The sequence below is a fragment of the Erythrolamprus reginae genome, chromosome 2 (assembly GCF_031021105.1).
Source record: "Erythrolamprus reginae isolate rEryReg1 chromosome 2, rEryReg1.hap1, whole genome shotgun sequence".
Taxonomy (NCBI): domain Eukaryota; kingdom Metazoa; phylum Chordata; class Lepidosauria; order Squamata; family Dipsadidae; genus Erythrolamprus; species Erythrolamprus reginae.
The window spans coordinates 169969847-170114025 of NC_091951.1; the positions used below are offsets into that span (position 1 = coordinate 169969847).

At 40.8% G+C, this 144179-nt stretch overlaps 4 protein-coding genes across 15 annotated transcripts in view; 1 reads left to right on the forward strand and 3 right to left on the reverse strand.

Moving 5' to 3' along the window:
- Window positions 1–804, reverse strand: part of RPS26 (ribosomal protein S26) — a 4211-nt gene extending 3407 nt beyond the window's left edge. Inside the window, exon 1 of the mRNA XM_070740370.1 lies at window positions 707–804. Coding sequence (XP_070596471.1) covers window positions 707–709 — 3 coding nt within the window. The 5' untranslated portion in view covers window positions 710–804. The remainder of the gene's footprint in view (window positions 1–706) is intronic.
- A 6531-nt stretch (window positions 805–7335) lies between these two features.
- Window positions 7336–20136, forward strand: LOC139161355 (zinc finger protein 397-like). Its single transcript, XM_070740372.1, has 4 exons — window positions 7336–7509; window positions 12287–13305; window positions 16983–17106; window positions 18669–20136. Exons 2-4 carry the CDS (start codon window positions 12625–12627, stop codon window positions 19667–19669), a joined length of 1806 nt encoding a protein of 601 aa, XP_070596473.1. The 5' UTR covers window positions 7336–7509; window positions 12287–12624; the 3' UTR covers window positions 19670–20136.
- A 10178-nt stretch (window positions 20137–30314) lies between these two features.
- IKZF4 (IKAROS family zinc finger 4) lies at window positions 30315–111649 on the reverse strand. 12 transcript variants are annotated; one of them, XM_070740382.1, is made up of 12 exons: window positions 111185–111351; window positions 74044–74222; window positions 73180–73234; window positions 72976–73083; window positions 63316–63461; window positions 57706–57899; window positions 54822–54926; window positions 49165–49425; window positions 46420–46587; window positions 38302–38451; window positions 36789–36920; window positions 30315–36569 (listed from the first exon to the last, which is right to left on the reverse strand). In XM_070740382.1, exons 8-12 carry the CDS (start codon window positions 49403–49405, stop codon window positions 35821–35823), a joined length of 1440 nt encoding a protein of 479 aa, XP_070596483.1. In that variant the 5' UTR covers window positions 49406–49425; window positions 54822–54926; window positions 57706–57899; window positions 63316–63461; window positions 72976–73083; window positions 73180–73234; window positions 74044–74222; window positions 111185–111351; the 3' UTR covers window positions 30315–35820. The 12 variants fall into 12 exon arrangements, with proteins under 12 accessions (XP_070596483.1, XP_070596487.1, XP_070596480.1 ...); XM_070740386.1 differs by lacking the exon at window positions 57706–57899 and having other exon boundaries at window positions 38302–38436; window positions 111185–111373; XM_070740379.1 differs by lacking the exon at window positions 74044–74222 and having other exon boundaries at window positions 111185–111361.
- Window positions 111650–119694: 8045 nt separating this feature from the next.
- Window positions 119695–136467, reverse strand: SUOX (sulfite oxidase). The gene is given in 5 exon segments (XM_070740373.1): window positions 119695–125710; window positions 126728–126899; window positions 131198–131264; window positions 133255–133292; window positions 133294–136467. Coding segments are annotated over 5 exon segments (2196 nt in total). The 5' UTR covers window positions 133782–136467; the 3' UTR covers window positions 119695–124279.
- Window positions 136468–144179: the final 7712 nt, after the last annotated feature.

A 144179-nucleotide genomic window follows, 5' to 3' on the forward strand; every position in this document is an offset into this window, starting at 1 on the left:
CCATGAGGTCTTTTTCTGCGGTCAATCTTCTATGTTTCTATGCTTGTGGGTTATTCAGTTGAACTCTCTGGCTGTCAATTTCACACTAAATCCTGTTTGTATAAAGCACTTTAAGTATTCCTTCACTGGGATTTCTCTCTCCTCCGCCCCCCACCTCCACCCCAAGAAGGACATGTACTATTCAAATCCTAACCCAGCTTAGTCTCAGGCGCCATTTGAGTCAGTCCCGCCCTACTGCAACGGTCTCCCTTAAATGGGGGCCCCTCCAGATGTTTCCGAGTGCGAACCCCATTCTCATTCCCAACTGGCATCGCAGACCAGCACGCGGGAGGCCAACGAACCCTGATGGGCCGCCACTCCCTTCCACCTCGGAGCAATACCGCGAGGTAAGAACGTTAGCCGCGGCCCGCCAACTCCTCGAGGCAAGGACTTTACCACAGAGGTGACGGGCGCAGGGGGATTGAGTATGATTGTGCCAGGAATCCCAAAACACCAGAGAAGGGCGACTTTTTGACCGCAAACCCAGCTTTCCGCCAAGCTTGCTTAAACGGGACTTATATACCGCGGTCCAGGGTTTAACGGAACAGCCACCTCCCCTCCCTCAGGTAATTCCATACAGGCCTCAAAACCCGCCCTCTGGTTCTCCAGGACTGGGATTTTTTTTGTCTCACGAGCTTCTCCTTTGCGGCACGCGCGCGGTACCCACCATTTTGACGGTGAGGAGGCGAAAGAAGGTCCGGTTCTTTCCGTGGGGTTTTTATATCGCTTTCCTCCGCCAAGCGGAAGCACTTCACCCGACTTCCTCCTACCCTCAAAAGTCTTTGGTTCTCTCAGGTGGCTTAAGGAGTGAGAATAATACGGCGTAGGAAAGGTGTTCTAAACGGCCAAAATAATTAAGAGAAAAGGATTCGTTCTGATTTCTTGGTGTGACCCTATTTTCATATGAATGGGACTATGTTTTCAGCGGAAGGATATTGTACATCGTGGAACTTGTAACTGTCCTGCATATCCCAGAATGCATCACGGGTGCGTAACTTGAATTTATTGCGTCTGCTTAAAGAAGTGCATATTGGGACTTGTGGTTTTTATTTCTCCTTCAAGAGTTACCCCACGGCGCATGTGCGAAGAGTTATTACTTTTGTTCTTTTGCGGAGCCTTTGCTGGCGTGGTAGGAGAGGAAGAAAAGCCTGGAAGAATTTGCAGGAGAGCCACAATAAATTTTTGCTCTCGAATCGATGTTCGATTTTTTTTTCTTTAAAAAAGTTACATTTTAATTATTTGTCGTTTTTTACAGTGTTTGTTGCAATAAAGCCAACGGGCAATCATAGTTTAACTCGCATTAGTAGCATTTTTAACTGTTACATTTTTATACCTTTGAAGTTTTAGATGCATCTCCAGCATATCCCACAGGAAGAAAGTACATAGTCAGAATTCCATTTTGAAGTAGGCTGAATAAAAAATGGCTCAAGCTAAGCATCTATTCAAGCAGCTTTGTTTACCAGAACAGCTTTGTTTACTTGGTTTTACCTGGAAATAAAACCGTTTTCGTTTTTGAAGAACGGTTGCAGGAATTGGATATGGCTGGTCTAGAGAAAAGAAAGACCAAAGGTCCAAAGATGGGCTACAAAAATGATGGAAGGTCTTAAGCATAAAACTTATCAGGAAAGACTTAATGAACTCACTCTGTATAGCCTGGACTCTGGAGGACAGAAGGGAAAGGGGGACAGGATCGAAACATTTAAATATGTTAAAGGGTTAAACAAGGTTCAGGAGGGGAGTGCTTTTAATAGGAAAGTGAACACAAGAACAAGGGGCCCAATCTGAGGTTAGTTGGGGGTCAGAAGCAACGTGAGAAAATATCATTTTACTGAAAGAGTAGTAGATGCTTGGAACAAACTTCCAGCAGACGTGGTTGGTAAATCCACAGTAATTGAATTCAAACATGCCTGGGATAAACATATATCCATCCTAAGATAAATTGCAGGAAATAGTATAAGGGCAGACTAGATGGACCATGAGGTCTTTTTCTGCAGTCAATCTTCTATGTTTCTAAGGACTGGGGTGACAAAATGTAGCAGTATTCCATTATTTGAGGACCTGCCACAAAGAGGGGGTCAACTTATTTTCTAAATCTAAAGCATCAGAAGGCAAGGCAAGAAACAATGGATGGAAACTAATCGAGGAGAGAAGCAACCTGGAATTAAGAAGAAACTTCCTAAGTGTTGTGATTCAGCCTGAGGCTCCTCAGGGAACGGCTGGAACTCTGCCGGATCCATGCTCAGAGGGGGAGGACGATGAACAGGAGGGGGAGGACCAGGCAGAAGAGGAAGAGGAGGAGGGAGAGCAGCCTGAGACCCCCGGGGGGGCCTCTCCCCAACGAGTAGCCTGGATTCATTAGATGAAGACGCCCAGGCTATCATAGATATGAGGCAGAGACGGGCAGCCCAAAGAAGGGGCCAATTAGCAAGGTATTTCCATCCCTGAATTGGTAACAGCTGGGTTTGGGTGTGGTTCTCCTCAGCAGGGTTGAAAAGGCAGGCCCGCCCTTACTGTATTGTGGAGAGTTATCTATTGGGAGTTCTGTGACCATGCTTCAATTCTTGGCATCTCTGATCCTGGCTTGTGGCTTCGAAGGCTGAAGACTTGGGGGAGGCGTGGGTTTTATTACCTCCAGTGTTGTTTCTGCCAGCAAGAATCCTGTTTTATTGCCTGGCCGTCGTGAAATCTCTGTGAAGCTTCATAACGTTCCTGTCTGTAAGAACAGTTTTTGTTACCTGTGTTTGCTTTCAAATATATAAACTGCCTTTGCTTTTTACCAGTGTGTCTGGATACTCTTTTTAGTTGGTGTTGGCGTCTGGGGGGACCCAGACAGAACACTAAGTGAGAACAATTAATTAATGTAACAGCTTGCCTTCAGAGGTTGTAGGTGATTCGTCATTGGAGGTTTTTAAAAAGAGACTGGACACAGTCACTTGTCCAAAATGATATAGGTCTTCTGCTTGAGCAGGGGGTTGGACTACAATCCACTAAGGTCTTTTCCAATATTCTGATTGTATTACTAAGACAGGTTTGTAGATGATTTGGAATGTGTACTTTTTTACAAATTCAGATTATCCTCGATCCCCAGGTGGGGATTCCTTCTTATCACCACTACAGGTGTGATGTTTGCACAGCTGCATGTCTTCTCAATAATATTTCACTTCCTGCACATGACACAAGCCAAATCTACCACTTGATGGGTTGCTAGCCGGTACGTGCTAATAATGATTGACAGTAATGGGTTGCTAGCCGGTATGTGCCACACCGCTTATAGGTAGCGAAAATGGAGCTGCATGCATACATCTGAGTGATTGGCATGTGCGCATGCACATCCGAGTGGGATTTGGCTTCTGCGCATGTGCAGGAAGCAAAACATCGCAAGAAGACATGCAGCAGTGCAAGATTCTGGTGATTTTTTTTGCTTCCGCGCATGTGCAGAAGCAAAAAATCGCCAAAATTTTGCACACATCCATATTCTCTCATGAGATTTCACTTCCTGTCCATTCGCAGAAGCCAAATCTCGCTCGGACGTGTGTGCCTACCTGCCGGTCACCCAGAGCTGCGTACGCAGCTCCGTTTTCGCTACTGATACGCAGTGTGGTGCATACCAGCTAGCAACCCATTACTGTCGATCCCTATGTTAATATGATTTCAAATCAAAGGTATATTGTGAGCCGCCCCGAGTCTTCGGAGAGGGGCGGCATACAAATCGAATAAATAATAATAATAATAATAATAATAATATATGGACTTTTTGTATATTTCCAAATGAAGCGGGGTGGAGACTTGCCCATTTCCAGAGCTGTGATGAGGCCTGTTGGTTAAAGGTGTTTCTAATAATATAGGTGACATTCTCCTACAATCTGAAGTGACAGTCTGTCTTTTGGGCAGAATCAGAATAAGTACACGTGTGTCTGAGAAAGCTGTTTTATAATGTGTTGTAAATAGTGGACAGTGTTCAAACGTAAAGAGTTTGAAAAAAGCAGAACAGGATGGTGCTTTTGAACTTTGGTTTTGGAGAAGACTCCTGAGAATATTGTGGACAGCAAACAAACAAACAAAATAAATAATTTTGAATAAATCAACCTAGAAGCTCAAATGACCAGGGTCAAATGATTCTAATTGTGACACATTATACCAAGACCTAACTCTCTGGAGATGGCTCTAATGTTAAGAAAGGTAAGGGAAAGAGATAGACAACCAGCAGCAAGGTGGATGGATTCCATTACAACGGTGAGTGAGGCACTATTGGAGGAACTGAAAAAGAGTCAACTAGAATTTGAGATACACAATGACATAATCAGTCACTGTGTATCAGACATACGTACTGCAGTGGGCATATGGGTTTCTGTGTATTTAGGTAGAATAACCAGCCATTGTAGTACTAGCACTGGTAACACTTTGTCTGTCTTTGTTAAGCATAGTTAACTGGATCAGAGGATGACATGTAGAAACTAAAATGACCCAGCCTACTAACCCTAAGGGAATTAGAGTTGGTCTCAAGCCTAGGCTTGTTTGGGGTAAAATACACTTGGGCTGTTGTCCACAGGGTTGACCCACTTGGCCTATAGGTGAATAATGTTGCAATAAAATGGCTCTTGCTCCTTTTTGCCTGCCGCTAGTGTTAAAGTTTCACATCTGAAATTTTTGCACACTGGATATAATTATTGGTATGATATCCTTGTTATGATTAGTACATAAATTGGCAGAGGTAACTGTTTAACCATTGATCAATAATTATAACCTATTTCAGAGGGAAAGTGTGAAACAGTTGAAATACTGTACATAGTTCTGATATCATTGATACAAAAGTCATTGATGAGCAACAAAAGGAACACAATTGTTATAATACCATATTCTTACTTGTCTGGGAACAGATTATAGCATGGGCAGGATACTTAGAAACTTAATTTTTGGGTGTGTTACCCTATAGTCAAATATTTTATTTTGCTAGTATACAATTTCATATATAATTGAATATGTGTATGTATATACTGTACTCATTTTTCCCTGTATTATATTTTGAAAATTAAAATCTATTTTGAAATTGTAAAAATGCCATCCTCTGTACTGTAATAGATTCTCAAAATATTAACATCACAAACATGGAAAATCGAAGTAATGAAAACCTGATCCTTAAGGTGGCCCTCTATCATCAGGTAAGGGAAGTTCATAAAGCAAAATGCAGATTCAAATTCAATACATTTTCTACCTGAAGTACAATAATCAAATATTCAGCCTGATCCTTTGGCAGTATGAAAATAAACTTGGGAAAGCCAGGGTGAGCTTGATGCACGAAAGGGTACATATTTATCTTTGTGGATTTGCCTGGATGCACCACGGAATACTTAGTGTTGGATCTTTATTTTGATGAATATATTTGTTTTGCTGCAATCTCAAGTTTCAAAATGAATACCCAAAGTGGGGGCAGATTCAACATGTTGAATCTTCATTATGAATCATCAATTAATTGATGATTATTATAGCAGTTGTCCACTCACTTAAATGAACCCTGCACTTTAACCCCATACAACTAGAAAAGCTCACATTGGCCCAAACTCTGCACAAGAGTTCAGTTTACATCTTTATTCAGCTCCGTATCATCAAGTACATAATCAAAAATTATACATGTTGCATATGTAGTGTTAAATGTCCAATAGAATATGACCCGGCAGCCACAACAAAATGCCATCAATCTTTGGCATTAAAAAGGCAACCTGTTTTTAAGCCGGAATGCTTCTTCCACTTACGCACTTGTGCAAATAGTGATCAATAGGGAAAATGGTAGAGAAGCCAAAAAGGGGAGAAAGGACTGAGATCTACTTCTGAACTTGACAACTGCTAGGCACATCGAACAGGATCAAGATGACGGAAGGTTAACCTATAACTTACTAAATGTAACCTATCATTTTAAGGCTATACATGTAGTTTAATTTCAAAAGCTGGCTTCATATTCGATCAGTGGCAAAAATGAATTTCCCTCATCCAGCAGCCTGGACGAGCCATCAGAAAAAAAAGAATGGTTAATTAACTGGGTTAACACAGCCACAAAAAACACTAATCTACCTCTCCAATTAACATGTTGTGTGAACCAGGCCAATAAGTTAACCCCTATCATCTGATGGGAGTCTTTTGCATAATGCTGGCATGTGGAACCTAACAGATTACCCCACTGAGCCTAAAGTTCATACTGAGATACCTTAGAGCAGTGGTTCTCATCCTGGGGGTCGGGACCCCTTTGGGGGTTGAATGACCGTTTCACAGAGGTCGCCTAAGACCATGGGGAAAGACAAATTTCCCATAGTGTTAGGAACTAAAGCTTCTATTCTGGCGCTTTGGAACATATTTTTAAATCCGACCAATCAGGCGTTTACATTGCGGGGGTCCCTCTGACACTGATGGGCTACCAAAATTTTTACTGCCACACTGTGGGCGTGGCTTATGCATTTTGTTTCAACATCTTTCAGTGCAAATTGGGTGCTCTGGGGTGGAGCTCCACTTTCGCTACCCCACTGCGTCACTCCCCCACCGTCCTGGCAGTAGCCCACCCCTGCCCTCTGATCTTCCTGCCAGGTGCTAGATTTATGGTTGGGGGTCACCACAACATGAGGAACTGTATTAAGGGGTCGCGGCATTAGAAAGGTTGAGAACCACTGTAGTAAACTATCTTGAGCTATGTGTGGAATCTGAGCCATTATGCATCTTCTGAATCTAATTTGAAGAAAATATTCAAGGTGCCCCTGTAGCTCCATCCCAAACATCCCAATTCAAGACTGATACATACTGCTCAGAAAAAATAAAGGGAACCCTCAAAGAACACCTCCTAGATCTGAATGAATGAAATATTCTCATGGAATACTTTGTTCTGTGCAAAGTTGAATGTGCACAGCAGCATGTGAAATTGATTGTCAGTCAGTGTTGCTTCCTAAGTGGACAGTTTGATTTTACAGAAGTTTGATTTACTTGGAGTTCTATTGTGTTGTTTAAGTGTTCCCTTTATTTTTTTCAGCACTGTATTTATTTGCCACCCCGTTGGCTCTTTTGGTTCAGGTGGCTCCACCAATAACTTCGTGCAATGGAAATCAAAGAGCTCCCATTTAAGTCCCGCCAGGAATACTTGGCGCTGCCAAGCGTCAAAGTCACCCTCAACTATTTCCACCCTTTCCATCCCCTCCCCCCCTCAGTGCTCAGACGCGTCAAGAGTTCCCATGACTGGCAGCCCGATCCTCAAACCAGTTAAACAGGAGCCTTTGGAGTTAAGCCGGCTTAGTCCTATTGAGCGAGAGCTAAAACCCCGGAGAGGCCCAGGAAGCCGGGGGTGGGGGGGGGATGCGGTAGCCAAGACGCCATCCTGCTCCGCCTTGGATTAGAAAAGCCTCGGCAGCTGAATTTGAGGAAGGGGCGGTGGGACTCTGCCTGCGGGGCCGGAGAGCTCGGGGGTCCGCGTGGAGGCAGGAGTTGCCGGGAGCGGTGAGTTGAAGGAGCGGCCGACGCATCTGCAAGGGCGGGAACGGGGCAGGGTGGGAGGGGGCGAATCAGGCGGGAGAATAAAATCTGAGGGGGCAGAGAGGAGGGAGGGGCGAGGGGCTTTCCCGCTGACTTCTGTGGAGTTTTTTGGGGGGAGGGGACGCCCTCCGCCTCTTGGGGAAGTTAGGCGGCGGGGCCGCGGAGTCCTGAGAGCGATGGGCAGGGTGACGCTTGGGCGGCCCTTCGACGGAACCCCTTCGTTTCCTTTGTCCAGCACGGCTAGTTCGTCACTAGCCCTCCAGCCCCACCCGGCTACACATCCTCCCCAGGCTATCTAGATACGGGGAGAGAGGGAGGGAGGAAGATAACTGAAAAAGGAAAGGAAGGAAGGAGATAAATTTATTTATGTATTTATTTATTGGATTTATATGCCAATTAATAAATGAGAAAGACAGGAAGGAAGGAAGGAAGGAAGGAAGGAAGGAAGGAAGGAAGGAAGGAGATAAATGAAAAAGAGGAAAGGAAGGAGATAAATTTATTTGTTTGTTTGTTTGTTTATTTATTTATTTATTTATTTATTGGACTTATATGCCAATTAATAAATGAGAAAGACAGAGGAAGGAAGGAGATAAATGAAAAAGAGGAAAGGAAGGAAGGAGATAAATTTATTTATTTATTTATTTATTGGATTTATATGCCAATTAATAAATGAGAAAGACAGGAAGGAAGGAAGGAAGGAGATAAATGAAAAAGAGGAAAGGAAGGAGATAAATTTATTTGTTTGTTTGTTTGTTTATTTATTTATTGGATTTATATGCCAATTAATAAATGAGAAAGACAGGAAGGAAGGAAGGAAGGAAGGAAGGAGATAAATGAAAAAGAGGAAAGGAAGGAGATAAATTTATTTATTTGTTTGTTTGCTTGTTTGTTTATTTATTGGACTTATATGCCAATTAATAAATGAGAAAGACAGAGGAAGGAAGGAGATAAATGAAAAAGAGGAAAGGAAGGAAGGAGATAAATTTATTTATTTATTTATTTATTGGATTTATATGCCAATTAATAAATGAGAAAGACAGGAAGGAAGGAAGGAGATAAATGAAAAAGAGGAAAGGAAGGAGATAAATTTATTTGTTTGTTTGTTTGTTTATTTATTTATTGGATTTATATGCCAATTAATAAATGAGAAAGACAGGAAGGAAGGAAGGAAGGAAGGAAGGAAGGAAGGAAGGAAGGAAGGAAGGAAGGAAGGAGATAAATGAAAAAGAGGAAAGGAAGGAGATAAATTTATTTATTTGTTTGTTTGTTTGTTTGTTTGTTTGTTTATTTATTGGACTTATATGCCAATTAATAAATGAGAAAGACAGAGGAAGGAAGGAGATAAATGAAAAAGAGGAAAGGAAGGAAGGAGATAAATGAGAAAGGCAGGAGTAGAAAGAAAGAGATGAATGAAGAAGAGGAATGGAAGGAAGTAGATAAATGAGAAAAACAGAAGAGGTCTTGTTAACCAGGCCACATGATTTTTGGGGGTGTATGGATTTGTCCTATTAGGTCATTTTTTCCCATTCAAAAATTCACTCGCCTCCCAGAGAAGAAAGAACCCATCAGACTTTGTAATTGGGGGAGGGAGGGAGGGAGAAAGAAAATGGAGATGTAGAATCACAGGGTCGGATAAAAATGCTGCATTTCTTCTCATGACTTTTCTAGTTTTCTAATGCCTATGTAGATTGAGGGGTGTCAGAGGGGAGTGAAGTATGATGGCGTTGCCCTCTAACTGCAGAAAGATTTTAAGGGCTCTATGAACTTAGCCTGCACTTGGTGTCTGTCTTCATTTAATATACCTCTGATATATATTTTTAGTCTGTTATAGCTTACCCCAGTGTTTTTCAACCAGTGTGCCGTGGCACACTAGTGTGCCGTGAGACATGGTCAGGTGTGCCGCGAAGCTCAGAGAGAGAAAGGAAACGAGAGAGAGAGAGAAAGAAAGAGAGAGAGAGAAAGCAAGAAAGAAAACAAGAGAGAAAGAAAAAGAGAGAGAGATAGAGAAAGAAAGAGGGAGAGAGAGAGAAAGCAAGGGAGAGAAAGAAAAAGAAAGAGACAGAGAGAAAAAGAAAACAAGAGAAAGAAAGAAAGAAAGAGAGAGAGAGAGAAAGCAAGAGAGAGAAAGAACAAGAGAGAGAAAGAAAGCAAGAGAGAGAGAAAGAAAAAGAGAGAGAGAGGGAGGGATGGTGGGAGAGAGAAAGACATAGAGGGAGGTAGGGAGGGAGAAAGAGAGCAAAAAAGAGGAAGGAAGGAAGAGATAAAGAAAGAGGGATGGAGAGAGAGAAAAAAGAAGGGAGAGAAAGAGGGAGGGAGAGAGAAATAGAGCGAAAGGAAGGAAGAGAGAAAAAAAAAATTTGTCCAAACTTTTTTTAGCCGCCCCCCCCCCAATGTGCCCCAGGGTTTTGTAAATTTAAAAAATGTCCCATGGCTCAAAAAAAGGTTGAAAATCACTGGCTTACCCAATAAATAAGGAAACCACAATCACTAGGGAAATATTTAGGCAACATTACATGTCATTACATGTCATTACATCTGATGGCTCTAAGTGAGAAATTTTCCAAGTAAAGTATTGGGAATATTGAGAATATTTGATATTTCTTTCTCCCTCCTCCCCCACAAAAAAACATGGTTGGGCAGGGTGGTTGGACTGGATGACCAGAAAGGTCCCTTCAACCAGTAATGGGCTGCTGCCCCCACGAGGGGAGGGACACGCAGTGGGGGTAGTAACTTTATGCACTATTTATTGAATACTTAATAATTTTCTTATTGTCCTTCCTTCTCTCGTACCTTAGTATGATCCTTAATTACTTTTAAAATAGGAAATAATTTAATAGTATGTTTTTACCCATAAACGCCTTAATCATTTTAATCATTATCTAGAACTGAACTTTTGCAGCAATTAAATTGAGCTACTTGACTAATCTGTTATCATACTGAACCAAGCTGTGGGTTCAGTACAAAGCCTTAAAATGTTACTGTGCTCCTCAACAAACAATGCTGTCTATCATTTGTCCTTTTTGTGGCTATTCAAATAATGTGACTTCAGCAACTGAAAAAGAGTCCAAGCACCTATTTGAAAACTTATCTTGGTTGGTAAGCCACTCCCACCCAGTCACATGACCTTTAAGGCCACCCTGGTCACATGATTGTCAATCCATTCCCACCCAGTCACATGACCATCAAGCCCCACCCACAAGATAAGCCACACTCACAGTGTGGCAGTAAAATCTTTGGCAGCCCATCACTGCTTCCAATTCTGTTAATCTGTTAAAATGTTCATGTTGTCATAAGTGGAAGGGGAGAGTGAATATCTGTCGCATTTAGTTGGCCCGTCACTTCTGTGTTGCTCTCAGAGAATAGTAACAATAACAAAATACAAATGGCCTAACATGGGGCTTGTCTCTTGGCGATACTTAGCACAATAAAGGCTTCTTAAAAAGCGATTGCCCATTGAAGGAGGGTTATTTTTCAAAGACAAAATATGTATTCCCCAATTAATGTACATAACTGGGCTTGGGAGTTACGTCTCTAACCACTAATATAGTCATAAACTAGAAAAATCATGTGATTGCAGTGATTTATGCTGGCAGTTCTCTTTATGGCCCTGAAGTGAATGAATAGTAATTCTTGATCACAGCTTGTGACTTCCTGCTGGTTTCCCCATTGACTGCGCTTGACAGAAACCATCAGGAAAGGTCACAAAATGGTGATCATGGGATTCTGCAACCCTTATAATTGTGCACATACAGTATATATTATATGTAATATCTATTATGTAATATTATATTGTGTTATTATATGTCATGCATTTTAAATTTAGTTCTGGGGTTGTAAATATATATATGGGTGTGTGTGCTGTATCTGGCATATTTATTTATTTTATTAATACAAATCTAATAAATAATAATAATAATAATAATAATAATAATAATAATAGTCCTCGCAGACTCAGGGCGGCTTACAAGGTAAAAATAGGCACAGTAACAATAAATACAATTAAAACATTAGAAAATAAATAAAACCCAATATAAAAAATAATAATTCATCCCTCTTTCAAACTAATGGCCGGAACTGTCGCTCATATTTTATGAGTATAAGATGCAACTTTGTTTTTGGGAAGGGCAATTGGGGGGGGGGGGAATCTGCCTACCAGGTATTAATCTGACTAGCTTCCTTAGTCTGGTCAACTTCAGCACATTAGGGTTAGGGCTTTAAAAAACCTTATTCGGAAAGAGTAACCATGAAAAAGCTTGCAAGCCACTAAGAGCTGGGAACATAGTTAGCACCTAGTTAGGGAGCAAATAGAGCAATGAAAAAGCCTGCAAAGACTTAGGGCTGGAGAAACATTCTTTGCAGAGAGTAACAATGAAAGAGTGTGTGAGATAAGAGCTGGGAAAATCGTTAGCACCTCGTTAGGACTGAAAAAAGCATAGAAAAATGCTACATTCAGAGTATAACGCACACCCAAATTTTCAGCCTCTTTTAGAGAGGAAAAAGGTGCGTCTCATACTCTGAAAAATATGGTATATGACCTAGAGGTCTGCCACATTTAAATACCGCCTGTCACTCTGTTCCAGAGAAGGTCCTGAATTGAACAATCAACCACCCTCAACTTCACCTGTCCCAATTTTTCAAAGGTTTCTCCCCGAGAAGGGCAGCATATAAATATCATAGAATAAATAAATGTACACAGAGGAGACAAATTTATAAAAGGTGTTTTATGTCTATTTCTTTCCAGGAAGAAGCTCCAGATGATTGGACAAGAACTCTGAGCTGGTCACCGATGGGCCTTGGCTCCTGGCATCAAGCCCACAGTTGTGTCGAGTTGTTGTTTTTTTTATAGTGGCCGCTGGGTGGATTCAATAGCACAAGAGGGCAAGGGCGTGAAAATAGGGGAGGCTCCCAAAATATAAAGACAATAATGGGAGGCAAGGTCTGGGGAAGGGGATAAGTCTTAATTTGGAAATATTCCCAGCAAGATAAAATACCCAATTTGGGTACATAGGTGTGGCTGACTAAGTGTGCGAGGGAGAGGTTCAGGCAACATTTGACAAGGAGGTGTGCCGGGTACAGAAAATGGAGAAGGTGCCAGCAGGTCCAACAGAGGCATCGGAACGAGCAGGAAGGGACCATTTTGCCACTCAGCCTAGGATCAGGTGGGAACTACCCCACGGAGCAATGTTACAGCCGGAGAGCATGCCTACCCAGTGGTGGGAATACCTGAAGACTCTGCCCTCTCCGGCCACAGCGTGGGGCAGCCCAGGCCTCCCAGATCTGGCTTCTTGGGAGGACCTGATCGCTTTCGAGAGCGTCTTTGGAGTCTGTCAGTGGCCTAGAGGGGACAGGGGGACCAGGCTGAAGCCGGCTTTCAGAGCGGGAGGCCAGCAAGCGCTGAGCGGCAAGAACGCCAGAGGCCAAAAAGCCTGCAGGAAAGTTAAGGCCGTCTCCTTGCGCGAAAACTCCCCCAGCACGGAGCTGCACCGTCAGCGCTTCCGGCAATTCTGTTACCAGGAAGCCGAGGGGCCGAGGGAGGTCTGCGGCCGCTTGCGGGAGCTCTGCCAGTGCTGGCTGGAGCCCGAGTGCCGCACCAAAGAGCAGATTGTGGAGCTGCTGATTTTGGAGCAGTTCTTGACCGTCTTGCCTCAGGACATCCAAAATCGGGTCAGGGAACATAGCCCAGAGACCTGTGCCCAAGCAGTGGCCTTGGCTGAAGGCTTCCTTTTGCGGCAGCAAGAAGACAAGCAGCAGGAGGAACAGGTGAGGCCTGTTTGTTCCAGGACAAACAGTAGGCAAGGTGTGGCTTCAAACCTGGCTGCTGTCTCCCTATGATTTTTTTATTTATTTTATTTTATTTATTTAATTAATTATTTAATTACATTTTATTTTATTTTATTTTATTTATTTTATTTATTTTATTTATTTTATTTTATTTATTTTATTTTATTTATTTTATTTATTTTATTTATTTTATTTATTTTATTTATTTTATTTATTTTATTTATTTTATTTTATTTTTTTTATTTTTTTTATTTTTTTAATTTTTTTATATTACTTATTAATATGTCACCCAACCTGCAATCAACTCTGTTTATTTATTTGTCAAACACCTATACAGTATAAGATAACAGATATGGGAATAAACATGATTATGAATACAATAATAAGGATCAGTGATGGCCTGCTACCGGAACGGTATATGCATATGCACCAAGACAAATTCCTTGTGTGTCCAATCACACTTGGCCAATAAAAATTCTATTCTATTCTAAAGTGCTATGTTCCAGTAGCGATTTTCGGGATGCGCTTGCAGCTACATGTCCCCTACGCGCTCCTGCATGCGCCCGCATGAGATTTGCCTTCTGCGCATCAGCAGCAAGCAAGATCTTGTGTGAAGGCGCTCGCTTGAGTGAGATTTCAGCAATTTTTGCTGATTTTTTTGCTTCTGTGCAGGCGCGGAAGCAAAAATATCGGCGAAAATTGCCCAAATCTTGCATGTGCGTCCTCTCACAAGATTTTGCTTGCTGTGCATGCGCAGAAGCCAAATCTCATGCCGATGGGCACGCATCCATGACACCACAGAGGGCGCATCGGTAGTCCTTTGCTGATAAGGATACCAATAAATGGGGATAGTAGGACAGGGACAGTAGGCACATTGGTGTGCTTATGCACGCCCCTTACAGACCTCTTAGGAATGGGGTGAGGTCCACAGTAGACAGTCTAAGGTTAAAGTTTTGGGGGGTTTGGGGAAGTAACTACAGAGTCAGGTAGAGCATTCCGGGCATTCATCACTCTGTTGCTGAAGTCATATTTTCTGCAATCGAGTTTGGAGCACTTTATCTTAAGTTTGTGTATCTATTGTGTATTATTGTGGTTGAAGCTGAAGTAGGACAGGTAGGACGCTGTAGCAGATGAATTTGTGTACTATGCTTAAGTCAGACCAAAGGTGGCATAGTTCTAATCATCAGATGCTACCTTTAGAACATTCCCATGTCAGGCTAGGAAATTTATGCCACTTCTCTTAGGGTAGAACTCCTGTCAATTTTATTTATTTTATTTTTATTTACAGTATTTATTTATTTTGTCCAATACACAATGAAGGTTTTAGTGGGTATATATCTATACACACATAGTAAAATACATGATGAAGGTTATAGAGGAGATACTCATAGTAAAATGTATCTAAGAAATAATAGAAAAGAAGGTATAGTAATAGAACATATCAATGAAAGAATAGAAGAAGAGATATAGGAATAGAAGAAAGGAATAGGAGATATAGGAGAGCAATAGGACAAGGGACGGAAGGCACTCTAGTGCACTTGTACTCGCCCCTTAGCAGTAGCAATAGCATTTAGACTTATTTACAGCTTCACAGTGCTTTACAGCCTCCTCTAAGGGATTTACAGAATCAGCCTATTGCCCCCAACAATCTGTGTCCTCATTTTACCCACCTCGGAAGGATGGAAGGCTGAGTCAACCTTGAGCCGATGGTGAGATTTGAACTGGTGAAGTACAGCCAGCAGTCAGCAGAAGCAGCTTGCAATGCTACACCCTAACCACTGCGCACTGCGCCAGCATGGCTGTCAATACCAGATCAAGAGCCCAATGCTGAAGGGTGGCTGACTTCTGCTCAGCCCGTTCACCTTTTTGTTTAAAAACGTGCAGTAAAGATTACTATTGGCTGCATAAACTAGTAGCAAGCAAACTTGTTCATCTCTTTAGTCCCCTGCTGGAAAGAAAGGGAAAGGAAGTGGTCCCTCGTTAATGGAAAAGGCACCCCCCCTTTCTATCCTATTTGACTGGTTTTCATCTTTTGAAGCCTCGGATAACTGGATCACTGAGAAAAATGGGAAATATAATTTGTATAATACTGGTAATCCTCGACTTACAAGAGTTCATTTAGTGACTATTCAAAATTACAACAGCACTGAAAAAAATGATAGGACCATTTTTAAAAGGACTATTGTAGCATCCCTATCGTCACATGATCAAAACTCAGATGCTTGGCCACTGGTTCCTATTTATTTATGGCGATTGAAGGGTCCTGGAGTCATGTGATCGATTTTTTGCAAGATTCCAACAAGCAAAGTCAGTGGGGAATCCAGATTCACTTCACAAGCACGTTACTAACTTAGCAAATGCAATGATTCACTTAACAACTGTGGCGCAAGAAAAGTTGTAAAATGGGGCAAAAGGTATTTAAGAACTGTTTCGGTTAACAACATAAATTTGGGGCTCAATTGTGCTCATAACTCGAGGATTACCTGTATTAGCTTGTGATGGCACAGAAGTAGCAATAAAGAAAGAATTTTTCTCTGTTTTCTCTGATGGCCTGAAAATGCTCCTCATGGCCTGATGGGCAGACAGCCCAGTGCTCCTAGAAACCCATCACTATTGGGAATCCACATGCTCACAGGGCTAAAGGGGAGGAAGCAATGTTGGCCCTCCATCTTTGGTGGAATTTAGCTCCCATCTTTCCCCAATAGTGACAAATATTTTACCAGGCTGGAAGGAAAACTGAAATTTAACCAATCTGGAAAGCTTACTCATTTCCCACTCCAAACTACTGACAAAGTCCCACAACTCTGCTTCCAAATGCTCTCTGCAGCTGTAATATTACGCATATGTGTCATTCTAAAAATATATAAATGGTTTAAAATATAAGTGGAAGTTCCATTCTTCAACATGGAGAGAGAACATTTCTACCAAATAAATAGAGCATAATAATATTATTGTTAGTTAAATTCAGGTCAGGATGAAAGATACTTTACTTGAAGTCTGGAGATGCTTAGATGATTAAAGGGGTTGAAATATAAAGTTTCACTATTTCCACTAAATGTTGTTGAAATATATAAAATCAGTTTTTATTTGTTCTTTCACCCAGTTATGTTTATCAGGTTTCTTTTTTATCATTAACTGCTTATCACTCTCTTATGTCTTTTGTTTCTATTTCCCCCTTCCAGAAAACCTACCAAGGAAGGGGGGAAATAGTTGTGCACAATAGTTTGCTGATATTGAAAGTTATTTACCTTGGGATCATACAATATTATGATTCCTAATACGCAGTTTGCAACGTAGAATGGATGATTTAATGTACACAATACAATAACCCAAACAAAACACGTCACATTATGACACACAGAGATTATGTGAATGTAGCCAGCTATTCAGTAAAACGTGGGTAATGGGAAAATGCTATAATCTCTGAGACTCCTCTCGCCTTGATTAAAATAGTGTATAATACATATAATACAATGCAGTTGTATTCCACTTGATTGGCAGGGATTGTTTTTTAGAAGCTCGCATAGTATTCTTTTAAATCTTAATAGCTTAATAGTTCAGCAGCACAACTCCTTGAATCAATGTACACTGTCTACAGTCCAGCGTACCTTCAGCCACCATGGTTCTATCAACTTGACCTTCATTATTGTTTTCAGGGGACTCGATCATCTCAAGACGTGGCTGTGGATTTTTCAAAAACACGGACAGTGTCAGTGGAGGTCAGGCAGCAGCAACTGGGCACCCGGAGAAGGAGGGTGGATATTGTTAACCTCTCAATGGGTAAGGACATCTTTAGCCTCAGGTTGCAATTTGCTGCTTTTGACTAGCGATGAATTGATGTCTTCATGGAGTAGATGGAATTTTTAGAACAATATGGTGTAGGAAGGATGGGTTGGGATTTGTATTAACAGAGAAAGAGCTGGAAGGGACTTTGGAGGTCTTTTAGTCCAGGGGTTCTGTTAATGTATGAGCAGAGTAATCCTTGTTTACCAAGGTTGTGCACACACAAAAACTTTTAGATTGAGATTAATTGCGAATAACTACTCAGCCACACAGAGATATACTAACTTGAATTAAGGCTTTTTACTTTGAGAAATAACATATTCAGATAAACAGTCTAAAGTCATACACATAATAAATCAGAATAACAATCCAAATATTACCAAGTACAGAGTCTTTCTTACCTGTTGTCTTTGTCATAATCAGTAAACAAAGATATCAAGCCTAAACACATTTTAGCTATAATACATGACTACAATACAGAGATTGCAGAGAAAATGCAGAGCAAACCTAGTGAACAGCTTAGACAAAGAGAAACAGAGAAACAGAGAGGATGACTCAGAGAAATTAACTATAAACTCCAGCTCCCTCTGGTGGCAGTCTGCAACACCTGCAGCCAATATATTGCCAACCCAACAGTTATGGACAGAGTCCTAACAGGTCCCCAATCCATGGGCCTTGGTCCACTACTGGATCTTGAATCTTTTGGAATTGGGCAAGGAATGTTAAACATTAATTAAAAGGCAGATTGAGGGCTTTCAGGGTGCTAACTAGCCCCACAACTGCAGGGCCCTCTGTGCCCCATAAGCAAGGCCGCAAAGCCATGTTTTCATAATCTTGTTTTCTCTTGGCCAGTCTGGCAAAGAGAAAGACCGGGGATGACATGATAAAAGTGTTCCAATACTTGAGGAAATGCCACAGAGAGTGGGGGGGGGGGGGGTCAGGCTGTTCTCTATGGTACCAGAAAGCCAAACAAGGAATAATAGATGGAAGCTGACCAAGGAGAGATTCAACCTCGAAGCGAGAAGGAACTTACTGACGGTGAGAGCAATCAGCCAGTGGAATATCTTGCAACTGGAGGTTGTGAGAGCCCCAACACTTGCGACCTTCAAAGGGAGACTGGACTGCCATCTGGCTCAAATGGTTTGGGAACTCTTGCCAGAGCGGGGGGTTAGACTAGATGACCTACAAGGTCCCTTCCAACTCTAATAATAAATCTAAAATCTAAATCTTTATGGAAGCTTAGGAGAATGGGGGCTGCCTCACCTCTGAAGGGAGAGCGTTCCACACTGTGGGGGCAATGGCAGAAAAGATTCTCTTCCTGGATCCCGCCGGTAGAATTCTTTTAACAAATGGGGTCTGCAGTGTACCTCCCCTGCCTGATCTGGTGGGACAGGCTGATGTAAAAGGATGAAGGTGGTTCTGTAGCTAATCTGGACTTTAATCAACACATTGAAACTAGAGAACAAGAAGAATATTTAGAAAAGCACCTATGAGGTGCCTGTCTCCTTCTTCACCACGATCTGTGGAGCTTCATTATTATCTTGCTTGTTCCCTTACAGGTGTCAATCTCGCTAGCAGAACTGAGGAGCTGGAGCAGCAGCATCTGGAGTCCAAGGAAGAGGGGAATGTGGCAGTCCACCCGGTCTCAGGGGGAACCCAAAGGAGAGAGAAAAGCCACGTTTGTATCGAATGTGGCAAAAGCTTCACTCGCCCCTCGGACCTGGCAAAACACCTTAACGTTCACACGGGCGAGAGGCCCTACCTTTGTATTGAGTGCGGGAAAAGCTTTAGCCAGCTTTCCCACCTTACGAGACATCAGAAAATCCACTCGGGGGAGAAGCCTCACATCTGTTCCGAATGTGGCGATACCTTCAGCCAGCGGGCGTATCTCGTCAGCCATCAAAGGAGCCACTCGGGAGAGCAGCCCTACCGCTGTTCCTACTGCCAGAAATGCTTCAGCCACCAGTCTGCTCTGAAGATCCACGAGCGGAACCACATGGGCCAGAAGCCCTACGCCTGCCCTGACTGCGGGAAGCGGTTTGTGTCCTCCTCTTCTCTCACGACCCACAGGAGGATCCACACGGGGGAGAAACCTCACGCCTGCGGGGTGTGCGGGAAAAGGTTCATCCAACACTCCAACCTGGTCTCTCACCAGCGGACGCACTCGGGGGAGAAACCCTTCTCCTGTAAGGTGTGCAGCAGGAAATTCGCCTACCCGTCGGATCTGACCCGGCACCAAAAAATCCACACGGGGGAGAAACCCTACGCCTGCGACGAGTGTGAGAGAAGGTTCACCAGGCTGTCTGATCTCATTACGCACCAACGCATCCACACGGGAGAAAAACCGTACCGTTGCCTTGAGTGCGGGAGAAGATTCAGGCAGAGGGGTGTCCTGGTGAAACATCAGAGGTGCCATTCGAAAGAAAACCCCAGAGGAAGTGAGATCCCCCCGTCCACTGAGTCTCAAACAAGTCCATCCAAAACTCATGAGGTCAAGCGGGGGAAAGAACTGGAAGATCAGGAGGAGGAACCTAGCTTGATTCTCTCTCTCAGTCCCTGATGCTTCCCACTCTTGTACTGCTGCTTACAAGGGGGGTCAATCGTTCTGAATCAACTCTTTTTTTTCTATTCCTCTACTACTGCCTAGAAAGAGGACAGGAAGCTTGAGGATGTCGTCATCGTAACGAAGCTCATCAGGCTGTCTGTTTGTGTTTTTTTATAAATGACACTCCAAAAAGAGAAAAAAGCAGAGTTTATAGATAGAACTGTAACTGCAGGAGAAAAAAAAGTAGGAAGAGTAATTTTGCCCTTTCTTCTATTAGTGGTTCTCAACCTTTCTAATGCCGCGACCCCTTAATACAGTTCCTCATGTTGTGGTGACCCCCAACCTTAAGTCTAGCACCAATTCTCCCAACAGAGCTTTAAGCTGATTGGCTGGAAAGTCAGAGGGACACCCCCACTGTAAACACCTGATTGGTTGGATTGTAAAAATATGTTCGAAGACACCAGAATAGAAGCTTTAGTTCCTAACACCATGGGAAACTTGTCTTTTCCCTTGGTTTTAGGCAACCCCTGTGGAACAGTCATTTGACCCCCCAAAGGGATCCTGATCCCCAGGTTGAGAACCACCACATTATATGGTTGGTTTTCCTTTATCTGCAAACAGTAATTTTTTGAAACATCTGCAGATGACTCTGCATACAGTGGTTAGAGTAAACTTTTTCCAAGTAGTTAATTTTGTTAGCCAGGTAAAAGAGGAATAATTCTCTCTTCATAAAGATTAGTTTCTGAACAACTCCAATGAGACAAGAAACTGAACACACCTGGTATGTTTCCAAGGCCTGGTTAGCACAACAATTGCTTGTACTCTATATCAGTGTTTTTCAACCAGTGTGCCGCGGCACACTAGTGTGCCGTAAGACATGGTCAGGTGTGCCATGGGGAAATTAAAGATGGGCCCCCAAACTATGGCCTGCATGCCAGATACGGCCCGTGGAGGCCATTTATCCGGCCTGCTGCCAGCCGCCTCCATCCGAACATAAACATTCCCCTCACAATCCCTCCAGCTTTCAGCAACAGGAAGAGTGGAGGCACAAGGAACGCTCACTGACCAATCACCTTCTAGGATTCATCCCGACCACTAGCAATGAACCAATAGCAGGCCACCTCTCATCCCCTCCCAGGAAGGCCCCCACTTGGGCTACCGTGCACTTGTCATTGTGTGGCTGTGGCAAGTAGTTGAAGCTGCTACTCCTCCCCATGGTCCTGATTTCTAATCCTGGTCAGGACTGGAGGTAAATGTTATTTTGGTTGATGGTGTGCCCCAGGATTTTGTAAATATAAAAAATGTGCCACGGCTCAAAAAAGGTTGAAAATCACTGCTCTATATGGTGATTTAAATGCAGTTTTTCTCTGCCTGAAATATCAGGCAGAGACTGGGAAAGCAGATCACCATAAGGTCAGCAGGCCTCAGGCAATATACAGGAGCACTGCTGGGATAATGGTATGAGCTGGTAATCTTTCTAGATTGGCAAGGATGATAGCTCTGTCAGGTTCTTCCGCTTTATATTAAAACCCAAGAAGCTGTCAATCCTTCTGGGTTACTCGATGTCATCCTCTCATTTCTGTCCTAGCTCATTTCCAGTAGAGTTTAAAGGAAGTGATAAGCATAAACTTTTTATCAGGCTGGGCCTTTGGCACCATCTAGCCTAAATGTCCACATATCTCTTAAGTGGTCAGAAAAGGAATATTTCCCAGTTTGCGACTAGAAATTCTTTTGTAATTGTTTTGTCCCAATGATGAGCCCCCAAAAGAAATAGGCCCACACACAAATTGACAAGTTACGAGCAAAAAGTTTAACTGTATAAAATATATCAGCAAAAGCAAAATTTCAGTCCATTGCCGTAGCGGGTGTTAATTAAAGTCTCTGGCAGACAGCCAAAACTCCCCAAATAGTTTTCTTTGATCTAGTCTCTAATTAACATGACCCACGTTGAATTGGCAGGAAGCCTGAAGACACAGTTTTTACTTTCTTAATTTGTAAATCACAGAAATAATCCACAAGCACGATCCAATCGTCCGGCTCTCATATTCGAGCGTTGACTTCCTCAATCACTTAACACGCAACTCAACCTTGGCCAAGTATTCTAAAGTTCTATTCACGCAGAGCCCTCTTACTCCTCAGCCACTCATGCCATCTGACACTCCTGCGCACCCTTGCATTGAGAAGAGGCTTTTCCTCTTCTCAGTCACTCGTGGGCACCTCTGGAGGTACTACAGTCTCTGGTTGGCTTGCAGCCTCTGACTCCCCATCCTCACTATCCGACTCAGATACCAAGTACAGTGTTCCCTCGATTTTCGCGGGGGATACGTTCCGAGACCGCCTGCGAAAGTTGAATTTCCGCGAAGTAGAGATGCGGAAGTAAATACACCATTTTTGGCTATGGACAGTATCACAAGCCATCCCTTAACACTTTAAACCCCTCAATTGCAATTTCCCATTCCCTTAACAACCATTTACTCACCATTATTACTGGTACTCACCGTTGAATAAGACACTTAGTGATCCTGATATTTATAAACATAATTATTTATTAACAATAATTAATTTTTTTGTTAATTTATTTGCAAAAAATATTAGTTTGGCGATAACGTATGACGTCATCGGGCGGGGAAAACCGTGGTATAGAAAAAAACCCGTGATGTATTTTTTAATTAATATTTTTTGAAAAACCGTGGTATAGGCTATCCGCGAAGTTCGAACCCGCGAAAATCGAGGGAATACTATACTGGTCTAGGATACCAGCCCACACCCATCTCTCGATCCTCGGAATCCGTGATCAGATGAACGGGATGCAGCTGGGGCACAACACTAATCATGACAGTTGTGGATTGCCCCACTAACTCTAGTATAACTTCTGAGTTACGCCTCCTAAAGTTTTAATCTGAGATTAATTTTTATAAATTGTGGCAAGCAGACAACTCCCAATGTATGGAACTTGGTTGTTTGTTCCATGTTTGCATGCAGTCTGTCTGATGTGATCCAGGCAACAAACGTACTCCCCGATTATAATAATTAATGAAGGAAAAGTCATAGGTGAAGCTCTAGATTCCAGATGGAGATGTGAGCAAAAAGAGGAATATGTAAATTTGGGTTGTGCATCATGGGGACTTTTGTAGCAAATGAGCTCACTTTTTATTGGCTGCTGCTGCTGCTTTTATTTTATTGAGACCTGGCTTCAGATATAGACAGACAACTTGCTCAATTGTATCTATCAAAAGTTCTGGAACTATAGGAGGCAAAATAGATAGCAATTCAGTTTATCTCAGTGGCTGATGTCCCACTGCTGGTTTTTGGCCAGCATCACCATTTAAATAGAAATAAATTGAATACAAAATTGGTAGATTTAGGATTGGCACCATTCTAAGGGAAGAAATAATAGATCCTGAGAGTGCTCTATTGATGATGAGAAAGTGATACCAGTTTAGGACATATTTTAGTACGGATTCAAATCTTTGATACGAATTCAGAAAAGTCCTCCTTACAACTTTAGGACTATACATAAGAATCTGAAGTAGTCAAGAACTTAGCATGTTGAAGAGGTTATATTTAATATTAACATTGCATCACAGAGGTTATTAATGTTCATAATTGTGAAGATAAAATTTATAAATACTGTATGCTGGTAGAATTCAGAAGCAAGGCATGCTTATCCAGAGCCCAATGCTCAATTATTAAGCATTTGGGAACTTTTTCTCTCTTCCAATAATGAACTAACATGATGGCAAGGTATCCTTTTCAGTAGACTTCCAAATCACATACTTTTAGAAGATGCCTAACATAGAGGCAAAAAAATACTGACAGTTTGACATGATTTTAATAAACAAAACTATGATCCTATATATTATTAGTCCTCTTTTTCTTAAACGTTGAGTTTGGAAAAGTAAGCAACAAGGCAGTTGTAAACATTTTTTCCTTATTTTGCTTTGGTCAGCTCAACCTAACAATTTTAGATTCCTAAGATAAAGAGTGTTTTTTAAAAATACCAAAAAAATAATAGTTGCCCAGCCAACAATAGGAAAGCCACCAGAGATGGCTGTTACTTCCATCATCTGTGCTCATGCGCTGTAATACATGGATTAGTTTCTCCTATGCAACTAGCTGGCTGGCTGAATGTTATGTGGTTATGGGTAGATCTATTCTGATAACAGGATCAGGGTGAGCATGATCTGCAAATATTCTATCATAAAAAAAAGATCTTAATTCAGAGCAGTAATTAACTTTAGTACCAAACAGGCCAAGATAATACAAACTACCTACTAGCATTTCCCCATTTTTCCCACTCCTGAGACTGAAACGACAAAGGTCCAATTTCCATTTTATCTTGTGGGGAAGACAGGAAGATGGATTGGTGGAAGTGACAAACACATCCAAGTCTTCTTGGTGGCATCTAGAAGAAATAAAAAATGGGTGACCACATGACTGACTTGGCCTCCTATGTGATGTGTTGTTGGAACACAACGGCAAATCAATGGCTGGAAGGAAGGATAATAGTCTTTGTTCTGCCGGGCTCTCTGGTAGGAGCCTCCCGAAAATTCAAGGGTACAAATTTCAGACATACACACGTTTGAAAATTCAAAACAATGTTCTTTATCACAAAATTCAAAATAAACTAAGCACTCTTTTTGTATTGCAAAGAGCACTCTTCCCAAAACAACCAGGTAGTCTGTACAATTTCCCTTAAACAGTCATTAAGTACTTAGCTAGCAGCAGTGAAGAAACTTCACACCCCTTCTTCTTCCAAGGAAGTGAGACACACACACACACACACACACACACACGTTGCTCTGCTTTGTTTTCAAAGGCATGAAAAAGCAACAAACAAAGTCCAGAAAAACAGCAACACAAGATTCCTGACGAACTGCGATCAGATATTCTTCCACAAAGGCCAAACCCACACGCTGCTATTTATATCAGCAGCCCTAATTACTGGAGCCCCACCCAAACACAGGTGGCCGCTCTTATCTCCTGTAATATGTCCTTACTTGGTCTCTTCTATGCATAATTCTGCGCTTTCGTGGGTCCAAAACGTCTTCATCCGAATCAATGGAAGATAAGGGAGATTGACTGCCTGGGCTGTGTGCCAAGCCCCCCTCTGCCAAGTCACTCCCACCTTCTTCTTCGTCCGAGGAAACTAAACTCTGAACTGACTCTGTCGGCAATAACACAGGCCTGTGACATGTTGAAGTTTCCCCTGCATCCACCTCCACATTCCCTGGGGCAGGAGCTGGGCCAGAGCCAACCACAACAAGTCTTCATATTTTGAACAGGATTCATGTTTAATAGTTTATTAGATTTATAGTTTATTAGATTTGTATGCCGCCCCTCTCCGAAGACTCGGAGATGTGCCTTCAAGGCTAGGGTACAATTAGGGTACTTAAAAAGTTGGCATGCAGAGCACCCCTTAGCATCTTACCTTTCAGCGTAAAAGGTTATATTTCTAATTCTTGTATTGGTAGTCCCCGGTGTACGACAATTCATTTAATGACCACAGTTACAACGGCCCTGAAAAATTTAACTTATGACCATTTTTCATAGTTATGGCCTGTGCAGCATCCCCATGATCATGTGATCAAAATTCAGGTGCTTGGCAACTGGTTCATATTTATGACTTGCTGTGTTCCAAGGTCCTGGTTTTATCCCCTTTTGCGACCTTCTGACAAACCAAGTCAATGAGGAAGCCAGATTCACTTAACAACTGGGTTACTAACTTATCAACTGCAGTGATTCACTTACAAACGGTGGCAAGAAAGCCATAAAATGGGGAAAAACTCACCTAACATATCTCAAAGTAAACAAATCCTTTGGAGGGGGGGTCTGTAATTAACAATGGACTTGCCACTTAACAGCATAAATTTTGGGCTCAATTGTGGTTGTAAGTCGAGGATTTACTGTAGTCTCCTGAAGCAACTTCATTCTGAATCTATGCTTAGCTAAGAGGACAAAATTGTACAATTCTCAATATATTAAGGAGGAGAGGACTCACAAATATTTTAAGATGGAGACACGATACGTCCCTGACATTGTAATTAGTGTTATTGGTTTTTTTAAAAAACTAATAATAATGAAAAGGATACATATCAGGATCCTTCTGGGGGGAAATTGGTGTTTTGTTTCCATCATAAAAGTCCTGGTTGTTTCACTGGGTGATGGGTAAGCTAAGAGACACATGGTTGAGAAACAGTGGTATAAGGTACAATATTATCTTTCATATTTTGTTCAGGTCCTAATGTTTATCCATCAGGTCCTAATGTTTATTCATCTCAGAATATTAGATTACCAGAATTTTTGTGATATTGTGAACATGGAAAAATATCTATGAGCAGAACGTCAATTCACTATCAGAAGGATGGGCAACAATAAAATCCTGCAAAGTATAAATTACTTGGATGAGATGAACATAAAAATACTGGTTTGTAGATTCTCTCTCTTGTAGCTGAAGAAAAACTACAGAAAAGAAGTTAGCCCCAAAGTTTTGGAAATCTCAGAATAAATGAACCCTTTGGAGGGACGGGAATCCATTAATTAACATTGGACCAGCCACTTGCTTTGCTGGCAAGGAAGGAAGGGAGTTTAAAAGCTATTGATTTAATTAGAGCCTGGATAAACAGGCACAACTGTGGAAATTGGTTAAGCAAATATTGTCAGATTCACTTAGTCCACAGAGTTGCAAACAGAAGCAATATACTGTTTACAAAAATGAAAATGATGTCAGAAAGCAGAAATATTATGAGGCCTCGTAAAGAAGGGCAGTATTCAATAGGAGAGGCAAGTGTTGCTCTTGAAAAAAAGTGACCACCATTTTGCTGGGAATATTATAAATCCTATTAGTAGTATTGCCGTCTTAAATACTTTGTTCTTTTTGTTTGTGAAGAGGTAAAGATAATTCTTACATTTAAAACAAACCATATTTCCCAGGTTCTTGAAGATTCAATTTTTTTTAGCTTGTCTAACACGTGCCAGGCTTCAAGTCTTTTGAGACCTGCCCTCATGCTGCTGAGTGGATGGACAATCATGGTAATGACCACTTATTTATAACTTTACTGGAGAGTTATTGCCAAATTTCAAAATGGTATTTGATTAATGTGATTTTAAAAGCCCTCATGTTTACATAGAAATGGCGGGGGCCATGGGACTAGCCGTTCTGGAAGAAGAAGGGAACACTGCCTGAAAGCGATCCCTTGTTCCGGCCCCATGAGCCCACCCCAGGGTACTGGTGATGAGTATAATCTGGACCCTGGGCTCAAGCTGCTGCTACTCAATGCCAAGTCAGTGGTTAACAAGGCTCTCCTTATCCGGGATTTGATCCTGGAGGAGGAGGCCGACCTGATATGTGTCACTAAAACCTGGCTGGGCCCAGAGGGAGGAGTTCCTCTCTCTGAAATCTGCCCAGCTGGGTTTCAGGTATGGCATCAGCCACGACCCCAGGGAAGGGGGGGAGGAGTGGCTATTATAGCCAAGGAGACTTTTTGCCTGTGTAGACTCATTGCTCCTGAGATTGCGGGTTGCAAGTCCCTCTTTGTAAAGTTGGACCTAGGGGTTCAGGTGGGCTTGTTACTTACCTGCCTCCCAGCTACGTGTCAACAGCCCTGCCTGTGCCGGGTTGGCGGTGGAGTTCCCCAGATTTATTATCTTGGGGGACTTTAATCTGCCGTCACTTGGCGAATCCTCTGGGCTAGCGCAGGAATTCATGGCCACCATGACAGCCATGGACCTGACTCAAGTAGTACAGGGTCCTACTCACGAGGGGGGACATGCACCCGACATGATGTTTCTCTCGGAACAATTGAGTAATGGTCTGAGTCTAAGGGGCTTAGATGTTTTGCCTTTGTCATGGTCAGACCATTTTCTACTATGGCTTGACTTCGTGGCTCCAATCCTCCCCCACAGGGAGGAACAGACTAGGTGGTTCCACCCCAGACGCCTGATGGACCCAGAGGGTTTTCAGAGGGCGCTTGGGGTTATACCAGATTCCCTTATACACAGTTCAGCAGAGTCTCTTGCTGTGGCCTGGAACAAGGCTGTGACAGAGGCTCTTGACCGGATTGCGCCATTGCGACCTCTCTGTGGCAGTAGACCCCGTAGAGCTCCGTGGTTCAAACTTTTTAAAACTCATCTATGTCGCCAGGCATGGAGGAATTGATATATCCTTAGCTGCCTTTGATTTTATGGATGGTGTGTTTGGACTGTATGACTGTTTTAATAGAGGTTTTTAAACACTGTTTTAACATTGGATTTGTATATGATGTTTTATTGTTGCGAGCTGCTACGAGTCCTCGGAGAGGGACGGCATACAAATCTATTACTACTACTTCTACTACTACTACTACTACTACTACTACTACTATTATTATTAGGGACTGATATTATATCAAACTTTGTTTTGTTGAATGTTACCCTTAGGTATAGGGAAACTAATAGATTTTTTAAATAAATGCTATAAATTAGGATACAGAAACAGCCAAAGCTGAAGGGTACATTTCTTTTGCCAGAGAAATAGCCAGGATTTGTTCCTAGCTGTCCATTAACAGGCCCCCTTATAGATGCCACTATAAGCAGAAGCTCCTGTCTCAGATTCCCATTATAGAGATAAAAAGGACTTCGCTCTTTCATTCGTTATTTTATTACAAGTGATAGTTGATTCATTGGGTGGAAAGTGCTAATTAGTAAGATGTGAGCCTCCTAGAATGGATTGCACTTTGGATCCACATCCATTCTAAATCCCAATACATATTGTCTGCCTGCACTTGGCAATCACACACACATATCAATTATGCCCGAATTGCTAAAACGTTACATACTCACCAACAAATGGATTATCAAAGCCTTGCATTTTTCAAAACTAGGAATGGGAACACTCTCTTAACTATTGCAATATGAAAATCTGCAGTTCAGCTGCCAGTGGGTTTAATCTTACAGAAAAGCATACGTTCTGCAAAGAGTATTGTAGGCTTGTATATTCTAATTCTATACCAGAGTCGAGAGTGTATGGGTTCCTCTTTATTCTTGTGCGTTAAAGGGACGGTGGAGAGGGCATGCGGTTCTCCAGGGCCTTTAAAGATCATGCTGCATATGTCCGAAGGCAAAATGGTCTATTTTCTGGTATGTAAAGGTAAGAAAAGGATGAGAACAAGCATGGGAAAGTTTTTGGGAGGCTAATGATATCCATATCCACCCTCAGTTCTCTCCACCAACTCCTCTAATGGCAATGTAATTTTAAATTGTTTTTAAAAGTCACAATAGAAATAGCGCTTAGACTTAAACACCACTTTGCAGTGTTGTCCAGTCCTCTCTATGTGTCAGCCTATTGTCCCCAATAATCTGGGTACTCATTTTACCCACCTCGGAAGGATGGAAAGCTGAATCAACCTTGAGCCTGGTGAGATTTGAACTGCCAAATTGCAGGCAGCCGGCAGCCAGCAGAAATAGCCTGCAGTACTGCATTTTAATGGAAGTAGTTCATCCCCTACTCTCCTTCTCTCCCATGCGACAAGAAAAAAAAAAGCCCAACATTCGTCCCTTGCTTTCTGGGGATATTAGCAGAAAGCATTATCTAGTGTAAACCAACAACTGATCAGAGTGAGCAAGAGGCTGTTCTTGCCAAAAATGACTGACCATCTTTTATTTACATTTTACCTTTCTTTCCGTGCAGTCATGGAGAACAATCAACCCTTGATATATACTATATACAAGAGGTCCCCAAACTTGGCAACTTTAAGACTTGTGGACTTCAACTCCCAGAATTCTCCAGTCAGCTATGCTATGCTATGTTGGTTATGACCTATAAAGACCTTCATGGCATTGGACCAGAATATCTCCGGGACCGCCTTCTGCCGCACGAATCCCAGCGACCAGTTAGGTCTCACAGAGTTGGCCTTCTCCGGGTCCTGTCGACTAAACAATGTCGTTTGGCGGGACCCAGGGGAAGAGCCTTCTCTGTGGCGGCCCCGACCCTCTGGAACCAACTCCCCCCCCCAGATATCAGAGTTGCCCGCACCCTCCTTGCCTTTCGTAAACTCCTTAAAACCCACCTCTGTCGTCAGGCATGGGGGAATTGAGATTTTCCCTTCCCCCTAGGCTTATAAAATTTATGCATGGTATGTCTGTATGTATGATTGGTTTCTTAAATTAGGGTTTTAAATTAACTTAAATATTAGATTTGTTTATATTGTCTTATTATTGTTGTTAGCCGACCCAAGTCTACGGAGAAGGGCGGCATACAAATCTGATAAATAAATAAATAAATAAATAAATAAATAAATAAACAAATAAGTAAATAAATAAGTAAATAAATAAATAAATAAATAAATAAATAAATAAATAAATAAATGCTGGCTGGATAATTCTGGGAGTTGAAGTCCACAAGTCTTAAAGTTGCCAAGTTTGGGGACCTCCGCTATATACAGTATATACATGCAGCTTATTCTTTGGAAGCAAAAAGGTTGCCTTCTCTAAAAGGCTGCACTGTTGATTTCTTTATGTCAGAGAATCACAGCAAATTTCCTTCCGATTTGTTTTGCTCACCTATTGGCAGGAATAAGGGAGGCTGTGCAAGGTATTATAACATGGCGCTGAATTAGGAGGCTGATTTAGAGTCAGCACAAATATGAATAGTATTGGTTAAGGATAGCCAGGAACCAGATTGTTAAATTACTCATGTTTATTTATAACAGACCTTCAGCCAGTACAGTACAAAACTTAACAGTAGTATAATCTCCATTACACAAATATGTACTTACAATATATTACAAATACAAAAAAGCTTTTGCAGTAAGAGGTTTTTCTTTTATTTAAAAGCAAGTTTAACCCCACCAAAAAAAAGAGGAGGGGGAAGAGCGCCACACCAGCAAACCCAATAACAATATACAAATGAAAGCTTGTTAGAAACAAGTGAAGAATATTGTAACGGGTTGGGGATATTGCACATCTTTTTTGTTCTTCATACATCTGGTTAAAAAATATATATATTTACACAAGTTAAAGAGGCCTGGAGTTTTACAAAATTCCTACATTTGTTTTTTTAGGCTCTTCATACAGGTGAAAGCAAAAAATAAAAAGGAACACTGATTTCTTAGAAATGTCAGAGCTTTGTTTCTCTAAAAACAAACCTGTTTTCATTTTCACAAAAGGGGGCAAGCAGGAGGTAATATGTAAAGTCCGAAGCAGGATTCTTGTTCCCTGAAGCAGGGCAGAGAAAGATTAGTACCATTCCACAGTGCAGTAGACAAGAGTTCATAAACGATGTTCTCGACCTCTTCATTTAGATCTAGAACTGTCTAAATATTTCCCCTTAAACAAAAATAATTGGCTCCTGCATAGAGTGATCCAATTCCCACCAGAAACGGGAAGCAGAGCAGTTCTGAATGTGGACTTTGTATGGAGGCACAAAGGATAGCTTTTTAAAAAACCCAGTAAAAATGACACTTTAGGTGCTTTATCAGAGTGGCAATGAAGACAGGCCAAGCACCCAAGGGCCATCTTTGGCTTTCAAGAAGTCAGTTTCCAACTAAGCTTTTCGGTCTTTCTTGTCAAAGTTTCAAACTTATTTCAGGAACAGTACATAAATAAAGAAAACTTCATGTCTATTTTCTTTCGAATGCCATCTTCCAAGAAGCCAATATATTATGGCCTCCTCTTAACCAATATATTAAGATGGAAAGCATATCTGGTCAGCCGTTCAATATGTTTTACATTGCCTTGGCAGAAATTTTAGTCTGTATTGGGAGAACAGGGATATCTTTCCATAATTTTGTCTATTGAAACGACTAAATCACATCTCACATGGACATATCAGGGTAATAAAGTTCAGACAGCAAGGAAATTTCACAGCAAAAGTCACACTCCTAGTATCTGTAACCCAAATTTAATTTTCTATCTGTATTTATTTAGCTTCAGTTCAGTTTGTGGAAAGAAAACAAACATAAATTTTGCTGTTTGATTTCCAGTTTTGCTTAAAATATTGATTACATAAACATAATTAGTTGGCATCCATTCTCTGCAAAACTAGATACTTTTGGAATTTGGTTATAGGACTTTGTAGCTACTAATTCAAGTATGTATGCTTGTTTTTCATTAGAGACAATATACTAATACTCTCCAGGCTAAAGTAAATGGATTTTACCCCAGTCCTCTAGAGTACACCCATCATAACAGAAGCCCAGGAATCTCAAGTACCTAGAGAGAAGTGCTATTTGTCTGATCCCACAAGGGATAAATGCTATCTATATATCTCAGGAGTTACTATACATGCCCTATTTAGGTCTAGATTCACGCGGGAAAAGAAACATGCACACATCTGAGTTTAGGGACTGCTCTCATTATTATTATTATTATATTGGCCTATCTGCACCTTCCCCTTCCTCCCCTCAGGTCTACTTCCATTGTGACACTGAATGCCTGGGTGATAAACATCTGGACTTTGTTCAGATACATAATTACATGAACTGACTATACTATACTGTCAGAACTTATTTTTTTAGGGAGGACGTTATCGGCGGAGGAATCTAAAATTCTTAGACAATTATTTGAGTAGCTCAATTCTTTCCCAAGGACAAATATTTGGACAACTTGTTCTAAAAGAGTGCAAATGTGTGTGCAGTTTATGTGTGTGTGTGCGTGCATATGTATATATGTATATATATGTATGTGTATATACACACACACACAAAACACATATCTTTACTCACAAAATGGGCAACAAATTCAAGAAGAGTGGGTTGGAAATCAGCTTAGAAGTTTTAACGTGTATGATAAATATGTCTTTGATGTCCAATGTTTTGCTTTTATAGACCTTTTTTATAAGGTTTCCCAGGATGTTTTAACAGTAATTAGGGGGAAAAAACCCTAAAGATATGTTATCTCTGATATTTTGGAGCACAGCCCAAATACTGTAACACCTGAATTTAATTCAATTATAATCTTATCAAGCTGTGTTAATTTTTTTTTTAAAGTTTGTAAAGTAAGTGGTGAAGGAATCTCACCTTTAGCGCAAGATAATATTAAGCATTCTAATTGTAAAAGCTGGTTCTTGTGACTTTTTCCACTCAAAGGAAAAATCTCATAACTCCCTCTAGGATTTCATTCACACAAAACATTCCAATGAGCATTGAAATCATGGAGATTATTACAGGGAAAACTATGTCACATGAAATAACTATTTAGATTAACTATCACAAAAAATGTTGAATTATTTTAAATGTACATCAATAGAAGACATGAGTACATCAATAGGAGAGAAAAAAAATCCTTCACGTTAGAGCCAGTAGAACTAAAGGAACCAGAAGTATGATTCTAATACGAAAAATACCCTATAAGAACTGTACTTTCAAACTCCCTTAACAATTTGGCAAAGTCTCTCAGCATGTTTTACTTGTATTGCACAATATAATCAGAATGACAAAAATTATATATTCACTTCTGCTTCTGAAGATAAAATAGACATTGATGGGACCAGCTCAAAATGCCCCCCAAGCCCATAAGATGCCACTCCTATGCTGAATGTGGGAAAGAGAAAGCTGAAGGGGGAAAGTGATATTGTACCAAAAAAAGTCAACTTTTAAAAATATGATCAGAACAGTGGAATCTGAGCACTGTATTTAAAGAAAAGTTCCATTCCCATCTTCTTGACCAATCCCTCAAAACATCTCATTCTCTTCAAGCCTTTCCAGTTAGTCAAACTGTCTGGGCCTGTTTATTTATTTATTTAGTTTTAAAAAAGCTCAGCTCTGTATTTCACATTACAAAAAGCAATCAAGAAAGAAAATGAACAAAACGCTGCAGCTTGAGGTTTACTTTTTAAGTAGAAAAAGAACCGCCTTTGGTTTATCCTGCAAGGAAGCAATTCCCTGGGCTGCTGCTGAGTAAATGCATTAAGGGATTTATCTAAACCAAAAGCACCTCCGCCCCCTCTTCTTGTCACATCCACTGCCCAGCTAAGACTAGAGAGTGTATTTTAATCAGATACCTCTTTCCGTCAGATGAGATGTTTCCAACAGATAAAGATGGAGCAAGCTCCGGAAAAAGGCAAGCTTCAAGTTTTATTGGCTCAGCACATAACCCTTCTAATTTGGTGATTACCCTCTTAAAAAACAATTATCAACAAGATTTCCACTCAGGCTGAGGAGGTGAGAATGACTGCATAATACTCGACAAGTGGTGTTTTATCTCTCGCCTACAGCCTATTATCAGCAGCAATCTGCAACCAATTATAGAATGGAGGGTGGCTTTTTTTTTTGCCCTTGATGATGATCAAAGTTTTTAAGACACTACAGTACACATAATAAAGTGTCCTTGCCAGGGTCCCTGCTGCAAAAATCTAATGATCCCCCCTGACACCCTGGGCCATGTACCTGTGAACAAACAGAGGACTTGTCACTATGGAAATCTTGCTGCATTTCATTTGCCTTTTCAGCAAAGTCACCTTAGAAAAGTTGTTGCTTGTTGATCTGGCAAAAAGTTGTCTCTTTAAGAAAACTGAAACTCTCACTGCAAGCCTTAGGTCCCCTTAGTTTGGGGATGGGCAGTGTGATATATTCCATAGATATAGAGAACGCTCACTTCAAGGCTGCCACTTTCAGATCTTGCTCATGCTTTCTGGACACAGATCCATAAGGCTTTATAACGGATTGACACAAACGAGGACAGCTAAACTGACCAGGGAAACTAAATCCAATTCCAAGCTGTTCAGCAAAAATGATGCTGGGAATCTGAAAGATCTAAGTTAGGCACTGGAACAAAAACATTGGCAGTTACTCATTCCTTTGGCTCTACCAGATATTAAGAAATCCCTAAGCTGACTCCAGCAATCATTGCTAGCATCATTCTTACTTCCCAATGAAAATATCTCCATTCTACACATCAATTCCTACTCAGCGAAGCCAGGCTCATTAATGCTGTTTAAAGAACCTGCATATTGAGAGAGAAAAGTTAAAGACATGCACTCACCTAAGAGGCTTACCTCTTCCAAAGCTTGGATTGGCAACCTCTGAATCTCCAAATGTTGCTGCACTCCAACTCCCACTAATCCTAGCCTGCTCAGAGGGTACTAAGACATGATGGGAGTTGTAAAAGCTACATTTTTCCTATCCTGATTCTACAGTCTTTAGCAACCATTATCCGCTAAGTGCTAACTGTGGAAGCTCAAAAAACAATTTAGCTCAGACAACCTATCTGGAGAGAAAACAGGATATCCCAGATTCTTTAGAAGCATCATCGATTTTAACCAAATATGTTAAGGTTCCTTCATCACATCCTGGAAACAGCATTTGTTTTCCTAATGCTGATTCTCAATTCAATCTGGAAAGGCAGCATTCTTTCTATACAAAGTGCTCATCATCTTCCTTGAAATGCCGTAGCTCCTTCATCAACACCAGATGCAAAATTCACTATCCCTTTTGGGCCCCAATAGAGGGAATAATACAAGTCAGTTCAAAGTTGTGTTAAGTAGATGCACAGAGGTATTAAATTCTTGGGACCACAGCATTCCTAGCATGATACTTTCATAGGTTTCATTTCACAGCCACACATACAAAAGAAGTTACATATGGTTCATCTGAACAGTTATATAACTCAGGCTGTGGCTTTCCTAGCCTCTTGAAAGGGGGAAGCTCTATAATGTGTTTAGCACCTGATCTGAGGTTCTTAATACCTAACATGGTGGCTTAACAGAAATATGGGAACAAATAAACAAAAAGTCTAAATGGAAGAGACCTTAACCTTAAGAGAGTCAAGCTTGCTGCTGGCTATATCCCAGCCCTTACTTGCTCCTCAAAACATTCCTGGTGAAATGAATGAAAAATCTCAAGGAGGGAGGGAGGAAAGAAGGAAGGAAGGAAGGAAGGAAGGAAGGAAGGAAGGAAGGAAGGAAGGAAGGAAGGAGTTAATAAATAACTACAAGTGTCAGAGAAAAACACAAAATTTAAAATTAATTATCAACTTTTAAATAACACACCATAGAGAAAGGCAAATGTTATGAGCTCCTCCCTGTCTCAAGTTCATTGGATCTTTTAAAACTTAGGGTTCTTTTTTTTTAAAACATTTCTCTTTTTTAGCCAAAGTCAGTGCAAAGGAGTACAAAAGAAATGCACAGTTCCATGCCCAACTAGGATAGAGCACTAGTGATGGGGAGAGATGAATAAGGGGACAGAGTAAGATTAGCCTACTTTATGTTCCCCTCGCACTATGTGGGAAGAGAACTCGTACCGGTCTTGGCTGTGATAGCCACAGATGTTGCATTCAAAAGGGTCTCTGAAGCCATGGCAGCCCATATGGATGGTGAACATGACGTGGTCCAGGAATAAGATCCGGCAGTGCTCACATTTGAAGGCTTTTACCTGTTCCCCTTCATCATTCACCACACGCAGGGCTTCTTTGGCTGAACTGGGAGTGGACCGAGTAGTGGTGGGAATGATGCCCTCATGCAATTTGGAGTCCTCTTTGGCGTAGGCTGGACTCTGCCGGCTGCTGCTGCAATTCCCAATGCTGGATAGCAGCGGCTGCTGGGAGCCCCTCTCCTCATGGATGCTCTCAGTGTCTGTGGAATCCTGGCAACCATTGCTAGGCGATACCATGCTTGGCTCCCGTGATGCCCGATACACAATCTGTGTCCCATCGGAAAGGTCCTCGTGGCCTTCGGCAGCTTCCCGACTACTTGCAATTTCCAACCTGCCTGGGAGGGGCTGGATTTGAGTGTAAACAGAGCTGATGACAGGTGTGATCTCAGAGATGCAGTTTGTGGGTGGGAGTCTGAGGGGCCGCAAATGTTCTGCTCCCATGAATGACAATGAGCTGCCAAAGCTAGCGTCCATGGGATGGTGAGCAGCCACCATCTCCACGTCCTTCTCAAAGCTGGAGTTGACATCATATGCCATGTCGGAGAGGCTGTACCGCATATGCTTCTCTCCTAATGCATAGGATAAAAAAAGATCAGGTTACAAATTCTTTCTAGTATCAGATGGTGAGCCTATGATGGGGGTAAGGCAAATAATGCTGATGGACAACATCGGATGGGACTTCTTTAGCCTGGGGAGAAGCACCCAAGACATCCTGTACTGTCATCTAACAACTCTTGGCTTGCAAGAATACCAGCCCTTTTTCCAGAAAGGCTCCAAATGGTCCTTACCTATAAATTTCTGAGGTGTGGAGCGTTTTCGTTTGGTGATGCTGTTTGCTAGTCGGTCAATAAAGGCTGGCCGATCTGCTGAGGAATGAAGCATGGAGTCCGGCACCATCTCCAAGTCTCGCATCTCGTCACCTGGTAGTAAAATTGGGTTTCATTTTTGGGTGTCCAAATTAATTCTACCCTATATTCCTTTTTAAAAGTGTCTCTGCAAGATTATGAAAGCCATACAGGAATGATACTGATAATTAATTTATTGGAGAGAAAAAAAACCTCACAGCAAAACACATAAGGTTACAAGTGGCAGCCAGTGCTAACTTGAATCAATCCTATTAGAGCCTGCTGTTTACATCTGTGATTACCCCATTTAGCTTCTGTTCTCCTGTTTCATGGTGTTTCTGTACTAGCATCTCTCCTGCCTCCCATTCTGCATGTTTGGCCACTAAAGCTAGTTTCCATCTGTTGTAGAAAGGAAAATTTGAGTCCCGATATAAAAAAAATATTAATAAAGCCGCATGACTATAAAAGCCACTTTGAAAAGGGGCTCTGTATCAACTGGAACCAGTTATTTTCAAACTGATATTTTCCAGATGTGATAGACTTCCAAATTTCAAAATTCACAATGAACGTACAAGTAGTCCTTGTTTAGTGATTGCCTCATTTAGCAATCATTCTCAGTCATCTGTACAGATAGCTATACTTAGGCAGGGAAGCAGCAATAACTCAACCCACTAGGGAAAGCTCAGTGTGGGAAGATTGAGCCATAGAGCTGGTCTCCATAGGTAGCCTGTGCCATCCTCAATGATCCTCCCAGTTTTTTTAACATTGGCAAACACTTTCCAATGTAGACAATCCTTGACAGATAATAACCAATGGCATGATTGTGCAGAAATGGACAGACTTACCCAAAAACTCAAAAACAAAGAAGATTCAAAATATTATGAAATGTGGATAAATCTTTACGAATGGGTAACAACAAGAAAAAAAGACAAAAAATTAAAACGAAAACAAGATGATACATGAAAATAACAATGATAGTGAACAAATACTAGATTCTGAAAATCCTCAATTGATTTGATATTAAACTCAATCCAAACTGACCTTAGATAAAGTGTATGTCAGAATAAAATCTGTTAAAACCGCGGCTGCCATATGCCGCATACCAGTAATTAAAGAAATTTCGAACTGTTACAAAACAGTTCAATGGGGGGCTATGGGTGAATGAAGGGCAAGAATGTACAAAACATTTAGACAGAAAGTTTAGAATTTACGCTTAATTATTGATATAACAACCTCTTTATTTTGAAATGACATGGAATACCTGTACAAAATAATTAAGAAGATAAGCACAATGATTATATAATTATAAGTATATGTTGAAATAGTGATGTAAAATAAGATATATTTGCTCTTCCTTTTTTATCTTTGTAATATAATAAAAACTATTTTTTTTTAAAAAACAACCAAATGCATTCTCCTTAGGTTTGTCTCTGTTCCAGCATAGCAGCAGGCTTACCTTGCTGGCCAGCCAGCAACTGTGGTTCAGTGTTAAGACTTTGCAGGTAGTTGTGACAGCGTTCCTTGTGCTCTTCCAACGTGCTTTGCTGCTTGTAGCTGCGACCACAATAGTTGCATTTGTAGGGTTTGCCAACTGTGGGGGAAGAGACTGAAAAGAGAACAGAAACAAAAGAAGCCCTATAATACAAATTATATTTCTTAACTATCACAGTAAACTTTGGATCAGGTAGAATTGGGAAGTGTGGACAGCTTGCTTGTGACCACAGGTATATTATTTAAACCTGCTATACCCTGTCAGTATAACTTCTCACGTTATGTTCCTGATTACTAAGCCCTGGTGCAGACACAGAATGAAAGGAATCAGAACAACAGAATTGGAAGGAACCTTGGAGGTCTTCTAGTCCAACCCTCTGCTTAATCAAGTGACCCTGTACCTATACCATTTCAGATAGGTGGTTGGCTTCCAATGATGAAGCACCACAACTTCTGAAGGCAATCACAGCTATGAAGGAACATCTTCAGAACCACAACTTCTAAAGGCATCAGAGTTATCAGTTGGAGAGCTGTTTATGTCACACATTTGACTGAGCTATATAAGTTTTGGTAAACAAATCAACCAGCAGGAACATTTTATACAGGTCTAATATGTTCTGGAATAAAGGTATGGGTTCACTCTTAGGCAATGTTTCTTGAAGAAGATAGTTAAGATGACAGATAATGCCCGCTTGCTGAAATATCAGTTTTAAAGTTCCATTTTCCCATCTAAACAATGCACTGTAATAATTTCAGGAAGTTCCGGTGTTGTGTTTTTGTCTCACATATACTTGGGGTTATACTTGGTTTTCCATTTGCATAATAAAAATAGCATGGATTTTTCTTGCATGGTCCTTATAAGGACAGAGTGAATATTGGGTGAGAATGAGGCTGTGAATCTGGGTTCTCCAGACACTTATTTTCTCATAGTTTGCCTGGCAAAATTGACTCTGCAATGCTGACAATAATAAAACCATATGCAGAGTGTAGAATACAGAAGCCAATGCTTTATACGCAGGATTGTGTTCCAGAGTTTCAATTTTAGGCTTTTTAATTCCACATTTCCATGCCAACTGATTGTTGGATGATCTCTTTAGGACCTTGAAAAGCTCTTGATCTTAGCTGATAGCTGATATTCTGGTTTTCTCTGATCTGGAAACTTTCAGTTCCTGCTTTACCAGTTTCATTCCTTACACGGAGGAGGTTTGTTTGTCTCTCTGCCCCTGCCCAAAATCTTTTTGAGAGCAACACAAGATTTCAGTTCCAATCTCTCTCATGAGAGATACTGTAATAATCATTTCCCCATAACAATATCAGAACACTTCTAGTGATTCTAGGCAATTGGTACTTGTAGGAGTAGGAGTAGGAGTAGGTCATCCGTGGACCATTGTGTAAGTGACTTTTAAGCAATGTATTACTTGAGTGTTTGTTATGTATTTATTGGGGGTGAATTCTCCTTCCTAAACTTCAGATGCGATGAAGTGATTCAATGTGAACAACATATAAAGCTGTTCTAGTCTACCCATTCTTGATTTTGATATTCAAATAAATTATTAGGACCTATTTTCTGGAACAAATAATAAAATATTGAAACAGGAAATACAATTTCCCTGCTTACTTTAAGAAAGATGCAATGAACAGAGACTATGACAGCTATGACATTTGTTTAGGAATTGAATTTGTAGAAAAACTGGTAAAATGCAAATAGCCAGCTCATATATTTACTACGCTACAGAGAGAACAAAAAGGAATGTTTTGGAAATGAGGTGAAACCCCAGTCTATCGATCCTGGTTGGATCTAGTTCTAAATGATGAAATGTGCTGCTCTGGGTTATAAATTCTTTTGTTTTGTAGGCAGATCTTCATAGATAAAAGGAACTGTCTCATTTGAGGACAGCATATCATATTATAGAGTGGATGGGAAGAGAGATGATAGATTATTCTGGTCTTACCTTCCCCCAGGTGGACAAGCTATTTTAACAGTTGCACAACCCCAAATATTGATAAGAATGCTCCTATTCCCCCTTCCACTATTTTCTCCATTAATAACCTGCTGATGTATGATTTTATTATTTTTAAATACTAACTATCCCAATTCTAATGTTCATTTCTCATATTTATAACTGACTGTTGTTTTGGAAGTTTAGTGACAAAAAAAATACAATGATGTAATAAAGGATCAGAAAATAAAGCACTTTTCCGCTACAGAGTCACAGTGCAGAAGTACTATTGGTGAGTGTGCCATAAATCAATAGTTTAAACAGATTGCAATTTCATATTTATTTATTTATTTATTTATTTATTAGATTTGTATGCTGCCCCTCTCCATAGACTCGGGGCGGCTAACAACAATAATAAGACAATATAAACAAATCTAATATTTAAGTTTAAGTTAAATAGGAAAAACTAGTACTTTGTAGCTTTTTTTTACATAGTAGTGCTATAAACACTATAAGCAATGGCCCCTTCTATTAAAGCTGAATTTTGCAATGAATATGACCAGTGATGACAAATCTTTTTTTATTCATGTGGCAAAAGGGGGTAGTGCGTGCATGTGCCACACCCATAATCCATGCCCTCCACCACGTATGTGCCCAGGACCTCCCACCTTGCTCCTAGCATGTGATTGTATACTCATACTCATTTTTTTACTCTCCCCAGGCTTCAGAGCCTTTCTAGGAGCCTGGGGAGGGTGAAAACAGCCTTCTCCACCCCCTGGAAGCCCTCTTGAAGCCAGAAATGGCCCATTTCAAGTTGGGGAACAGGCCGTTTATATCCTCCGGAGGGCTTCTGGGAGGGTGGGGAAAGCCATTTCCGCCCTTCTCAGGCTCCTAGAAAGGCTCTGGAGCTTGGGCAGAGCAAAAAACTGGGCCTTTCCCTTCCCCTGTTTTCTGACTCCCAGTGGTCCCAGAAGGCCCAAAAATCAGCTGGCTGGCATGCGCATCCGTAACAGACTTGATCTCACATGCCCACCAATATGGCTCCATAGTGCCATAGATTCGCCATCACGGGAATAGACCATGACTTCCAGGATATAATTGGTGATTTATCAAAATATGTTATTTCAATGTCATGTGTTACAATTACTAAAACTCTAGAGACTGCCAAGAATTAAATATAAACTTCCTGGTGCTTGCAGCAGTCTTTTCCAATATAGACATAAATAACTGGAAGTGAAGTATAAGCAGTAAGGTAAATCTGATTATACCCACTGATTTAAAGCAGGGGTAAAATCCAGCAGGTTTTGACAGGCTCTGGAGAACAGGTAGCAGAAATGTTGAGTAATTCAGAGAACCGGCAAATACCACCTCTGGCTGGACTCAGAGTGGGGAGGAAATGGGGATTTTGCAGTATCCTCCCCCTGCCACGCCCATCAAGCCATGCCTGCCAAGCTATGCCCACAGAACTGCTAGTGAAAAAAATTGCATTTCATCACTGATTTAAAGGGATTCAGTCAAAAAACAAAGCTTCAAAGTTATCTGTTGAAACTAGGGAATAAGCATTAAAATAGGAATGGCAACTCAGTGTAAGCAAGATACTGTATGTCGATTATGGCAACAACAACAAAAATCCCAAGGACTTTCCCATGTAGTTGGAGGTTTCTGAGCTGATGATGATTACCAGGCATGGGGAATTTGAGGCAATGGTGTGGATCTGGATAGAACAGTCAATGTAATATGCAACACTATTTTAAAAGTTAAAGTGCAATTTTCTTTTGGAACTAATGGGCAAGCAACTAGAAAAACGTCATGGATTTTTTTTAATGTATTATAACTGTAGTGAGACTTGTATGGTCAGAAATGGAAAGATTCAAAACTATCTACATCAGAGGAATGGTTGGTGCAGATGATGGAACTTGTGGAGAGGGTACAGTAATATCTTTGATCAAAGAAAAAAAACCAATGTCTATATTTACGATTGACTGGAAACCTCTTATAGATTTTTTTTGCATAAAATGGAAAAACATTGCACTTATGATTTGGAGTTTTGATGACTAGGAAAAAAACCTGGATAACCGAAAAATATAGATATATTTATTACTCAACTGTACACATATTTGCTACAAAAAAAATTGATTCCCTTCACTTTCTTTCCCACTTTTTACTTTCCTGCTTCTACTCTTGTATTGGCTTATGTTAGTTTAAAGTGCTTTGTAAGGCTCTCAATAAAAAACATATTTTTAAAAAAATCTAAAATCTAGCTCAATGTAAAATACCCCAAAAAACTATTCTTGGAATTATTAGAGGAAAGAAAATTAAGCACTGCAAATGAATATCACTGAGCATTTATGCAGATCTATAATGCAACGAAACTTGGAATATCTGTAAAGAATTTGGGACAAATGTAAAACAAGATTACAAAAGAGTTGATTACTCAAATTGAAAACCAACATGAACAAAGTGAGTGAAGCAATTCCCCTAGGTCTACAGATTACAACACCTTGACCCCTTTGCCTTACAAAATTACACATACAGTATATGGAAAAAACCAGAAAGAGATCTGTTTGTCTCAGTACTATAATCTGGAGTTATCTAATGATTCTTAATAGTGGGAGATTTATGGGCAAATAAAAGAAAGGTCTTTTTTTTAACACAGTACAGAATAGATGGAAAATATGGAATTTGCTACCCAAATGTACTCATATCTTTAAAAGGAGATCAGACATTCATGGAGAATAAGGTTATCAGGATTTCTGGTCGCAAATCACAAATTGCAGTGCAGGAATTATGCTCCCAACCATGTTAAATAATACAACTCTGCTACATCAATTTGCCTGTAAATAGTCACTATTAAAAGCAATTTAATGTAGTCCTTCAATCCCAGATAACCCCTTCAGTAGGTAAGCAAGTATTGTACTAAAGATGGGATGCTGACTTAAATAATATGCCAAGTAAAGTTCATCCATCTTTATTCATTATTAAAGATACATGATACTGGTGACATAACCACATAACCAGATCTAAATTTTAAATAATTATAGATTAGTTTTAACAATAAGGTGAATGACTGCATTCCTGTCCCAAATTGAAATGTTACTGTTTTTAACTATGAATCATATTAGCGATTGACATAAAATTCTCATAGTTTTAAATTTACTGAAACTAGTTCATTTCAAAATGAAAAGAACGTAAGTATAACTAAGATTCCAAGTGAAACTGGATACTGTGACTTTTACTAAAATACTAAGAAAGGACATAGGAGCAATATAATGTGTCCCATTAATATTATTCATATAAAACCGCAAAGCGTGATTGCCAAAGGTAGGCAACTTAATAATGCCTTTCACGATCTTTGATCTATTGCAGCAGCCGCAAATATGGACAATTATCAACAGATACAATTAAATATTCCTGGAAAGTGTCAAGTAGCTTATTCGTATTAAGATAATACAATAGAGAGACTGGAACATACCAAATTTTAGTCTATAAAATTCTAATATAACAGAGAAAGCGCTCAAGATGTTGATTCCGTGAATAGGACAAAGTTCAGTCCTTTTTTTATTGAACCAATTCTGCAAGGTCCTCTACAACAGAGATATTGTTCTTCCACAAAGAATAGCTCTGTGCAGCTCAAATGCTTTCTGTCTTACAACAGATAATTTGTCTAGATAAGAAATCATTAGATGGCTCTAGGGAACTAAAGAAACTGTCATAATAATGATAAATCTAACAATCACTTCTCCTCTCTGACACTTGAAATAAAGTGACAAGTATTACAGATACATAAAAACACTTATGAAGTTAAAAAGTCCCAACACAATCCATATACAAAAACCAAGGAAAAGAAAAAAGACCAATAACAACTTGATAGATGAACAGGTTTTGCTCTTTATAAAAAATAATTTAGCTGTTATTATACCAAAAACAACATAAAATGACACATTTAAGAAGATCTTGTGAAGCCTTCCACTCATTCCATGTCAACAATCAATACAATTTTTTATTTTATTCAAGGACAATATCTCACATTTATCTATTGGACAAAGAAATATAAATTCAACTCATCATGGGATTATGATAGCCATTTTTAACAGGTTTCCAGAGAAGTAGCCATGTAAATTTGTTGCTGGTAAAAAACAAAAACATAGGACACTGAAGGCTAACAATTAATTACTATATGAGCTTCTGTGGCTCTCAGTAACTTTATAGTATGCATTTCATGAAGTGGACTGTGATTTAGAAAAATCCTGTCATCATCATCATCATTATCAATTTATCAGTTATTATAGCATAGCAAAGTTTCCTAACAGACAGGAAGCAGCAGGTGAAGCTAGGCAAAATCACATCAGATACCTGTACAATTAGCACAGAGGCCCCCCCAAGGCTTTGTACTCTCACCACTTCTCTTCTATCTATACACCAATGACTGCATCTGAAATGATCCACCTGTTAAACTCCTCAAGTTTGCAGACGATACAACAGTGATTGGCCTCATTCGAGACAATGATGAAACCGCATACAGATGGGAAGTTGAAAAATTAGCCTCGTGGTGTGACTGGAACAATCTAGAACTGAACACACTCAAAACAGTAGAAATGGTGGTAGTCTTTAGGAGAAACCCTCCCATCCTACTACCTCTCAAAATACTAGACAACACAGTATCAACAGTAGAGACCTTTAAATTTCTAGGTTCCATCATATCTCAAGACCTAAAATGGTCACCTAACATCAAAAACGTCATCAAAAAAGCACAACAAAGAATGTTCTTTCTGCGCCAACTCAGGAAGCTCAAACTGCCCAAGAAGCTACTGATACAGTTCTACAGAGGAATCATTGAGTGTGTCATCTACACCTCTATACCTGTCTGGTTTGGTTCTGCAACCCAACAAGAACCGACACAGACTTCAGAGGATAATCAGAACTGCAGAAAAAACAATTGCTGCCAATCTGCCTTCCATTGAGGACCTCAATGGACGAGTCAAAAAGAGGGCTGTGAAAATATTTACTGACCCCTTGCATCTTGGACATAAACTGTTTCAACTCCTACCCTCAAAATGTCGCTACACAGCACTGCATACCAAAACAACTAGACACAAGAAAAGTTTTCCCCCGAATGCCATCACTCTGCTGAACAAATAATTCCCTCAACACTGTCAAACTATTAACTAAGTCTGCACTACTATTACTACTAGTTTTTTTCTCACCATTCCTATCACCCATTTCCTCCCACTTATGACTGTATGACTGTAATTTGTTGCTTATATCCTTAAGATTTTGATTGTTTCTTCATTGCTTATTTGACTCCTATGACAATCATTAAGTGTTGTACTTCATGATTCTTGACAAATATATATTTTCTTTTATGTACACTGAGAGCCTATGCGCCAAAGACAAATTCCTTGTGTGTTCAATCATACTTGGCCAATAAAGAATTCTATTCTGTTCTGTTCTGTTCTACTCTACACTATTCACATTGTTTTATCTAAAGTGATGTCAATAGCAGAAAGACTTTCTGGTTCAACTTAGAAATTTTCTTTAAAAATAAGATTTGGTTAATGTACTCATATTTTGCTTTTTTAGTAAGCCTAAGCAGAGTCACTAGTAGATTTGAGAGTCTATCTACATTACAATGAGTTCTTGGAAGGAAGTATTAGATATAGCATATATGAGTGAGAAAGGTGTTAAAATCAAATCTGGAGGCACAGAGCCAAAATTAGAACAGAAAAAAAGACTGGCAGAGGGCAATAAGACTTTCTGTACCTTTAATATCAAGTAACACTGGCAGCAGAGCAAGAAACCAGCCTCTCAGTCTAAAAAGACACTTTACAAAACATGGCCCTAGAAAAATGGGGTTTATAACAATTTGCCGCAGCCAAGTTGCTACGAGACAATTTGCCATAGGGGAAGAGCTGCACTAATATTAAAGAAATGTTGGAATAGAATCATTAAATGATGCAAAAGGAGGAATAAAATGAAAGGTGACTGTGAAATTAAAATAATGTTTTTATTTATTTTAAACAAGTAAATTGAATTGTTAAATTGTCCTGTAGTTGAGTTGTCCCATGGTGAGTTGACATTGGCAAATTGGCCATAATGAGTTGGCCGTGAGTTGGCTCATTCTGAGAAAAATGTTGGATATTTACCTGAGTGTGTGCGGAGATGACCGGTAAGTGCATCTCTTCTCCGGCAAGCATAGTTGCAGAAAGGGCATTTGAAGGGCTTCTCGCCTGAATGCAGTTTGATGTGGCGCAGGAGATTGCCCTTTTGGGTGAAGGAGGCACCGCACTGATTGCAATGGAATGGTCTTTCACCTAGGAGGAAGGATATCATAAGCAGGTAATCAGAGAATAGAAGCTTGTCTGGGTCCTCGGTCCTGCTGAAGCTATCTTATATATGTATACTTTTTCCCCCTCATCCTTTTAGTACTAGGCTAGGTTCAGTAGCTCAGCATGGTCAGGCCTGATTAATTTTTGAATAAGAAACTACAGTATCAGGAATTTCAGGACTGTTGGTTAGATTAGAAAGTTGAAAAATAAGTCTCAGAAAAGGGCAATGAAAAACATTTCTGTACGGTTGGCAAGAAAAAAAATGTACCAAAGACTTTTAATCTTTGTGTCAACTTATTATTTTTTTCCAAAAAAACCACCAAACAAACTTTATAAACTTTGTATATTGGAATAACTCTTATTACAAAATAGACAGTGAATTTGGAGGCAAAAACAGAGCCTCTCATCATATTGTCCCTGTGAATCAAATCTGTTCTTTGATACAAACATTTGTATCTGTTGTGGCCTGAAGATCCTTTGCCATTACATTAGGACTCTTTATAATCCTCAAGATTACAATCAGTGGTGGGCTTCTAGCCAGAACGCCAAATTGGGCTCGCCGTAACGGCTCATGAGTGCTTGCGGGGCCAGCGCGATTTTGCTTCTGCACCTGTGGAGGTAGCAAAATCGTGCACGGAGTCGCAGGTGTGCCTGTGTTTTGGTGAGTTTTTTTGCTTCCGTGCATGCCGAAACATATATTATAAACATATATGACCTATATTAACAGCTACCATCATTCAGAGGTCAAGAATATGAATCAGCAGATTTCCCAGTTCAATTTTAATAATGAACTCACTAATAGGTCTTAGATTTGTCAAAGGAATGGGCTATTGTTCCATAACTACAAGAGTAGTTATTGAGTTGCTTCAGTCCCTGGCAACTCAATACAGAAGTACAGTAGTCCCTCGCTATATCACGCTTCACCCACCACGGCTTCACTTCATCACGGGTTTTGAAGTCAGCGTTGGCACAGATATGGCGCTTAGAAGTTTGGAAGGGCAGGACAAGCCAACCAGCCCGCGGCTGGGCGAATAATGAGCGAGGCGGGGACTGAGCTCCGGCGGAGGCCCATCCCCTCGTTCAACCCGCCTCGCCAGTGCCGAGAAGGCAGTCTTTGGAGGCGCGCTTAGTGGTTGGCGGCGGCGGCGGTGTGCTTGGGGTTGTAGAAAGAGCTGGGAAGGAGGAGAAATTCCCCATCGCGGATTTCACCTATTGCGGCCGGGTCTGGAACATAACACCAGCGATAGGTGAGGGACTACTGTACCTTAGAACAGTGTTTCCCAACCTTTTTTGAGCCGCGGCACATTATTCACATTTACAAAATCCTGGGGAACATTGAGCGGGGGGGTCTAAAAAAAGTTTGGACAAAAAAAATCTCTCTCTTCCTTCCTTTCGCTCTATTTCTCTCTCTCTCCCTTTCTTTCTCTTCCTTCCTTCCTCTTTCTTTCCCTCTCTCTCTCCATCCCTCTTTGTTTGTCCCTTCCTTCCTCTCTTTTTTGCTCTCTTTCTCTCTCCCTCCTTCCCTCCCTCTATGTCTTTCCCTCACCCTCCTTCCCCCTCTTTCTCTCTCTCTTGCTTCCTCTCTCTCTTGCTGTCTTTCTTTCTCTCTCTCCCCTCTCTCCCTCTCTCTCCCTCTCTCTCTCTTTTTTGCTTTCTCTCTCCCCCTCTCCCCCTCTCTCCCTCTCTTTCTCTCCCTCTTGCTATCTCTTTCTGTCTCTCTCTTTTGCTTTCTCTCTTTCTCTCTCCCCCTCTCCCTCCCTCTCTCTTTCTCTCTCTCCCTCTCTTGCTATCTCTTTCTCTCTCTTTCTCTCTCTTTCTTTTTCTCTCTCTTTCTCGTACACCACGCCGCAGCAGCGGCATTGGGCAGTAGCCGTGGGACGGCGGCAGGGTGGTGAGCTGTGAGGCGGAGCTCCGGAACGGAGGCACTGACGGCGGTGGCTGGACGTGTTGCTAAACGCCGTATATGCTGGCGTTGCGTTGGGCATGGGCGTGGGGCTGGAGCCTTCACCCTGGCCCAGCCAGCAGGCAAGTGCCAGCCACGCAATGCCAGCATGTATGGCGTACAGCAACATGTCCATCCGCCGCCGTCGGTGCCTCTGTCCTGGAGTTCTGGCTTGCAGCCGACCACCCTGCTGCCGCCCAGTGGCTACTGCCCGGTGCCGCTGCCGCCGCCGCCCTCCCACTGCCACCACCCTCCCGCCAGGTCCCAAAGCTCACCTGCCGCCGCCGCCAGGGAAGCTCCAGCCGGGTGGGGCACTGCAGCTGCTGGAAAACCTGGAAGGCGCAAAGAAGGAAGCTCAGCTTTCGGTCTAACAACTTTTTGCTCTTCGCACTCTCAGCAAAAAGTTGCGAGACCAGAAGCTGAGCTTCCTTCTTCGCGGCACACCTGACCATGTCTCACGGCACACTAGTGTGCCACAGCACACTGGTTGGGAAACACTGCCTTAAAAGACCTGAGTAGGACTAGCAGAGTCTCTCAGGTTATTTAACCTTAAAGAACTATGCAAAGGACAAACATTTGCACCAGCCTTTACTGCTCACGCTTCCTAGATGCCTGCTCACCAGTGTGACTGCGTTTGTGCACCATCAGAACATTTGGGCCAATGCACACCATTCCACAGATATCACATTTCAGTTTGCCATTGGGTAGCCGTATGCCGCCAGGGGAATGCGGGTCCTGTCCTAAACCATCACAGTAACCAAGCGGCTCAGAGAGAGAATCCTCTACAATCACGCTGTCCTCTTTTTCAATGAGCCGATCATCATGGGACAGCAGCCGGCTAGAGTCTTCATCACTGTACATTTCCACCTTGATAGAATTTGCTGTGGGGGTAAAAAAAAGAATCCAAACATTTCTTTAATTAAATAGTATTAAATACTTGCAAATAATGCACATTTAAAGAACACTCTATGGGGTCTGGATGACAAACCTTTGATACTGAGCAAAAATTAAAAATTACTAAAGGAATTTTGGCATTTAAGACTGGTTTAAAAAACAGTTTTAATAATAATGCATGCTATGGAGAAATAATGTTTTTCTCTCTTTATCTCATATTAGAACTTTTCAATTATAAAATTCAAACCATGAATCTAAGAAACCTTAAATTACACTAATTACAACTAAATTAGGATTTGATATGAGAAAGGAGGAACAGTATTTTCCTCTTCCAATGGAGATCCTTTCTATGTATAATGTTATATGTATCTAATGAAGGAGATACAGTGATCCCTCGATTTTCGCGATCTCGTTCTTCGCGAAACGCTATATCGCGATTTTTCCCACCCGATGACGTCACTCTCTTCCTTCCTTTCTCATCTTTCTTTCTCTCTCTCTTTCTCTATCTTGCTTCTTCCTCTCTCACACTCTCTTCCTCCCTCTCTCATCTCTTTCTTTCCTTCTCTCTCTTTATCTCTCCCCCTCTTGCTGGCGGGCGGCGGGCGGGCGAGCGGGGGCATCAGCGAGGAAGACCCAGGGAAGGTTCCTTCGGCCGCCCAACAGCTGATCTGCTCGGCAGCCGCGGCAGCCGCGAGGAGCCGAATCGGGGTTTCCCCTTTGCGTGGGCGGCGGGGAAACCCCGATCTTCGTCTGCTCGCTGCTGCTGCGCTGCCGAGCAGATCAGCTGCTGGGCGGCCGCAGCAGCAGCGAGCAGACGAAGATCGGGGTTTCCCCGCCGCCCACGCAAATGGGAAACCCCGATCTTCGTCTGCTCGCTGCTGCTGCGCTGCCGAGCAGATCAGCTGCTGGGCGGCCGAAGGAACCTTCCCTGGGTCTTCCCCGCCGCCCACGCAAACTCCACCATCTGCGCATGCGCGGCCATGAAAAAGGGCGCGCATGCGCAGATGGTGTTTTTACTTCCGCAACCCTACATCGCAAAAAATCGATTATCGCGAGGGGTCTTGGAACGGAACCCTCGCGATAATCGAGGGATCACTGTATATGTAGAAAATCTGATGCCATAATGAGGTTATTTATTTTTGGTGCCAGAAAAGTGCTTGCTGCTTTGGCTATTAAGAGTATTATAGAAAGTATTATTTAGAAACCACAATTGGGACCATCAACTTGATTACTAAACAAAGCAATCGCTAAGTAAAACCATGGCTGTGCTTATACTCTTATTCATCAAATGAAATCCAAGGAATGCTTTCAAGAGATAAGATATACAGTATATTTAAAAGCAGGAAAACCAGACAGACACTATCTCTTAATAAAGGATTCTGGAATTTGTTGCATATTTGATTAACTGTTAAATGAATGTGAAGCATTTCACAGGTATCGTCTACATACAACTATTTTTCGCCTTTCATGAATTAAAGAAAGTGGATATGTAGCTACAATGCTGGAATGTTCTTAGAACAGAAAAAGAAAGTTTTAGGCACAAAATCTATAAGCTAAGAAACATACAATGGTCCTCAGAGATCCTTAAAGGTCTACACAATTTTTCCTACCAGCCAAATAGCAATGTGGACAGGATCACTGGTAACCAGGAAGGGGAGAGCTCCATTCTGAGACATTGAAGATAGATGCCTTTCTAATGGGGACAGATTGAAGTAATCTGTTACATCAGGTGGGACTATGCACCTTAGGAATCAAAAGGCATTTTGGCTGGGGAGTATATCACAGTACAGCTTCCCAAATTGCACTGTGAAAAGCTAGGATTTCCTGCCTCTACTTTATGATATATAATTGTTTCATCATTCCATTTCAGAGTTATTCTTTTGTAAATATGAAATCTAATATTCACATCTTCTTCTGATCTGTGCATTCTATTCTACACAGAATTCTGTGACAGTGGAAGGTAGCAAAAACAAGGACCACACTAGATGCAATGGGGAAGCTTGTTTAGGATTGTAAAAAGTCTTAAATTGTTAGATCAAAGGTCCATAATGTTCAATACTGCCAATGCTGAGATGCAGTAGCTCAATAGGGTTTCAGACAAGAACTTTTTCTCCATCTGTGTGAAAATGCAATCTGATATATCTGACCTATTCACTTAAAAATGAAGGTAAAGCTTCCTATAATAATAAAAAAGGATGCTATATAAACCTCTCCTTACTGCCTTGCTGCGGCTCAAGGTCTTTTGAACAAGGTCTTGTATGAGGCCGAAAACAAAAGCCTGGAACAATTGCACTTAGCACAATAAGAAGAAAAGGGTTTAGTTATTTTTCTATTCAGATAGGAAATAGTTGACTTCATTCAGACATGTGAGCGTACTACTGCTGCAGCTATGCCTAGTTTGATTCAAAAGATAGTGTTTTTACTCTTATATGTTATTGGAAAATCCATAGGCACTGTGAGATAGCCTCTAAAATAAAGATAGCTATTACCATCTAATTATGATGTATTTTTCTAAAAGCTACTTGATTTGTGGCATTCCGCAGAGCATTAGAACAGTTAGGAATGTAGGTCACTGCCAGCACATCTTCCCCCCAGCTCCTGTTGTAGTTCATCATGTGAACTGAAGAAAAAAAAAAGGCACAAGTGCATTGATGGGCATACACAGGTAGTACTTATAGTCAATGAGAGCAGCCTACTTATACAACTTGTCTCTGTACTCAGAATATCTTGGCATTAATTAAAAGGCTGCACATAGAAACTAGGCCTTTATGTCCAATAAACCTAAGTCTCTACATTTTGCACTCCTTTAAAATACTTATAAAAGAATTGGACAAATATAGATTATTTTATGTGGCATGATGAGAAGGAATCAACAGTGATTCAGATCATAGCTAGTTAGTTTCCTGGAGGGCAATACCTACAATAAGCTGACCCACTGATCATGTTGATTGGGGATTATGGAGGTTGCAGTTCAGCACATTTGAAGGAAACTGAAGGAGAATCAATTCTGTCTTTTAGTGCCACACAGACCAATTTTGTGCTGAGGAAAAACTGGGAATCAATAAGATTTAATATAATGGGATTTAATGGATTTCCAAAGTGACAATCTTCTATCTACAAAGAGACAGACCAATGGCGAACATATCCGCATATAGTAATAGGGAACTCAATAGGGAACTCAACAGACTTTATTGCTCCCCTGTACGTGTACGGACATAGTCAATAGCAGAGCTGTGTAAGAAATCTCTTTATAAATATGGCTTATAACTGGGTGGTACACAACTAAAATGTTGAGCAGGGCTTCGGTATTGCTAGTATGCCATCCATTTTGGCTACTGAGGAGTTTTTGTTGGTTCCAAAAAATAATATTGTTGGGAGACTTTGTTCTTACCCTTCTTCCTTCCCTCACCCTCCCTCCTTTTCTCTCTCACCCCACAAGTGTGTGTGTGTGTAATAATGCAGTTAAAATCCTTTGCAAGTCAAGTTCAGCTTCTGCTTAGAGCAATGAGCCAATATAGATCAGGCATTGTATCAGCCTAGGCCAGGGAAAGGCAAAGTTGGCTCTTCTATGACATGTGGACTTCAACTCCCAGAATTCCTGAACTAACATGATTGGCTCGGGAATTCTGGGAGTTGAAGTCCACAAGTCATAGAAGAGCCAACTTTGCCTACCCCTGGCCTAGGACAGTGATGGTGAACCTATGGCATGGTGCCACAGGTGGCATATGGAGCCATATCTGCTGGCATGCGAGCTGTTGCCCTAACTCAGCTCCAACGGGCATGTGTGTGCCGGCCAGCTGATTTTTGGCTCACAAAGAGGCTCTGGGAGGGCTTTTCTGTCTTCCAGAAAGCCTCTGGGGGGATAGGGGAGGTCATTTTTACCCTCTCCTGGCTCCAGGAAAGCCTTTGAAGCCTGAGAAGGCAAAACACGAGCCTACTGGGCCCACCAGAAGTTGGGAAACAGGCCATTTCCGGCCTCCAGGGGGCCTCTGTGGGAGCAGGGGAAAGTTGTTTTTACCCTCCTCAGGCGTTGAATTATGGGTGTGGTCACTCGCGCATGGCTCTTTCGGTACCCAAGAAAAAAAAGGTTGACCATCACTGGCCTAGGATCTCCAGCTCTAAAAACTGTGTCTTCATCAACAAAAAAATAACTGGATGTTTTTGTGTGTCATAGGAAATCATTTAAACAAGTCTCCCATATTGCCAAAAAACCCACAAAAAAACCCAGTTGGAAGCTGGTACTTATATCAGAATAGGAAGATGAGTGGGAACTTAACAGGAAAAAGGACTTCATTTATCAAAAACAGCAGCCTGGAGATCCACACAATTATGAAGTACAAAGTTGCTCACTGGGGCAAGAACTGCTCAGATACATTATTGCTGGTTGAATCTGGATGTTTTTTCCAGTCTCCTTGGATGCATTTCCCTCCTCCTGGATAACTTAGCTATTGTTCTTCAATCTTCCTTGCAGAAGAATATTAATATTTGGTCAACCTGGCAAAATAGGCTATGCAATACTTCTACTCCATTGGGACATGAGTTTGTTGGCTTATCCAACAATGAATCAAAACAAATTAGATGCGACATCACCAGCCAGCTTCTCGCTGAGAAAGGGAAGATATCTTTGGGGGTCTTGGCAAAACATAGGCAGAATTCTTTTTATGTTTCACTGCACAAGTAATGGAATCACTAGCTAAAACTACTAGGCTTCAAGAGCCTGAATGCATTACAAGAAATTCTGAACTGGGTCTAAATTGCTAGAAATGAGTTCTGTTGCAGTACTTCCAATTCAGTATTGGCACTTATATAAATTCTTCAAATTAAAAATGATAAAAATACTTAACACAAGGAATAATCATCAGGCAGAATAATAGAAACAAGCTAATTTAAGATAAATACTTTTCTATATATTTAATGTACATTCTGACTAAGAGAAACATCTATAGGCATATGCAAGCAAGGTTTGGCCATTTTCACAAATGTCAGGTGCTATTTTAGCAGGAAAATATATTTACTATAGACATAAAGGCAAAATCCAATGCGTACTATATAAATCTAACTCTCAAAATTTTACCTCCTACCTTTACGAATTGCTGGTGATTGACCATAAGAACACAGATTGTGGAATGATTCAATTTTTCAGACCAGTATGTCATAAACCTACTATTTTTTCTGCAAAACATCCAGAGAGTCCCACTCTGCTATTTCTCCATTGTTTTTTCCCCTTAATAAAAAATAAATGCCAGACATATTTTTAAATTGATGGTCATCATCTAGGCCTTTTTAGATAACATTAAAGGGAAAACAATTATTGCCTTAGATATACTAAAGTCTCTGCTCTGACCATAATCAATTGACTAGAATCAGAAAATTGTGTACTCACCACTAAGGGACCTGCTTGGGGAGGAGTGTTGGCTGTCTGGTGTGCTCACTGTGGGCCCCACAATTATGGAGGTAAACTCCTTTTCCAAAGAGGAATCTCCACTACCTTTAGCAAGGAAAAAAGAAGAAAGGAACAGAGGTAAATATGGAAAATTTGTTGCAATGATATCTTAACAAATAAATACATTTTCTCCATGACCAAGAGGGAAAAAATGGCTTTCCTTATGTAATTGAAGAGGATATAATCTTTGCAACCTACAAAAGAAAAAATATCTATTGTTGCTCCTAGTAAATAATATAGGAAGCAAAATTCAAGCTTATCAGAATCAAAACAACACATACTGTTTTTTCATACAATTTAATTTGGACATTTAGAGAATCATCACTTATTGCTGATCCACAATTGATAAATGTTTAGGACATACCAGATATTGATAAAGCCACATAAATATATGAAAACTATAATGCTCATGTTTATTAGACTGAGAATTCACAAAGATGTTTGGAATCTTGGGAGCTATTGAATGTTTTCAAAATAATATGGTTCTTCTAGAGCAGGGGTCCCCAACCACCGGGCCGCGGACCAGTACCGGGCCGCGGGGCATGTTGCACCGGTCCGTGGAGTCAGCAGCTGCCAGTCCTCCTGCCGCTGCCCCCTCCCCTCCCCTCCAGTGCTTCATCTCCCACTGGGAAAGAGGCCTCGGGAGGCAGGTTCTGCCGGCCACAGGGCGATGGACGGGACAGAGGGGCGGGAAGGACCGGGAGGCTCAAGCCTCTTTTGGCTTCTGCCGTGGCACGCCTTTGCGTTTTTGGCTGGGGGGGGGAGGCAGGAGGGCCGGCCTGACCCCCTCCCTCCAGCGCTTCATCTGCCGCCGGGCAAGAGGGTTTGGGAGGCAGGTTCTGCCGGCCACAGGGCGATGGCGGGAAAGAGGCGCGGGAAGGACCAGCACCCCCATGCTTAATCCCGCCCCCAACCACACCCCTTTCCGCCCCCACTGGGCCATAGAAAAATTGCCTTGCTGAAACTGGTCCCTGGTGGAAAAAACGTTGGGGACCACTGTTCTAGAGTACCTGAATGCTTGTAAACTAAATATGAAACAGCAGTTGGGATTCTTTTAAAGATCTATATATCATACCAATGATTAGACAGTCCGTCTTCAGTTTTGATATGAGCTTTCAAATGTATAATGAGACTTTGTGTATTCATATGCATACAATTATATATTGCTAGGTTCTTAGTATGTTTAAAACATTAGACAATTTGGCTTTTTAGAGAACCTAATCTATGATGCCAGGCTAGTTTATCTCAAGGTGCACCTACATCAAATATCTTCACTTTTTTAGTGGGTGGATTTATTTCTTCTCATTTTCATTAAGGGCTGTGGTGGCGCAGTGGTTAGAATGCAGTACTGCAGGCTACTTCTGACAACTGCTGGCTGACTGCAATTTGGCAGTTTGAATCTCACCAGGCTCAAGGTTGACTCAGCCTTCCATCCTTCCGAGGTCGGTAAAATGATGACCCAGATTGTTGGGGCCAATATGATGATTCTATAAACCACCTAGAGAGGGCTGTAAAGCACTATGAATTGGTATATAAGCCTACATTTTATTGCTATTGTTATTTTCATGTCAATATTCTGCTCATTTGGAAATCTGAAAAAATGACATTGTATATGTATCAACATTCCAAAACTATGCATGAAAATGAATTTGAAACATTATTTCATCTGTTTATCAGAATACTTTTGACTTGCTGTCATTTTTCTTGTTTAACCTAATACAATAAAAAGAAAAATTCTCAGTAGAGATACTATATTTATTTAATGAACTTTTAGTTTCTTCACAGTTACATATCTTCATTACATTATGTATAAGTGCTTGTATTTAAAAATAAAAAATTACAATGAACACACCCTCTTAATACTTGCCTAGCTGTGCCTGTTTGTAATTTACTGCCAGTATAATATCATTTTGAATTTGTCACAAAATGTTTATATAGATCATGTATTTCTTGCTCACACATACTCATGAGAATCTATAGTTATGCTCTAATTGTTTTAGGTATCCTCTTCTTATAGGCCTACCTCTGATATCTTAAAAAGCTTAATGCAAGAAGTCCTAGACTTACTGAGACCAGAATTTCTTTTTGTTCGGCAAGGCAGTTGTTAAAAAGTCACTCCCATTTTTATGACCATTTTGTCATGGCTAAATGAATAACTGCATTTGTTAAGTGAACCATATGGCCATTAAAAAAAAATTGGCTTCCCTTACTGACTTTGCTTGATTAGGAAGATTGAAAAAGGTGATCCTATGACCCTGGGATACTACAACTGTTGTAAATACATGCTGGTTGCAAGGTGCCCAAAATTTGATCACATGACTGTGAAGATGGTGCAGTGATTCTAAGTATTAGGATGGGGACAATTTTCAGTGGCGTTGTAATTTTGAATGGTCACAAAATAAATGGCTGTAAGTCAAGGATTACCTATACATCATTTTTTTAAAAGCATCTCCATTTTTATTCAAAAGTTATCCTAATGTACTACTTAAAATGCCTTAAATATGTTTACTCTCCATTGGACTCATAATGGTGGATGCTTATCTGTCTCAATATGTATTTATAAATGCTTACAAACCAAGAGACTTTTTCTTTCTCTGTTTTTGTGAGATGGTATCCAACTGTTACCAATTTAGGTCTCTATAATAATATTTCAGTTTAGGAATGATCTTTAGGATACTTATGCATTATTAATTGCCGTTCAAGCCTTGCTGTAGCTGTACTTCTCAATCAAACTAGTTAAGAGATTTTGAAGAACAGAGATTCATAAGAAAATCTTATTGATCCCGGAACAAAGGAGGCACGTTAAAAGGTGCGTTGATCTTACCTGATAAGCCCTTTTTCCAAGGATCGAAGGAAGAGTCCAGGATGGGTTACTCTAGCCCCATAGCTCTATGGACTGGGTTGAATTTTCTGAGGATCCGCCTCCCTGATGATGTCATCCTCAGTTGACAAGTCTGAAGTGAATAGCGCAAGCTCCCAGCAGAAACCACAAACCATGGCCAGACAAATCTGAGAAGCCTGCAGAAACACAAACACCAAAGCCCCTAGACAGCTGGCCAAAACCAGACCTAAGGGCAATCCTTGGAAAAAGGGCGTATCAGATAAGGTCAAGACCCCTTTTCCTTCACATCAAAAGAAGAGTCCAGAGTGGGATATACCAAAGGTAAGGAGTCTAGAAGGGTGGGCAAATACTTAATCCCAGTCCATCAACTCCTCACGCACCTGCTGCAGCACCTGCCAGCTGAATGCCATATCAGAAGATGCAAACGAGTCTATGCAGCTGTGACAGATGAAGAGAGGAACCGACGTCCATGTCACTGCTGAGAAAATCTCCTAAACTGTAGCCTGTGTAGTCCAGGCAGCCATAGTAGTCATACTCCTGGTCAAGAGTGCCATCACACCTTGAGGAACGGGAAGAGACTGCGACTGAAATGCTTGAGTGATGCAAGACTGAAGCCATCTATCCTCCATGGAAGGCGAAATCTTGAGGCCAAGAGACAAAGGGTGAAAAGACACAAACAAGGCCTCTTCCTGAGAGAAGTGATTCTGCAGATGTAGATGTGAAGAGCCCTCCACACGTCCAAGGTATGCCACTGGACTTCCAACTCGTGGCGTGAGTCTGGACAGAAGTTAGGTAAAATCAGCTCCTGAGCACAATGGAATAAGGAGTTGACCTTGGGCAGGAACAGGGAGTTGATCTTGGGCAGGAACACAGGATCCAGCCACAGAACCACCATGTCTGCATGGAAGATGCAAAGGTTCTTGGCATCAACAATGCCACCAGTTCCGAGATGTGCCTCCCAGAAGTGATGGCCACCAAGAATGCCACCTTCCACAATATAGGTTGGAGGCAAGCCTCCCACAAGGGTTCATATGGAGGCTTGGTGAGAGCCTGCAACACTAGGGACAAATCCCAAGTGGAATAGCAGTGAATGGGTGAGGGCCTAAGATTAGAAGCCCCCTGTAAAAAAAAGGCCCACCCTGGGATGATCCCCAGAGCCCCAAATCAAGGCCAAGATAGCAACCTGCCACTTCAGTGTGCTGGGGGGGAAGCCTTTAGCGCCATCACCCTGCAGGAAGTCTAGGACATGCTCAACCGCCACCCCCGAGGGTCCAATCCACGCTCATCGCACTAGACACAAAGATTCTCCAGGTCACCTCATAAATTTGCATGGTGGAACGTCACCTGGCCGCCTGCATTGTCCGGATGACATTGGTGGAAAACCACTCCTGGACTAGGAGATTCCACTCAATTTCCAGACAGTTAGCTGAAAACATTGGGGGTCCAGATGGTGAACAAGACTTTGGCTGAGGGAGACTCGATCCTGAGGAATCTTCCAGGGCGGAACAATGGAAAGACCGACCAGGTCGGCAAGCCACTGGTGCCTGGGCCAGTGGGGAGCCACCAACAGCAACTCTGCTTGTTCCTGAAGCAACATGCGGACCATGGATGGAATAAGGGGCAGGGGCGTAAAGGCATAAAGGAGACCCCTAGGCCAGGGACACTGAAGGACATCCGCTCCCTGCGCCCCCGAGGATGGAAACTGGCAAAAATAATGGGAAGGTGGGCAAGGTCTGGGAAGGCAAATAGGTCCACCAGAGGATGACTGAACCTCTGGGACAGCTCCTTGAACAGATGGGGCATCAGCCTCCACTTGTATTGGTCCACTTGGGCTCAGCTCAGGCAGTCTGTGGTGCCATTGGAGGGCCTCGCAATGTGCTCTGCTCTCAGCGACAACAGATGGTCCTCCGCCTGCCTGCCTGCACAAGTTTCCAGCTCCTGCATGAGTGGTCAGGAACAAGTCTCCTCTGATGATTGATATGGGCTTTCATGGTCACATTGTCTGTCTTTAGGAAGACATGCTGACCCTGCAACTCCTCTTGGAAGGACCGGAGGGCCAACTGGGCCACCCTGAGCTCCAGTCAGTAGATGTGCTGGTGCTCTGATGGAGACCACCGGCCCTGGGTGATGTCGGAGATAAAGTGAACACCAGCTGAAGAGACTGGTGTTCAAAGCCACTAACGTCTCACCAGATTGTGGAAATAGCAATCCTTCTCAATGGCTCCTGATGCCCACCATTTGAAGGACCACAATACCTCTGTTGGGATTTGAATCCTGGTGAGCAATGAGCTGCGACCAGCCCACTGATGAGGGAGCAATAGCCATTGGAGAAGTCCAGGCAGAAAATCATCTTTCCAACTGGAGGCTTGTTGGCAGTAAACAACTGGCCTATCAAGGCCTGAATGCTGTCCTGTCATTTCTGGGAAAGAAAAAACTGACCTGAAACCATATCAATCAGAGCCCCTAGATGGGCAAGTCTTGTGGTAGGAACTAAATGGAATTTAGAAAGGTTGGGAGAAAGCCTGGATCAGCAGTTCGTCTAGGTAACACTGAACCCTGACAGGGATCGATGTTAGAGAAGCTACAGCATTGCCATGACCTTGATAAAGGTCCTCGAGCCCAGGTCAGTCCAAAAGGGAATGCAGCATACTGATAATGGCGCTCAGTGTAGCAGAATCTCAGTGACTTGAACAAATAGGGATATGAAGGTAGGCTTCCATGAGATCTATAGACGTCAAGAAGTCCAGCTCCCAGATTCAGCAATGATGGAATGGAGGGAGTGCATCTTAAATCTCCAGTAAACTGGAAACCCTCCACCATCACTCCAAGGATTTGGGCACTGGAAACAAAATTGACACTACTGCTCTGGTGGTACCCTTTGGATGGCCCAAATGCAAATGCCGGATCACTGATTCCATGAGCCATGAGCTGAGGGATGAATTGAACGACTGAGGATTACTTCATCAGGGAGGCAGAACCTTAGACAACTTAACCCAGTCCATAGACCTATGGGGCTAGAGCAACCCACCCTGGACTTGTCTTTTGATGTAAGGGGAAATTACTCTTTATCCAACCTGCTCCTACATTCATTTATAAGCCATGCCAAATTTGATCAAGCTTCCAGTATTCATGGAATTTCAGAGCTTATCAGTCTCTCGCAGCATCAAGTTTTAGCTGCCAAAATTTCCTAATCTAAAAGATTTGGTATTATTGGAGCAATGGCATTCACTCAGCAAGAGTGTTCTGGCTTTTTAGAAACAAATACCATGTACTATGTGACCTTGAACTTTCCAAGCATTTTGCAAGATAAAAATTATTCCTGACCTTATTTTCCCTTAACTACATATGATTAAGAATGTATAAATGGCAACCTCTCTGAGAGCCAACAATATATTGGAAAAGGAATGGGGTGACACAGGCTGATAATATTAAATTTAAATTACTAAAATGCAATATGATGCTCAAATTGACTCACATAGAACAAAGTTGCTAAAAGTAGACATGCCACATTTAAAGGGAATTTGAAAAGGGGACACAATTTAAAATGCTGTGACTTAGACATTATTGTGGTTTGTTTAAACCAGAGTTTCCAGACTATGTCTTAATGCAATTCTAATCTAGGCAGTAATTTTATATTTAATCATTACTAAAAACAGTTTACTAATGATTAGGATAAAGCTATGGTTTAAGTTACAATAATCAGAAAACTGACATCTAGGGAAAACTAGATTTATTGCATCAGAAGCAAAGAAAGAGAAATCAGGATGATTACAACAGAAAAATGCTTCTTACATAAGATGTTGGAAAGCAAAGCAGACAGCATTTAGAAAAAACTATAAATGTAGACTGTGGTGTAAAAATCTACATTATTAAAATGACTAAACTGTCATAATTAGATTTCAAACTGCAGATTAGGCATCAAATAAATGCTCTTCCAACTCAAACAACTATATCTGAAAAATTAATATACTAGCATAACTATGCCATTGTAACTCTTTTGACTGTGTGCACTGTAATGTTTATTGGTGGTGAAATATTTAGTCTGCCTGAAATGTTCTAGCAAAGGCTGCGATCATACCTCACATTAAGCCAAAGTGTACTTTACCAGCATGCTAGTAGGAACTCTGGTGTTGTTTATTATTTTGCCCTCTTGTATTTAGTTATCTCTTAAAGCTAGATTTTGCTTCTGGTAGGGATGCTAAAGGCAGCACACAAAGCTCCCTCTTCCCATTTTTTCTGCAATTACCATGTGAGGGAGGTTATGTTGAGACATACCCAAAGTCATCCAGTGTACATTATTTTGTATAGTATGTGAACTCAGTTCATAGTTAAGCAAGAGACAGACTATTGCACTTGCAAATCTAGCTTCCATACAAGGGCCTATATTAATGGTTTTTTTAAATTCACAGCAGAGTGAGACAATATTCCTTCCTTACCAACAGGCATCTTAATACTAAATGTATCACTTATCTATTAATAATATGCTTTCTTTAAGCTTTACATTTATTCTGGTGGCCTCTAAACATACTTCTAAGGATGGTAATATAAATGTATATACAGATAACAATATGGACAACCTCCCTGCTCGTGGCTTGCTAAGCATCTAGGGCAGCAAAATCCATCAAGTAACCTAGAAATTGCACTCCAAAGAAGACCAAATTCCTCAACAACCTTTGCACATTCCAGCACCCCTTAAGTGTACCCATTTCCAGGAAACTAGGAAAATTAATATTTTGAACACTAGGTGAAATCTGGAGAATGTGGTGAGACCTTTAAACAGAAAAACAGGTTATTACTTCTGCATCTGTACTCTTAACACTCACATTATTTACCATATTCAAGTATTTTCTGGAAACATATAGTATCAGATAGGTGAACCTAGAATTCATATTACTACAACTAAGTATTAATGAAGTTTTAAACATTTTGTCTCCTTCTCCCTACAATTCTTTCGTACTGAGATGATCATCTCTCAATCATTGTCTAAACACTTGATTCCTCAAAGAATTAAACAGAAGGATGTGAGGGACATTTCTACCTACGTGTATGTCCAAAAATAGTGACATATTCCTAACAGTATTTTGAATTAGAAGTTAGTGATAATGTTCTGCAAAATAGCCAGCATACATTTCCTGGAATTTGAACTAATTGTTCTCCCTAATGCCATCAAATTACTTGAACCAACGTATTTTTTGCATCATGCCATAATATTCATTATGAATGATGGTCCGAACTCTCCACAGGATTCACAGAGGAGAGGGAAAAGGAGGAGAGAAAAGTGGGAATCATTAACTGAGTCTTAGCAGTTCCTTTGATAAACAGAAACTGGCCGTATCTTGCTCTTTTTGTTGTTCCTTGTTCATCCATATCCAAAAGCCTGCAGATGCATTTCCAAGCTGTCACTGTTCTCATTGCACAGACATCAGGAATTCTACAGATCAATTTCTCTCTGCTTAAAGTGATTGGCTTCCTCCACTGTTTTGCATGGCATCAAAAACACCCTCTACCAACACTCCCCATGGCGCCAAGTGTAAATAAAAACAGAAGCAGCATGGAGTTATTCCAGACAGACACCCTCCCCGTTTAACTTACATTATTCTAGCTTGCTGAAGATACCCTGGAGTGATATCACAGCCAACTCCTTGGAAACAGCAGTGGAATACAGACTGTGAGTGTGTGTGGCTGCATCTCGGCAGTAGGGTGAACTCAGCCACTCACCTTCCAGGAAGAAGAGATTCCTGGAAGTGAGAGAAACGGCCGTCATTTTACAGTCAAGCAGCACTGTGAAAGCAGGAATCTATACGGCTGTAATCTCTGTCTCTTTGGGCTGAGACTAAGGTTCCTTCCCCACCAAGCTTTATTCCTGTCTCCTAAACCAGCTTCTGGGTAGCATTCTTTAGGTTTTGTTTTGCTTTTTAAATCTGACCGGACTAACTGAGGGTAACTACAACAACGAAAACAAAAGATCAGTTATCTGCTTGCCTTGTCATGAATACAGTATAGGGAAGATTGTGTCACTTTTAAAAGCTGAGAGTTTTTAGCACACTATAAACTGAAATAAGGTCTCTCAATGTTTCACTTGAAAAATCTATTGGTAGCTCTTGAGACCTAATCCAGTGAGATTGAAACAAATCCCTGTGTTTTGGACAAAGCAGTAGCCAAATTAGCAGTGCATGATGAGAATGATTGAATAAATACATATACAGAATATTCCCTGTTATAAATTAAAAGGGAAAATATAAAATAGGTGGAGTAAAAAAATAAAGAAAATGCATTATTCTATTCTTTTGGTCTGAAATACCTATAGAAGTTATTCTTCCACCTTTAAAAAGAACCTTGAAAGCAGTCTTAATTTTACTGGATGTGTTTTAAGAAAAATCCATTATTCTACTGAAATCTACTGTATATAAAAAGATGTACAGTATTTCCTTTTGCTACCTCTACAGAGAATTTATCAACTTTCTGGAAATAAAGTTTTTGGTTTTTAAAAAAATTGTGTGTGTGTGTGTGTGTGTGTGTGTGTGTGTATAAATTCTCTCTCTCTCTCTCTTTATACCAATCCTTTTAAAAAGACCAATTCCGCCTCCCAAAAAGGATGACAAGTAAGTATTATGCAAATGTAAAGTTTACATATTAAAAATAAAGAAATGTTTTAATTTTTTTAGTTATGTAAAAATGCAACAGCCATCATTTTCTTTGTGTAAGAGAAAGATACATTGAACATTTCTGAGATTATAACTACTACCCTTTTTTTATCTATGTTTTGTTAGAAATTAGTAGCTGGATACCTGTGTTTTGCCACAAAACTATGTGACTGGGCAGGCTGGATGAATCACATGCTGGTCATGGCCAGACTCAGTTTAGCGAAGGGTCACATCAGAGCATGTTAATATAAGGCAACTAGCAGTTGGAACAGAGTTCTTTTCAGGGGGGGAGGGGGAGTAGAATGTCTAACTCCTTAACATCAGAGCGTGTTAATATAATATTATATAAGAAATACTAAAAATGTGATAGTCCTTTTAAAAAACCCTTTCTTAGCAAGCACCTAGAAGCCAAGGTTGTAGGCTTTGCAGTTCTGGAGATTTTGTAATGAGTGAGTAGTATTTCTCTCTCTCTCTCTCTCTCTCTCTCACACACACACACACACACACACACACACACACACACATGTGTGTGTACAATTTTAATCAAATTCACCTTTAATTATTTCAGAACAAGCCTTTACTTTCTAAATTCTCATTATTAGTAGTTAGGAGAATTTGAAACAGAAAAAGTAATTTTACATAATCCTCTAACTTCTCTACACCCCTTATAGAATTGGCTGAATTTTCCATTCTCTCCAGCATTCATTATTCCCATTGGAAGCTTAGAAGTCCCCTGGAGTTGTTTTAGTGATGGCTCACATGAAAGGTTAAATAGGAAAGAAGGAAGGGAAATCCTTATGATACACGTGGAAATCTGCTTTAATATTTAATACAGGATTTTTTAATAGGGGATTTAAATGTTCTTTGAATAGAAGGGGAAGACACACCAGAAATTTTTGTCCTGGAAATATTTTTCTTCAATGAGTCACCCACAATACTTGTCATGGGAAGAATGTGAAAGACAAGGATTATACAATTTGCAATTTATAAACTTGTAAAAGGAAAATGGAAGGCCCAGAAAAGAAGCAAACAGATAAGAGAAAAAATATGCTGATTCCAATGCTAAGAACCAGGTTGCTGCTGCAAATTTTAGTGGTGACAGGACAAATGCCATGATTTGAATGATCTCTAAAGTATTGTATAGCTTTTAAAATAGAGAAAAAGAAAAAAAACAAAGGAACAAAACACAAAAATATATACATTATAAAATATAGCAAGTGCTTAAAATAACTGAAAATATATGGCAAAAAAATAAACGATTAAAATATACTATATGCAGTTACAACAGCAAATAGTTGCAATTCTATAATTATCTAAAACAAACATTATGCAAATACATTATGCTGCCATGAAATCTTGATTTTGTTTTTAGCAAAGGCAGAGACTTATTTTATATATGTTTCCATAGCAGTGGGAGGTGTTGTTGGTTTTTTTTACTCCTTTTGAGATAGTATCAAACAATTTTTCTTGCCAGTGAAAATATCTGGCAAGTATTTTCCATATTTTGCAAAAGTGCAGTTGAAAGGCCATGAACATTTACATTATTTGGAAAAGATCCCTCAAATAATTTCCTCTTTGTTCCCTCCCCCCATATATTATAGCTTTCTTTACTGATGCACATAATAATGTAACAAAAATAATATAGGAAAGGAACTCAATGGAAAAGGCCCCCCCAATAATTTTTAAAATACTGGACTGCACATATGTAATTGAGTTTAACCAAATTATAACCCAATAGACAGATATCACTTCTTTACTAACTCATAGTGGGGGGTCAGAGGTCAACCTCTAGTTTGCTCCCTTGTGGGGTACCTCAGGGGTCGGTCCTCTCCCCCCTACTATTTAATATCTACATGAAACCGCTGGGTGAGATCATCCAAGGGCATGGGGTGAGGTATCATCAATAAGCAGATGATACCCAGCTTTACATCTCTACCCCTTGTCCAGTCAGTGAAGCAGTGGAAGTGATGTGCCGGTGCCTGGAGGCTGTTGGGGTCTGGATGGGTGTCAACAGACTCAAACTCAACCCTGATAAGACGGAGTGGCTGTGGGTTTTGCCTCCCAAGGACAATTCCATCTGTCCGTCCATCACCCTGGGGGGGAAATTATTGACCCCCTCGGAGAGGGTCCGCAACTTGGGCGTCCTCCTCGATCCACAGCTCACATTAGAGAACCATCTTTCAGCTGTGGTGAGGGGGGCGTTTGCCCAGGTTCGCCCGGTGAACCAGTTGCGGCCCTATCTGGACTGGGAGTCACTGCTCACAGTCACTCATGCCCTCATCACCTCGAGGCTCGACTACTGTAATGCTCTCTACATGGGGCTACCTTTGAAAAGTGTTCGGAAACTTCAGATCGTGCAGAATGCATCTGCGAGAGCAATCATGGGCTTCCCCAAATATGCCCATGTCACACCAACATTCCGCAGTCTGCATTGGTTGTCGAGCAGTTTCCGGTGACAATTCAAAGTGTTAGTTATGACCTATAAAGCCCTTCATGGGTCTTCTACGGGTCCCATTGACTAAACAATGTCGTTTGGCGGGACCCAGGGAAAGAGCCTTCTCTGTGGCGGCCCCGGCCCTCTGGAACCAACTCCCCCCAGAGATTAGAATTGCCCCCACCCTCCTCGCCTTTCGTAAGCTCCTTAAAACTCAGCTCTACTGTCAGGCATGGGGGAACTGAGATATTCGTTCCCCCTAGGCCTCTACAATTTATGCATGGTATGTTTATATGTATGTTTGGTTTTATAAATAAGGGTTTTTTAGTTGTTTTAGTATTGGATTGTTACATGCTGCTTTTATCACTGTTTTAGCTGCCCCGAGTCCATGGAGAGGGGCGGCATACAAATCCAATAATTAAATAAATAAATAAATAAATAATAATTAATATCAGCATGTGTACAAGGTTTTAGCCACAGCAAACAGTAGCTATTAAAGTGTGCAATGTTATAAAAACACATTTGTTTACTAATTCCTATCTAACAAACAAGCTTTTTTCACATTAAACCAGCAGGATTTAAAATATTTTCAATTTCTTACAACAATCAATGAGTTAGCCTGGTTAGCTTAGTCTCTATTTCCTAGTCTCTATCTCAAAATCTATTTTGCTGGAGAATATTATAAATCTAGCATGCAGTGACTTAGATGGTTAGTCCATATTTCCAAATGCAGAAAGTACAGGCAGTTGCCGGGTTAAGAATCCCCGACCCTAGATATGAACAGGACTTGCCTGTTGCAAAATGGCGGATGGCTGACCTTCTACAGAGCCTAAAATGGCAGATTGCTGACTGGCAGCAGGATCTAACTCAAAATGGCAAATGGTGTTTTCCTACTATAAACCAACAAACTGCTGAAGCTGCGCAATGCTTCCAGGAGAGTCACAAAGTAGTACAGTATATGCATTTTAAATACTGTATTCAGTCTGTTCTCAGTGGTTAATGAAACTGTGCGGCTTCAGTGGTCTGAAGTGTATGTGTAGGTCAGATTACTTTGCCCTTAGGATGGTGAGAGACTGAATTCCAGCCAGTACTTCTTGAACTGGGTTTTCTTTGCTGGAAGTCTGTCTCTCCCATAATTCAGTTTTAAAGTATCTAAATATGCTATTAAAACCACTAACACTCTACTATCTCTGTTTTTGTAACCTTCAGTCGGGCAAACCTGGAAAGTATAGGGTAGGGGTAGGCAAAGTTGGTTCTTCCATGACATGTGGACTTCAACTCCCAGAATTCCTGAGCTAGCATGATTGGCTCAAGAATTCTGGGAGCTGAAGTCCTGAGCCAATCATGCTAGCTCAGGAATTCTGGGAGTTGAAGTCCACAAGTCATAGAAGAGCCAACTTTGCCTACCCCTGGTATAAGACATTGATGGTGATTGATGGTGATTCTATAACATACATGTCAAAAGGGTCAAGTCACAAGGTTATCAGTGATACTCCAGCATCCGGCATTTACTAACACCCAACAGCAAATATTCTCAAAAGCACATCCCATCCTTGAGAGATTTTTGGACTCTTACGAAGGCTGCATGAGAATGGAGTGTGCTCTTACAGGGACTCCAAAGCCCCCAAAAGTCACTTCAGAAGGCTATGCTTTCACCCAGTCACTTCAAAAGCCGTACAGGTTGTGGAGGAGCATTCTCTGAAGCCACCTCAAGAACGAAGACATCAGGTAGGTTGCAGGGGCCTCCCAAAAGAAAGAGAAAGTCATCTGAAGTTGTGCAGTATGAGGCATGAGACACATGCCAGCATGGGGAGTGTGGTGCAGATTTCCTCACAGTTCACAGCTATCTTTATGCACCTTCCACTCAGCAAAGTGTCAAGTAGTTCCATGGGTCAGCCAAGGGAGAGATGGAGGAATGGTTTTCAAGCTCCCTGACAGCTTTCCACAAGCAACCTCACTGGGGAAAGTGACAGTTGACACTTGCCCCCACTGTTTTTTTGCCTGGTCATTTTGGTTTTTTTCCCTATTTAGATAAAGACATATCTCTGAAAGAATGATGCAAATGTCAGTGGTTGTGTCGTAAAATGAAAAACTGCAAGTTTAAATTTTAACCAAAAAAAATTATTCTTGCTGTTCATCTCCAAAATACAGAACAACAGGTATAGCAACCTGTTCTAACTTCAATTTAAATTTGGGTTAAAAACAGGGTTAGGGAACAGAATCAGATCTTAACCAGGGGACTGCCTATAGTTATATTTCATAAAACAGCCACACCTAAATGTTCACCTGCCCACAATTAACCTACTAATTTCCATGATTTGTGATCTACAAATTACTAATTTCTCATCATACTAACCTGATACCTTTAGACAGGTAACTAGATAAGTAATTTACTGCATCTTTAACCACAAAGCACACATTTCATTTGACAGAAATTCATTAAGGTAGCTCTCAAATATTCAACTCTAAGGAACCAGCACACAGCTTCCAAAAGATTGCATATTCACAGCAGTACAGTAATTCCCTAGTATAACTGGACTCATTCTTATTTTATATCAACAACTTGAACTGTAGACTATATGACATGAACTTAATTCTTTATGCTATTAGAAACTATTAATCCCCCCTGTAACTTCAGCAGTAGATTTTATAAAAATGTTCTCTACTTTCTGAATTTTTCTTCAATAAATTAGTGGGTTTGATTTTAAAGTACTGTAATTTTTATATTAGACAATTCACTAGTAATCAAAATCCTTGCTAACATGACACATCTAATATATCATGATTTAAAAACTAAAGTCAGCTCATTTTTTCAAAGGTTCTATTTCACTCATATTCTATCTTTTTTTTTTTTTCCCAATTTCTCACATACTGTACAAATTTAACACATTTACCATGTACAGTCATCCCTTGCTACTTCGCGGTTCATCTTTCACGGATTCGCTACTTCACGGGTTTTTTCAAAGGGGGCTTAAATCCATTAAATCCATTAAAATTTTTAAATCCATTAAAAATTCATAAAGCTCTTCTATAGTACTGTACTCTGTTAAAGAAACTGGTAGGATATCACATGTAGATCCAGCTGAGAAACATTATAGAATGACTGTTTAATGCAAAGGGTGGGTTTTAAAAGTCCAAATATTCGTTAAATACATTAAAAAATATCTTTACTTCGCGAAAATTCGTTTTTCACAGGTGGTTTTGGAACACATCCCCCGCGAAAAAATGAGGGATCACTATATATACCTTCCAATATTATTTACACATAATTTAACATTTTTATCCATTGTTCATAAGGCAATATCTTATTTAATTTTCTCCTTTAACCAACACCAGTCTGCCCCTTTAACTATTTTTCTTGCACTCTTCTCTTTTTCGTCCTCCTACCCGCTTTCCCTTCACTCCTCCTTAACCTCTCTCTCCTTCTCTTTCTCCCTTTCTACTTCCTCTTCTTACGCTCCCTTCCCTTTTTCTCTTTCCTCCTCCTTCCTGCTTTCAACCTCTTTCTCCCTTTCTACTACCTCTTCAACCTTCTAATAACTTTCCCAGAGTGTCTTCTAACCTAATGAATTAAAATAAACATGTACATTAGCAGACTTGATGCTGTACAACTTTAAAAACAAAACAACCACTAATCCTTCATCTTTATTCTATCTGTTTGCTATTTAAATCAACCTTTTTCTGCATTCCCATTCTTTTATTTATAATTACTCTTCTATGATGCTTTTCTGTCCAATCAAAATATATATTATTTTTCAATCTGTTCACACAAACTATGTTTTTTAATTATATCAAAGAGTTTAATATATTCATTTGTGTTTCTGGCACCAAAATCCTTTGTAAATGCTATATGAAGGGAAAGCCTTTGGTCTATCTTATACATCAGTTTGGCCAAGAAATACACTTTTTATGTTCTCTACATTTTCTTTTTATGTTAATTCTATAAACTTTTATATAAACCGAGCACTAGTTTGGTACAATGGCTAAGGTGCCAAGCTGGAAACTAGGAGGCCATGAATTCTAGTCTTCACTCAGGCAGGCATGAAAGGTACCTTGGAGACTTTGGGCCAGTCACTTTTTCTAAGTTCAACTCATATCTCAGGAGTGTGATTTAGAGTGGAATAAACACCCAGGCTGATACTTTTAAAACAACGGGCACTTTTGGAAGTTTTAGAACCTATGTACTACTGTAATCACAAAAAGGATTTCATGAAACCAGTCATTTACTTGTCAGGCCAAATACAATTACATATTTAAAATTAAAATAACATACAGAATTAAAGTATTTAGCATCTATTTATACCTAAAATGATTACATTTATTTGCTTCACTTGTCCCAACTTTAATAATACTAATAAGTTTATTTCCACCCTTTCCATTAGTAAAAAAAATACTTCCAGTCCTCCATTTGTAAAATAATTAGATGCATAGCAGAACTGAAATTAAATTGAATTCCCTTAACCCTTTATCTACCAAGGACTGCAATATTTTTTTTAAAAAATATATTTAAACATAATAAAATGATGGGGGAAACCCTTCCAAAAGTTTTAAAGTAGTGGGCTGCTGTTAGCCGAAGAGGTGTCAAAGGGAATACCAGCTGGGAATGTTGTATTTCTCCATTAATCAGCCACTTCATAGACTTCCTAAGACCCGCTAAGGGATATGATCAAAAAATATCTCAAGAGATTTAATAAGACAGATGGTTTAAAAAGGAGAGCAAAGGGGTGCATGCGCGTGCGCACGCATGCAGTTACTCACACACACACACACACACACACATCCCATATTAACCCCCTAGTAACAAAAAATGCAGCCAATGACCAAACTGACAAAACATTCACAGAAAATATTAAATATGCCTGGAAAATAGACTGTGTTCAGAGAGAAATGTTTGCATCAGTCAGGTAATTCTGGTGGACAAAGGTTTAATTTAAATTTGCAGTGAATTGATTGTTCTCAGCTAATAAACACAGAGAAAACTATCATTTTTAGAACAGGAGATTGCCAGACAAACAACTAATTTAATTGCTTTGAATTAGTGGCCCAAGTTGCAAGTCTGCTATATTTCATAGCAAAACTATATGCCAAATTTGACAGTGGGTTGAGGACAAACTCCAGTATTTTTCCACATCTGCTCTTCAGAGCACAATCAGTAAGACCATCTCATCAATCCCTTGCCCCTGAAATTTTGGCACACTGCTTCAAATCAACAGAGACAAGAAAAAGTTGAGAGTTGAGACCTGAATGAAATCTCCTGAGTCAAATTGTGCTTTGGGGCACACTGACCATGATTTAACATGGGCATAGGAAGGAAGGGAGACTAACAGAAGAAAATATGTACAGATCAGAAATTCAACTATGGAATTAATTGATACTAAATTTGGTTGTTTCCTGGCAGATATATTGTTACCCAACTAGGATTTGTTACCTGTTTGTTTGCAATAGCTTGCCCTGCCAATTCTGGCAAAAAATGATGCTCTCATCAATGAACTACCAAGGAGAAAATCATACCCCCACCAATTCTGGCTGGGCAAGGTACTAATATAAACAAGCAGCAAACTCCACACTCACCCTGATGATGAGATCTAGTTGGGCAACAAAATATCTGCAAGCAAACGACCAAACCCAGAGAGCACCAAACACCCACAAGGATGGCAATTTTCTAAGCTACAGATTGTTACTATTTTTGTGCAATTGACACCTTTAGTCTGATGAAACTTAAAGTCCTCTTCCCAGAAGAATGCATTTAAAGATATAAAATAAAATATATAAACATAGACTGTGTTACAAAGGATGCCACTTATGCTCAATTATGATTATCAAAACATTTTACAGAACAAATAAGTGTGTAATAAGAGTAATATATGTACAGTACTGCTATATTAATCCATTACATCGATTACAAGATAAGCTAAATTTTAATTTTAAGTTAAAACAATTAAGTTGTAATACTTTTTCCATCGAAAATCTATTCACATAACTAGATTGACCCTTGCCGTAGGATATTTGTGCAGTTGAACTGAACCAATTCAGAGTACCTGGTCTCTGTTATAAATCGTTTGTTGAAGCAAGCACCACAGACTAAAGATAAAAAAGGTGGAGAAAAAATATATTCTCCCAAATTAAGATTCTCAGGTCTTCAAGAGAGCAACAAATGGAGGAATTAATTCCCACCTTATGTTGGGAAAGAAGTCATGAGGATCCTCAACCTTCAGTCATTTTGAATATTCTTGTATAAAAGTGCCGGAAGTAGAAGTTTAGTCTGATAAAAAGCTAGAGGTCCTGCAATGTATTTTTTTAATAAGAAACAGAAATCAAGATAAAAGATCACATTAAAAATATTAATTTCAACTAGAAAAATGCAAAAAAAATCCATACCAGTTAAGTAAGATCGCCCATTGCAGTCTTCTATCTCCATCTTGAAGACACTTTGCTAAGAAAAAAAAGAGAGAAAAAACAGAGGTCTGTCAGAGCACCAGGCAAAATAAAACAGGAGCTGGATTATTATTTTGCAATATAACCTTCCCTCCTGGCTCAACTAGGGTATTTGAACATACAAGAGCTAACTAAATTATTTTAATTGTACTACATTAACATATATCTCCAGGTTACAACTGCAACATTATTTGCAACTGGACATCAAACCACATTGTAAAAAAAAAAGAAATATTTCACACATAAACACAAACACAGTTGTGCATTAACAGATGCATAAACACTTTTTCTACTGGGAATAAAAAGCTATATCCATGTCTATATAGTCACATATCAATAACTTGCATGGTTAATAAAAATGTACTAAATATTCCTCCATGTTATTTGCTTTTATGTCTGATATTAGTTGCCATCCATACAAGGGAGGAAACTGTCAGATAATATTAGCTTACAAAATAGAAGCTGAATGCTCCTTTAAAAAGTTGCAAGGAAGATCTATCAATTTTATATGAGGAAGCAATGCTGGGTTCAGTCTTCATTGATTAAGTGGCCACTGCTACTGTAATAGTAAATCCTTTAGTAGCAAGGTACAGTAACAATTGGTGAATGGAAGATGGCAGCAGCAAGGTTTCCGAGAGAGTTGCGGGTTATTACATCTGCTGCGTAATCCTGCTGAGAGCCTAGTCGCTGCCTGGAATAGGAGGGAATTGAAGTTTTAGATAGGATTGCACCTAAGTGATCTCTCTTGCTCTTGTATAGAGGAACTGGGAGTGATATTAAATGACATCTAGAGCAGGGAGCTCCAACCTTGGCAACTTTAAGACTTGTGGACTTCAACTTCCAGAATTCTTCAGCCAGCAAAACAGATTAGAGGCTCGTCCTGCTTCTAATACTTCCTTCCTTGTTGAGAAGGTGGCTGCGCCTTGCAATTCCAAAGAATCCTTAGGAAATGAAATATCTGGACCCCTTGCAGTCAGGATTCAGGCCTGAATATGGGATGAAAATGACACTGGTCACACTTTTTCATGATTTCTGGCAGGAGCAGGACAGGAGTAGTACATCTACCCTTGCTTTACTAGACCTCTTTGCAGTTTTCAATACCATCAACTATACTGTACTCTTCTTTTGAAATAGGTTTAGGGACTGGTAGGGAGACTTAGCCTGATAGTGAGGAGGGATCAAGTGTGCAGCTAGTCACTACACAACCATAAAAGGGCCAGGGCCAGCCCATTGTAAATTCCTTGGAGCCTTACCTAATTGCTCCCAGGGGAGAGCTGCCAGACTCGGGAGATTCCATAGGCAGAACACAATAAAGAAGTAGTTTGAAGTCTACACGTGTAGATCTGGTTGTTGGTGTCTGACAGGGACCGGAAATAAGAGGCACAGCATTGTCTTGATTTATCTCCCTTCATTGAGGCCATTTCCAGTCAGTGTTGATCAGGAGGAAGAATGCTAATCCTTGGCCGATGCTTTGCAGGGTCCTTCAAAAGTCAGGGATTTCTCCACTCCTATTTTAACATCTACATGAAATTGCTGGATGAGATCATCTGTCAATATGGGATGAGATATCGATTATGATACTCAGTTGCCCATTCCTGACCATGGTGAGTTAAATAATGCCACAGCCACCCTTTCTTGGTGCCTGGAGGCTGTTAAGATCTGGATGGGGAGCAATAATTAAAATTGAATCTTGGCGGGATAAAGTAGTTTTGAGTCTTGGAGCTCTTTGATTTTTTGAAAATTAACATCCATCCCTCAACCAATATGTCTGCTCAGTTCCGACATGTACACACACCCATACACACACACATGTGGAAGCATGTTAATTTCATACAACCAATCCTATATTCATTCCCCAGGTTCCAACTCCATATGCGCAGCCTTTTAATGTCTATTTCAAGCTACTTCAATGTAACAAAGGCAACGGGGACAAGTCAGCAAAATGACAACCTCCATGAAGCTCGGGGTTCAAAGCACAACCAAGGCAAATGTGGTTTCAATAGATTTAAGACACAACAAATGCAAAATGACTCCAACAGGTTCAAGACACAATGAAAGCAACTTGGAGTCAATGGGTTCAAGGCACAATGGCAATTTGACATCAATGGGTTCAAATCACAATGAAGGAACCTTGGCTTCAAGGCTACAATGAAGGCAACTTGACTTCAGGGGTTCAAGGTATGACAATGACAATATGTTAACATTCTGAACTCATATTATTTTCAGCCATGCACTGTTAAAACCTGTTCTGAGAATTATAATTTGAAGAATTCTAGAGATGTGAAAGCAATTAAAAATAAAAGTATGAAATTCATTACAACCAAATGCATAGCACTCTTTATTTGGAGTTATTACTAACAATAATATGAACTGTATGTGAAACCTGTACAGTCATAGGTCTTATTCAATTGACAAGTACAGTGGTACCTCTACCAACAAACGCCTCTACATACTAACTTTACTAGATAAGAACCGGGTGTTCAAGATTTTTTTGCCTCTTCTCAAGAACCATTTTCCACTTACAAACCCGAGCCTCCAAAACTGTAACCCGAAAAGGCAGGGAGAAGCCTCCGTGGGGCCTCTCTAGGAATCTCCTGGAAGGAAACAGGGCCGGAAAAGGTGGGGAGAAGCCTCTGTGGACCTCTTTAGAATCTCCTGGGAGGAAACTGTAACCGGAAAATATGGGGAGAAGCCTCCGTGGGGCCTCTCTAGCAATCTCCTGGGAAGAAACAGGGCCTCCACCCACCCTGTGGTTTCCCCAATCGCACACATTATTTGCTTTTACTTTGATTCCTATGGGAAAAATTACTTCTTCTTACAAACTTTTCTACTTAAGAACCTGGTCACAGAACAAATTAAGTTCGTAAGTAGAGGTACCATTGTATTCGTATAAAGCACACAATCCATATTTTCCTAAATGTAAATAGTTGTCTGGAATCAATACAGAATATAGTTTAATTCCAAATATTCTCCCTACTTCCACACAAGAAAAGAAATCTGATTACAAGTGACAATAAGCATTTTTGATAATTAGCTAGAAATTGAATAAAAGCAGAAATTCTACCAAAACATTTAATATAGGGTTACGTCATGCAGCTATGTTTTTTTTTCTAACATAAATCTTACAAGTCTTATAAGAACTTGTGGAGCACTTCTTAGTCTATTTTAATGTAATCTTAGTTTTTTATTTATAAATCTTTGATTTTATTAAAGCTTTTAAATATTCTAAAACTATATTATGCATTGCTTGTTATTAATCACAGTTGGAAGATTAATGTTGACTAGCTTCATTATCAGGTCTCATGAATTTTCTTAATTATTACTGCCAAATAGCGTTGAAGAAGAAATAAAAATAAGAGGAAATTTTTAATTAAATTTTCCCCTCTACCAACACAGAAACCTAGATTCAGGACAAAAGTATTTCTTCAAAAGGTCATTTAAAGGTTAATCTTAATGTTTAATAAACAAGAAACAATAAAAAGGTAGCATCTGGGAACAGGAAGCCTGTGATTAAAAGCACAGAGTTAGCTCCATAATTATCTTTTATTGAAAAATAGCAAAATTATGGACTGTAACAATTGACAATGGAAAATATTAATGAAACAGCAATACTGGATTTTAACTAAACCATCTCATTGGGATGTAACATTTCTGAACAAAGACATATCTTGTTTAGAGAGTGTGCAAAGCCATGTTTTTGTTAACCACGGCAAACTGCTTGAACTAACATCTATGCAATAAAACCTAGTTTATAAATTACAGTGACTGGAGTCACACAAAGCATAGCATAGCATAGCATAGCTGAGCAGAGCACAGAACAAAATAGAACAGAACAGAATTCTTTATTGGCCAAATGATTGGTATGTTTGTGTGTATGTTTGTTTAGGTAATGGGGTTTTTTAAATATTTTAAATTATATTTAGATTTGTCATGAATTGTTGTATCCTGCTGTGAGCCGCCCCGAGTCTGCGGAGAGGGGCGGCATACAAATCTAAATAATAAATAAATAATAATAAAATACACAAGGAATTTGTCTTTGGTGCATATGCTCTCAGTGTACATAAAAGAAAAGATGAATTGGTCAATAAGATACAACATTTAATGATAGTCCGGGATCTACGCATGCGTCGCCTGGACTGACGCACCAAGGGAAAGCTCTCCCACATGAAGAAAAAGAAATAAAAGTTAACCCTTAACTACCCTCTCTAGCTTACTAAAAGTGGACTGAGAGGAGAGTGAACTGAATAAACTGTTGAAAAACTTTACCAGAAGGAGTTAAAAGTTGAAGTAAATAACTCTTTTTGACGCGGTTGGGTGAAGAAGTAAGAACAAAGCGAAGATGGCGTCTGCTGTGGAGCTGGAGAAGAAGATGGACTCGTTGCTTAAAGGTTTTGCTGATATGGGCAAATTGCTCCAAGAGATGAAAAAAGATTTATCGGCACTGGGAACCGGAATGGCGGAACTGAAACAACAAACAAAAACTCAAGACCAAAGGATTGGAAAGCTGGAAGCGGGGAAATCTCGCCAGGAAATTCGCATCATAAATCTTGAAGATAGACAGCGTCGTGCTAACATACGCTTGAGAGGCTTCCCCAAAGATTTTGGGGGGGGCAAACAACTTATTCAACAGATCCTCCAGTGGTTTATCGAGAACAAAGTTACATGTGAGTTGCAAGAATTTGAAAGAGCGCATTGGGCTTTTGGACCTCGCAAGGGTGATTCAAAAGACATTGTTATCAGATTTGTTTCAGAAAGAAGAGCTGCAGAGATTTTTAAAGAACTCAAACAGATTTTAAACTTACGCTACAAAGCTTTTCCAATACGTGTTTTAAAAGATTTATCTGCCAAGACTCTCAAGATGAGAAATCAGATGAGAGAGGTCTCTTCTCAGCTGTATGAAAATGGGATCAAATTTTCTTGGAGATATCCAGCCACCATTATTGTGTTTAAAGATACCAAATTTTTTCAGGCAAAGTCATTAGAAGAAGGAAGAAAGCTGCTTTTACAATTGGGATTAAATCCAGAGGAAGCAATGCAGACCCAGGCATCGATCGACCGGCCAGATGCAGCAGAACCGTTTCGCAAGTCAGAACAAACCAAAGAGGAGAAAATTGCCGAGCTTCAAAGAGAATTGGCCTCACTGCAATCGGAGAAGCGTGATGAGCCGCGTGTCACCAGACAGAAGAAAAAAATAATAAACTGAACTGAGTTGTCGTGCTAATATGGTATTAAGTTTTTCAACTAATTAACTTTTTTTCCCATACTTTTGTACTTCTTGTTGGGGGTTCATGCTAGTTAATAAGGGGAGAGGAGGGAAGGAGGGGGGAATCTTTTATTGTCTTGTAAAATGGGGGAGAAGGGAGGGCTTTCAGAGGGAACGTAGATCTAAGAGTGCCTCTCAGTAACGGAAGGTTTTTTTTCCGTTGCCTTCCCCTGCAGGGAGGTCAGGTTAGGGGCACCAGGGTGTGGATTCATTGGGAAAATAAACAATTCTCCGGCAGGCTCTGTTTTGTTGAAAGAGGAAATGCATTTAGTTTATGTAAATGGGTGATTTAGGCCTTCTATCTCTCAATGTAAATGGTCTTTCATCACAGAAAAAGCGATGTAGAATCATGAAGCTGGCTAAAGACTGTAAGGCAGATATTTTATTCTTTTCAGAGACCCATAAGGGAAGGGAAAAAACAAATAAATTAGTAACAAATATAGAATGGGAAAAAGTTTATCAGTCGAAAGGAACGAATAAATCAAAAGGGGTAGCAATTTTGGTTCACAGAAGAGTGGATTTTCAGTTAAGCAATATTAAGAGAGACAAGGATGGTAGAATGTTATTTATTAAGGGGAAAATAAGAAATAATCTAGTAACTCTAGCGGTTATTTATGCCCCTAACGTAAATGCAAAACAATTTATAATAAATGTAAAACGGAAATTAGATAACTTTGCGGAAGGTATAGTGGTTTTAGCAGGTGATTTTAATTTGGAATTAACAACAGGGAAGGGGGATAAGAAAAAGTTACATTTAAATAAAATTAATATGATGGACCTTCATCAAAATGTAGTTAAAAGAGATACTTTCTATTCTGCAAGACATAATAAATTTAGCTGTATAGATTACATGTTAATTAATAAAACAGATAAGGTTAAGTTGAAGAAAGCAGAAGTGAAAGCCATCTGGCTATCAGATCATGCTCCTATGTTAGCTGTGCTAGAAATAGGGGTTTGTAACAAACAAAGAATTTGGAGGTATAACCCCATTGTCTCTGCAAATGAGGAGAGTAGAACTAAATTACAAAAGGAACTCAATGGATTTTTTAGTATTAATGCAACAGGCGAGATTAAAGAAACAATAGTCTGGGATACACATAAAGCAGTGATGAGGGGTAACTGCATTAGTACGGAAGCTTTCCTTAGGAAATCCTGGAATGTTAAGAGGAATAATCTATTAAAAGAGATAGAATTAATCCAAGAAACCTTAAAAATTACAAGAAACAGAGAATGGAATTTATTATTATCATTTAAGAAAAAGCAATTACAATTACTTGATGAGGAAAATTGGAATAAAATGAAGATGATTATGAAACATAGAATTAGAAGCTGGAACAATAAATCTATGAAGCAAATGGTACATTATTTAAAAAAAAGAAAAGAGAAATCTTTTATCTCTGCTTTAAAAGATAAGGATGGTCTAATAAAACGTAATACTGTAGAAATGGAAAAAATAATGAGAGACTTTTATGGGGAATTATATAAAAAAGAGTATGTTGTTTCACAAACTTCAGAGGTTAAAAAGCAATTAAAGAAAGAGGACAGTCAAATGTTAAATGCAAAAATTACAAGTGAGGAGATATCTAGAGTTATTAAGGGATTGAAACCTGCTAAAGCTCCTGGTCCAGATGGTTTTACAGCTGAATATTATAAAGTGTATATGAATGAATTATTACCGTATATGGAGAAATTGTTTAATAATGTAATGGAAACTTTTGAAACTCCACAGACGTGGAAAATGTCAGAAATTATAACGGTCCCAAAACCAGATCGTGATTTAACGGATCCTAGTTCCTATCGCCCCATTAGCTTGTTAAATCAGGACTACAAGATATTTATGAAAATATTGGCAAATAGGGTGGAGAATATATTACCAAAAATAATTGGAGAAGATCAATATGGATTTGTGAAAGGAAGGAAAATCTTTGAACCAATAAGAAACGTGATTAATGTTCTACATCATGCTACCAGTACCAAAAGGAAATTAAGCATTTTAAAATTAGATGTTTATAAGGCCTTTGATAAAGTTAATCATGAATACCTATTTCAACTATGTAAAGATTTAAATATGGGAAATAAATTTTGTAAAGTTATAGAAACAATATATAAGGATAATGTAGCTCAAATTAGAGTAAATGGCAATAGAACAGAAATGATTAAAATTCAAAATGGAACTAAACAGGGTTGCCCATTATCCCCAATGCTATTTGCATTAGCAATCGAGACCTTAGCAAATAAAATTAGAAATGATAAGGAATGGAGAGGCTATCAAATAGGGGAACTTGAATTGAAATTAAACTTATTTGCAGATGATGCTATAGTAATGTCTGAAACCCCAATTGAAATGATGAAAAAAATAATGATATTACTTCAAGAATTTAAAGATCAATCTGGGCTTAAGGTTAATATAGAAAAATCAGAGATAATATGCTTAAATACTGGCCCCAAAGAGCAAATTGAAATTCAAAAAATCTCAGGATTGAAATTAGGTTGTAAAAAAATGAAATATTTGGGAATTTGGTTATTTAAAAATCCATCAAAAATAACAACGGCCAATTATAACTTAATATGGAAAAAAATCCAGAAGCAGATCAAAAATTGGAAGGGTAAAAATTTAGGAAGAATGGCTAAGATAAGGGCCCTTAAGATGATGATAATACCAAAGATGATGTATTTGTTTCAAGTTTTACCGGGCAGTTTTCCTGAGGCAAAATTAAGAGAATGGGATAATAGACTAAACTTTTGGATTGAAGGAGAGAAAAAATCTAGAATAAGGAAGCATTGGCAGTATGCACAAGAAAAAGAAGGAGGTTGGGGAAGCCCATCCCTAGTACTATATAGAAATGCATTTCAAATCGAAAGGTTAATCGAGCTACAGTTATGGGGGGGGGGAAAAATGGGTAGAATTAGAAAGAGAAATTAATAATATAAATAATAAAGAATTATTATTTAAAAGTTGGAATAGAATTGAAACCAGTACCCTAAGTGATTCTTTTAAAGCATGTTTAGAAATATGGCTTAAATGGCAGAGGACAAGTGGAATAAAGATATCCAAGCTATCAACGTTACATGCACTGAATATAGGGGATGAGGCTAATTTAACTAGAATTATTAAAATATTAAATAGTAAAGGGGTAATGAGAATGGAACAGTTATATGAGAAAGATGGAAGAGTTAGTAGAACTAGATTGGAATGGTTGATCGGTAAACAGCAATGGTTGCAGATTAATGCAATATGTACATGTTTAAATAAAAGTGAGAATAAAGAAGCCTTCTTACGAGAAGAAAATAGCTTGGAAAAAATAATAAGGGTAAAGATAAATGAAAGTAAAGGACAAGCCAGTAACATATATAGAATGCTATTGCAGAGGCAAGAAGAAGTAGTTAAAAGTTTAACAACATGTTGGCAGGATGACTTACAAATATACGAAAGAGAAATGGAAGAAATAATAGTAAATATATATAAGATTAAAAACACGAGAGTTAAAGAGACGAGAAGAAAAATCTTACATAAGTGGTACTATAAACCTGCACAACTTGCATACTTCCAGGGGAAAGGGTAAATGCTGGCATGGATGCCAGAAAAAAGGAATCTTTATGCATATGATCTGGGAATGTACAGAAATACAGAAATTCTGGAAGGTAGTCCAGAATGAAATTAATAAAATGTTAAACATTAATTGGATAATTACAAAAGAAACAGCAATCTTAATTAAATATAGGGAACTAGGAGAATCTAAAGAAATTAAAACTGTAGCATTGGAAAGTGCTCAAGCGGTGATAGTATTAGGATGGAAAGACTCTACAAAATGGACACTACAGAATTGGTACTGGTACATGGTGGATTACATACATTTTGAAATTATGGAAATAAGATTAAATAATTTTGATGAGAATAAACTAGAGCAGTGTTTTTCAACCAGTGTGCCGTGGCACACTAGTGTGCCGCGAGACATGGTCTGGTGTGCCGCGAAGCTCAGCAAGAGAGAGAAAGAGAGAGAGAGAGAAAGAAAGAAAGAGAGAGAGAAAGAAAGCAAGAGAGAAAGAGAGAAAGAAAGCAAGAGAGAGAGAGAGAGAAAGAGAGAGAGAGAAAGAAAGCAAGAGAGAAAGAGAGAGAGAAAGCAAGAGAGAAAAAGAGAGAAAGAAAGAAAGTAAGAGAAAGAGAGGCAGGAAAGGAGGGAGAGGTAGAAAGAGAGCAAAAAAGAGAGGAAGGAAGAGAGAAAGAAAGAAAGAAAGAGGGATGGACAGAGAGGGGAAGGAAGGAAGACAGAGAAAGAGGGAGAGAAATAGAGCGAAAGGGAGGAAGAGGGAGAATTTTTTTTGTCCAAACTTTTTTTAGCCCCCCCACTCGCCCCCGCTCAATGTGCCCCATGATTTTGTATACGTAAAAAATGTGCCGCAGCTCAAAAAAGGTTGAAAATCACTGAACTAGAGAAGCTGATGGTGCGATGGAACAAGGTAAAAGATTATATGTTAAGTAGAATCTGTGATGTAAATACGAAAAATAAACTACAATCACTCTTTTAGTAAAAAAGCGTTCAAGATAGAGCCAAGGATCAATAGATAGACAAATAACTTAAAAGTCTTTGAATCCTCCTATAGGGGTGGTGGGGGTGACGGGGTGTGTGTGTTGTTTGGTGATGGGCACATGCACTGTGCACTGTTATATGTTTGTTTTTTGTAAACCTATAAAATCAATAAAATTTATTTTTTTTAAAAAAATGATAGTCCGGGTACAAATAAGTAATCAAATCATATTAGGAACCAGTCAATATAAATTGTAAAGATACAAGCAACAAAGTTACAGTCATATAGTCATTAATGAGAGAAGGTGGGTGATGGGAATGATGAGAAGATTAATAGTGGTGCGTGCAGACTTAGGAAATAGTTTGACAGTGTTGAGGAAATTATTTGTTAGCAGAGTGACGCCGTTCGGGGGGAAAACTGTTCTTGTGTCTAGTTGTGCTGGTGTTCTGGAGCACTGCAGTGCTCCATAACATCGCTTTGAGGGTAGGAGTTGAAGCAGTTTGTGTCCAGGATGCGAGGGGTAAGTAAATATTTTCACAGCCCTCTTTTTGACTTGTGTAGTATACAAGTTCTCAATGGAAGGCAGATTGGTAGTAACTGTTTTTTCTGCAGTTCTAATTATCCTCTTTATTAATACAGTGGCTTAATACAGTGTACTAAATAATTAGGTTGTATACCATGGCCAAAATCCAGGCACAAGGCAGCCCGGCCATATTTACAATGGCAGGGACATTTCAACTTTCCCCACTTACCTAACTCTTCCCATCCCACCTCTGCCCTGTTGGCTGCCTTGCACTCTACCATCTCTGCCGGCCCTACTGTCCCTAGGTGATCTTCAAGTCTTCCCCCTCTGCCACTGTTGTTGAGGCACACCTGTCTGACCCTTCTAGAGGCAAGTGCTAGATGCAAATGCAGTCTTCTCAAAAGACTTTGGAAGTTCTCAGAAGGCTACCAAAGTTTTATGTGCAGGCAAAATTTTTATCGAAAACAGAAAACACAAACAGAAAAAAGACCATAACAACCACAAAATCAACAAACATATATAAATTTCACATTTACATTTCTGACTCTACGATTTCCCCTTTTTCTTTAAAGTTAATTTGAGTCTTCTATCTTTTCTATCCAACTATAGTTTCCCCCATACGGTATAATGTTCTTTATCTTGTTTATTATGTAATTCTAATGTAAGTTTGCTTAATTTTGCACAATTTACCATTTTCCTAATCACCATCTCTTCACTTGGTATGTTTTCTTTTTCCCAATTTTGTGTGAAAATCAACCTTGCCACTGTTAATATATATATGTGCTATTAAATAATAATCTGCCTTTCTATGTTGTCCTCTAATAATTCCTAGGAGATATATTTCTGATTTCAATTCTATTTCATAATTTAAAATTTCTTTTAACCAATTTTTTAATCATAGACCAGAATTTTTTTGTTTCCGAACATGTCCACCAAATGTGATAATATGTGCCGGTAGCTGATTTGCATTTCCAACATTTATTACTTATGCTTGGATATATTTTGGCTAGGCGTGCTGGAGCATAATGCCACCGGTAAAACATCTTATATAAGTTTTCTTTTTACGGTACTGAAAGGGCCATTTTATAATTAATTTTCCATAATCTTTCCCAATCTTCTAACTGGATAGGGTAGCCAAAATTGGTCATCCACACTATCATATTATGTTTTACTGTTTCGTCTATATTTTACTAGCTTACCGTAATTGTTGCGAATGTTTAGAATTTTGATCATGTGACTGCAGAGACATTGCGATGGGTGTAACTTCAAAAACCAGGTGTAAATACTAATTTGTTTAGCATCCTCATAACTTCCAACTGTCGCTTAATAAATGATTGTTAACTGAGGACTACCCACATACAATTTGCAGTAAGTTGCCTGTATACAACATTAAGAGTATGAATGAAAGTCCCATTAAGTAACATTCACCTTTCATTAAGTGTGTTTTATCTTAGGCTGAAAACTATTCTTGGAAACGTAATGGCTTTCACAATCTTTGAACATCAGAATGGAACAAAATCTGCAAACGTTTCCTGCAGGAGTTTTCAGAATACGACCATGATAGTGAACCTGTGGCATGCAGTCACCCCAGTTCAGCTCCACCGTATATATGCACATGCCTCCTGCCAGCCAACTGGTCTTTGGGTCTCTGCCGTACCTGCGGGTGGGCAGAGCATGTGGGGTTGCATTTGTATGTGCAGGGTGCACAGGTGGGGCACATGCAGGGGGTCACACACGCAGGTGTAAGAGCAAGGCACATACGAGGAGTCACATGTGCATGCATGGGAGGTGGGGCATACGCATGGGGCTGTGCACACTGCATTTGGAGGGTTGGGGTGTGCATGTCGAGGCTCGACTACTGTAATGCTCTCTACATGGGGCTACCTTTGAAAAGTGTTCGGAAACTTCAGATCGTGCAGAATGCAGCTGCGAGCGCTACCATGGGCTTTCCTAAATATGCCCATGTCACACCAACACTCCGCAGTCTGCATTGGTTGCCGATCAGTTTCCGGTCACAATTAGTGTTGGTTATGACCTATAAAGCTCTTCATGGCACCGGACCAGAATATCTCCGGGACTGCCTTCTGCCGCACGAATCCCAGCGACCAGTTAGGTCCCACAGAGTTGGCCTTCTCCGGGTCCCGTCAACTAAACAATGTTGTTTGGCGGGACCCAGGGGAAGAGCCTTCTCTGTGGCGGCCCCGACCCTTTGGAACCAACTCCCCCCAGATATCAGAGTTGCCCCCACCCTCCTAGCCTTTCGTAAGCTCCTTAAAACCCACCTGTCATTAGGCATGGGGGAATTGACTTTTTCCCTCCCCCTAGGCTTATAAAATTTATTCATGGTATGCTAGTATGTATGATTGGTTTCTAAATTGGGGGGGTTTTTTGGTTTTTTTTTAAATTAACTTAAATATTAGATTTGTTTACATTGTATTATTATTGCTGTGAGCCGCCCCGAGTCTGCGGAGAGGGGCGGCATACAAATCTGATTAATAAGTAAATAAATAAATAAATGTACGCTTGCATGCTTGCACGTGAGCACTTTGGGCACTTCGAGCAAAAAACGTTAGCCATCACTGGAATATGAGATACCTCTGTCCAGCATTTATTTCTCTTCCATATATAGTTAACTTGTTCTGATTGTTGTAAGTAACTGCATCACTAACAGAGTTTGTTAAAAAAAAAAAAGGTTGACAAAGCCCACTGTGGGACTATTTCAGCACGGAACAAGGAACTGTGAGGTTTACTAGCTTTCTGTATTGTATAGTTTTGTTGCAAGAATCATCACAAACCAGAACACTGTAGATTTCTTAGGATAACATACTAAAGAATGCTTTTGCTGCAACTGATATTTTGAGTGTGACAATAAGTACCTAATACTGGGTAACTATGGGAACATGACGTTTTAGGCAGCGTAGAAGCCCTCACAAATATTTATACGTTCTGGAGTTTTAAAAAGCAGTTTTGATTATTTTGAGAGTAAGTTCCAGATTAATTTGAAATGTCAAAGGCAGTCAGACAAAAAGGTTAATTTAGCAACTTGGTAACTGAATGTTTGGCAACATGTGAAATTCAGTTGCTAATGAGGTCCACAATAGCCTTTTTCTGGAAAAGCTTTCAGTTCTGTGGATACTTTTTCCCTCTGTTCTCCTTCTGAAACCTCGGAGCCTCACTTACATCTACTCAGAGAAAGAATGCTTGTCTAATATGGCTAAATTAATCAATTCAGAACAAGCAGACCAGGTCTTCATATTTTCACATGCTTTAGAACAGACTTTGATAATTTAAAAAGATGCACACTATGGTATTATTTCACCTCCAAGGGAAAGTAAAATTCATGCTACCCTGGGATATAAATCAAATACAAGTTTTCAGACTTCACCTATTACAAGTAAGAAACAGGACCACTGTCTAGAATCCCCTCCGGGCTCTGTGAGTTGAGAACATTAGCACGCTAAAAGTAGAGCACAGTGGCATCCGAAGCCCTTGAAGTTCTTTTCTACTTTTGAAATAATGAATTTTTCCTCCCGGAGTGACTAAACCTGGGGAATAAAGCCTTCAGAAGTAACCCAATTATTTTAAATACACATGCACACTGGAACTTTGGCATGATGTTGTTGATTTGCAACCTTTACAAAAGGAAGAAAGACCAGTGTTTTCTTGATCGAAAGCAGTTACTGAAAAACTGCAGGGAAACAAAACCTAGGCAGACCTCAGTGTAGATGCCCTGTGTGTGTGTTTGTGTGTGTGTATGTATGTATGTGTGTGTGTAAACAAATAAAATCCATCTCATACGACTCGCTTATGTGAGCAAAATAGCTTGAAATAGATCTATACTAGTCTTCCTTTCTTTTTATTATCAGCAAAAATATCTTACATATATACAGTGGTACCTCTTCCTTAAAAACGTCATTCATTCCGTGACCAGGTTCTTAAGTAGAAACGTTCCTAAGTAGAAGCAATTTTCCCATAGGAATCAATGTAAAGTCAAATAATGTGTGCAAACCCATTAGGAAAGAAATAAAAGCTCAGAATTTGGGTAAGAGGAGGAGGAGGAGGAAGAAGAGGAGGAAGAGGACAGCCGCTGCTGAAGGAAGAAAGTGAGGTGAGGGGAATCAAAAGAATCCAAAACTTTAAGGCTTAAAAAAAAAGAGTGATTCTGAGGCGACAAGGAGGAACATGCGCCTCCCATACACCCAGCATGAGGCTGCCTCCCATACACTGCGCCAGAGAGAAACCCAGGGGGAATGGCAGGAAACTATTATTATTATTATTTATTAGATTTGTATGCCGCCCCTCTCTGCAGACTCGGGGCAGCTCACAGCAACAATAGAAACAATATATTACAAATCCAATAATTAAAAAATCATTAAAAAAAACCTTATTAAAAAAACAAAACATACACACAAACATACCATGCATAACATGTATGGGCCTGGAGGGAAAGGAGTATCTCAATTCCCCCTTGCCTGACGACAGAGGTGGGTTTTAAGGAGCTTGCGAAAGGCAAGGAGGGTGGGGGCAATTCGACGGGACCCGGAGAAGGCTGACTCTGTGGGATCTAACCGGTCGCTGGGATTCGTGCGGCAGAAGACAGTCCCGGAGGTATTCTGCCCCGATGCCATGAAGGGCTTTATAGGTCATAACCAACACTTTGAATTGTGACCGGAAACTGATCGGCAACCAATGCAGACTGCGGAGTGTTGGTGTAACATGGGCATACCTAGGAAACTGGCTGGGCCTTTGTGCCACTCTCAAATTTCCTGGGAAATTTCCCCCCGCTCCGGTTCTTAAGTAGAAAATGGTTCTTAAGAAGAGACAAAAAAATCTTGAACACCCGGTTCTTATCTAGAAAAGTTCTTAAGTAGAGGCGTTCTTAAGTAGAGGTACCACTGTGTATGTAAGATATGAAAAAGAAAGAAGACTAGTATAGATCTAATGAAAAGGAAGGTGTGTATACACCCACCCACCCACCCATATTTTTCAAAGTATAAGGCACACTTTTTTCCTCCCTAAAAGAGGCTGAAAATTTGGATGCGTCTTATATTCCGAATGTAGCTTTTTCGAAATTTTTCCCTCCAGTCCTAACTAGGTGCTAATGATCTTCCTGGCTTCCTCCCCCCTCCAAAGAAGGTTTTTTCCCAGCCCTAAGTATTTGCAGGCTTGTTTTCATTCCTACTCCCTCTGAAAAAGGTTTTTTCAGCCCTAACCATGGGATGAAATAATGAGCTGAGGCTGAACAGACTAATTACACTAGCCAGATGAATACCTGGTAGGTAGATTTTGTCCCCCTATTTTCCTTCCCCAAAAGTAAGATGCGTCTTATACTCCAGTGCCTTATGTACTCCAAAAAGTATGATGTGTGTGTGTATGTGTGTGTGTGTGTATGTATGTACATATGTATGGATATGTATATATTCATTAGCAGCAAAAATATGTTACATATACACATACACACACACACACACACACACAGTGTCATCAAGAAAATATAGACTTTCCTTAGAATACAACCAGCTTCCCCACTCCTTCCTCACCTGCTTAACTCTATCCTGCTGAAAAGGAAAGATATGAATGGGATGGAACACAATGCCAAAAGCTAAGCTACATCTACATCTGCCAGCTTGAAACCACACACACAAACACACACACATTCGCGTACACACTCTTTCTCTCTCTTTCTCTCTCTTACACTGGGGTAGCAATTCAAAAGAACCCTTCTAAGGTGTTTTTTTTCTAAACTGTGAACCATACAAATCTAATATTCAAATATACACAACAGAAGTAAACAGGTTATGAAGGCAAAGACGTTGCATGGCAACATGACAAACAATCCTAGTCACATCAGCAGGATCCACAAATCTCTTGCATCGGCACAATTGTGTGACTAAAACTATGGAATTTAATTTAAAAAACTGTTTTAATAAGCAATTTGCATATTTTGGAGCTCAAACAACAATAATATTTTCCAAAGCTCAAAGAAGTGGGTACCAATAACATATTTGTTTATATTGTCCTTTAACTGGGTGGGATTCTTTAAGCATCTTCTAATTACAACACGGGCTGGCAAAACTCATCTCTTTCCCAACAGCATACTTTATCTAAAATGAAACAAGGCCAAGAGAGGATCATTCCACACTCTCCTAATATTCCCAGCCGCCCAGTAATCCAAACAAATTGTCTAGCATTACTGGAAAACACGAAGTTGAACATTGTGCTGGTGAGCAACTAATGCCAGCTGATGGGGGGAAAACTGCTTCTGGAATTATGGGCAGGTCAGTAAGCTTGTGACACCAAGGAAATTGTATGGCAAAGCAATGATTCAAAATAATGATCTAGGTTCATATGAATTTCTTCAAACCAGTATTATTGCATCATTCTTTTTTTTTAAAAAAATCTTTATTGGTTTTGTTAAAAAGAATGACAAAACATTCAAACATGTATATTTACATATAACACATGCATTTGATATATAATGTTAAACATGGATGTCAACTATCTCATTGACACTTTCGTTTTACAGCTTATTGGTACTATATTTTTGTATTTCCTATGTTCTTTTTGTTTACATTAGTATCATTCTTATTCATTTCTATTAATATAGCATTTTAGAGTCTAATTATTGTTACATTAAATTATTTTAAATCAACCGGAACCCACTCTTTCTCCTAATAAAACATTATTTTCTGAATTCAGTTAGAAATTTTTTCTTTTCTAGATACAGTGATACCTTGTCTTAAAAACTTAATTGGTTCTAGGACGAGGTTCTTAAGGTGAAAAGTTTGTAAGACGAAACAATGTTTCCCATAGGAATCAATGGAAAAGTGATTAATGCGTGCAAGCCCAAAATTCAGCCCTTTTGCCAGCCGAAGCACCCATTTTTGCGCTGCTGGGATTCCCCTGAGGCTCCCCTCTATGGGAAACCCCACCTCTGGACTTCTGTGTTTTTGCGATGCTGCAGAGGAATCCCATCAGGGGAATCCCAGCTTCGCAAAAACAAGCACTTCGCTGGCAACTGAAGTCCAGAGGTGGGGTTTCCCAGTGAAGGGAGCATCAGTGAAATCGCAGCATCGCAAAAACACTGAAGTCCTCGAAACCCCACCTCTGAACCTCTGTGTTTTTGCGATGCTGCGATTTCACTGAGGCTCCCCTTGCTGGGAAACCCCACCTCCGGACTTCCGTTGCAGGCAAAGCGCCTGTTTTTCCGCTGCTGGGATTCTCCTGCAGCATCGCAAAAACACGGAAGTCCAGAGGTGGGTTTTCCCATGGACGGGAGTCTCAGGGGAATCTCAGCAGTGCAAAAACAGGTTCTTCACTGGAAACGGAAATCCGGAGGTGGGACATAACAGTGGCGGCAGTGGATTTGTAAGGTGAAAATAGTTTGTAAGAAGAGGCGAAAAAATCTTAAACCCTGGGTTTGTATCTCGAAAAGTTTGTATGACGAGACGTTTGTAAGATGAGGTATCACTGTATAAGGTAAGATGACTAGGGTCGTGGCTGATTTCACCAGCCATTTTGCCCACATCCAAATAATTGAAAATCATTTTTAAAAGTACGGCCTTGCTCTGCATAAGTCTCTAAGCTAATCTGCAACAACTGCAATGTGCTATACAAGCTACAGCCAATGAGTGTGGTGTCTTATAGGTTTAAGGTATTGAAAACGCCAGAGTGTCTGCTACACATCTATTTGACTTTCAGATTCAGCAATAAATCTTTATAACATTGCAACTATTAATTGCTATTAATATATGTGTAATATAAAACATACAACACTGATTGTATATAGATATTTTGTACCTCCTGTCCAATGTCAGACAAGTCTACTTTCTCTTTGCAGGTTTACCGTATATAATATTTTTCTATTATATTTGTGTGTGATATATATTTAAAAAAAGGTGTATCCTTCCTCAAATCATCAAGAATATGATGTGCTGGTGCCTGGAGGTTATGAGAGTCTGGATGGGAGTTAAGAGGCTCAGACGTAACCCTGACAAGACTGAGTGGCTATGGGTATTGGCTCTGAAACACTGTATCGACTGTCCATCCTTGGTTCTCGGGGGGAAGAAATTGTCCCCCTTAGAACGGCTTCGCAATTTGGGTATCTTCCTGGACTCACAGCTAAGATTAGACCAACATTTGACAGCTGTAGCTAGGAGGACCTTTGCACAGGTCCACCTAGTGCACCAATTTTGACCCTACTTGGATCAGGAAGCTCTTCTTATAGTCACTCATGCCTTTGTCACCTCACAGTTAGATTACTGCAACATGCTCTACATGGGGCTACCCCTGAAGAGTGTTCAGTGAGTACAGTTGATCCAGAATGCAGCTGCGCTAGTTGTTGTGGGTGCACCTAGGCTCACCCACACTAGACCAATCCTCCCGATTGATCTCCAGATGCAATTCAAGGTGTTGGTCATTACCTTTAAAGCCCTACATGGTTTAGGGCCAGACTATCTTCGAGACCACCTTCTACAATATCGCTCCCAGAGACTGGTAAGGGACCACAGAATTGGTCTTCTCTGGGTCTAATCAGCTAAACAGTGTCGGCTGGCGGGCCTGCAGGGGAGGGCCTTCTCTGTGGCTGCCCCGGCTCTCTGGAACCAGTTACCTCCTGAGATCCAGACTACCCCCAACCTATTGGCTTTCCAGAAAGTGGTAAAGATCTGGCTTTTCTGACAGGTCTAGGGCTGCTGGTCTTATGGTAATAACCAGCGATATCTGACCATGAACGGTATGCAGGGGTCTAACTATGAATTGTAAACTGTTTTTAACTGTTTTAAGAGGTTTTTGTATTATTATTGATGTTTTATATTTCTGCTGTGAGGGAGTTGGGCGGCATAGTTAACAATCAAACAAATAAATAAATAATAAAAATAAAGACTTCCAGGGAAGAGCTCAGCTGGGCCGGATGTGTCCCCCTAGGTCCCATTTTTTGCCACAATAGCCTCCTGCAACCTTCTGCCAGTGAAAAAGGAGCTCTGTGTAACCCTTCGGGCTCCATTTTATCTGGTAGAGGCACTACAGGTTGGTCCTTCGCTGTTTTCAGGTAGGCACCATGGGTCAGATATAAATACTCTACATCTGTATCTGGCCCCTAGGCCTTGAGTTTGACACCCCTGCCCAAGAAGAATCATATTTTTCAGTGTATAAGACGCACACACAAAGTGTGTGGAAATGTCTGTGCATTTTATACAGCGAATGTTGTCAAAGCCCCGCCCACTCACTGGCCTCCAGTCTTCAGCCTCTGCCTCCCAGCAATTTTCCTTCTTGCAGGAAACAACAAATTGCCTGCTCAGCTTTAGCACAGCTTGATTTAGTATGGGCAGCTGATTGGAGTATTAGATCCACCTCCCACAATATTACCTAGCTGTTCCAGGCTGTGGGGATCACCACCACCCACCTGAGAGGCAGATCCAACTGCAAATCATCTGCTCGTACTAAAGCAGGTTGTGCTGAAGCTGACCAGGCTGTTTACTACAAGGAAGCAAATTGCTGGGAGGCAGATTTTTTTCTTGTTTTCCTCCCCAAAATCTAGGTGTGTCTTATAGTCTGAAGTGTCATATATCTGAAAAATATGGTACACAGAAACATAGACACATAGAAGATTAACGACAGAAAAAGACCTCATGGTCCATCTAGTCTGCCCTTATACTATTTCCTGTATTTTATCTTAGGATGGATATATGATTATCCCAGGCATGTTTAAATTCAGTTACTATGGATTTACCAACCACATCTGCTGGAAGTTTGTTCCAAGCATCTACTACACTTTCAGTAAAAATAATATTTTCTCACATTGCTTCTGATCTTTCCCCCAACTAACCTCAGATTGTGCCCCCTTGTTCTTGTGTTCACTTTCCTATTAAAAACACTTCCCTCCTGAACCTTATTTAACTCTTTAACATATTTAAATGTTTCGATCATGTCCCCCTTTTCCCTTCTGTCCTCCAGACTCTACAGATTGAGTTCATGAAGTCTTTCCTGATAAGTTTTACGCTTAAGACCTTCCACCATTTTTGTAGCCCATCTTTGGACCCGTTCAATTTTATCAATATCTTTTTGTAGGTGAGGTCTCTAGAACTGAACACAGTATTCCAAATGTAGTACTTTATTTATCAGAATGTGATAGCATTTAAACTGGTTTTGGTAAGGAAGTTTTGTGAACTTGTTCTTTTTAAAGGAGAAATTATCCCTATTTCTTATGTTAAATGTTAGTATTTTGTTTATACTAGGATAGTGGGATTACTTTATGTCAGCTAAATGTGGATTTGTCTGTAGTTCAGAGTTGAGATACGGAATGTTTATTTGAATGGGCTATGCTGCTATTTGGGGTGGTTTCTTTGGAATTGTTGGCATTTGGAATGGAAAAATGTTGTATCTTTTTATAAGGAGAAATGGTCCTTCTTTGTCATGTTAAGCTGTAGGGGTTTTTTTGTTTACACTAGAAAATCAGGACCATTTTAGGGCTTCTAAATGGGATTTTATTTACAGTTAATAATTGAGATACAAAATTTATACATGTTATCAAATTTTAGAACTCTGGACGTTTTTCTTGATAATTGAAGAAGTTATTCATTTGATTTGCCTATTGTAAAGAGATTAGTTATGGGATGAAGAGTTTTATATTTGTTAAGTGGATTGTGAAATTTATTATACTTGTCATGATGAAGGTAATAAGTTTCTTGGGAAGAGGTCTCTTTATTCGTATGCTTTGTTGCATTCTCTTCTCCCTTTTGTTTTTCTAGCTTGTATTATTTTTCTTACTGTTGCAATTAAAACTTTCAATAAAATTATTACAAAAGAAATTATAAAAGTGAAACAGCTTTTATTATACATGACAAAATAGAGAAATTATTTCCAGCCTGAAACAAGGTTTTTGATTTTACAAAGAGTAAAAAACAGATTCAAATCCACTTCCAACTAGAAGCAGCTCACTGAGTAGTTTATGAGCCAATCACCTAGTCCAAATTTTTGAGAAAAATTGGAAGAGGGAAAGCTACATATGCTACCAGAAACCTCTGGAGAAAAGACAAGATAAATTGAAAAAAAATTCTACCTTGGGTGACAGTTTACTTGCCTCCTCTCTGCAGATGGGAAGACTTGTAGAACAGCCTTTAAGCTTTATAAGGCTATGAAGAGCAAGACCATCATTTTGACTTCGATCCCGAGAGCCAATATATCAGTTTTAGAAGAAGCAAGATGTCATTCAATTAGATTGTCCTAAACATTCCAATCCTCCTACACCAACTGAGGTTTCTTAACAGCTCAAGGCAAAAAGCAATTACACTCAAAAGATTTATGGAATTGGAGGGGGGGGGAAGTGTGGATTATGAGATGCTCCATGCTATTCCCAATCTGGGATTTTTAATTTATATTGGATTTCATCTTTTTTTGGCTGGAAATGACAGTGTCTAACATAAGACATCTTTTCTGAATTGTTGACATTTTAATTTTTCCTGTCTTTATCCCTACAGATAAAAACCCAGAATGTTGAAGCAATTTATGATACAGTAGATATTTAGAAAGTGTCTTGACTTACCAAATCTTCTACATTTCAAAAATCTTTAGCCTATCGATAGATCTGGCAGTGTAATATTGCTATGCCAACAGCAATCATATGAAAAGCTGTGCCACGATACAAAGTAGATATTCATCAAGCAGACATGTTGACAAAAATATGTATGAACTTTGCATGAATAATGTGCACAAACTCTATACAAAATTATAGTACAGCACTGCATTCATATACAGTGCTAAACCCTAGCTTTTACCTGTAATTTGTAGAACAAACTACACTGGCTTGAACCATACATACTACTAATCCTCAAAGCATAACTAGCAAATCACAATTCAAACAACAAACAAACCACATTATGTTTTAGACAGTTTGTTCACACTATCATGTTTAGATAGCTCCAAAATGGTGACGGTATAACAGAATTGGGAGAACATTAGCATTTAAAACATACAGACCAATAATAACATTAAAGGTTTTTCTCAGAAATGATGATAATCATCATTATTATCAGCATCATCACAACGTACTGCTTTGTCTCAATATCAAAGTGATTCTGTATTTCAGACTGCAAACAGAGGTCTGCAATAACTGAAGATATTTAATCAAGTGTATACAAATTGAATCAGATGCCATCTGCATGATTAACTAACTACATGTATACCACTTGATCTGCAATTATGTACACAATTTTAATTGCTTTTAGTTCAAACCACTCACATACAAAAATAACATCTTCTACATACAAATAGGCAGACATTGATAAATCCGACCTCTAGGCAACACTAACATACACATTTCTTTTATTGGGTGAAATCAAACAGATTATTTAATTACAAGCAATATGCAATTTGCAGCCAAGAAAACTTCATGATGCCATGTTTGCCCTTAGAATGTTAGTGTACTGTATTACGGAATTTTCAAGAACCAGATTTTTTTAAAATTCCCAGAACTCTGTTCAAGAGGCAAAATCTCACAGAATCCCATTGAGTTCTCATGGACCTATAGAGTTCTGCAAGGACTCGAGTTTGAAAACTGTGGCTTAGAACACTATATTAAAGCTTGATACACACTCCACTCTAGTGAATATTTGTATTAATATTATTTTCTTTGCATTGTTATGAATCTTCACAGGGCTTTTAGGATGATGTATGCTTGCACTCCCAAAGGAATTATACTAATCAAAGATTTCAATGTGTCCAAAATAAATTAGATATATCAAATTGCTTTAGTAATTATTATAGAATCATAGAGTTTGAAGGGACCTCCAGGGTCATTGGGTCCAACCCCCTGCTCAATGCAAGATTCACTAAACCATCCCAGAAAGATGACTGTCCACTCTCTATTTGAAGACCTCCAGTGAAAGCGAGCTCACCACCTCCTGTGGCAAACTGTTCCACTGGTTTATCATCCTTACTGTTATAAAGTTTTTTTCTGATATCTAATCTAAATCTACTCCCTTGCAGTTTCATTCCATTGTTCCTAGTCCTTCCATGGGTTAATGAGAACAATGCTGATCCCTCTGCTCTGTGAGAGCCCTTCAGATATTTGCAGACAACTATCAAGTCTCCTCTCAGTCTTCTCCTTTGCAGACTTAACATCCCTAGATCCTTTAACCGTTCCTCAAAGGACATGGTTTCCAGACCACTCACCATCCTTGTAACTCTCCTTTGAACTTACTCTAGTTTATCAATGTCCTTTTTAAATCCCCCCCCCCCCCAGAACTGAATACAGTATTCCAAGAGTGGTCATACCAAAGTACTGTAGAGAGGAATAATTAGTTCACGTGAGTGAGATTCTATGCTCCTCTTGATAATTAAACTACTTCTATAAAAATATAGTTGTAGAACGATTAAATAACTACAGTATTCATAAGTATCATACTTTGCTATTGCTGCTTTTGCAATAGGCATACAAACAAAACTCTAATATATAATTACAGATAGTAGCATTAATTACAACCAGAGTTGGAACCAGAATTTCCATGGCTAAGCAAGGCAGTTGTTAAGTAAGTCACAAGCAATTTAGAATCTTTTTTTTTGGTCACAGTTGTTAAGCGAACCACCGCAGCAGTAATTAAGTGATTTTGCTTATCATAAGCTGGTTAGAAAGTCACCAATGACCCCAAGGATGCTGCAACTATTCTAAATACATACCAGTTGCCAAGCACCTGAATTTTGATCACAGGACCAAGGAGATGGTCATAAGTCCAAGATGGCCATTAAGTGCAAGAACTGGGCGCAAGTCCCTTTTCCCAGTGCAGGTGTACTTTCAATGGTTGCTAAACGAATGGTTGTGTTTCAAAGACTACCTGTATACTTTTTTTTCAGGACAGCTTCAGCTTATTAAATTTGTTGTTTTGTTCTGTTTAGAGCAAAGACACTTAAGTACTGCTAAGAAGAGTTTGCCTGAGTAGCTCAAAAGGATAACAGGAGTAATCAGGGGAACTGCTTTGTTCGAGACTGCAGGCTGAACTGGGAGAGGCAAAAGGTCACTGGCCGAAGAGCTGTGGATTGCAGGGAGAGTGACTTAAGAGCTGGTCAATGCCCATCATGGCTGATTGGGTGACTGCTTCCTGCTGAGTAAACAGAGACTCTGTCTAAGGCAGCTTGGTTCTAGGGAACGTTCAGTGAACAAAGGGCTAACAGAAGTTTGCTAGGGAATCACTAAACAAGACACCCAACTAAGCTGAAAAATGAAAACTTTTTTTTACTGAATAGTACTTTGAATGGTTTTTTAAAAAAACCAACTCAATTTATGACCTGCAACGATTGAGAGTCATGTTCACTTTCCGGCCTGAAAAATAACATAGCACATATTTTCTTCAAGTTGGTAGCTGGCCTTGAAGAAAAAGTCAAAAGACTGACAGCAGCAAGTAGCCACGCCTGAGCTACTAAGAAAGGATAGGGATTTATCAGTCCAGAGAAAGGGAATGCCACAAAGAAATCAAGCAACCACTTTGGGAGCCCCACTGGACTTGAGGCTCCTGATGAAGAAGCAGGGAGCAGCTGTAGCCAGAGGCCATTTGCAGAGATGCATTTATCGCATCCATTCCTAGACAAGGAGTTACTAATGGTCATAATGCTCTAGTCCAGTGTTTCCCAACCTTGGCAACATGGAGATATTTGGACTTCAACTCCCAGAATTCCCCAGCCAGCAAACGCTGGCTGGGGAATTCTGGGAGTTGAAGTCCAAATATCTCCAAGTTGCCAAAGTTGGGAAACACTGCTCTAGTCACTTCCCGTTAGGATTACTGCAACATGCACTCCATGGGGGGGTCCTTAAGGTTCACCCGGAAACTTCTGGTCAGAATACGGCAGCACAAACAGTTCTAGGCAACCCAACCCATGTTATACCACTGTTGTATAAGCTGGACTGACTCCCATTGAATCCTATTCAATACAAGGTGCTTTTTTAAAAAGCCCCATGTGACACAAGGTTATCTGGGTTATCTGCAGAACTGCCTTTTCCTGAAGACAAATACCCATCCAAACAGAGGTGGTTTGTTCCAGATCCATCTCTTAAATACTGTCATCTGGTGAGACCTATGAAGCAACTCTTTTCTATACCTGCCCTTGCCTTGCGGAACAATCTGTCCTCTGAGATGCAGAGGGTCTCTATTATTCTTGCCTTCCAGAAAGTTCTTAAGATTTGGCTTTTTCCTCAGGCACTAGTTTAGGTAGGAAGGTGAGCTCAACATTTATGATTAGGATTGTTATGGTGCTTGGAGAATGAAAGAGTTTTTGTTTTTTGTAATTTTGTTACCTATTTGTTATAAGCTGTCCACAGTTATTTTTTATAACATGGACAGCCACACAAATTGTTTAAATAAATAGATAAACCCTCCGTAAGGCAAACAGAAAGAAAGAAAGAAAGAAAGAACGGAAGGAAGGAGGGTGGGAGGGTGGGTGGGAGGGAGGCTGGGAGGGAGGAAGGAAGGAAGGAGGGTGGGAGGGAGGGAGGGAGGAAGGAAGGAGGGTGGGAGGGAGGGAGGAAGGAAGGAAGGAGGGTGGGAGGGAGGGAGGGAGGGAGGAAGGAGGGTGGGAGGGAGGGAGGGAGGAAGGAAGGAGGGTGGGAGGGAGGGAGGGAGGAAGGAGGGTGGGAGGGAGGGAGGAAGGAAGGAGGGTGGGAGGGAGGGAGGAAGGAAGGGAGGAAGGGAGGAAGGAGGGTGGGAGGGAGGGAGGGAGGGAGGAAGGAAGGAAGGAAAGAAAGAAAGAAAGAAAGAAAGAAAGAAAGAAAGAAGGAAGGAAGGAAGGAAGGAAACAATTGCTGTGAGTGAGAACAACAAGCACACCCAAGACATGTAGAAAATATCTTGTACTGAAGTTGGGGGCAGGGGGGGATTGTGGTCTTTACAGATGAAACAGCTTCTGATGTTCTGGCAAAGAGGGAAAAAAGAGATATTACAGAATGGAAAACAGGCTGGTGTACCTCTCGAGTGGAAGCAACATTGCCCTATTAAAAAGTCAAAAAGAAAAGTCATGGTCACTTATATGAAGAATTAAAATGAACGTCTCCTGATGAGTGGAAGGACAAGCAATATTGTAAAGAATATTATATCACTACAGACTCTGAAAATCTTAGAAGGAAGCTTAAGACCTTATGTCAGATGTAGCCAGACAATACTTCAAACAGAAGATGTGTGTAGGCAGAGAGAGAATCAAGGACGTAGCTCTTGATGCTTGTACTGCAGATATTAGAGAATAATAAAACCCACTACTGTAAATTGCAAGACTCAATATACGTAGCAGGCTTAAAGTTCAACTGCTACATCTCTTTCGCCTACTCCTGCATAATGTCCTATTTGGCAAAGCAATCAGTTGAAATCTAATCACTGTTACACTAACAGAGCATCCTGGTCTAGTACTTAGAGAATATGTTGACCGAAATATCCAAGAACTGTTACCTAGACAAAGAGGGCTGAAAGGTTCTGTAAATCCTGGCAGCAAGATAATTTTTGGAAGCAGTTGGAATCCATACTGTCCTGATTCACTCGAGTGTAAGAAGGAGGGGAGGTAAAGCACAATTAGGCTTGCAAGAGTCTGCTAATGCAGCCTATGTCAAGAAGTGCTAAAATGAGAATAGAGACCTGATGGGATGAATGACATTACAGGAATATGTCTGGGATAACAGGCAAGTGATAGGCTTACAGTAGGCTTTCCAGGCATTTAATCCCTTATTCAGGACCTGGGTGAATCAGCAAAAGGTCCATAGGCATGATTTGGCTTTAATTAGTCTTTTTACCACAACCAATATATACATTAAAAAGATTTGTCTACTGCCGAAAATAAATAACAAACCTTTATGTAAATTTATGTTTCTGGGTTTAAATTGGTGACCTTTTTTTGCTTGGATGCCAAAAGGGTGCACACATGCATGATGGTGCGTGCCCACACCCATAATGCAATGGCCTCCCCTTGTGCATGCACACACAACCGCCCGCACTGCCCCCCGCATTTTTAAACTTCTGATTGGTCTGTTGAGCCGTTTTTCACCCTCCATAGGAAAATAGCCCAATGGGTGGAAATGGCCTACCCCCGCCCCCCAGAAGGCTGAAAATCAGCTTGCCATCACTGTTCTAGGATTTCTCTTGTCTTTTCATATCAACAGATACTTGGCTGTTTTCTTTAGGGCCTAGGAAGGCACTTGATAATAATATAGAATAATGGTCAACACCATACCAAGGAAGGTCACAGATTCGCAACAATATAAGAAGTGTTCCACAAAAAAATAGCAGCAAGTTAAATCCAGCTTGTTTGCTACATCGAGGAAGTCCACATTTTGACTCACTCCTGAGACTACACATTAGCAATTTTAACGCATGTTCATAATCAGATACTTTAATCTTACATCACATGGCTATCTAGCCCCAAGATATATAATAGTCAACCCTCCAACAGAGCTTAGTTTCTTTCAATTCAAAGGATTGGACCAAACAAAGTTTATTTAACTTAAAGAACATAACTTAAATTTTCCCAACACAGATCCCTGTCCAGGCCATAAATAATTCTCAAAAGATGACATTTTCATTGGATTTCCAAACGGTTCCTTGTTCTTGCTGGTGAGGCCTTGTGGCATTTAGCACACTCCCTTAACTGCACACAAAAGTTTTTAAGATTTCTGTCACATGCAGCTCTCTTTGAGATATACGAGGCAAGGAAAAGAAGGAGTTAAATGTCCAATTCCCATTAAAAGCCAAGTACATGTTCTCTCCCCCACCCCTGAAAAAGGGGGATTTCAAAAGCTTTATAGAACAGGGAAAACATGGGCTTGGTAGCAGCCTGGGAACTGGAGACAATAATTAACACCTTGAAGCTTATTGAGTTATGGGAAAACTTAGTCAGATCTAGGAAGATTCTACTGGTTTTTCCCCAGCCATCATTTCCATCAGCAGAAACCTAACTTCCTCTATGAGTATCGGTTTTCCACTCTAGTTGCAAAGAGAGGTTAGTCAGATGAACCAACCCTTCAGAGGAAGGGATTCACAGGAAGGGGAAATCTGGATCAGTAATATTTCTAGCTGGAAAATATCCTTTTGATTTGTAAATTAACAAAAAGCTAACATAAATAAATATTCAGTGCCAAATGAAATGTTTTCTCAATATTTAGCAAGTGTTGACCCTTTTCACCGTGAACTTGTAACTGTGGCACAGAGAACAGTGAAAAGGATAGAAAGGAATCAGGAAGGAGAGAGACATCCTATTACGACCAGCGTTGCACCTGTATGCATGGAAATGCTTCTGAATTGAACTGATGTTAAAAGAGAGTTTGCGATTAGACTTTGTATGAATTGGAAGATTAATACATACTTTAATTTGAGTTCTCAATTGGTTTTCCATGTTTCAATATTAAGTTCCCGGGGTTTTTTCAACTCTTGTTACATGGAAGAATAGCAGCACCAGCAGTAGCGCTTAGACCTACCGTGTCTCCCCGAAAATAAGACCCTTTCTTATATTTTTTTGAACTCTGAAATAAATGCTTAGCCTTATTGCCAAGCTCAATTGGGTCTTATTTTGGGGAAAACAGGATATATACCACTTTATAGTGCTTTACAGACCTCTCTTAAGAGGTTTACAGAGTCAGCCTATTGCCCCCAACAATCTGGGTCCTCACTGTACCAACCTTGGAAGGATGGAAGGCTGAGTCAACCCTGAGCCAGTTGGGATCAAACTGTTTGCAGTTGGCAGAATTAGCCTGCAATACTGCATATTCTAATCACTATGCCAGTGATGGCGAACGTTTTTTGGTTCGCATGCCAAAAGGGTGTGTGTCGGTGTGCTAACATGCCCACACCCATTTCCCCCACACAAAAACATGTGCACCCCACCACGCTGCCCCCCCATGCATGTGCACAGGCCTGACTGAAGCCTGGTATGTGAAAAACTGCCCAAATGGGCAACCAGATGTTCAGAAAACACACTTCCAGTTTGCCCATTGTGTTGTTTTTTGCTCTCTGAAGCTTCCTGAACCCTCCGGAGTATAAAAAACAGCACAACGGCAAACTAGAAGTGTATTTTTCCAAACTTCTGGTTTGTCTATTGGGCGGTTGTCTTATCTCCGGGGCTTCGGGGAAGTTTCCCTGAAGCATCCGGAGGGTGAAACTGCTTTTCCCAAAGCTGAAAATTACCTGACCAGTGTGTGCATATGCGCTGGAGATGACACAGGGCAAAGTCTCACATGCCCTCCAATATGGCTCTGCCAGCCACCTGTGGCACGCATGCCATAGGTTTGCCATCATGGCACTACGCCAACAACGGTTCATGCTGCATGACCATGAATGATCTTATATGACCACAAATGTAGTTTGGTTTTTCCTCTGCCTCCCATCATTTATACAGACAATCCTCAACTTATGACCACAACTCAACCCAACATTTCTGTTGCTGAGAAAGTTGTTATGTGAGTTTTGCCAGGAGAATGGTGGCTGAAATGGTTCGGTGGCTGGATTGGAGATTAGCAGGCCTGCGTTTGAGACCTGGATGCTGATGTGTAGTGGGATGAATTCCCATCAATTGCTCCAGCTCCTTGCTGAAAACATGAAAAGAGCCCCCATGGGCAAAGGTGATGTCACCAGCTAACCCTTTCAACAGAGAAGCAACTTAAATTGTGCCTCTGACGCAAAGGGGGGGGGGTAAGTTTTGCCCCATTTTACACTTTCCTTGCCATAGTAGTTAAGGGAATCATTGCAGTTAAGTTAGTAACACAGTAATTAAATGAATCTGGCTTCCCTATGTACTTTGCTTTGTCAGAAGGTTGCAAAAGGTGATCACATGGCTCCAGGTAACACTCAACGGTCATAAATATGAACCAGTTGCCAAGCGTCTGAATTTTGATCACATGATCACATGGGGATGCTGCAATGGTTTTAAGGGTGAAAAATAGTCCTAAGTCATTTTTTTCAATGCTACTCCAACTTCAAATAGTTACGAGTTTTCGGAGAAGGGTGGCATACAAATCTAATAAATTGAATTGAATTGAATTGAACCAGCCACTATTGTAAGTCCAGGACTACCTGTATTCTGAAAAATCTCAAACCACAGGCTTTAGTTAAATAACTATTTCTAACTCGGTGTTTAAAAAATCAGTAGTAGCAACACATGCTCTCCTTAACGCATTTTATCATTTCCAAAGAGTGAATCATTCCTGAAGGTATTAAGCTAACCACGTGGAAATCATACTAACATGGTTAATGGCCATTTAGTGGTAGTATTCTTTATCAAAAGCTCTCTTCCATAGATGTTCAGCTTTATTAGTTAACTAATTAAAAATTACATGCATATTAATTATATACCTCAAATGCACTCTATGCTGTTGCAGCCCATGCCTATGATATGCTCATGTGTCAGAATGACCTTAGAGTTGTTCAAATGCAAGCATTTAATATTAAAAAGAAATATTTCCATTTAGCACTTGCGCTTATTACAAAGAGAGCTCTCAGTATCTCCCTCCGGTCTGCCTTGTAGGTTCATACACTAAAAAGGTATTCTCTGAAGCAAAATACACAGAAATTCTTCAAACCACTTGCACAAGATAGGTTTATTCCTAAAGGATTAAGCACCGATCTTAAGAATGTCTGGGTCTTCTGTAAGAAGTGAAAAACTTATAGGGAATAAAGTCAATAATAATGATTTTGAAATGATTTATGGACCGCTGCCAAAGTAATGCGAGCATTATTTTAACATTCATGCAGGTATTTCCATATCAAACAAGACACTTCATCTTTTCTTGCCAGTTTCCCATCAGCTTGTGGTTGAATATACTGCAAGCAAGACACAATTCCCAGAAAGAGATATTTTTTTTAAAAGGGGGGTAGTTCACTTTCCCCATGCTATTTTCATCTTCCCAGGAAATGCACACCAGTTAAATTGTGTCATGAAAATAGGGCCAACCCAAAACAAAGGGGGAAAAAAATCATTGGAGGCTAAGGAACATTACAAACACTCAGAAACTGGTATGCCTTTCGTCCCCTGTCCAATTGTCTTTCCTTTCTTTCACCTATCTTATATATTCTCTTCCTTTCATATATCCTCTCCTCTAAGTTCACTTTCACCCTCTTTTATATTATCACATGTCTATTTTTCTTCCTATGTATTTATGTATTGGACAAATGAATAGAATAAAATAAAAATAAATAAAAGGAGAGTCCTCTTCACAAAGGTATTATGCCCTGGGGTATACAATAAAGGAAATTCAGCTAGATGTCACTACTTTACGTCTATATAATAACACATCTGATCAATTATTGGATTATTTCTGTGAGATTTCCAAGGCAATTACGTACAGGACAGGCATGGGAAAAATACAGGTTAGCAATCTTATTTTTGGGGGTGATGGCGGTGGAATGTTTTGTAGAATTTTCTTGTGTAGAAAGCAGAAAAGACAGCTTTCCAAGGCAGGCAGGTCAATGGCTAAAATGATTTTACAAACTGGAAGGGAGCTCTCGTAGTTTACACACACTAAGCCTAGGCATGATGACAGGCATAGATCATGTGATGACATCTAAGGTTTGAAGCTTTCGGGAAGTGGAAAAATGGGCAATGCAAAGTAAACAATTCTGAGTATTCACTGATTCTTGGAAAAAAACTGGACACTGCGGAGTGGTTAACCATTTTGTTTTCTTTTGTTCAGGACTCCAAGCACTAAGGCGAAGTGGCAGTAAGTGTGTAAAAATATGCTCTATCTCTTAATTTATCCATTTTGTTTCTTTTTAAGTACTTTTCCAGTAACTGTTCCAACACATTTTGATAGCAATCTGGAGAAGATGGGGGAGTATTAGCTGACCATGGTCAGGATAGTAGGGAATTTCTGCTCATAGTTTTGTTTGCAACAAGTATCTTGCCATACTTCTTTGTCATTGTGATTGTAAGCAGCAAAAAATAAAATACATTATGTGGAATTCTCAATGTAAAAGCTCTTGCATTTTGAGATGTCGCAAGCAGAAACTGTTAGAAGAAAGCATCAATATTCCAAAGCAGGCCTTCCCATTCCAGGATGTTTTATTCCCTCTCATTTGTGAGGTGTATTGTCAGTAGAAGATAGCATTCCATGGTCACCTAATAGACTCAAATCCTCAGTTGTTTTCTGGGAAATTGGTGTCTTTTCTCTCTCCTTCTCCTCTTCAGTTTCTGTAAACGTTGACTCTTTCCTGGATTTGCTGACAGCTCCCTCTTTTCTTCATAACTTTGTTTTGGCTACAGAATAATCATAATAATAGAGCTGCTACTGACAGACTAGCATAGATAAAACACACAAAAACTCTTATTCTTTGCAGGAGTCCAGATTCTAGTCAGATCTCAGACACTCAGATTAGTAGCTGGTATCTATTGTATAACTTTGTCTCTGGGTCTTTGACATGGCTTCATCCTATATCATCCACTGTCCCAAACAGTGTACAAAAATTAAAACTGAAATATTTTTTGAATAACAATTACGATAATAATGTTTATAAACCAATCCCATATATATTGTAGATTACTAAATATCAAGTTCCACTGAGTTCAAGGCATTTAATTCCAGATAAATAGGGAGAGGTGTACATGTAGCTTGAGTAGCCTAAGAAACTGACTAAAATAATGAAGCATTAGAATAGAACCAGGAGAACGACTTTCAAAAAATGCAAATGGCAATTGCAATTTTAAAGGAGGCATTTCTTCTTTCCCCTCAAAATTACCATGTTAAAATTTCTGTTATGACATTAACAGATTATCTGAAAATAAAAGCCTGCTTTTTGCTTCATAATTGTTCTAGCGCTGGAATATGAGAATGAATGTGAATTAAATCAACTAAAATCTGTGAATAATTGGGTGGCATCACTATCATCAGCTTGCTGCATAACAAATATATTAGGCATACCAGGATAATAATAGAGATCAGGATAAATTATATTTATATACCAGGATTTGCAAAATAATTATAAGTTGCAAGCTGCTCAGTCTCAGAGAACTGAGCTCAAATTAGGTGGCACACAGACCACACAGCGGCACCTGGAAAAGAGCCACTGCTAGGATACTACCCCAGTATCATGCTGCATAACAAATTCACTAAATAAATAAACAATAAAGGTAATAACTTAGGACTTTTTTTTACTAGTGTCAACTTTCTTATGCCCTTTTGTCCACCATTGTTCCATTCTTTTGGGTGCAATCTGCTTATTGGCAGTTGAAAACACGGGAGCATATAATTTCACTTGGCAGACTAAAATTGCATGGCCCATCCAAGTGAGGATGTTAAAAATGCTTTTGCCCAAAGTAGAAAGCTCCTTTCTACAGCATCAATTCAGTCTCCACAGAGGACTTGGAAGATTCTACTGTCATATAATCAGTTATCAACTTTGCTGAAATAGGATTTAAATATTTTTCCCTCATTCTTCCATAAGAAACAAAAAATGGAAAAGTTTACACCCAAATATAAATGTATTCATAGAAACCACCCCCATTTCATCCTCTTCCTAAGAGCAGAATTGAGTTTGAAAAAATAAATTCTGTATGCTGCAAGCAGATAGGCCTTGACTTATGAGAGTCTGTTTAGTGACTGTTTGAAGTTACAAAAGCATTGAAGAAAGTGACTTATGATCGTTTTCCACACTTACAATCATTGCAGCATCTCCATGGTCACAAGATCAAAATTCAGATGCTTGACTCATATTTATAACAGTTGCTAGAAAAAAGCAACACCAAGTCTCTCAGATTTATGAGATTATAAGCAGCTTCTCCCTAACTGTTCTAAGTAGTTGGGCTGAACTTGAATGGGGCAGATGGCTTGTCTGAATCTTTGACTGTGATAAACTTAATCATACTCAATAGGAAAAATAGCCCTATATAAGAGAGATTCAAACATTATCTGGATTATTTCATATTTCCATAAATCCATTATTCATAGCATTGATTTCCTGGTTCACAAAATCTTGGTTAGTAAATTTTGTATATCATTTTATTTTAAAGCAACCCACTTTTTCTAAACTTTTCTGTTTTGCTTGTCCTAAAAGATGGTCTGGAATTCTTGAGCCGCATTTCATCTATTCTTATAAAGGATGCTCTGGAAAATAGCTTTAATTTCCCCCTCAGACATCACTCTTAACCCTTAAGGGTTATATGTCCAGATTTGCAATAATGGATTGTAGCACGGCACATCTTTAAACAATCTAAATGTATCATAGTGTGTTCTACCACACAGAAATAGAATTGAAATGACCATTTGACCATTCCATTTTTAAAGCTCTTTGATCCCAAAATTTAAATGAAAGTAATAAAGCGGCAAAAATAAAAACATTATTTTACTGAAAGGTTTATTACAATGAACTATAGTTAACAAATATTATACATAATCAAAGCCACTAAAAATTTAGAGCAACTTACATAATTTAAAGCAATCTTATAACTACAGTACATCAATATAGCTTAAAAGAAGACTTGGTTCCATACAACTTCTTACTTCAGTCATTAGACACCCAGTTTGAGCAAACTTCTCAAAAAAGATTCTTGGTGGAATTTGCGACTACCAAATAATATTTGGAAAGTGATAGCTGCTAAAACATGTAGAATCCCATCATTTCTAAAAAAAACACTCAACGCTTGAAATATTAGAGATACACTGTTTTTATTTCTGCTGCAGCCACTTTCAAGAAGCATTGAATAAAGTACAACATTACCCAAATATCATGATTACAGATTTTTAACCTGTATGTGATGTAATACAACATCTTGGATTCAGATCTATAAATTAGGTATTATGTCCATAGTAGGAATCTTTATTTTATCTTAAGCTAGTTGCACTGAGTCACTCTCTTTTGACCATAAAAATTGCAAAACCACCACCATCAACATTATAGATCCATTAAATACAGTGGACTTTATGTCTTACTAAACTTGTATAAAGTTAGGCTATTAGACTTGAAAAGAGAAAATCCTCCAAATGTTGATTTTTTAAAAAAGCAACAAGACACTGTTCATTTCATAACAAAACTTGATTAGTCCATCCATATTAAATCATATTAAACACTAAAACCTTGAAGTCAGCAGTTGTAGTTTCCATGAAGACAAAAAAATGATCACTAATTAGAAACTTACATGGCATATTATTAGCATTAGAGAGCAAAGAAAACTTGAAAACTAATTACTACCGGTAGTAGTCTGGACTAAAAAAAATCTCTACCTTCAAACAATCTTTAAACTATCCTAAGATTCATTTGCCTGACAGAACGTTCATTAAAATTCTATAGAGTCTAGAGCAGTGATGGTGAACCTATGGCACAGGTACCACAGGTGGCACGTGGAGCCATATCTACTACCATGCAAGCTGTTGCCCTAGCTCAGCTCTAACTTGCATGTGTGTGCCAGCCAGCTGATTTTTGGCTCACACAGAGGCTTTGGGAGGGCGTTTTTAGCTTCCAGAGAGCCTCCAGGGGATGCAGGAGGACGCTTTTACCTTCTCCAGGGAAGCCTTTGGAGTCTGGGGAGGGCAAAACACGAGCCTCTTGGGCCCACCAGAAGTTGGGAAACAGGCCGTTTCCAGCCTCCAAAGGGCCTCTGGGGAGCGAGATAAGCTGTTTTCACCCTCCCCAGGCATTGAAATATGGGTGTAGGCACTTGCGCATGTGCTATAGCGCATGCCCTCTTTCGGCACCTGAGGGAAAAAAGGTTCATCACCACTGGTCTAGAGAATGAAGTCTGTTTTATATGGTGATTCAACTAGAAAACAGCATTTCAGTCACAGAATAATGGTTTTTTTAAAAAAATAGATAGTCTCACCCATAACAGAGCCTCTGACTTGATCTAGCTAGATTTCAATAACTGAACACACTTTCTATAACTTCTATAAATATTTTGTAATGTGCAAAAAGTCACTCAAAACCCAAGAGTGATCAAATGATTCATCAAGACAATCATAGTGCAGTAGTGACTTCTCCAAGCTGAAGTACTAATCAAAAAGCTCTACATAAACTTGTCACTTAAATATACTGGGGGGGGAAAGCTGGCTGGGCTTCAGTTTGACTGCCTCAAAACAAGCCTTTATTAATTAGAGATGACAAAACAGCCAAGCCTGAGAGCTATGCTAATTGGAATTTGATACTAGATTCTATATGTTGATTTCTACTCACATAAACCATAGAACAAGGTAACCTCTACACTTTGACCTTTAACTCTTGAATAATCATCATCTCCCAAAAGCAAGTCCCAATGTAGCAGCAAAGAAGTTCTCAAATTAAACAGAGTACAAAATGGTGAAAATTAACTTTCTACACATTGCTCAACAGGTTTATTTCTTCTTAAACTGCGTTTTCAGAGATACCGGCATTTGCTATTTATCTTCATCTCTCTCAAGCACACACATCCATACAGAGAGAAGGTATCCCCACATTTTAAAGTTGAAATGCCTTATTTTTGTTGACTCAGCCTTCCAAGGTGGGTAAAATGAGGACCCAGATTGTTGGGGGCAAGAGGCTGATACTGTAAAACCGCATAGAGAGGGCTGTAAAAGCACTATGAAGCGGTATATAAGTCTAAATGCTATTGCTGTTATCACAAACTTTAATACAGCAAGAAGTGGAAGAGGCAAAAGATTGAAGTTTAGAGTAACTTAGAGGAAGGTTTTTTCCCTCCAAAGTAAGCTTTAGAGCATTTTAAGATTTAACACCATTCCCTTTTCCCCCCATCCTTTAAAAATATTTAAACAATAAACTTCATTCTTTAAAGATTTAACACCAGCTAAATTTACCCAACCCCACCCTCATGTCGATAACTAATGCACAGAAGAGTCCCCCTCCCCCCCAAAAAAATAAACAGCACCGAGCATTCATACAACAGAAGCACCATTCCAAAGCACCATTTCCCTTCCAGGCAAAGATGCACCTAAAGATAAATAAATACTACACGGCAGCTAATTAATTGCAACAACAACAAAGCTACAGTCGGAAGCACGTTCCTGGCCCCAAAGAGAGATCGCTTTAGGCGTGCAACTAAATCTCCACGATTTGTAACTTCTCCATCCAAGGCGATACTCCAAAGTATCGATCACTTAAGAGGACTTTTCAAACATTTTCGCGATCGCTTTTCAAAACAGTCCGGGCCAAGAGCGGATTGGAGCGAGCAGCCTTTCCCAACTCGTTGACCCAAGTTCAAGAACGGCAACTTCGCCGGCTTCTTCTTTTTCTTCCTCCTCCACCCCTTCACCATCAGCCGCGCTCCCCCATCTGCCCCCCGCCCAGACACCCACACAATCCCCCTTTGTTCCCTCGCCCAGCAACTGATCCTTGCTGCTACTTCTTCTCCTCTCCCCCCCCCCCAAAAATCCCCCAAAGGCGCAGCCCCAAGTTTCCTCCGAGCCACCGGCGAGCGATTCCCTTAGTTACCACCTCTCACAATAGTGACTCCGAATAAGGCAAGCCCCACACTTCGCCTCGGTTCCCAGCATCGCTCTCCCGAGAGCATTCCCGAGCTCTCGCCCGAACTGTTAATAACCCCCCCGCGCGCCTCCCTCCTTCCCCTCACGCCGCCCCGACCCCACTTTCCGACTCCCCCCACTTTGCCGGCTGCTTCTCCTCTTTGCTCGTTGTCCCCGGTTGCCCCTCGCGCCCCCCCCTCCCCTCCTCCGGGTACACCGTGCCTGTCTCCCTCCTCACCTGAATTGCGGGGCTCCAAGTCCGCTCGCTTCTCCTTGAAGGGGGGAGGGCCCCCCCGGCCCAACCGCTGGGAGGGGGGGTGCGGGGAGGGGGGCTCAATGGCTCCGCAACGGCGGCTCCATCAGCAGCGCCTTCACCTGAGGAGGGACCGAGGCCCCCCCCTCCCCTCCTCGAGCCACTTCCGGTCCCTCTGCTAGGATACAGGCCTGGGGAGAAGAGCGTCGAGAAGCTCGAGTCGGTTAGGGGGGGGGAAGCGCCCAGGGTATTCGTTCGGTCAAAAGGATGGGGGGGGGGGGCTGAAGCGAGCGCGGAGCGCATCGAACGCCGCTCCGAGGGACTCGCTCTCTTTGTTTGAAGGCCAGCGGGTAGAAGGCCGAGCCAATCGATGGAGAGACGAGAAAGAAGCCTCAGTGAAGGGGGGGGGGGGGGGGGGGGAAAGAGCCTCGGTTCCTGAATTGCAGGAACGAACCCGAATGCCTAGCGTATCGATTAGCGTGTTAAAAAGAACGGCGCTGGGAACGGCGAGAGGGGAGAGAAGGCGGCGCAGCCGAACTTCGAGAGTATCGAGAGGGGGCGCTAGTATAGTAAAAGAAAGCGGCGGGGCGTGTCTGGGAGCCGAGTAACAACAAGGTCTGGTGGGGTGTGTATAAGCTTCGTTGAAGAGTGGCGGGTGCGATCCAGTATCCCCGACTTGCTCTAAGGGGCGTGCGCAAGTGCACCAGCGTGCCTTCCGTCCCCTGTCCTAATGTTTCTCTGTTACTAGTATTATGTATACCAGTGTTTCCCAACCTTGGCAACTTGAAGATATTTGGACTTCAACTCCCAGAATTCCCCAGCCAACAGACCTTGACGCTGTTTCTGAGTGGTCTAACACAGAGGTCCCCAACGTTTTTTCCACCAGGGACCAGTTTCAGCAAGACAATTTTTCTATGACCCAGTGGGGGCGGAAAGGGGCGTGGTTGGGGGCGGGATTAAGCATGGGGGTGCTGGTCCTCCCCGCCCCTCTTTCCCACCATCGTCCTGTGGCCGGCAGAACCTGCCTCCCAAGCCCTCTTGCCCAGCGGGAGCTAAGCGCTGGAGAGAGGGGGTTAGGCTGGCCCTCCTGCCTCCCCCCAGCCAAAAACGCAAAAGCGCCCCGCGGCAGAAGCCAAAAGAGGCTTGAGCCTCTCGGTCCTTCCCGCCCCTCTGTCCCATCCATCGTCCTGTGGCCGGCAGAACCTGCCTCCTGAGGCCTCTTGCCCGGCGGGAGGTGAAGCGCTGGAGGGAGGGGGTGGCGGCATGAGGGCCGGCAGCTGCTGACTCCACGGACTGGTGCAACATGCCCCGCGGCCCGGTACTGGTCCGCGGCCCGGTGGTTGGGGACCCCTGGTCTAACACATGGCAACTCCAAATCTCAACTAGCAAATGCTTTGTCCTACACAGTGGGAAGAAGAATCTGAACTCCAAATACGAACTGAATAATCAAATTATCACAGATAATCCCCACTCGGTTAAAGACCTTGTTATACTAATAACAAAAGATTTAAGTGCCAAATCCCACTGCAACAATATAGCCAAGAAGACTTCAAGAATTGTAAACCTAATCCTACCTAGCTTCTGCTCTGGCAATCTCACACTACTTACCAGAGCTTACAAAACTTTTGCCAGACCCATCCTCGAATACAGCTCATCTGTTTGGAACCCATATCGCATGTCAGATATTAACACCCTTGAAAATGTCCAAAGATACTTCACCAGAAGAGCCCTTCACTCCTCCACTCGAAATAGAATACCCTATGAGACTAGACTTTCAATCCTGGGCCTAGAAAGTTTAGAACTAAGACGCCTTAAACAAGATCTAAGTATTGCCCACAAGATCATATGCTGCAACATCCTGCCTGTCGGCGACTACTTCAGCTTCAACCACAACAACACAAGAGCACACAACAGATTTAAACTTAATATTAACCGCTCCAAACTTGACTGTAAAAAATATGACTTCAGCAACTGAGTTGTCGAAGCGTGGAACTGATTACCGGAATGCGTGGGTTTCCACTTAAAAAGAGAAATACTATATGTTGATCAGTATCTGATCTGTCTGAAGACTTGGGTGTCTTGTGTTACTGTTTCCTATTTTTAAAGTTGCAAGCAGTCCTGTGTAGAGTCAGGGCAACTTCTGTGGTTTGTATGTAGGCATAAAATTAATAACGAATGATTAATGCCGCTTTTCTTTTGCAACGTTTTGTTTCTGTAACTGTTTTGCTAATACGATAGCGTGTGAATTTGCACTTCCTGCACCCCACCAGTTGATTCCCGTATAAGCGACCAGACCAAATTCATTGGAAGTAGAAACTGAGAGGAATCGTTATGAGGTCGATTCCAAGAAATGAGAAATAAAGACGTGAGGTTTTGGACCATCTACGCCAGTGTTTCCCAACCTTGGCAACTTGAAGATATTTGAACTTCAACTCCCAGAATTCCCCAGCCAGCGAATGCTGGCTGGGGAATTCTGGGAGTTGAAGTCCAGATATCTTCAAGTTGCCAAGGTTGGGAAACACTGATCTACGCAAGCCGATCTTGGAAGGGATATTCTAGTGTTTTGGAGCCATGGGATCGTCTTGCTTTTGCTACCCGAGACACAATATTTACTCACCACAAAATTGTTCCAGATGAAATAAATTAACTTACTTTTTGAAATCTGATTTCTGTTTGACCTATATAATTCGAGTCAGTTGGCAGGCTCCATACCATCGATCAAAGAATGTTACCAAAGGGTTCCAAAAACCATCATCCCGTGTTTTTCCATTTGGGTCCCATCCTCCCCATTTTTTAAAAAGTCCAAAAGCCTGCCCCCCCCCCCCCATTGGATTAAAAAAATCCATGGTAAGGCTCTCTTCATTTGATGTTAACTCAAATGTCTGGATGTTACATAGTTCTTTTTATTTTGGCTCTGTCCTGAAATTTTATATGGTTGGTGGCCCCAAGAGTCTTTATGGATTTAGATGGCTCTCTAAATTATAATTATTTGCTGTTCGTATAACTGGACATACGTATACACTTGTGAACCTAAGCATGAGAAACCCTCTGGCACTTAATGGGGGCCTAAAAGGGCAGATTTCTTAAGTAAAACTGGATTTTCCACAGGAAAAAACTCATGCACTCCCCAACATGGGACCCTATTCTAGATGATTTGATAGAAGCATTGTTATTCAAGCCTCTCTTCCCTTCTTTGTTCTGAGATGCACTAATTCTTGCCACAGTTGCAAAATTCACAAAGTTTTCAAACTGCTTTGAAGGGTTGGGAAATAGAGGTGGTTGGCATTGTGGAAATGCCCATAATTATGGACTGAGTACTCCCTCTTACTGAGCCATAAGATATACATTCTAAATGTTATTCCCTCACAGTCTTAAAATTACCAGTTGATTAGAAAAGCACTGGTAGCAGGACAGTATAAGAAAATTCCAAAATTTCACATCAAATAAACCCAAAAGTCAATTAAAATGGGCAGTATTTCAAAAAGTATAAATCAATATTAAGAATGAGTAAGGAGACTAGTCAATAAACAGTCTACCTGGTGTGTGATGGTTTGAAAAGATGCGAGGAAGACAGACAATAAGCAAGTCCATATTTTAAATGGAAAACTATCTCCTGGAGAGAAAGAATAACATTTTTATTTTAATAACATATTTAACAGCTGGATCTATTTATATAATCTATTTATATACAATTTAGAATTGTTATTAATTCACAATTCACAGAAATAAGACTGTGAGTAGAAGAGGATTAAATCTTCAGAAAAATACTAATTTGCAGAGGCATAAAATTAGACATTATAGGTGCCAAATATTGTAAAACCTTTTCATATTTGTGATAGATTAGGATTAAATGTCAATTTAAGTACAAAGTTTGTAGAAGTTCTCATTTGTTCATTATTGTTGTTGTTATTATTATTATTATTATTATTATTATTATTATTACTATGAATTAGATTTCTATGCCGTCCTCCTCAATATCATTATATAATATTATATTCAGAACCATAGGATAATCAGATAATTAGAAAAGCAAGTAGCCCACAAAAAAATTATTTCCCAATCAATTTTAAGATTCTTTTTGAAGTTGGGAGCATTGTATGAGGAATACATTAAAAGTGGTTGTTTTCATCCTACGTGTGCTAATGTGACCCTCTTTGGAGGTTATTGCTGATGAATTAGCTAATTAAAACACTTTCTCCCACATATAAATAGGACAGAGCAGCAGCACTGATGATTTAATCTATCTTACCTTGTCTCTGAGAATCTCTTTGATCTAAATTCAAGATGCACTTCAAACACAGCAGTCCTGGGAGGAAAACAGAACCACGACTGTCCTCAAATCATACCATACAGTACACTGTTCCTTTGTTATGTATTTTGAAGTCACTGGGGTCAAACTGTCATATATTCTAAGACAAAAGCAATCTTTTCACCTCTAGTACATTTTATTAGACAACTGTTTATTTTCATAGTAGAGTTCTCGGACACTAAATCAGCCTCATTTGGCATAGCCAGGTAACATTTGGTTTACCAAAGATAATTCCAGATCTAACTTTTTTCTGGTGCCTTGCATGGTTAATTGGCCCCATTTGGTAGACCTGCCAAAGAAATTAGTTCCCCTAAAAGGCTAAAACTACCTTCTTTGAAATGGCTATAACAGAACAATAACCAGTCTGGTTGTGCTGGATCTTCTTATATTCTTATCTTCTCTGTGGCGGCCCCAACCCTCTGGAACCAGCTCCCCCGGAGATTAGAACTGCCCCCACCCTCCTTGCCTTTCGTAAACTCCATAAAACCCACCTCTGCCGTCAGGCATGGGGGAATTGAGACATCTCCCCTGGGCCTATACAGTTTATGCATGGTATGTTTGTGTGTGTTTTGCTTTTTAATAAGGGTTTTTTAGTGACTTTTCATTATTAGATCTGTTATACATTGTTTTATTATTGTTGCAAGCTGCCCCGAGTCTACGGAGAGGGGCGTCATACAAATCTAATTAATAATAATAATAATAATAATAATAATAATAATAATAATCTTATATTATTATATGAAATGGATTAGGGAGTATCTATCTAAGCTGCTTCCAAAGGTTATCCGGTTGTTCTGGACTTTAAAAGTGCTCCAGTCCTTTCTGTCTAGCTAATAGCAAGTTCCTACATATCTCCAACAAAGTCATATTTCTTGCTTGGGGTCATTCTCAGACATTAGGCCAGTGATGGCGAACCTATGGCACGGATGCCTCAGATGGCACACGGAGCCATATCTGCTGGCATGCAAGCCGTTGCCCTACTTCAGCTCCAACGTGCATGTGTGTGCTGGCTAGCTGATTTTTGGCTTGCACAGAGGCTCTGGGAGGGCATTTTTTGGCTTCCAGAGAGCCTCCGGGGAGATGGGGGAGAGCGTCTTACCCTCCCCTGGCTCCCAGGGAAGCCTTTGAAGCCTGGGGAGGGAGAAACACAAGCCTTTCTGGGCCCACCAGAAGTTGGGAAGCAGGCTGTTTCCAGAGGGCCTCCAGGGGTGGCAGAAGCTGTTTTTGCCCTTCCCAGGCATTGAATTACGGGTGCGTGCACTTGTTCATGCATGATAGCGTGTGCACACACTCTTTTGGCCACCCAAGGAAAAAAAAGATTCGCCATCACTGCATTAGGCTAAGTAAAACACTATAGTAAATTTTCAGCTATATAAGCTGACAAATTTTTGCTGACGTTCAAGCTTCACACTCACATAACCTACAGGAGCAGGGTTCACATAGCCTATTAGATTCAAAAGCAAAGAATACGTGAATTGAAACATCTCTTCTATTTTCAATCTATGGTGAGATAATTGTCTTATTTAAGTTTTAAGAAAGGCATTTTTTTTTAAAGGTTAGAATTTATCTTATCATTCTAGCTCTCTTATTCACCCCGCACCTAGTATAATCCATTATGTATGCATATTGGGGCGGCATACAAATCTAATAAATAATAATAATAATAATAATAATAATAATAATAATAATAATAATAAATAACAACAACAACATATCCCAACGTTTATATTCGTATCAGGTTGACCAATGGTTAATAGCTATGGTTTATTCAACTCCTTTCTGAATTTGTATAAAACAATGAACCTTTGAATGAATGAACCACCTTCAGAAACAACTTTTAATGAAGGAGGAATAATACATTGATGGACACCAGGTTTTCAGTTAGGGGCTACCCCCACCGCCAGTCCTGCCTGAGGCATAAAGGCAGCTGGATGACGGTAGGCCAGCCCACCCCACCTCCTGGGTCTCAGCCCTGGGAATGGGAAGCTCTCTGAAAATCTTGCCAAGATGACTGCAGGAACTAATCCAGGCATTTACCAGGATTGAACACTGACTCAAAGGTAGCAAAATCCATCCATCAATCACAGGTTGGATTCCCTGGTGTATTGTTCCAGAATACAACTGAACAAAAAAACTGCGACCAGCTTTCTGTAACAAAATGACAGTCTTATTGGTTCATCCTTGGCTATTTCTTATCTAACCAGAGCAAGAAAACAATAGCAATTTAAAGTGTTGGTTATGACCTATAAAGCCCTACATGGCTTAGGACTAGGTTACTCATGGGACTGTCTTCTCCCTCTCATATCCCAATGCTGGTCAGATCCCACAGAGTCGGCCTTCTCCAGGTCCCATCAGCTAAGCAATGCCAGCTGGCGGGGTCGAGGGGAAAGGCCTTCTTTGTGGCTGCCCCAGCCCTCTGGAATCAAATCCCTCCAGAGATCTGTACCGCCCCCACCCTCCTGGCCTTTCACAAGGCTTAAAAACTTATCTCTGTTGGCAGGCTTGGAGCTGTGGAACTGCTCTGGTCATGGATGTGATTGAGTGATGGTTGTTGAATGAATGCTTTTTATAGTATTGGGGTTTTAACTATTAGTTTTAGTCTTAGGTTGGGTTTCACTCGTTTTATTGTATTGTATTGTATTCCTTTGTTGTAAGCTGCTCTGAGTCAGCGGAGAAGGGTAGTGTAGAAATCCGACCAAATAAATAAAAGAAAATAAATAAATCCACAACTTTTGACCGAAGGAGAAAGAATCTACAAAGATGGAATGAAAAACAAGGTAGGACTTTTAGTAAGTACTATTGGGGAGTGGGAGATCTTTCAAATGTAACACTGAAAATGATTTTTTTCCCGAGAAGCATCAGCCTCCTATATAAGCTTGGAATGAAGACAGATCACAAATGGAATGTATATGGAACCACTACAGAGAGTATACTGGTTTCTGCAGGTGGGTTCAGATTGCTCAGCACACTTAATGATATCCAGAGGATTATCATTTATTACTTCCCAGCTGCTGTGAAGATCAGTTGGTCTGTTTAGATTGCAAAATTTCCACACCCTGAAATACAGGGCAAGAAAGCTCCAGTGGATAAATGTGCACTCATTATGAACAGAGTTAGAGCAGGACTGAAATTCAAAAAATTCCTCTACCGGTTCTGTGGGCGTGGCTTGGTGGGCGTGGCAGGGGAAGGATACTGCAAAATCCCCATTCCCTTCCAACTCTGGGGCCAGCCAGAGGTGGTATTTGTTGGTTCTACGAACTTTCCACATCTGGTTCTCCAGAACCTGTTGAATTTCACCCCTGAGAGTCTACAACCTGATATAACTACAGGTTCTCACTATATTTTCAAGCTGCTGATTCTATGTCATTCTTAAAGCCAAACAACAAAATATAAACTGTGCTTATAAATGTGGTGGCCTCTTCAAAGTGATGCAATCCAGATGTAGAACTTTCAACATTCCCATCCAACCACCAAGATGTCAGCTTGAAGGCTGTCTTGTAGGGTCAGCCATAGTGACAAAGGCCCTTGAGCCTTTCACAGCCAGCAGTCTGTGCAGTCTTTTAGTTATAGCCCACCTGATGTCCTGGCAATCACCAGATTATGAGAACGGTAGTCTGAAACACAGGAAGGGCAACAAGTTCATATTGTTGTTTGTTCTTTCTGGCTAATTAACTGGAACTCCTTGAGCAACAGAACGTCTTCTTGAGGGAATAGCCCTGAACTTTATAGAAATGACTTCCCTGTTGACATCAGTTTGAAACAATGGGCAAATGTTTTGTTTCATCACCTTTAATCTCTCTCGATTATATCTGTTTGATACCTGTTTCCCCACCCAGTTTTGTGAAGGGGAGAAACGTTTTGATACGTCACCTGACTTAGATGTTTATTGGGACGCTGACAGACGCTGTGATGATGCGAGTTTGACATCCCTGGGCTAGGGGGACAACGGAACTGAGAAACATCAGCATTGGGCAGGATAAAATAAAAGGGCAGCTCTCTTCTTCCTTGGACTCTTTTTAAGATCCCAAAACAGCTTCTTCTAATTTCCCCCCTATAGTTATAGTTTATTAGATTTGTATGCCGCCCCTCTCCAAAGACTCTAGCTATGATGAGGGATGCTTATAAGGGAGGAGTACATGCTCTTAAACATTCAACACTCCCTGATAAACCAGACATGAAACAGGGCTAGATGAACTAATTCTACTTTATTGTAAAGCTACATTAAAGAATCTTGCAAGTCTACAAGTACAAATTCCCTGCCATCACTTTTAACTGGCTGATCAATTAGGGCAGGTCCTTCCCAAGTTTCTTCCTCTGATCATTAAGCTCTTAGGGGCTCTCCCCCTTCTATTGCTTGGTTGTTTCTTAGGCAGCATCTTTTTTGTTCGTCCCCCCAAGGTCATTCACACATATGATTATGCTAGGATCGTATTTGATTATGCTAGGATAGTTCAGGAAGGAGAAATCTGGGCTGCCATCACATTGTTATAGCAAAAACACCCAATATTTCAACTATGTATCCATCTGTTATTAATTTGTATCTCCGTATATATATATATTGCCCAGGTTTTGATTGTCTAGTTTTTGTGAGGGAACAAGTCTGGAGAATTTCTCCAGATTAACCTGAGGAAGGGCAATGATTAGAGAAATCCAATTTCCACACTGGAATCTCTTAAAGCCCAAACACATCCACCTTATTTGCCATGTTATAAATATATCCAAGGAAGTTAGAAACGAAGGAAACTAAAAACAAAACAACCCCCTAACATTAGTCTTCCATTTTTTTCAGACTTCAACCTGTGACAACAGAAAGGCTTAATCTGAGCGGCTTTCCACTAATGGTGAAAATATATGGCAAGTTCCTCATTTCAAAATGTCAGAATTTCCACTTAGGAGATTCTATGTCTGTTAGCTCTTATCAAGATACGTTTGTATTGCGTTTCCAAAAAGAATGCTTAGGCTTTGTTTGAATCATGATGTTGTAACAAACCAACTTTCTCAATGCAACACCGTTGGGGGGCACTGCTCTGCGTTCAACCATTTCCAACCAGTTAGTTTTTGCCTGAGAGCGAGAGTCATCATGATCCAACACCAGCCAACATGGAGTTGATGATCCTAGGATCCAAGATATAACCAAGCAAAGAATCTGAGGGAACTTGTAAGGTGTAGTTACCGCAGCAAAAGTAAAAGAATTCTCTGATTGTTTTTTCCTTTACAAAGTGGTATATGTGGCTGTGAGGAAGATCCATTTAGCCCCAGAATTTCTACAAGTCCCCAACAATAGAGAATACCATACAATCATTTCCTACCACTCCAAACAGGGGTAGCAAATATAGCTTTAAAAAATAATGACTAAAAAGGCACACAAACCACTTCTTATGGGAGGACGCATGCTTTAAAAAAATAAATCCAAAATTAAATTCCAGAGCTTGGAAAGTGTTAAGAGAACTTTCATCTAATTTTTCATTCTGTTTTTCGGCTTTAGCCTATCAAAGATGGGAAAACAATACAACCACAGCAATGCTCTTCCCTCCATTAACCCCTTTCTCTGCCACTGAGGATTGATACAGCCGTGCTGCAGTGCTGACATGCAGGAGAACTGCAGACAAACCCATCAATCAACCTGGAGGAATCAATCCAGCTGCCGGCTTGAACTGATACGCAGAGCAACAAAGCAATCTTGCAGGAGAGCTTCAGCAGGACCACCTGCGGGCAAACCTGATGCCCTCCAGCTGTTTTGATCTACAGCTCTCAAACAGGATGGCCCTGAGTGAAAGGGAAAAAAGAGTAACCTAACAAAAATTCAATGTTGGGCAGCAAAAAGGAACTCTGTCCCAATGACACCTTGAGCTATTTTGTGTGGTTGGTTTGGGTTTGAACAAAAATGTTTTGTGAACTTGGCAAATGAGCATTATAAAACATGGTTCATAGCTTGATGAGTCATATAGCACCATTCATGGTTTATTAGTTCATGGTTAAACACCTTATAGGAAAGTCCACAGCTTTCTTTCCCTTCCTAGATATAATTTTGGTGCTCAATGCCGATACTGAGCCTTGTATCTTGGATTTCAGACAGTTAAAGAGCCTGGCAAATTGCAAAAATCATGGTTACAGCTTCTTCTCAAGGTGTTAATACCAAATATAAATTAATGAGGGCAATTTTCAGGGGACAATTTTCTCTTTGGTGGCACTCTACTTAGAGGCGGTTTTTTCAGGGCAGTTAATCTGGCACTTATTGTTTAGGCAATAAACTTTTTTTTTTACAGCTTTAGGGCCTTAAATAATTCACTTCTGAATTTGATTTGGGTCTAATCCATGCATGTCATTTATGACCTATCATGAGCACAGGCAGTTCCTCAATTTATAGCCACAATTGAGCCTAACATTTCTGTTGCTAAGCAAGATTGTTGTTTTGCTCCATTTTACAATCTTGCTTGCCACCGTCGTTAAGCAAATAACTGCAGTTGTTAAAATTAGCAACACGGTTGCTTAAGGGAATCTGGCTTCCCCTCTGGCTTTGCTTGTCAGAAGGTCGCAAAAGCGGATCGCATTGCCCTGGAACACTGCGACCGCCATAAATACGAAGCAATTGCCAAGCATCTTGATTTTGATCACATGGCCATGGGGATGCTGCAAGTGTGAAAAATGGTAATAAGTCACTTTTTTAAAGTGCCATTGTAATTTCAAATGGTCATTAAATTAAATATCTGCTACCACCAAGAGCAGCAATTCGTGTGGCAATAGGAGACTCTCTGTGAAGCTCAGGCTATGCATGCAAAGAAAATGTTAACTTTTTCTGCTCAAAGCCCTCCTTCCTCGCCTGGCTGTTTTTCATAAAACAGGATCCCCTATGCGGCAGTCTCTCATCTTGATCCATTCTCTCTGTGAAACCTGCTGGCTCAGGAGACTTAATTTAAAATGTTTCTCAAAGTGCATGTCCAGGCCACTTCTCTATAAATAAAGTACACGGGCCGGTCCCCAGACAGAAAAGAATTCTAGTGAGGATAACAGGTGATGAAATCTACTCTTCTCCCCAGGCTGCCTGCCAATGGCTCAAGAATCCCATTCAGTTTTATATCTGGGACAACCAATCTATTTTGCAGAACGAGAAATTAGAAACAGCTCTTATTTCAGCGGAATCTGCAGGTGCACTAATAAAATGAAGAAATTAAACCCAGCCCACAAGAACAGAAAGGTAAGTCATGTTAGAGGTCCCATCAATTAAGTACTAGGGCCTTCTCTCTGCTGGTTCCTTCGTTATGGAACATTATTCCCCAAAATTATATAGTTTTATGTATGGTGTGCTTGTGTTGTATGTTTTTTAAATAATGAGTTTTTAGATATCTTTTAAATATTAGATTTGTTCATTGTACCCTGTTTTATTATTGTTGTGAGCCGCCCCGAGTCTTCGGAGAGGGCCGGCATACAAATCTAATAAATAAAATAAATAAAATTAAAAGGTATGGGTGGTCCCTAGCTTGCTGCTTTTCCAAAATATCCTAAAAATGTAGCTTTGTCAGCAGGCCTGGGAACCATGATGGAAGGTCGATATGATCAAATGGTTGATTTGATTGTCTTGTTGCTGTCATGTGGGTGGGATGGGTTTTGTTACATGGTGGATTAAAAAAAAAAATCTTCTTTAAGTCACCTGGAATTATGTCTGTCTGAGTTGGACAGCTGTCTAAAATTGTTTACTAAATAAATAAAATTATAGCAGCAAAGTTAGTGAAGGCATGTTGACCAAGGTTACAACACACCAGCAACAGGAAACCACTAAGCCAGACATAAGCTAGTCCGTGTTTCTTGAGAGCAGATCAAAGCAGCCGGGTATATCAGGTTTCTTACTCCAACATTACGGATTCTAGGCGATTGGAAAACCTGCCCAGAATAACAGCTTAGAAGAAGAGTTGCTGTGGTGTATTCATGCAGCAAGAACTGATTGGCAGACGTGATATTGGGGCAAGGCTCCCAGGTCTTTAAGCAAAAATGCCAAGTTTCCGATATTCCTCAGTGTTAATTGTGAGAGAAATATCAATTCCTCAAGTTTTCCCATAAAATAGCTGAAGGCACTAAATACAGCAAGGCCAAAGTTGGAGAAAGCAAGGTAATAAAATGCCCTACGTTCCTTAAAAAAGGGGTTATTTGGTTTAGTGTCAAGTGATCCAATAGAATAGAATAGAATTTTTATTGGCCAAGTGTGATTGGACACACAAGGAATTTGTCTTGGTGCATGTGCTCGCAACGTTCATAAAACTTTGGGGGAGAACCCTAAAAAAAAATCTCCACAATTCGGTGAAGTTTAGACAACTGAAAGAATTCTATAGAGTATAAAAGTCCAAATCCAAAATTCCTGAGGAAAGTGGATCTCCGTTAAGGAGAAAGCTAAACGAAGGAGAGCGAGCAACACTTCTGAGATCACCACACCCTTGGAAGAAGAAAATAAACACCTTAGATTCAGGTGAGCGTCTATAATCCCTTTACGACCTGTAGTCTTTAATTCCCAGAATTCCTAAGCCAGCATCATGGCTGGTTGAGGAATTCTGGGAGTTGAAGTCCACAAGTCATAAAAGGCCAGAGTTACTCACCCTACCCCTGCCTTAGCCTGGAAATTCTACAATCACAGGAATTGCACAGAGAATGAAGAAAGAAGTCCAGAAGTCACCAGACCCCTGTTCAAGGACTCGGCCTTTCTTCTTGGCTTCTTCCAGGGGGCAGGGGCTAATGGCCCTGCAGCAGCAGAAAAATGTAGGGAAGCCAAGGTGCTTCAAGGCTCACTCCTCTTCCACGTAGACACGGACCCGATGCCAAGCGTTGTTGAGAACTCCCAAAATGTTCCAGAGTGGTTCCACGCGTTCGGGTTGCACGTTGTAGCTGGTGTCCACCGCCTTGCAGACAATGTCCAACTCCTTGGTTCCAACAGGCACAAAAGTATCCAGCTGCCAAAGCTTCCAAGCCCAAGCTCGGCCGGGCAGCTGCTCCTCACCGGTCAGCGTTGCCTCTTGCCAGTTTTTCCCACCGTCCAGGGAGACATCTACACGGATCACCCTCTGCCCCCCACCACTCCAGGCATAGCCCTTCACCGTGAGCTCCCCAGGAAAGACAGCTGTCTTAGAAGATGGCTCGGTGATGGCAGATTGGATGGGCATCTCTTGAATGGCAGGCGCCTTGGAGAAATCCGCCGTCTCCATGGTTACGGAGGAAGAGAATCCTTTGTAATCCTTTTGCTGCCAGTGGCTCTTGCTTTCCTCTGGCCCTACTGTAATCTGAGCCAGCCATTTTACACTGCGGGCCCCCACTACTCCTGGCACAATAACTCTGAGAGGGTACCCGTGGTCTCGAGGCAGCTCCTCCCCATTCATCTCATAGGCTAAGAGGACGTTCACATCCGGGCTCATGGCTTTCTGAAAGGGGATGGAGGCTCCATATACAGTGCCACTGTGGTCCTTGTCCAGGCCCTCAAAGGAGACATGACCCTCCTCCCCTGGTTGATACCCAGCTTTCATTAGAACATCCCGAAGCCGGACACCACCCCAACGGGCATTGCTAATGGCCCCAATGTTCCACCCAAGCCGGTTGGTATTCTTGATGGCATTTATCTCTGACCGGCGGTTGCCAGCACACTGTATGGTGGAGGTAACCTCGTATTTTGGAAAATTCTTTTTCAGATCACGCAAAGATAAGGACAGGGTCTGTCCAGAGGGTCTCCGAATACGCAGGCGATAGGCTTCAGGATCCACCACTGGCACAGGGAGATGGTTGCGCGTGAAGAAGAGCTGGTTAGGGGTCAAAAAATATTCTGCCAGTAACTCTGGAGGAGGTTCCGCATTGAAGGGCTTGAGGGTATTGATTCGGAGAGCAGGGTGGCGCGGAGGATCATTGGCGTAAGGGTCATCTGGGCTTGGCAGAGGAGGCTCTTCTGGGCTCAGCTCTCCTATTTTATATTCTCGGAGGATGTCTTGGACATGGTCTTGTTTATGCATAGCGTAGAGCGCCCAAAAGGGTTCCAAGGCCCCGCCTGCTGCCAGTAGAATCTTGCTTTTGCCCCCAGGGTGGAGCTCTAAGAAATCGGTGACATCAAAAACATCACTGCCGTACGTCACCCACACCCGATTCGCTTCGTTATGATGGCGGGCCACTTCTTCTCGGGTGAAGCGAGGGAAGGAGGCGGTATGTGTGGCCTGTGGAGCCTCAGCCGTGGCTGCCTGCGAGAAAACCAAAAGAGGCAATCAGGAAAGAAACAGTACACGGGAGCTGGCACATTCCAGCGACCCTCTTTGCCTACTCAGATTCCCCTAGCAATTCAGGCTGAAGAGGCTGCTTGGATGGACAGCTGAATGTCTCAAACCAACAAGTCCAGCTGCCATGACTCACCTTCTTCCAGATAATTCTCTCTGGAAGACTAAGAATCTTCACCGACAGTACTCAGAGATGTTTCTCTCAACTCAAAAGCCCTACCAGACATGGTTTCAAATGTCCAGACCAGTGTTTCCCAACCTTGGCAACTTGGAGATATTTGGACTTCAACTCCCAGAATCCCCCAGCCAGCAATGCTGGCTGGGGAATTCTGGGAGTTGAAGTCCAAATATCTCCAAGTTGCCACGGTTGGGAAACACTGGTCCAGACCACAGTCCAAAAATAGGGGACGTCAGGGGCTACATGGGGGTACAGTTTAAGTAGTTTTAAGCAGCAATATAGCTGCCTGAGGCATCTGTCCCAAGCTAAAAAAAAAGAGAGGAGGGAACCAATATTTGACTCCATCCATTCTTTTGGCATTAACAGTGACTACACATGACCTGGGACATACCTTTTGGGCTCCTTCAGTAACGGGGCCTTTGATTCTTAAAAAATCTCTATTTTCTTAAACCAGAAAGCAATAGCAATTGCGATTCGACTTTTACACCTCTTCATAGTGCTTTACAACTACCTCTCTAAGTGGTTTACAGAGTCAACATATTGTCCCCAACAATCTGGGCCCACATTTTAACCCACCTTGGAAGGATGGAAGGCTGAGTCAACCTTGATGGAAGGCTGAGTCAACCTGGCGGGATTTGAATGGCTGAACTGCAGCCAGCCAGTAGAAGTAGTATTCAGTACTACACTCTAACCTCTATGCCACTGAGAAAGCATTTAGAAAGTGTCAACTGAAGCAGAGTTGAACTGCTGAGGACTTCCACGTTTCATTCCTGGGTGACCTGTCGTGCCATCCTTCACTCCCTCACCTGCCAATGGTGGTTTCCATAAGCCAAGATGCTGCACACACCCAGGCCTGCTCCCGCTGCTACCATCAGCCTGCGCCTCCTGTTGCCAGCACTGTTCCAAGTGCTATGGGCACAGAAGGGGATCCGCACCCAATAAGTGGGAGGACAGTTTCTCCAAGTCATCTCTCTTGACCTGTAAGGTTTAAAACAAAAACAGGTCAAATGCAATACTTTAACATGTAGAGCCAGAAACACTGCACAGAATATTAAGCCTTTTTTAATGAAAGATCAGAAACATATCATTTTCTCAAAGAATGACAACATGTCATCTATTATCTTAAGAGATCTTTAAAAAGAGAAAGAGGGAAAAAAAGACATATTCTGGAAAATAACCTAACAAGAAGCTAGAAGCTGTGCCTCTGAACATTAGGGACAAGGAACCTGGATCAGGTCTTCAACTGAACTGCTACCCAGTTTGCACAGTTCCTGGAACCAAACGATTATGGTCCACAAAAGTAGCAGTCCATGTCTGATGGACGCTTGATCCTATGTAGCAGTGCAGCTCTATTTTCTGGAGAGCTTCAGGTTACCAGGGCAGAATTCTCAGCAGCTCTGCCAAAGCTATTTTACCCCCTCGGTTCTTTATGGCGGGTAATGATGAATGGTGCTCAAGTGGGTTTTGCAAACTGTGGTTGAGTCCTTTCTGATGGTAGAAAGCAAATAATAATAATAATAATAATAATAATAATAATAATAATAATAATAATAATAATAATAAATTTATTAGATTTGTATGCCGCCCCTCTCCGAAGACTCGGGCGGCTCACAACAATAATAAAAACAATATTATAGTAGAACAAATCTAATATTAAAAAACATATAAAACCCTATCATTATTTAAAAAACCAAACAACACATTCATACCAAACATAAAACAAAGTATAAAAGAGCCTGAGAAAAGGTGTCTCAACTCCCCCATGCCTGGCGGTATAAGTGAGTCTTGAGTAGTTTACGAAAGACAGGGAGGGTGGGGGCAATTCTAATCTCCGTGGGGAGTTGATTCCAGAGGGCCGGGGCTGCCACAGAGAAGGCTCTTCCCCTGGGGCCCGCCAAATGACATTGTTTAGTTGACGGGACCCGGAGAAGGCCCACTCTGTGGGACCTTATCGGTCGCTGGGATTCGTGCGGTAGACATTTAAGAAGAGGTGTCCCGGTGTCCTTTAAATGTACTGGGTCACAACTAGGAGGTTTTTGAATGTGCTGTATCATGTGCCACACTTACAAAGCTTGTGATGCAAACACAGAAAAGCAATGAGCAAAGAGCACTGTAGAAATCCATTACTGGAAGAAGGAGGAGGAGGGGGAAAAACATTAAAGGAAGCTGCCAGGAAGCAGAAGAAACTCTCGTCTGGGCTCCAAGCAACAAAACCTAAGAATCCCCAAAACCTACTTTCAAATAAATCTTCTTAAAACAAAAAGACGGTTTTCTATTTTCAGAGAGAATAGAGTGAAACATGCGACCTAGAGGGCGAGTTGCCAAAATGTGGGTTCCTCCTGGTTCGGACCAGATCGCCAGAACCGGTAGCGACCCACTGGTGACATCACAACGGCATCATGGGTTTATACTTACCTTTGTTCCTTTGCCCGAAGCAGAGCTGATCAGCTCCTCAGCTGTGCTTTGGGCTGATTATAGCTACTGAGCATGTGCAGAAGCAGAATTGAATGAGGGTGTGTGTGTGAGAGAGTGAGTGTTAGTGAGTCTATGTGGGCGAAACATTGCAATGGGAACCGGTGGTGAAGGTAAGTGGAACCCACCCCTGGAATTACCAGATGTCTAACGCAAGAGTTTGTTTAGTTCCTTGGCTGGCCTTCTCTTGACTTGGCAGAGTTTGGCTTTGTTTTTGAGAGCAGCTGGCATTCACCACATCTAGAAAGCTGAAAGGTTCAGAATAAATTCAACAAGGAAGCACCTTCTGGATTATGATTAGAAAAAGGAAAAACATTTCCCTGAAAGCAGAAGCAAGCAAAGTTTTTGCAGCTGAATTGTTCCTTTTCTTTAAAATAAAATTTTAAAACACACACACACACACACACACACACACTTGGGTCGTTAAAATCAGAATACGTTTGGCCTCCAAGACAGCAATCTAACCAAAGCACATGGATTGAATTTTTCAACAAGTTTAACATGCCACTGCAGGTTTTATTTTAGCATGCACAAAGTGCAACAGAACACATAGAAACATAGAAGACTGACGGCAGAAAAAGACCTCATGGTCCATCTGGTCTGCCCTTATACTATTTTCTGTATTTTATCTTAGGATGGATATATGTTTATCCCAGGCATGTTTAAATTCAGTTACTGTGGATTTATCTACCACGTCTGCTGGAAGTTTGTTCCAAGGATCTACTACTCTTTCAGTAAAATAATATTTTCTCATGTTGCTTTTGATCTTTCCCCCAACTAACTTCAGATTGTGTCCCCTTGTTCTTGTGTTCACTTTCCTATTAAAAACACTTCCATCCTGGACCTTATTTAACCCTTTAACATATTTAAATGTTTCAATCATGTCCCCCCTTTTCCTTCTGTCCTCCAGACTATACAGATTGAGTTCATTAAATCTTTCCTGATATGTTTTATGCTTAAGACCTTCCACCATTCTTGTAGCCCGTCCTTGGACCTGTTCAATTTTGTCAATATCATTTATTCTTTTTAAAATAAACTTTGTTTTTGCTATGCTTGGATGCTTGCTCTTCGTGGAAGAGCCTAAACTTCTGAACATGACTTTTGCAATCAAAAGCAGTAGGAGTTAGACATCCGCTTTCCAGGAATCTCAAAAACATTACTTATTAACCTTTGCCTCCACTCAAGGTGAAATTGAATGAGTAATAAAAAGGATCTCTAAGTTTGTATCCTTGTCCTGGAACCGTAGAGGCAGAAGCCCTACTAAAAGGGAAAGGAAGCATTTATAGATAAGATTAGAGGCCTATATATATGTCAGGGCAAGGAGCCAAGGCAAACAGAATGAAATAATATTATTTAGGTAAACTGGGGCAAGGTGTCTGGATTTGTTTTTATTAAATTGTAAAACTTTTATTAACAATCTGCAACACCATCTCGGGGGAGGGCGGGAAATGGCAGGTTTGGGGAGTTGGGACAGGTTTGAAAAGAGAACAGGAGGAAGTTGATAGACCAAGATAAGCTGTTATTTAATCAAACTGATTTAATCTTACCTGAGATTAAAATTTGGGTAACTTAGATTTTTTTAAAACAGTACCAACAGTCTAAAAAGAAGACCTTTGTACTTTACTGCCTTTTTTTTCAATCCTATAAGGGAGGGGTGTCAAACTTGCATTGTCACGGTGATGTCACGTGGCGTATCAGGACTTTTTCTCCCCTTTGCTAAACTGGGCATAGGCCTGGCTAATGCGTGAGGCATCCGGCCCAGGGGCCAGGAGTTTGGCAGCCCTGCTATAAGTTAACAGTAACGCAGAAGTAAATTCACTGTCTAAAAATAGTCAACTATGATATTCCAATATCTTATGAGCAATCATAATGAATAGTAAGGTTATCTCATCATTCTTCTCCTTAGCTGAACCCCTTCTCACTTCATCAAGACAGCATTAATAAAAAGCATCTCTGATGATAACTTTTCTTTATGAAAAGTTTAGTTTAATTATTTAATTAAGAGCCGGGGTGGCGCAATGGTTAGAGTGCAGCACTGCAAGCTGCTTCAGCTAACTGCTAGCTGTAGTTCAGCAGTTCAGATCTCACCACTGTTGACTCAGCCTTTCACCCTTCTAAGGTGGGTAAAATGAGGACTCAGATTGTTGGGGGCAATAGGCTGATTCTGTAAAACACTTAGAGAGGACTGTAAAAGCACTATGAAGCGGTATGTAAGTCTAAATGTTATTGCTATTGCTATTATTGCCACCATGTCTGAGATTCTAGTTGACCAAGTGTTCTGGGCAATAGCTTTTTGCTACTACAGTGTTCCCTCGATTTTCGCGGGTTCGAATTTCGCGAAAAGTCTATACCACAGTTTTTCAAAAATACTAATTAAAAAATACTTTGCGTTCCCCCCCCCCTATACAACGGTTTCTCCTGCCCGATGACGTCATATGTCATCACCAAACTTTCGTCCACCTTTAATACATATTTTTTTAATAAACTTTAATAAAGAAACATAGTAATAATCTAAATGGTTGCTAAGGGAATGGGAAATTGCAATTTAGGGGTTTAAAGTGTTAAGGGAAGGCTTGTGATACTGTTCATAGCCAAAAATAGTGTATTTACTTCCGCATCTCTACTTCGCGGAAATTCAACTTTTGCGGGCGGTCTCGGAACGCATCCCCTGTGAAAATCGAGGGAACATTGTACTTTGACAGAATTATAGATATCAGGAATTCTTAATTTGGATGTACTCTTCAGAATTAAAAGTTTCCCTTCATTGTAAATATGCTTTCAAATGAGTAACCCTTTTTCCATACCAGTATGTTCTCTGAAGGGTACAGAAACCATTTCCGCTGCATCTGGACAGCAACATCTTCCCCAAACCTACATGCAAAAGAGAAAATCAGCAAAAGTTGTCACCAAAAAAATAAAATAAAATAAAAATCTTATAAATGCCTACTAGAGGCACCTTTGAAAAAAATCACATTCTTCTCCTTAACTTTACTGCTGACAAATACTTATATTGACTTCGATTCGGTAAACATTATAAGTCAAAATGTGGCTGAAGATTAACACAGAAAATATTCATATCTCTTTTTAAACAGCTATTCCCAGAAAGTAGTTTAGAAAGCTAATTATTACCAAGATGTGCCAAGATGATAATATGCCCATTAGATAGTCACTACACAAGTACACTGTTGAAGAAGAAAAAAATAACCACCACTAAATTACAGGAAAAGAACGTTAGGTTTCTTTTTAATAGATACTTTATTTCTTATAGTATCGGTCCAATTGGTTCCATCTGGCAGGATTGGCATGCTCCATATTCCAATGACATTTACTGAAAATACAAGTGTATTTTCTCTGCTGACCCTGCCCTCTGGAATGATGTCCCCTTCTCCCCAAATTCAAATGGCATTCACCCTACTAGGATTTTGAAAGTCCTCTATAAACCTGGCTCTTTGTTCTGGTCTTTAAAGAGAACAACTGATGTTCCTTTCTTCCTTCCTGTTTCTCTCTGCCACTGTTTTCCCTTTGTGTTCTATTAATTATGTTTTCTCTATTGTTGTTCGTTTGTTTTTAAATATTTTAACAACTGCATACTCCTCAGAGCTGCTGGAAGTTGGGCGGGTATGTAAATGTAATAAAATTATTTTGCAATTCATGAGCAATCCCAATCACAGTAGGAAACAGCAGTCTTCATTTTAAACAAAACCATCCATCTCCTCCTCTTCCTCAATTTGTTTTAATAACAGGAAACTTAAAAAGTAGTTTGTAAAGTCTGCATATTTGACCGGACACTACAGTTCCTGTAAAAGCTACATCTTTGTATACAGGCAGGCAGGTTTGAGAATAAGATTTAGTGAAGCTATTCTTCGTCTGATTTTGACTAAGCAAAAAGTATTTAACCAAATTACTTATTGGGTTTTTAAAAATGTTCGCATAGAAACATTTAAATATATTAAAGGGTTAAATAAGGTCCAGGAGGGAAGTGTTTTTAATAGGAAAGTGAACACAAGAACAAGGGGACACAATCTGAAGTTAGTTGGGGGAAAGATCAAAAGCAACATGAGAAAATATTATTTTACTGAAAGAGTAGTAGATCCTTGGAACAAACTTCCAGCAGACGTGGTAGATAAATCCACAGTAACTGAATTTAAACATGCCTGGGATAAACATATATCCATCCTAAGATAAAATACAGAAAATAGTATAAGGGCAGACTAGATGGACCATGAGGTCTTTTTCTGCCGTCAGACTTCTATGTTTCTATGTTTCTATAACCCAAAGATCAAAGCACGGTGTAAGTTTTTAAAAACAGCCCTGAGGGACATTCAGCTGCAGTTTCTGCCAGCCAGTAGTTGAAAAAAAAAGACACCAACAGCTGTTAGGGGATAAGATAAGATAAGGAAGTACTGTACAGTATTACTTTCTGCAGCAGATGGAAAATTGGGAAACTGAAAGCAGAGCAGAAGACCTAGATAGACTTCCAAATAATAACTGAGGAACTCTATTTTAATTGTGCAACATGGTCTAAAATAATAGGATAAAATATTATTTTATTTATTTATTCAATTTATTTCAAATTACAGTCACTATGGGGTAACAAACCATCCTCAAAATAATTAACCAGTTAAAACACAATATAAAAAGATAAAAATAAAATTAAACAAAGTATAAGTAAAAATGAAGAGAGATTATGATCCAAAGGTGCTAAGAAAACCAGCTGACAACTCACTCCAAACTGTAAGATCACGTCACCTGGTGGCCTCGTGAAGATGTTAAATAAGAGGAGAGGTCATAAGTCACTTCTATCAGCGCCATTGTAACTTTGAATGGTCAGTAAAACAAACGGTTATACGTTGAGGACTACCTGTAACTATTGCCCAGGACCAATCCCACGTCTTCTCCCTTGACTATCCAGGAGAGGCACGGATCTAAACTGACAGCTGCGAGAACCCTGTCCTCTTCCTCAAGTTCAACAGGGTTGAACTCCTCCCAGATAACCATGTAAGACCCAGCACCTCTAGCCTCCACCGGCCCTGCACCACGGCTGGAATTCAGCACAGAGGGAATCCAAGCAACTTTATCCACCAGATAAATCAGTGTATCCCTCACAGTGTCTCTGGAGATGAACTCAGAATGACTCCCTCCAAGGAGGGACTGGGCTGGGGTACTGGAAATGGGGGTGGGGCCTGGCTTACTATTTGCAGAGGCGATAAAGGCAGGTATCTCTAGATGAGAGAACTCTGAATGTGTGAATGCGCATGAGAAACATCTATGCCTTTCCCAGTCTTCTTTCTCTTTCTTTCTTTTTGATGGTGGGAGAATGAAGAAAGTGCTCTGGCCGGTGCTCAGCCTACTTTCCTGCAAGGCTTGGACACCACCTAGCATGCCCATCCGTCAACTCTCCAGGCAGCGCCACTTTCTCCCTGTCCCACCAAGGCCCCCACCAGCTCAGAGACAGGCGGGCACCTGAGGCCGGCAGAGATCTATAGGTACATGCCCCAACGCTTCCCGGCCCATGAAGGTCCCACAGCCAAAGCCGGGAAGGCACCTGAGGTCACTGATTCCACACAGCCACATTAAAAACATCTTCAGTCGCCATTGTTGTGCTCCTTTCCATTGCCATACAGCCTAACACTGCTTGGTGCTCTACAACTGGTCCATGAGCTAAAGTTGTTATCTGTCTGTCTGTCTGTCTGTCTGTCTGTCTGTCTACCTATCATCTATCTATCTATTTATTTGTTCAATATATCTCAAATTAGTCACTATGACTAGCGAACCACCATCAAAACAATTAACCAGTTAAAACACAATTTAAAAAGAGAAAAATAAAATAAAATAAAGTACAAATAGAAATGAAGAGATTATAATCCAAAAGTATAAAGATATCTATCTATCTATCTATCTATCTATCTATCTATCTATCTATCTATCTATCTATCTATCTATCTATCTATCTATCTATCTATCTACCTACCTACCTACCTACCTACCTATTAAATTTGTATGCCGCCCCTCTCCGTAGACTCGGGGGGCATGTACCCATACCTGCTGCACCCAATCTGATTGTCCAATTGCTGGTTCTGGGAGACAATGGTCCTGTCACAGCAGCAGTCCAGACAAAGAGAAAAACCCGACAAATCCACAACACCAAGTGCAATCATGCCCCAAGTTGCAACAAAAAACAAGTTGTGTGGGCTCAACAGGAAATAACTTCCACCAAGTTCAACAGATGAATGCAAATTCATGGAAACTCCACCATGTCCCAATCCAACCTTTCAAGCTGGTTCCAGTCCAAACCATCAACCTGCTACAACACGCTAAAACTAGCTACTATTGGCAGACTTCTTTGAAACACCTGGCTTTGGGGGTGTTTCTTAAAACGCCTTAAAAAACAAAAGGTAAACAATATTTTGAAGTAACTTCTCCAAACAAATATATAGTAATTAATCCACATCTAAGGAGTTATGAAAACTGGTGTCCAATATACCCAGTCAAAAGTGTGACTTAGGAGCAAAAAAAATAACCCCCATCAAAAGAGCTGGAAAGATTTCAAGTGCAGGAAGAAATCTAACTTTCTAGCCATTATTATTTTTGAAATGTTTGGTTGGACCAATAGGGATAGATTACTTTTTAATGAAATCTTTCAATTCTGAACAGGTACCACAATTTTTCCTGAAACTATTGACAACTTAAGTAACTTGACAGTCGCAGGCAAAAAACGAGTGTTTCTTTTTCAACTTTATCTCATATTGCAAACAAGAAAGCTCATTTTCAAAATTCTGAACATTCCTTGAGTATATTTTTAGAATTGGCCAAGTGTGATTGGACACACAAGGAATTTGTCTTTCGAACATATGCTCTCAATATACATGAAAGAAAAGATACATTAATGATTGTCATAGGGTACAAATAAGCAACCAGGAATTTCTGATCTGACTTTCATACAGCATTTTTATTGTTCTATGGATTCTCCTGATTTACTTTAAGCTCAAGGTAAATGAAAAGTACAGTTTTTACTAAATGTCTATACAGATTTTCAATCATCCAATTGTCCCAAAAGTGCTTTTTCAATAAGCAACAAAAGGAGTTTGTTTTTCCTTGAAGAGGGAAAACCTTTTGGATGAGAAATGAAACATCTGCAAGGACAAAGAAAAAGCACCTTTGGTACAGTTTTCGCTATTAGGCATCACCTGAATTGTGGTATGTAATTTTTTTTGGCTCCGTAAATCAATTGGATCCTATGTTACATTCAAGGATGACTAGATTAGTTTATAATGCTTATTAATGTAGCTAATGTATATGATGTCCTTTGAAAATATAATACATATTATGGTACAGCATTGGTAAGAATGTGTTGCATTACACACACAAACATGCATATAATTCTAATGTAATGCACAATTAATACACTTAAGTGATTTCGTATATAAAGCTTCTCGAATCATAAATGAAATTGTGTCTTTCATTTGTGAGTTTAAGCAAAGTATATTTAAGCAGAATATAGCTGGCAATTAAGGGCTTACTCAGGCCTCCAGGGAATAAATTTGGAGTTGCAGATCTGCACTCCTCCCTTGCTTCCCAAGTAAAGTGCAGGAGGATAACCTCTCCCATACTGCCAATAAAAGCAATATTTGCAAGTGTAGTTTTATGTAAACATACAGATTTTGTGCACGAGTAAAACTTTAGCAGAAACTCCAGCGTTTCTCTAGAATGCGAGAAGCACACATTCTGGGGCTGTTTTTGAATGCTGCTAACAAGGCATAAGAATAAAACAGGCATTTGCAAATGCTAAATATATTTATTTTTCCCCTTAAAAGTCCCTGAATTCCCAAATAAAATAGCTACTGCTCTATCCTCTTCTGGAATGCAGTTCTGGAGACCATAGCTATCAGAAAAGGGCAGCTAAAATCCAGGCAGCAACTAACTGGTAGCCAAAATTTGAATTTTTCCCAGCCCTATCTCTTTGATTTTCAAAGACCATGATTTAAATATGTGCTGTTGTTGTTAGTTGCGAAGTTGTATCCAATATATTGTGACTCCATGGACAACGTTCCTCCAGGCCATCCTGTCCTCTACCATCCCCTGGAGTCCACTTAATAGAATAGAATAGAATTTATTGGCCAAGTGTGATTGGACACACAAGGAATTTGTCTTGAGCTTACACAGACTGCATCAGTGACTCTAGCAAGCTACCTCATTCTCTGTTGTTGTCCTCTTCTTCTTTTGCCCTCAAACTTTCCCAGCATTAGGCTCTTCTCCAGTGAGTCCTTCCTTCTTGAGTTCCATCTTCAGGATCTGGCCTTCTAAAGAGCAGTCAGGGTTGATCTCCTGTAAGATTGACCAGTTTGATTGCCTTGCAGTCCAAGAGACTCGCAGGAGTCTTCTCCAGCATCATAGTACAAAGGCCTCAATTCTTTGGTGCTCAGCCTTCTTTATTGTCCAACTTTTACAGCCATACTTTGAAACTGGGAAAATCATAGCCTTAATTATATGCACTTTTGTTAGCAGAGGGATGTCTCGTTTTAGTATGCTGTCTAGATTTCTCATAGCTTTCCTTCCCAGGAGCAAGCATATTTTAATTTCTTGGCTGTAGTCCCCATCTGTGTTGATCTTGGAGCCCAGGAAAATAAAATCTGTCACTACCTCCATTTCTTCCCCATCTATTTGCCAGGAATTGAGAGGTTAGGATGCCATGATCTTAGTTTTCTTAATGTTGAGTTTCCTACTTTTATTTATTTATTTATTTATTGGATTTGTATGCCGCCCCTCTCCGGAGACTCGGAGCGGCTAACAGCAACAATAAAACAGTGTACAATAGTAATCTAATACAGGGGTCGACAAAGTTGTTCAGAATCTAGGAGCCAGCCAAAAAATTTAGGAGCCAGAATTTTTTTTAAGCAAACTTGGTTTTTTGCCGAGTCTCCACCTGACATCGCTTTCACCCCCTCCCCCCCGGCGCAGGCCTGGCTCCGCCGAGCCGGCTCTGCTGTACTCCCGTCGGGATCCGAGGGGAGACCGTTAGTCAGAAACCGAAACAGAGAAGAAGGAAAGGGAGACCGGGCCGGGGACGCGGGTGAGGGGGGGAGGGGGGAGGAGGGGTTACTGGTCGGAAGTCACCGCGCACGCGGCCGGAGGAGGAATGAACAAAACCTCACGCCGGGAGGGGAGGGGCTTCCGCTTCTCTCCGAAGGCGGGTGAGCGGCCAAGATCGGAGCGTCTGTGTGCGGTGGGGGGGAGTGAAGGGGTTCGAGTAGGAGGCGGAATGGAGGCAAGGGGGGGAGGGAGAGACGCACGCAAGCGCAGGGGACGCTGGGAAAGCAGCTCGCTCCGAGGTTGATGGGCGGAGCTACGGAAGCCAAGATGTACCATTTCTGGGCGTAAACACAAGGCGGGAAAAATATACTGTATACACATACAGCAGTGTTTCCCAACCTTTTTGGAGCCGCGGCACATTTTTCATATTTTCAAAATCCTGGGGAACATGGGGGGGGGGCGCTAAAAAAAGTTTGGACAAAAAAAATCTCTCTTCCTCCCTTTCGCTCTATTTCTCTCTCCCTCCCTCTTTCTCTCTCTTCCTTCCTTTCTCTCTCCATCCCTCTTTCTTTCTCTCTTCCTTCCTTCCTCTCTTTCTGTCTCCTCCTTCCTCTCTCATCTCTTTCCTTCCTCTCCCTCCCTTTCTCTCTTTCCTTTCTCTCCCTTTCTGTCTATCCTTTCTATCTCTCACCCCTTCTCCCTCTTTCATTCCCTTTCTCTCCCTCCCTTTCTCTCTCATTCCTTTCTCTCCCTCTTTCCTTCCTATCTCTCTTTCTTTTTCTCCCTCCTTCATATCTTCTTTCTCTCCCCCTTCCTCCCTCTTTCCTTTCTCCCCCTCCCTTTCTCTTCCTTTTTCTCTATCCTTTCTACTTCTTACTCTTTCTTTCTCTCCCTCCTTCATTCAATTTTCTCTCCCTCCCTTACTCTCTCTTTCCTTTCTCTCCCTCCCTTGTTCTCCCCTGGGGCTGCCTGTGCCTGCCCTGCACCACCCAACACGGACGGACAGCCCCCGGTCGTCGGTTCGTCGCCCCCCACACCCCCACGGAGGGAGATCAGGCTGGCGAGGGCGGTAGAACTACGTCACCAGCCACTGGAGGGAGATCGGGCTGGCGGGGGCGGCGAATCCACCTCCCCAGCCGCGCGGAGGGAAATCCGGTAGGCGGGCGGGTGGCCGCGGCTCCCTGCGCGCCCCTGGAAAAGCGTACAGGGAACGGTGCCCGGGGCCGCTTTAGCCGCCCCCCGCTCCCCCCGCCATCTCCCCGCGACTGCCTGTGCCGCTGCAGCCGCGGCCCCCCCCCCCGCTCCCACCGCCAGTGCCCTCCCGCCGGGCCCCAAAGGACACTTGCCGATGACGACAGGGAACCTTCAGCTGGGCGGGCGCTGCCGTGCCGGTGCCTCCGACCTCCCGGTTCCTGCTCGATGCCGCGGTTTCTGGCGCTCTCCTGCTGGGCCCCAAAGAAGGAAGGCGGGAAAAAGGCGCGAAGAATGGAGCTCTCCTTCCTGCCTGCCTTCTTTGGGACCCAGCAGGAGAGCGCCAGAAACCGCGGCATCGGGCAGGAGCGGAGAGGTCAGAGGCACCGCAGCGCCCTGCCCAGGCGGCACACCGGTTGGGAAACGCTGACATACAGTACAGCAGGCAACATTTTCTAGGCGCCAGACAACATTTTCTAGGCGCCACTGGCGACCAGGCGCCTGGGTTTGTCGAACCTTGATCTAATACTAAAAATGATTAAAAACCCATTAATATAAAAAACCAAACATACATACATACCGGTACATACATACCATGCATAGAATTGTAAAGGCCTAGAGGGAAAGAGGATCTCAATTTCCCCATGCCTGATGGCAGAGGTGGGTTTTAAGTAGCTTACGAAAGGCAAGGAGGGTGGGGGCAATTCTAATCTCTGGGGGGAGTTGGTTCCAGAGGGCCGGGGCCGCCAAAGAGAAGGCTCTTCCCCTGAGTCCCACCAAGCGACATTGTTTAGTTGATGGGACTCAGAGAAGATCCACTCTGTGGGACCTAACTTATAATTTTGCACTCTCCTTCTTCACCAATATCAAGAGGCTCTTTAGTTCCTCTTCACTTTCTGCCCTTAGAGTGCTTTCATCTGCATATCTGAGGTTGTTGATATTTCTCCCTGCAATCTTAATTCCAATTTTTGATTCATCTAGCCCCGCCTTTCTCATGATGTGCTCTGCATATAAGTTAAATAGGCAGCCGACTTAATATACCATACAAAGTATGTGACCCTCAGGGACAAGGAAGTTGATGTTTTACCACCCATTTATATAATTATTTCACACTGTTCGTCTATCCTGTTTTCATCTACACAACAATTACATTTTAGTCATTATCTCATCACTTTAATTAAGGAGGTTCAAACAGCTGTATGTCAGATTATGGATTAAAAAAATAGGAAGAATAGGCATAAACTAGCAAAAGTTCAGCTAAAATTATGTGGATGGGACAAAATTCTTTCCTTAAACTAATTGTTTGGGTGGATAAGTCAAATTATCTTACAAGTGATGTCTATTTTGCCATCCATGAATACTTAATAGTTGTGAAACAAAAAAATAGAAGTAAATTTTTCAGTTATTTTCATCTGGACACTCCTGAGAATTAAAGTGTAATGAACATGAGTGAGCCATTGATCAAAATACATGTTTTCTTTCAGTCATGTATATTCCAGATATGTTTAGATTACAATTTGATCAAGTATTGATTGGATTAGCTGGAAATAGTATTATTGTATCCCAGATTAAGAGCCAACATAGGGCACTAGTTATGGTACAGTACTGGATTGCGACTAGGGAATGTCAGTCCATCATAAGCCTCAGAGGGTTTGTGGGGCAGTCATTCATTCACTGTCAAAGCTTTGCACTGAAAAGTGACTTACGACAGTTATGATGACCCCTTACAACCATGGTCACATGATCAAAATTTGGATGCTTGGCAATTGGCATGTATTTATGTCAGTTGCAGTGTCCCGGGGTCATGTGATCCCCTTTTGCAACATTCTGTCAAGCAAAATCAACGGGGAAGCCTAATTCTCTTAACAACCGTGTTACTAATGTAACAACTGCAGTGCTTCACTTAACAACTGTGACAAGAAAGTTCATTAAAACAGGGCAAAACTCACTCAGCAACTGTCTTGCTCAGGAACAGAAATGTTGGGTTCAGTTGTGGCAAAGGACCACCTAATTAGACTGCTGTGTGTGTGTGGTTCTTTTTAAGATATTATTTTATTGTTATCATATTACTGAATTTATTATGCAATTTTGATTGTATTTTAATACTATTGTATTTATCCCACTTGCTAGCCGCTCTGAGTCCGCTTTGGATTGAGTGGCATATAAATACAATAAATAAATAAATATATTACCTAGTCTACCTTTGGGGTTCCTAAATAAATGGTGGGCTTTGACTTTAACCAAGCCCCCCCAAACAACCCTTCACTCATGACTTGGGCCAGCCCTGCGCCAGCTCAGGAAGCTCAAACTGCCCAAGGAGCTGCTGATACAGTTCTACAGAGGAATCAGTGAGTCTGTCATCTGCACCTCTATAACTGTCTGGTTTGGTGCAACCCAACAGGACCGACACAGACTTCAGAGGATAATCAGAACTGCAGAAAAAACAATTGCTGCCAACCTGCCTTCCAATAAGGACTTATATACTGCACGAGTCAAAAAGAGGGCTGTGAAAATATTTACTGACCCCTCGCATCCTGGACATAAACTGTTTCAACTCCTGCCCTCAAAACTTCGCTACAGAGCACTGCACACCAAGACAACTAGACACAAGAACAGTTTTTTCCCGAACGCCATCACTCTGCTAAACAAATAATTCCCTCAACACTGTTAGACTTTTTACTAAATCTGCAGTTCTATTCTACTAGTTTTTCTCATCATTCCTATCTTCCTCCCACTTAGGACTGTATGATTGTAACTTATTGCTTATATCCTAAGATTTTGATTAATATTGTTTCTTCATTGCTTATTTGACCCCTATGACAATCATTAAGTGTTGTACCTCATGATTCTTGACAAATGTATCCTTTTCTTGTATGTACGCTGAGATCATATGCATCAAAACAAATTCCTTGTGTGTCCAATCACACTTGGCCAATAAAATTCTATAACCTATAATCTAACCAAATGCAACCAGGGAGTCATCAAATTCAATGATCAGAACAAGTGAAACAAGTTCAATTGCGTGCCACCCTGCCAGCACAACTTGTGCAAGCTCCAGCCAAGCGTGGGTGGAAAGCACACATTCTAGGGCTTTTTTCTTTTTTTTGCAACCATGTTAAACGTGGCACAAAACAGCAAAACAGATGTTTCCAAAGCTTAAAGCTATTTATTGACCCTTTCAAAAAACAAACAAACCCTGGAATCCAATTGTGCTTCCCCCTCCCTGTCTTACTGTCCTAAATTAGGACAGTAAGACAGGGAGGGGGAAGCACAATAAATTATCTGCATCTCCTTGGCTTGCCTTAATGTTTACACCAACACCTGCTCTCTTGTACTTGGTATTGACAAATCAATAAATGAAGAAATAAAAAATAAACAATACCTGGCAATGCAGCCCCAACTAATCTGGATGAAAGCAAACCACAGGCCTCTTGGAAAGAGGAAGAGGTGGAGAGGGGAAGGAAGGCTTTCGGGGGGGTTCAAGTCCCAAAGCCAGCCGAGGGCAGAGGCCGCCCTTTTGGATCGAGCGGTCTCCCTTGACCTGGCCGGACCGTTAGAAGCGCGTCGGGAAAGATAACTTGCCCCCAAAGAGTCTGCCTGAGAGAAGAAATTCGTCGCTCCGCAACGCCGCTGGGATTCCCTGCTCGAATTCCTCCGCTCGAGACCTTTTCTCGAGACTTGGGAGCCTCGCCGGTCAAGCCCCGCCGCCTGCGGTCCGAGGGAAGCGCGCTCTGGGGCGGCGGCGGCGGCACGCCTTTCGCTTTGGAGAGACCGCAAGGAAAGGAGGAGGGGGGGACCTCCTCTCCCTCACGACCGTGTCCTGCAGTGCCCGAAGAGGTCACAGAGGGCGGCTTCGGAAAGACGGGAAGGCGCCCCGGTCCGGGGGGTCGGTGACGCACACGGTGCCGATGACTCTCTCGGCTCTCTTCGGAATGAGAGCTCTGCGCGGCGGCCCGCCCGGTGCGCCTTTGCCAGGATGCTCCTCCGATTGGAGGTCGTGGTGCGCAGGTACCGCCACGCTGGCCACGCCCACTCCCGCAACACTTGGCAGGGTTGGTGCCGACCGCTCAATTTAGGCTGGGAGGGCCCGGGGCTTCCTCGCGTCTTTTTGCTAGGGCGCTGAGGTAATCGTGCCATAGTTCTTCGCCGTCAGTGGGCGTGGAGAAGCGCGTCGTGTTTACTATAATACGCGCTGAATTTTAAAATATTTTAGAATAAAAAAAGTGAAGCACTCCAAAATCAGGGGTCCTTAAAACTTGGCAGCTTTCAGACTGGTGGACTTCAACTCCCAGAATTCTTCCGCCAGCTATGCTATGCTGTTCAGTTCAGATACAAAGCTATGCTGGCTGGAGAATTCTGGGAGTTGAAGTCCACCAGTCTTAAAAATTGCCAAGTTTGAAGACCTCTGTGCTAAATTCAGGCAGTCCTTGACTTACATTTAGGGACTGTTCAAAGTTACCATGACACTGAGGAAAAGAGACGTCCCCCCCCCCCCCCCATTTAAAACCATTTTATTGTAAACTGCCCAGAATCCCAAGTGGAGTTGGGTGGCATATACATTTTACAAATAAATGTAAATATTGCAAGCAGGCCCTTGGTCGGAAGCTTGGAAACTGGTTCAAGTTTCTGACGGTTGAAGTGCCCCAGGGATTGTGCGAGCACCTTTTGAGATCCATCGGACAAGCAGTCAATGGAGAAGCCAGATTCACTCAATTATAGTTACACACATAAGTAACAAGTTACAATTATAGTTACACACATAACATCTGCAATGATTCACTTAACAACTACGGCAAGGAAGGTCGTAAATTGGGGCGAAAATTGCTCGGCAACTGTCTCACTTAGCAACATAAAATTTCCAGCTCAATTGTGTTTGTTAAGTCAAGGATTATCTCTACCAACTACCATGTTTGTTTTAGATCCCGTCTTTTGATTTTTATTAATAACTCAAGGTGTGGAAATATTCTGAATACTACTTCCTCTTCATATTTCCCCCATAACCACCGCCCTCTGATGTGAGTTGAGGGAGACTTGACACAAGTCACATATCCGGCTTTCTTGCCTAAAGCAGGAGTAAGGTTGCACAACTTCCAATTTTTTATAATTATTGTAATGATGTAAACAATACAATCCTGCATCTATACTTATGTGTGTAACCATGAGTCTAAAACAGGAGATGTTGTGGGGAATGTATAAATACTATGTCAGGAGGAAGGGCTTTGCCAGTCCTTTATAGGTGAAGCCAAAATGCAAATTAGGATAATTGATATAGTAAGGCAGGAGGAATCCTATAAATCAGTCATAATGACTCATATTTTTTAGGGTTATAACCTACCTTTTCCTCCAAGAGCATGACTAAAATTAGTCCTCAACTCACAACCACAATGGAGCCCAAAATTTCTGTTGCTAGGGAAGATAGTTAAGTGAGTTATTACTACAGTTGTTAAATTAGTAACAAGATATTAAGTGAATCTGGCTTCCTCATTCCTCATTCCCAGAGTCATGTCCCAGCATGACTCTGGGACATTGCAACAGTCATAGATCAATCAGTTGCCAAGAGTCTGA

Excerpts from the sequence above, each read along its gene's own strand:
- LOC139161355 (XM_070740372.1), top strand. The coding sequence starts at position 12,625 with ATGGAGAAGGTGCCAGCAGGTCCAACAGAGGCATCGGAACGAGCAGGA. Across the intron at positions 13,306-16,982 it reads ACAAGCAGCAGGAGGAACAG|GGGACTCGATCATCTCAAGA; the intron begins GTGAGGCCTGTT and ends TATTGTTTTCAG. Across the intron at positions 17,107-18,668 it reads TATTGTTAACCTCTCAATGG|GTGTCAATCTCGCTAGCAGA; the intron begins GTAAGGACATCT and ends GTTCCCTTACAG.
- IKZF4 (XM_070740374.1), bottom strand. The coding sequence starts at position 111,502 with ATGCGCTCCGCGCTCGCTTCAGCCCCCCCCCCCCATCCTTTTGACCGA. Across the intron at positions 54,927-73,179 it reads TGGGCGATCTTACTTAACTG|GTAGTGGAGATTCCTCTTTG; the intron begins GTATGGATTTTT and ends TCCTTGCTAAAG. Across the intron at positions 46,588-49,164 it reads GCACAAACGCAGTCACACTG|GTGAAAGACCATTCCATTGC; the intron begins GTGAGCAGGCAT and ends CCTTCCTCCTAG.